Source organism: Oryx dammah, unplaced genomic scaffold (assembly GCF_014754425.2).
Source record: "Oryx dammah isolate SB20612 unplaced genomic scaffold, SCBI_Odam_1.1 HiC_scaffold_19, whole genome shotgun sequence".
NCBI classification, from domain to species: Eukaryota; Metazoa; Chordata; class Mammalia; order Artiodactyla; family Bovidae; genus Oryx; species Oryx dammah.
Window position 1 is genome coordinate 12,640,719 of NW_024070203.1, and position 144,179 is coordinate 12,784,897.

At 38.6% G+C, this 144,179-nt stretch overlaps 1 protein-coding gene across 5 annotated transcripts; it reads right to left on the reverse strand.

Moving 5' to 3' along the window:
• Window positions 1–6,611: 6,611 nt before the first annotated feature.
• PHF3 (PHD finger protein 3) lies at window positions 6,612–96,865 on the reverse strand. Of its 5 annotated transcripts, none has more exons than XM_040261418.1 (16): window positions 96,553–96,865; window positions 83,202–83,470; window positions 39,290–39,451; window positions 33,846–35,598; window positions 27,590–27,899; window positions 25,287–25,470; window positions 22,208–22,355; window positions 21,969–22,125; window positions 20,665–20,781; window positions 18,637–18,768; window positions 17,921–18,056; window positions 15,347–15,542; window positions 14,085–14,232; window positions 11,878–11,967; window positions 9,676–9,871; window positions 6,612–9,463 (listed from the first exon to the last, which is right to left on the reverse strand). In XM_040261418.1, the coding sequence occupies exons 2-16, from the start codon at window positions 83,443–83,445 to the stop codon at window positions 7,350–7,352; spliced, it is 6,087 nt and encodes a 2,028-aa protein (XP_040117352.1). In that variant the 5' UTR covers window positions 83,446–83,470; window positions 96,553–96,865; the 3' UTR covers window positions 6,612–7,349. The 5 variants fall into 5 exon arrangements, with proteins under 5 accessions (XP_040117352.1, XP_040117355.1, XP_040117356.1 ...); XM_040261421.1 differs by lacking the exon at window positions 96,553–96,865 and adding an exon at window positions 40,335–40,524 and having other exon boundaries at window positions 83,202–83,217; XM_040261422.1 differs by lacking the exon at window positions 33,846–35,598.
• Between the last annotated feature and the right edge of the window lie 47,314 nt (window positions 96,866–144,179).

Here is a 144,179-nt window from a genome sequence, read left to right on the forward strand (position 1 = left end):
GATGAGAATAAATTAGTGATACAAAGAAAAATAAGAAAAAGGTAAAAGGTATTAACCAAAAGAAAAATTTAAATTATTAAGAAAAGAAATATCATAGTCTATTACACGGTTCAGCTATGAATAGTTACAATTGAAGTAATGTGAAATTCGAATATGGACCTAAGTAAGCCAAAAACCACTGAGTGACTGTGGGGAGGTGGAAAACAGGGGAAAGGAGAGTTGGCTGGTAAAGGTTAAATCCTTGTCTTCCACAGCAAGTTATCAAAAGATATTCGTTTAAGTTAAAAAAAAAAGCATATACATGTCACTCACAAATATAAAGGCAAATATCCTAAGAAAAGTCTAACAGATTTGAAAGCAGTTACTTCTGGAGAGCAGTGCTAACACTGTTGGGTTTTGTTTATAAACCTTGTAGAATTTCTTGACATTTTAAGCCATGTACTTATATAACTGTTGAAATTTTTAAGTTAAACATTTACATTTAACTATTCAATTCTACAGGTCTCCAAATTGACCTTAAAACAGGTTCTGACTAATGTTATTGAAAATTTTTGTCCTGATATCTGTACCTTTAAAAGCATAACTGAGGAAGTCCATTTTGCCCAAACATCTGTTACTAACATAATTGTGAACAACATTTGCACCCCCCCTCCACTCAGACCGGGAGGTAGTTATCATTGCTGTTGTTACTTAACATTTTCAGTTTGGGATTTACGACAATTTTGCCACTGAAAAAACCACCTGACAACACATGACTGACAGAAAGTACTAACAGGTAGAACAGGACAGTAAGGAGGAAAAAAATCTTAGTAATAAGGAGCATGTGTAAAGTTGAAAAGAAAAACTCTGTGATTATTAAATGGAGAAAAGATTTTACACACATAAGATTGATGCACATTTAACTTCCGAGTGCTATTAAAAAGCAAAACCTGCCTGTTCAGATTCCAGTCTATACAAAGAAGCTAGGTGAACAGTTTATCACTGCAGAATCTGAGTTTTTTTTTTTTTTTTTTTTACTTACTTTTGCCCCTGTACTGCAATCAGAAAGCTAGTTTAGAAAAGCTCCAGAACCAAAGTTAAGAACTTTCGTGTCATTTGATGAGATACGAATGCCCCCATACATACTATTACCATCAACATTCGACAGTGTGTGAGCAAAATATAATGTAAGGCAAAACTGCAGAATTTCTATGCATTGATTCAAAGGTTTTGTAACAGAAATCACACAACTCCAACATATGCTGAAAAACTGCCATAAATTTGCTTTAGTCCATACCATTTAACTTTGGAATTATTGAGATCACAAATGCTCTAAATAAATTCTTTTTGATAGCTGACTTTTAAAGGTACATATTTTATGCATAAAGGCAAGAAAGTTGTTCTAGGAAGGTTATGAAGGCTTCGCCTAAACCACACACCCTTCACATTGGGTTTTTCTTTAAAGAGTCACTTCCCAAAGTATAGCTGAAGGACCCCTGAGGACCCCTAGATATTTTCAGGGGATCCACAAAGAGTGATTCCTTTCTCAACAAAAATTAGTGGGAAGTCAAATTTCCTCCATCATATTTCGAACAAAATGACACTCCTACTAAACATTAAATGCAGAAGAGTCCAGCCGTCATCAGATACTAGAGATGTACAAATATGAAAACCACCTCTCTGTTAACTAAATTGACTTAGCTTGGAAGTTATTTTATATAAAATGTTATAAACACAGAATGAGATTACTGTCAAACAAGTATTTATTTTTACAATTAGGGCACTCAAAGCTGGTTGTCTGGGACAACCCAGAGGGATGGGATGGGATGGGGAGGGATGGGAGAGGGGGGTTCAGGATGGGGGACACCTGTACACCTGTGGCTGATTCATGTCAATGTATGGCAAAAGTCACCACAACATTGTAAAGTGATTAGCCTCCAATTAAGATTAATTTAAAAAATAAAAAAGTGCTCATAACAAAATTTTGATTTCTAATATGCTAAGTATAGACAATTTATAAAAAAAAAAAAAAAGCTCTTTAGAGGTTTCAGTAATTCAGTAAAGGGGTCTTGAAACTAGTTATCTTTGAGAACTGCTGCTTCAAAGCTGCTTCTCACAGCTGGCATCTTACATTCAGATGCCTTCTACACCTCACTGCAAGCACTGAATAGGGTACTACTCACCACTGAATTCCAAGAACTGAGCAAATGCCTGAAGAATAGGCACAAGTAAGACTGAAAATTGCAACCTAGAGTCTGTAGGTAAAATTCATGTCAAAATGGTTAATATTTTTTCATCTTAAAATCCAAAATTTCCTGTGGTAAATTATCAACATTATTTGTCTTTGCTATCCTAAAGTGATGACGGTGTTGAGGATGATTTCCTGTGTGACATGCTTTTCCAGCACAAAATAAAAATAATAAAAACCTTTCAGGTAATTTTACTACAAATTGCATGATGCTTCTGTAACAAAAGTGTTGAATATAAACATGAGAACATTTTTAAAAGTAAGCTGAAACACCTTGGCCAAGAAATTGCACTTCTATTTACATAATTTTTGTGTCTCAACTCACACATTCACGTACCCTCTTGCTCTACACATTATTGAAATTCTTTATGAGACAAATCAAAACATCAGGGTGTTTGGCACCTTCATAATAGCAGTAACCAATTTTACTCATGATTTGCTTTGGGAAACAAACTACTTGTTAACTGGTGAAGTTACATATAGCTGTTTCCAGTATTTTTAACAGTGGCTGGGCATAAATCAAGTTCTGTGCATTCTAGCACCTTGCTGATGAAGAACCAGGTCTTATTAAAGCAAACAGTTCAATGTATGAACACATCAGTTGCATTATATCCATCTCCTCAGATCCCTTGAAAACTTTAGGTCAGGTTGCCACTTACTAATGACCACAAAGGGCAATAAACAATCAACCCTTGACTTTTATGTTACCACACATACAAAAACATGTTAATATTCAAGAAGCTTGTCACTCCATTTTCTTCTGTTTGTATTTTTCCTTAATTTTTAAGCATTTACATGGCGTTAGATGTTTTATTCAAAAGCAGAGACATTACTTTCCCAACAAAGGTCCATCTAGTCGAGGCTATGGTTTTTCCAGTAGTCATGTATGGATGTGAGTGTTGGACTGTGAAGAAAGCTGAGCGCCAAAGAACTGATGCTTTTGAACAGCGGTGTTGGAGAAGACTCTTGAGAGTCCCTTGGACTGCAAGGAGATCCAACCAGTCCATTCCAAAGGAGATCAGTCCTGGGTGTTCTTTGGAAGGAATGATGCTAAAGCTGAAACTCCAGTATTTTGGCCACCTCATGCGAAGAGTTGACTCATTGGAAAAGAGGGATTGGGGGGAAGGAGGAAAAGAGGACGACAGAGGATGATATGGCTGGTAGGCAACACCGACTCAATGGACGTGAGTGTGAGTGAACTCCAGGAGTTGGTGATGGACAGGGAGGCCTGGCATGCTGCGATTCATGGGGTCGCAAAGAGTCGGACACAACTGAGCGACTGAACTGAGATGTCTCGTTCACTACAATTTAAGCAAATAAATAATGTAAATAATGGCCCTCAAAGTTGTAAATCTCCATCCCTGGAACGTGTAAATATGCTAGGTTACATAGGGAAAAGAGAATTAAGGTCACAGATGGAATTCAAGTTGCCAATCAGTGGATCATAAAGTAGGATTGTCCTGGACTATCTGTATACACCCACTGTGCTCACAAGGGTCATTAAAAGTGGAACAGGAAATAAGGGTCAGACATGGCAAAGAGTAAAACTCATGTCGCTGACTTGGAAGATGGAGAGAGGTGCCATGTGGCAAAGCAGGCAGGTGGCCTCCAGAAGATGGAAAACGAAAGGAAATGAGTTACTTTCAAAGCCTCCAGATAAGGAATGCACCCTCTAACACCAGAGATACCCATCAGACTTTACTTAGAAGTGTAAGATAAATCTGTGTGATTTCAAGCCACTAAGCTTGTAATAATTTGTCACAGCAGTAAAAGGAAACTAATAAAAGAGGACAGGCAAATGAGGGTTTGAAATGAATACAAACTTTGCACATCTGTACAGAACCCACAGACTTTTGGCCATGTCTTCTTGCTCACTCTGAGGCATGGATGGTCCACAGGTAGACGAGACAGCAGGAAAAAGGGCTGTGAAAGGCAAGTGCATTCATGAGGCTTCTGTCCCTCTTCCATTCTCCAGCCTCAGAGCACAACCACACCACTGGACTTCAGAAAAAAAGTAGAACTGAGCTAGGATTCCAGTTCTGACAACATCAATATAACCTCGGGGCAGTACCAGTTTCTGAGTACCAGTTTCCTCCGCTCTAAGGTAAGTCTTCACCTGGCAGGCTGGCCAAGGTTCACATAAAGCACTCAGCATGAGGTCTGACCCAGAGGGTACATGGAGGCTTTCTTATGAACACAAGGATTACAAGGAGTGGACGTGGTAAACACTGAGACATCCTGGTACATTTTACTTAACAAGTGTTTAAACTATCATAAGATTGTTCTAAATTTTTTAAAGCATCAAACTTTTTAAAGAGCAAGCTCTTCTTAAAACAGGAGAAAGAGAGAGATGACTTTCACTAGTTTGTGCAAGGAGGTTGGTAGGTGAGACAAAGCATGAGAATGGCTTTGGAGCTACTGCTCCTCACTGAAAACTTTTCTCATTTTCCCTTTCTTTTCTCACAAAACCCTCAAAATACTCAATATACCCATACTTCCTCTCCACAGTAGTCAGTCCCTGGGGTTAAGAGACCTGGTTCCAGCACTCAGTAGCCCTGCAATTCCAGAGGATGGTCATTACTAACAAAGAGCTATATGGAATCTACCATGATTCTACTAGACATGAACAAAGAATTGTACATTTCCCAGCTATATGTATAAAAACTATTTGCTAAGAGTAATCAAAACCTGACTTAAAGGCTTTCCTCAGTTGGTTAACCCATTCTTCTTTACTTGTATTTTGCAGAAGAAACCTATTGTCTGATCAGTTGGATCAGTGAAAGCACATTTACTGAGATACAAATAGTTGATTTTCCACACCTGCGGATTTTCATCTTTTTTTTTTTTTTTTGATTTTCATCTTTGAATTCAACATTAGAAGGGGGGGGGGGGATGCCAGAAAATTCCAAAAACTAAAACCTGAGTTTACTGTACACTGGAAACTATTTACATACCATTTGCCTCATATTTACAACTATTTACACAGTATTTACATTGTATTAGACTTACAAAATTGTAAGTAATCTAGATAGACATGATTTGAAGTATATAAGTACATAGGTTATATGCAAATTTATGTCCTTTTATATAAGGGACTTGAGCATCCATGGATTTTGGTATCGGTGGGGGGCGGGGGGTGGTCCAGGAACCAGTTCCCCACTGATTACCAAGGGATAATTATATGTGAAATAAAAAACCTAAGGTTTCTTTGGTTCAGGGGCTTTTTTTTTTTTTTTGGTAAAACCTTAGTAACAATTCCTTCATAATGATGCAAAAGCTGACTGACCTTAGTTTTTTAATCTGCACTAATTTGTTTTCTAACAAGCTAGTTTCCAAAAGAAAACGTGCAAATTTAAAAAAAAAAAAAACACTTTTATTTAAATACAAATCTTGTTGTTTCAGAACCTGTGCTGCATGCTTTGATTAGCCCCTCAGTTGTGTCCGACTCTTTGCGACCCCATGGACTGTAGCCCGCCAGGCTCCTCGGTCCATGGGGATTCTCCAAGCAAAAACACTGGAGTGGGTTGCCATATCCTTCCCCAGGGGATCTTCCCGACCCAGGGAATGAACCCAGGTCTCCTGCACTGCAGGCGGATTCTTTACCATCTGAGTCACCAGGGAAGCCTGTTTCAGACTCCACGTGATGACAAATTTCAGAGGATAAGGATGACAAAAAAAAAAAAAAAAGGGATTTCAAGTTGCTGCAAATTAGACAAAATGATTTGGTTTTGAATTTCCACTCATTTTCTCTCCAGTTAAAAACAGCAAGGCTGATTCAGTTTCAAAACCCATTATCTGTGAACTTTTTAGGAAAACAAACTTATCTTCCTAATTTTGTGAAGTCGTGTGTATTTTTCTTCACTAATACAGGTAAATAAAAATACTGGCTTTTCTTTCTCTCCTTTTGGTCTCAAGGATTAGCATCATTTGGTAGCTACTACTTTAAATTAAAGCAATCAATATAGTATTATGCAATTTAGGGCGGAAATAAATTTAGGTTTGGATTAACAATAGCCTACCTGTGCTTTCAAGGAAAAAGGGCATCCAACATTATAATTATTTACTCCCCACACAAACTAGGGCTAATTACACATTTTACAAAGAGATTCACATGTTTCTCTTAAATAAAAGTTCTATGGTCTTACAATGATTAGTCAGTGTATCAAATTTTGATGGTGTACCAGTTTTCACAGTAGCTCTAAATTCTAGTCTCATCAGAACTACATGATTTATCTCAACAGCCTATAATCTAAGATAAATCATTTTTCCCCTCATCTTACTCCACCTATATGCTCTTGGTTGAGTAAGAGAAAAACAATGTCTAAGGGCATTTAAAGCCTCAAAGAAGAAACTCTTACTACTGAATTTCAAATCACAACACAAAATAGGTGAGAAATTCTTTTATCATATTTAGAATCAAAATATCCCTTAAAATATTTACATTTTACAGTAAAAAGGATAGCAAAACACAAGATCATGTACAAGCTTAAGTATTCAAGTTTCTGAAAAGCCAAAAAGAAAAGGGAAATAATGGACTACCACAAAGCTGTAGCACAATAATAAACGCCTTCAATGAGTGCAGATTAAAAGCAACACATGTACTCCTTGGGCTTCTGATTCTTGGTCAAAAACTGCCAAATGAAATGATTAATATAATCTGATTACGAAGTTGCTTGGCTTTTTGTTGCTCCTCTAGAGTTTCTTTAAAAACAGTGCAATTTAAAACAAAGTTACAGAGTACACATTACTCTCAAATTAGTCATTATAGAAAGGACATTCACTAGAGGTGGTAAATATATTCCACAGTTAACCATATTTACCAATTAAGGAATAAAACTAAAATTTCTAAGCCTTTATTGCATATTAATAAAACAAATCTTTGAATATACAGCGATGTAAATTTTTAAAAATATTAAATTCCTGTAACTAGGGCTGTTGGTATGAAAAAGGGATGATGAGCACTGGCACAGAGCACTCTGTACCAACACACACAATTTATTCTTCTGCAAACCACCAATATTAAAAATTCAAAAGATGGCACAATCCTAGCAGGCAGTCATGAAGTTTCAAAGACACGACATCAAACAGTTATTAAATGCACCCCTGCAGCCGCCCGCCGGCTTTACCTCTTGCTCTTAGCTCTCTCAGCGTGGTCCCTGTCTTTGTGGTACCTGTCTCTGTCCTTTTCTCCCTCTCTATGCTTACTCTTCTCCCGCTCCTTGTCCTTCTCCTGGTCCTCGCCCTTCGGCTTGTCGGGCTTCCTGTCTGCACTCCTGCTCTCCCTGCTCGCCCTGCCGTCCACCCCACGCTCCCCATGAGGCAGCCGCGCCCGCTCTTTATCCTTATGCGCCTCGTCCCTGCCCTTCCTGTCTCTGTCCTTGTCCTGGGCTCTGTCTCTGCGCCTGTGCCTTTCGGGTTCCTGCTCCCACTCCTTCTCATGGCGCTCTCTTCTCAGGTGGTGTGAGTCACTGTAAAACCTCTGACGATCCCCCTTACCCCTGTTAAATGGTCTGTCCAGTTGCTGCTGGTCTTGCCTACCCCAAGGGTCACTATGGCGCCGTTCCGGCCTCCGAATGTCTTTAACTTGGTAAAAATTCTGTGGGCCCAAATACCTTGACGCTTGTGAGAGGGGACCCATCATACGCTGCGGCTGGCCGGTCAGATGGACAACAGGTGGCCAGGGAACCAAGGGATTTGGGGCAAAGCCGAAGCCTGGAGGGGGAAGTAATGGAGGTGGCAAATGTGGAGGAAATCCAAACATGCTTTGTGGGGGGAAATTCGGAGGTCCTGGAAATGGAAACCCAGGTGGGCAAGACTTGAGATGCTGAAGGCTGGGCTGCTGCGGTCTTATGGGTGAAAAGTTTGCACTTGTTCTGGGGCTGGTGCTTCTGGAAGTGAAACTGATGCTTTTAGAAGGAAATTCGGATTGGCATGTATTTCCAACCTCAAAATGAGATGCTGTTGCTGCTGATCCTCTTCGAAATGGGTGCACAGTTTCAATATTTTGCATTAAAATCTCCTGTAACGGTTTTGCTTGTTCGACTTGAGAAGACTGTATGTTTTCTACTGATGGTGAGTCTTGTACAGCCCCTGAATCGTCACTCTGCTGAACACAGGGGCTTTTCTCTACAGAAGGCATCTTCTCCTCCACGCTGCTCTGCTCAGTTAAGTGCGATGGGCCAGGCAGCGGCGGCTTCTCTCCCTGACGGCAGCCTTCTCCTTCTCTGTTTTCAGGAGCAGTCACCTGCTGACTTCTTCCAGCTGCTTGCCGAGGATCCCTTTTCAGGTTGATAAACTGTGGGGCCCTTGTCGTGTTAGTAACAGCATTTTCACTGCAACTCACGTTACCATCTACGTTTCCTCTTCCTACGTTAGATCTACAGGGAGGACTAGTATTTGAAGTCCTGTTATCTTGCAAATTATTCTCTTGATCTTGCAGCAGCTGTTTTAACACTCTCTCTTTACTCTCCACAGTGTCCTCTTGTTTTGACTGAATTGATAAATTTGTTAGGAATGCTTCTGTAGAAACATCTGGTGGTTTACCTCTGAGACTAAGACCTGTCAAAGGCCCAGCAGAAACTGAAGAGACCCCCAGTGCAGACGTCTCTTCTCCTCCTACTGCATTATCTGTCAATTCTGAAGGGTTATCTCCTTTAACTTTCACTTCCTTGGCTTCACCACCAGTTGCTTCTCCTGTATCTATTGTCCCTGCTTTTGGATTAGCTTGCTCATTTATAAATGGAATTTCTTTAAGAGTGTTTTGTTCTGTCCCTAACTGAGCTTGTTCGTATGTTTGACCAGTGGTGCCCAAAAGGCTCTGAAGGATATCATCCACAGGAAGAGGTTTATTTGCCAATTCCAGAGTAGAAGGTTGATTTTCCCAGCCAATCAAGACCCCAGGAAGGAATCTTAAAGGTTTTGGTGGTTCCTGTTTGGTGACTTCCAATAAAGGTTCAATGACTGTTGGAAGGTCTTCCTGAAGAGTTTGCTGAGGCTTATTTCTCTGTTTGTGCAATACGGTTGTAAAAGAATTAAAAAAGTCACTTTCTTCCTCTGCTGCCCCCTCTGTGGACACTTCTGTCTTACTTTTCTTGTCAGGTGGTACTGTCACCGGTGCGCTGTCAGATGTCTCAGCTGTGCGCCCAGCACCAGCACCAGCACTAGCACTGTGCTGCCGCTTCAGCCTCTGACGAATAATCAAGCCCAGCAACAGATTAGGTCTATGCAATTCAAGGCCTGTACAGAATCAAAAACATCAATCAAGAGTCATTCTCAATCATTACAATAAAGAGTAAAATTCTGCTTACTACAGTCTCCTAAACAGGTGTCTGTTCCTGTATGGGCAGATCCTGAGGGCCAAGTCCCAGGAAGGAAAGCAGGCTCAGCTTTCCCACTCGGGCCCTCTCACCCCATTTCATTCATATTCTACTAATTAAACAGATACCTACCAGGTCCATCAAAGGGCACGAGAGGGTGTGGGATTTTATCCATGGCGCCCAGAGGGATGAGGTACATGTCTTTGACCTGCTTCATGTTGTTAGCGGCCACTCCATAGCGCTTCCTGCTACTGAAGTATGCAAACAGCAAAGTATAAGAAATTTGATCTTCTTCAGTCACAGGTGTGAAGCGAACCACACAAATTTCCTATTCAAGAAAATAACAAATAATAAAAATAATAACCTAAACAATAGCTTGGTTTTAATACCATTCTCAATTATAATAATCTATTGCATTTTCTGACATTTACCAAGTAATAACATGGCTTACCAACTTAAATGCAGATATGAATACTATAAGGAAACAACTTTTAAGAAAAGATCTTTGCTGATCCAAAGGTGGATCTGTTTTATCTGAAAGTGTTTCACAGAAACTCAGTCCTAAAGTAATTAATTTGTTCAAGGTGACACACTTATCAGTGGCAAAGATATTTAAAGCCACATGTCTTGATATCTATACTATGTCCTATTTCCAATGTTATAACTTCTACAGAGGGCTGTCTATATTCTCAGCACACTGGAAATTAATAGCAGCCACCACCAGTACCCCACTATGTACAAACACAGAGAAATGCACAAGTCCACTGATATTCCAACTTAGAGGAACTGAATCTAGGAATAAAGGGGGCTGAGTGAAATGACCTCAAATACACACAGGCCATAAATTTTATAAAATCATTTGGCTTACTCAGAAACTTATTTGCTTGACTCTGAGTTCTTGGCTTTGTTTCAGATTTAAAAAATAAAAAAATAGTCCCAATTTGGTATTAATTTGGTAGAATGAAAAACAGATGTTTTTTCATGAAAGTATACAATCAAAAAGTGGAGAGTCAGGTCAACCACAAAGCCTAAACTGATGCAAGACTGCAGGAGGAGAGCAAGTGAGCTGGACTAAGGCTCCAACTCTTAGATCTGTCACCTCAAATGCCCTTATCTGGAGGCAACAACTGCGACAGTGTCTTGGTCAGTTCTAGATGGAGGCACACTATGCCGTATTTGCGATAATAAAGGGGCAGATGAAGAGCAATTCCCCAAATCTCCGAGAGTAACACTTCCCAACACTTTCCTGACTTTTACTATCATAAGAAAGTGAAAGCCAATAAATAAAACTTTTCTTATAGTGCTTCAAAGTTTTCTCGTACTCTAACACTGTATCAGTTTAAATTCTACAATCTATATTGGAAAAAAAATTATTTTCAGCTGAAGAGCATCCATTTTGAATTATTACTAACCTTACTAAAGACTTCTGATCATAAGAGAAAAAAATTAATGTTCATTTATTCAAGATTTATTTTTTGAATGTCTGTAACATGCTGAGTATTAACATCCTTGGAGATAAAAATGATTTCTTCTAATGATTAAATATTCCTGTGTAGCAGTGTTCTATGAGTTAAAGAAATGATAGAAGATATAGAGAGAAAAGAAAAAGAGAAATATTGCTGTAAAGGTTATTAACTATATCCCAATATCTATCCTCCTCATTTCCTACTAGAGAGCCCTCTTAACCTTCGGTTGGGCACATGGCCAGCCAACAGAGATCACACTTCCCAGCCTCCTAATAGCGTATAAGCTCTTGCCAATGGCAGTTAGAGGAAGTGAAAAGAAAACTGCACATTCCAGGTCTTGCTTTTAAAACAACTCAACAGCCATTCTTCTTTTTTACCCCACTTGGAGCTGATAAATCAGCTTTGACTTTGCTTGATTGCTAAGGGCCACAGTCTTAAAAACAATAAGACAGAAGAGCCCAATCCATGAATGATCTAACAACTGAAAGACTCTGAATTATGGACCTACCTAACATAACAAGAAAAGTTTACTTTTTGAGCCACTGTATTTTAGGATCTCTGTCCCAACAGCTTAGCCTGTGCCCCAACCAAAACAAATGTCTATAATCAAAGCAAGGCAACATTCCAGAATGAATCTCAATACTTATTCTAAAGCATTCCTTTCAAAACAATGATAGAAATCACTCAGACAGCATACCAAAAAGTGGGAAAAGAAAAAAAAAATTACAGGAATAATGGGGTTTGAGCCTTAGCCAATGGCATATTATGTCAATATAGGTCCTCCCTAGGGGACCTTGCATAAGAAATCTCAGTGGTTTACTTTTCAAATATTCTCACATATTGGTAGAGAGAAAAAAGTTCTCCTCACCTTGGTTCCTGAGGCTTTAATTTTTTCCACATAATCCCAAACTGTCTGAGGTGATATCCTACCACCTACTTGAATACTATCTGGTAGGTCCTGTGGTAAGAAATGAAGGTGATCAACATATATAGTTTATCTTCATTATAATATCTATACTTCATACAAATTTAACTCTAAGACTAATTTGAAAAAGTGATTTAAAAAAAGATTATAAAATACATCAATGAATATAAGAAAATATAGGGAGGGGTGACTAAGGTGGATGCTCAAACACAATTAAGAAAGAATCTCAGGTCAAGAAAAAGCAGCAGCACCAGCATCCCATAGTGACAACCCAGGAAGACTACAGCAGACTTCAGAATATTAGGGGGCACTGTTTTCCCCATCCTTTTTTTTTTTTGGTGATAGTGAACTGGAGTATGCCTTAATCACTAACAGCTGGATTTCAGAAGTTATCAAGTTTAACTATACAGTATACTTTTGCACAGAAGAAAATAATATTGTAATAACGCAAGGTTCATTTCTTTTTTAAAGGCCAAATCTTTCTGAGAAAAGATGACTATACATAAAATCAATTATGAGGGGTATAGTTAAGAATATTTGAAACTTTAATGAGTATATTTGGTTTTTGATGAAGACAGAAAAATCATAATCAATATTATTTCAATTAAATTTAAATAATTAATTGCTTTAAATAGATTATTTGGAATTTTAGTCCAAATCAAACTAGAAATAAGTAGGAAGCAGAGGTGGAGTTCTGAAAAACAACCACATATAAACTGGCTCAGAAAAAAGAATAATAGCTTTGTTTAAAATCAAAAGGTTTCCATAGTTTAGGACTTAATTATTCATTTAAAAGAAGTGTTATTTTCACTGTAGACTGACCTAGAAATTTAGAAGACTAATTATGCTATAAGAAAAGCATAATGGGTCTATTGAATTTTTTTCTTATAAAATCAATGTGTCTAAAATATTACTTCCCAAGCAAACTATATGCAAAAGTAATAACTAAGTTGTTTATTAATCAAAAACACAACTAGACAAATAAGCTGATAGATTAGATAAGCAATATTACACTGACTTAAATTAATTTCATTCTAATACAAAGAAGAGTTTATCTTAGTCTTAAAAGAAAACAGGCATATGTAAGATTTATGTCTTATAAAATACTGAAAACTTTGCCTTTATGGTCAGCAGACTGAGAATGGATAGAAAATTTAACATTAAATAGCATAATAGCAAAACGTAATCTCAACAAAAATATAGTACACATATACTGATTTATTTTCTTTTGCATAAACACAGAAAAGTACAAACTATTCAAAAGAATTTTTAAAAGTCGTACTTTCTCATTTATCATATTACTGATATAATACTGTATATACTATAGTACTACAGCTGCTTATTTCCCACAAATGCTGCTTACTAGTCCTTTCCTATTGTCTCAGGTATAAAATCAACCAAGGGCACCACTGCAGCAACCATGGTCACTGACCTCAGGACTGTCAACTAGCTGGAAAGATTCAACTAGGCAGCTGACCCTTGAACAACACGAGGATTAAGGGTGCCCATCCTCTGTGCAGTAGATAATCTCAGTGTAACACATAGTCGGCCCTCTGTATTCACAGTTCCACACCTGAGGATTCAACCAACTGAAGGTCATGTGGTACTATGGTATTCACTATTGAAAAAATTCATGTATAAGTAGACCCAAGTAGTCCAAACTCATGTTACTCAAGGCTCAACTGTGGTCTTTACCTCATTCACAGAAATGGGCAGGTAAGAACCATAGTCGTGAAGTTGTGGGAATATAAGCAATAGGGGAATCAGAAGACTTGTTAACAATGAAAAGTCTTCCCAAGAGACTAGCACTGGAGGCCATAAACATGTTAATCTTTCATGTAAGTCTGTATTTCAAGAAAAACTTAGATATCCATGCAAAATATCCATTAATTTTTAATTGATATAGTGAAAGAGTACAATTGATATTGGAAAGAGTACAAGACGTGGATTTAAAACTTTCGAAGAATAATTTTCTATAGTTCTGAAACTCCATTTGTGAACTTATAATTACATTAATTCAATGTTTAAGACTGTCAATAAATACTTTTACCATGAATGAAAATAAATATTTTTATGCTGTTTCCTTGCCCTTTGCCTTCAGAAACATATATGTCAACCCAGTCATAGAAGAGCAGAAAAGTTTACAGTACCTCTGTCAAGTATTCAGGGGAACCAGATACTGGGTAGGCTTTGGTAACAAATTTTGCTACAGACGGCATGTTGATAAAACCTTTCCAGATGAAGTTCAATCGAGCTAGGAAGGTACACTCAACTTCGACAGTTCCAGGCATCTCTGGACTAAAAAAAAATGACATTAAGAAATTTTCAGCCTAAAGATCTGCTCATGGTAAATGTATATTCTACTTGCTCATCAATTATTTCTATTTTAGCATGTCAAGAAGGCCAAAGCAGGACTTCTCTGGTGGTCCAGTGGTTGGGAATCCATCTGGCAATGCAGGAGACACACGTTTGATCCCTGGTCTGGGAAAATGCCACATGCCACAGAGCAACTAAGACTGTGCACCACAAATACTAAGCCAGCACTCTACAATTACTGAAGCCTGCATGCCTAGAGCCCATGCTCCCCAACAAAGAGAAGCTCCCACAATGAGAAGCCCATGCATCGCAACTAGAAAAGGCCTACATGCAGCAACAAAGACTAAGCAGAGCCAAAAGTAAATAAATGAACCAAAAGGCCGAAGTACGTAAAGCTATGATTAAAGAGTTTATATTTTCACTTCATAAAACATACTCATATTAACATAGTCATGTTTTACATTATTTTCTTCTAGACTGGCTTAGATGGACTAATAGGGTCCAGAGAAATGCAAGCAATTTTTCTTTAATTCTTGCCTCTTAGGAAAGACTTATTTCTTAGATTTATTTCTTGCCTCTTAGGACTAATATAATGAAAGAGAGCTTTAAAGTCAAGTCTGCTGCTGCTGCTAAGTCGCATCAATTGTGTCCAACTCTGTGCGACCCCAGAGACGGCAGCCCATCAGGCTCCCCCGTCCCTGGGATTCTCCAGGCAAGAACACTGGAGTGGGTTGCCATTTCCTTCTCCAATGCATGAAAGTGAAAAGTGAAAGTGAAGTCGCTCAGTCACGTCCGACTCTTAGCGACCCCATGGACTGTAGCTTACCAGGCACCTCCGTCCATGGGATTCTCCAGGCAAGAGTACTAGAGTGGGGTGCCATTGCCTTCTCTGAAAGTCAAGTCTGCACATACTCAATTCTAACTTTTAGAGTCTTTAAAAATCTCAATTAGTTGAAAATAAAGGAAAGTACAGTTACCATCTCAAAAGAAAGGTTCCTTTCTTAAGAAACATGTCACTTTTCTGTTTCTAAAGACTTCCAAGTACAATCTAGCAAAGAGGTATAAAGATTAGAATTTATAACTGAGGGAAAATTACCGTGGAGCAGGAGAGAATGTTGACTTTGGAGATTCTTGTTTCTCCTCTTCAAAGAATTCAGAGGCCAAAATATTTGAGGTTGAAGACAAAGCATCTGCTATACTTTCTGCTTCATTGTCTGAATGTTTACGAGACACGCCAACAACAACTTTCACTTTTTTTGGAGAAAGATCATCTACAGGTGGTGCCATTCTACCTAAAGCCAGGAAACACCAAAATAGACCACTTTTGTAAACCGAAATTTCTGTAACTTTATCCATTTTCACTTCTAGAGTTATTCACTTTCCCTGACTGCACTGCTGCATACCTGGGGTAGTTTTTAATTATCAACATTTCTCACAATGATTTATGGAACACACCTCTCTTACTGATGTGGAAAAAGAGAACTTTAAACAACTCAGACAAGCTTTTGAGAAGGAAACATTATAACCATACCCTAAAACAGGTAGTCTGATCCCCTAGCAAACATTTTTCAAACTGAACTACACCAAATTCCAACAGTCTTGAGAGGTAATGTGAAGACCAAGTAAAACAAATCTGTATACTACATCGTATTACATACAACAGCAATTCATGACATATGCATACTGCAAAGTGACTTAGTTATTTACTAAGAATGAAAAACACTAGTAAAGTTTAGAAAATGACACTAGTTTTACCTATAGAACCACAAGAAAAAATCATTCCACCTTTCTAAAAGTAGGTCATGTCTAGTAGTGTTTAACATATGTATTGTGGGCTACCATTAAATCTGAGCTATTACAATATTAAATAATACATTAATTATAAATGTTACAATGTTAATCATTAAAATTAATAGAAATTAATAGATTCAAAGTAATAGAAAAATTACTAAGATTTTTCTCAAACAAAACAAACTAATGAGTATACTAAAAATACTATGACACTATAAGATAGCTTTCTTCAGGGATAACAATATCTAAAAGCACCCTGTCTTTAAGTCTTTACCATTATATACATTGTAAAAATATGAACACACCATTCTGAGAAAACATGTTATTTCTATTATCAGAAAGTTACCAAATGTATAATACATTTCAGTCAGTCTCTAATACAGTGATGGAGGATAGCATACTGATTAACCTGAAGAATCTTTCATCTTACTGAACAAAGTATATTCAGTATTCCTTTAGCATACCACAGTAAAAAAATTAAAACTGAGAGCAACAACTCTAGAGTTAATTTTTAAAACTCTTAATCCTCCATCTCTCCCAATAAACTGAATATAAACTTTCTCAACACATTCCATTTTCTTTTCTTCATATCCCCATTTCTTACGCCCTAAATCCAGTCAGTCTCCAACAGTCTATCAGTATTACCTGAATATCTCAAAGCTTACTCACCTCCACCTCCAATGCTTCCACTTTAAATAAAACCATTTCATCTCCGTCTTGCACCAGTGCATAAAGGTCTACCACTTAGGTTCCTTCACCATAATCTCTACTCAAAGTCAAAGAAATCTTCAAAATTCCAATCTGATCATGTCATTCCCCTGCTAAACACCCTTCAATCACTATCCACTGCTCCTAGATAAAAGACTGAAATCTTTAATATGGCCTACCAAAGTAGGTTTTCATTGTAATTTGTAAACTATATTTTATATCATGATCCGTAACTCACATACATACACACTCCATATGCCCCTGTGTGTTTGTGATGTAATACATATGTATGCATGTGTGGAGTTTTTTGTAATATGGCAAATAGATGGGGAACAATGGAAACAGTGACAGACTTTATTTTCTTGGGCTCCAAAATCAATGCAGATGGTGACTACAGCCATGAAATTAAGACGCTTGCTCCCTGGAAGATAAACCATGACAAACCAACACAGCATATTAAAAAGCAGAGGCATAACTTTGCCAGCAAAGGTCTATATAGTCAAAGCTACAGTTTTTTTCAGTAGTCCTGTATGGATGTGAGAGTTGGACCATAAAGGCCAAGAGCCAAAGAATTGATGCTTCTGAACTGTGGTGTTGGAGAAGATTCTTGAGAGTCCCTTGGACTGCAAGGAGATCCAACCAGTCTATCCTAAAGGAGGTCAGTCCTGAATATTCACTGGAAGGACTGATGCTGAAGCTGAAACTCCAATAATTTGGCCACCTGATGCAAAGAGCTAACTCATTGGAAGACCCTGATTCTGGGAAAGATTGAAAGCAGGAGGAGGAGGAGACGACAGAAGATGAGACGGTTTGATGGCATCACCGACTCAATGGACATGAGTTTGAGCAAGCTCTGGGAGATGGTGAAGGACAGGGAAGCCTGGCAGGCTGCAGTTCATGGGGTGGCAGAAAGTCAGACACAACTGAGCGACTGACATAGTCTCTCAAAATTGCCCTTATCTTTATCAGTGCAATTCACTGCGATGTTTCCCATTTTCTGTTTTTGTTTGTTCTGAAATGCTAGTCACTACTCACTAAACTAGTTTCACTACTACCCTTTAAGTCATAGACTGACTCACATCAACACTGGGGAAACAAAAACCAACTTAAATCACAAGTGTCCACATTTCAAAATGAAAGCAACATTTTACGAAGAAATAATTCCAATTACCTATGCAAATTTTGCAGTTAAGATCAAAAAGATGCTGTCTGTGTTGACTAGTGGTATCTTTAGACATCGAGTCAACCTCTCCTTTTTGTTTTTCAGATCCTTCTGTCTTCTCCATTGACTTATTAGCTGTAGGTTCCTAACAAAAGTGAAAGTAAAAATTAGGTTAACAGAAAATAGTTGGCCTCAGTTATTTATGAACTTGTATTTCAAACTGCTATTTTTTCCCCAAAATGAAACTGTCCCATTCATATGTTGTTTCTATTTCTTTAAAAAATAAGTGCTAGATGTTAATTATGACATAAAATGGAATAAAAACTCAAACATTCCTATTCTGCAAGGCCTCAGATAAGATTTCATATTATTACCTCACTGATATTTGAAAATAAGAAAAGTCAGACCAGATCTCAAAGTACAGTCTGCCCGGGAAGCACCTACAGAGTTTAAGGCCTACTAAGAAAATTTCTAAGTCATAAAGACCCTAGGAATCTACATTATCAAGTGTTTAACTGTCTGTGTCTGTGATGCAGGTGGTCTGTACGCTTCATAGAGAGAAACAATACTTTAAACACTCTCAAAAAACCACCAAACTACTCTAATAAACACACAGCTTAAAAATTTATTTTTTTCTGCTTTAAGAATATTAGGCAAATAAACCCTTTCTGAATCCTCATGTTTTGGGCACTATAAAACATGCTACTTTTATCATCATCGTTTACCTGAATCTCCATGGCTGCCTCCTGTTCTTTCATTGGAGCGTCACTCTCAATTTCTATCTCACCTTTATGTGTTATTTTTGTGATAGGTCGTCTTTCCACTTCTCTCTGCTCTTTCTCAATCATCTCTATGGTCTAACAGGAAATATTTTAAAGAAATACTTTACAATTAAAATCATAGATGATTTTTAACCTTTAGTTTGTCTGTCAAAAAACAAATATATACTGAGTACTTGCAAATGTCAGAGACTGTTTTAAGTGCTAGGGTTTTAAGAATGAGACCTCATATCTCAGCCCAGAAAGGTTTCAATGGGGTGTGTGTGTGGGGGGTGTGTGTCTGTATGTCTGTGTGTGTGTGTCTGTGTGTCTGTCCGTGTGTGTCAGTCGCTCAGTCATGTCTGACTCTTGCAACCCCATGGACTGTAGCCCAGGCAAGAGTACTGGAGAGGGTTGCCATTTCCTTCTCCAAGTCAATGTATAGTAACTGGAGGAAACTGAAGTGCAACGTTATTTGCAAAGTGATGAAACATAATATTTACATTTAAAACCTGCTTTCTGATCTACTATTTTAGCAGCTGCCAAAGAGAAATAAATGAGAACAAGTTCCTCTTAGGTTCTTAACCTGATGTTCTAACACTCCCCAGAACAGTAATTTACTCAAATAACAAAAACAGGGAGTCCTCCATCAGTGGTCTATTGACGGAACATACTTGGTTACAGTGAATAAGCTCAGCAATAAAACATAATAAAAAAGTAAGCACAGAAAGAACTAGTAAAAGGAAGTTGACAGCAGAAAGATAGGTCCAGTCACTTGTCTTGCCATTGTTAAGTGCAAATTTTCCTTCAAAGAAAGAAGTCTCCAATGCAGATGATACTTGTAGGCATAGATTCAAAGCAGAAGCAAGGCATGTGCGTATTTGGGATTCAGAGGGAAAAAAGGAAATGGTGATACTATTTGCAAAATAAGAGAAATTACACAGAGTGAAAGTGAAGAAATATATAAATGATGTGAGTGAATGCAATCTATCAAATTAAGGCCTCTTGCACTTCGAACCAGATTTGATAGAAAATCAATTTAGAGGCTTAAGATCAAGTATATCATGGACAATTAATATGAACTATAAGGAATCAGTATTTTCTAGAATAAAGGGCTATTACTCTAAGTTTATTGTAATAAAAAACATGGGATAATGTGGCTATCTTGCTGACACAGTAACTCAAAGATACATATTCACCTCACCTTCAAAGGTATATCACGTTCACAAACCCCAACTGAAAACTCTTGGCATGGTGACTTTCAGGATTTTTCAGTTACAAAATGCAATACAGTGTACATACTATATATGTTATATAATACACTAGTTAGGTCTGGAACATCGCCATTTAACAAGAAGTATTTCTGTGACTATGAACTTTCATACATGACACTTCAGGATCACATTTTATCAATAAATTTGTAACAGGGGAAAAAGAAGCCCTTATTTTTCAAAGCATTTGGTATTTGAAACTGAATTTATGGGGTTATAAACATAAACTTTTTCATTCTGACTTAATTTGGCTCCACAAATTACCAAAATTCATAATCTTCAAAGTGTGTTTCTGAAATGTGAAAATGTGAGTGAGAATAGATTCACCAATTTTTCCATCCTTCTGATTTACAAAATATAAGGTTATGTAAGCTGATAACTGGAGAAAATGAGGAAAAAGCAGAACAGAAAAGAAAAAAGAGAAAATTTAAGAACAGGCTAACGGAGGATGCGGAGAAGGCAATGGCACCCCACTCCAGTACTCTTGCCTGGAGAATCCCATGGATGGAGGAGCCTGGTGGGCTGCAGTCTCTGGGGTCGCACAGAGTCAGACACGACTGAGCAACTTAGCAGCAGCAATGGAGGATAAGTAATGAGAAGTACAGAACAAAAGGTCCGTAACTGTGTACTCTGAGTTTAATTTCCTCTGTGTATATATCTTTTCTCTGTGGCTAAAAAATGTACGTTTTAATATAGACAAATACGTATTCATAGATAATCTTACATGTCTGTTTTCTCTTCGTCTCCAAGCAGCTAACTCTTTAGAAGCAAGCTCTTCTGGACTCATTCTTATAAGGTGATCAGGGGTTACTTCTCCTTTCAGCACTTTTTTAAATAATATCTGGAGGTATTTAAAAATGGGAAGGAGAGAAAAACATTTTTAAAACAAGGAGAAGCTGCTGTATAGAAACATAATAAAGATGCAATTTTGAAATCTGATTTATGAATGTTTAATGATTCACACATCACCTACTGCAAAGAGAATAAATGACAGCCTTGTGTTCTAGAAACATCAAATAAGGCAGCAAAATAAACATTTTGTATAAAAATCAACACATAATGGAGAAGCATGTATGGTGGTGAAGTTATTACAACACCTATCCAAAATTGTATTAAGTCTTACCAGGGACACACACTATCACAACAGCCAACCCATGACTATATGAAAGCTACTGCCTAAAGGAACTTTACAGAACACAGTCTTTCATATTCTTAAAACTTCACATCTTTAAATCCTAACAGGCTTGGAGGAACTCCCAAGCAAAGAACCAATTGAAAGAAAAAAATCTAAAGGAAATAAATATTTACATGAAGAAAAGTTTTCAGATTATATAATTCAATAAGTATCTGATCCCCTGGACCATGACAGCAGAATTTACATGAAGATTTTTCTTAAGTAGTAGTTAGAAGACTTCAAGAAAATATCTCGTATCACACTTACAGCCAGTATCATTACACAAACTGTTGCACTCATGTGAAAACCTTGTAAAACTTAAGCAAATATTTAAGGAGTTTGAATCTACACCCACAGCCTCTAAGTCTCAAATAAAAAACCCTAGGAAAAGATCAGGTACTCAATTAAAGTTTACTCCATTGCTAAAAGATTTTTTTAATTAAAGTCATTTTTAATAATAATAATTTAAAAGCTATCTTTTTATCAAATTTAAATCAGAAAGTATTAATTATAGAGCTATAAAATCTGCCTTAACAGATTTTTGAAGATTACATAGGAATGAATTTTTTGATGAACTGGATTAAACAAAGGACATAAAGGAAAGAATTCACATAAATCAGGTTAAGATATATTTAGTATTTTATATTTTAAAAGACACTGTATAACATTAGTCACCACTGTGCAGAATTTGTAACTCAATTCAATAGCAGAAGACTTTATTAAAATTACTGGTCTCACTTCAAGAAATAAATTATAGATCTATTGTGTTAAATTATTAACCCCTACGTATTGTGTATGTGCTCAGTAGGAAAGCTGGGAACATAAATGTCCAGACATGAACAAAATATACTTACGTTGTTTTTAGGATCTTTCAAATTGAACATCAAACTTCTATATTTGTTCTTATATTTAGCATCTGTGTCCCGAAAAAAAGAGAAAAGCTCTTTTTCAATTTTTGTGGCAACTTTTGCTGCCTTTTCCTCTGGTACCTTCAAATTTGAGTCTGTAAGTCTTAAAATTAGAATAACTCAATTATTTTTCAAATACATGAAGCGTACATTATTCAATCTTTTATAGTATCAATGTGTGTTACCTTTTCATAAGAATGTCTTTTAGAGAATGCCGGACACTCTGTCGGATCTGGTCTGTAGAAGGCTTGGAAGCAGGAACAGCTGGAGGGTGCACACCAGGCAGTCCCTTTTCAGTTTTCTTCTTCTTTATCTCCTGCTTCTCATGAGCACCTAATTTAAATAAATATCAAAACTCACTAAGCTGCTTTTAAAAAAATATTTTCCTTTTTAATGCACAATATAAGTTTATAACAGAGCTGACTGATTAAATATCACTACTTTTAGGGACTTCCCTGGTGGTCCAGGGGTTAAGACTATGCTTCCACTGCAGGGGGTGCAGGTTTGATCCCTGGTTGGCAAACTAAGATCCCATGTGCCACGAGAAAAAAAAAAAAATCACTTTTTTAAAATCATTAGATCAGAATCCATATCCCACACTGAAATATTCTTGACAAAGAAATTCTAACCTATGTATGATGACAGATGTTAACTAAACTTATCGCAGTGGACCATTTTGCAATATATACATATATCAATACATTATATGGTACAACTGAAACTGTTATACGGCAATTATACCTAAAAAAAAAAAGTTCTAAATGAATTTTACTTAGAAACTAAGTTCTCCTGAAGAAGGGAATATATATGTTGTTGTTTAGTCATTCAGTCATGTCCAACTTTTCTGTGACCCGATGGACTGCAGCCCACCAGGTTCCTCTGTCCATGGGATTTTCCAGGCAAGAATACTGGAGTGGGTTGCCGTTTCCTTCTCCAGGGGATCTTCCTGACACGGGGATCAAACCCACGTCTCTTGCAGTGGCAAACAGATTTGCTACAAGTGAGTCACCAGGGAAGTTCATTTTATTTTTATATATATCCACACAATGTGATCAGATAGCCCAAAATGTACCTTTCCCCTGTAGCCTTAGCATCTTTATTCTCTCTCCTTTAAACATCTACATTGACAAAAACGATAACCCGGTGAAAGCTAACTTTTATCCTTCACCCAAATAGCCTACAAACAGCTAAAGATAACTGGAGAAAGCAAGAACTGGTACTAACAGATCTCACTTTAAATTTATAACCAAAAATCTCAAGTGGATAGCTCAATGTACTACCCTAATCCTATTAAAAGGTCCTAGAATTTAAATTTGCTCTCCCACTTTCCAAAACATATATTTTAGGCTTTTTCTTCTTTGTTCTCAAACCAACAATACCTGCCTCTCCAACTTCAACCTCGTCTGACTTTCTCACTTCGTATTTCACTAAGGAAATAAAAATGCCACCTATTTTCCCATCACCAAACCTACTAACTTCACTCACACGTCCCTGCTCCTTCTGCATGCAGCCTTCCTACCACTACAGGGCATCAGCTGTCCCTTCCGGTGACCAATCCCTCCGGGGGAATCCCATGCCCTCTGATCTCTTCAAGGACTTTGAACCTCAACCATCATCTCTCTCCTACCTCATCAAATTCTCTCCCTACTGGATCATTCCCAATAACCTTACAAATATGTTATCTCCTTAAAGAGAAATCCTGACCTCATATCCACTTCAAGTCACTCAGGTCATTACACCATTTCTATTTCCTTTAACAGCAAAATTCCTAGGAAGAGTTATGCACCATCACCATCTCCACTTCCTCACCCTCCATTCCTCCATCCACCACTACAACTGGCTTTTGTCCCCACTGGTTGGTTGGATGGTTTAGTTGCTAAGTCATGTATGACTCCTGAGACCCCATGAACTGCCAGGCTCCTCTGCCCATGGGATTCTCCAGGCAAGAATACTGGAGTGGGTTGCCATTTCCTTCTACAGGGGATCTTCCCAACCCAGGAATCAAACCCAGGTCTCCTGCACAGCAGGCAGACTCTTTACCGACTGAGGCATGAGGGAAGCCCAAACAGCTATCCAGACTGCATCTGACAGTTGATCATTGCCTTCTCAGAACTTAACCTGGCCTCCAGGTCGCCATGGTCTCTCAGTTCTCTTACATCAAAGGCCATCTCTTGATCTCCTCTGCTGGAGCCTCTCTCCCGCCCAAGTGCTAAATGCTGACATGTCCCGAGGCCTCTGCTTCTATTCCTTCATCCTCAAACTCGCTATGTAGCTCTTCACATTTAAGTGCACGCTTTAAAGTAACGACTACACACCACTAAATCCCAAATTTATACTCCACGGCCTGAAGTCCAGACTCATCAGCCAAAGATTTACTCTAAGTATCTCCTTGTGGATCTCTTAGTAAGCATCTCAAAATTCCCAAAACATAATTTTTCAATTTTTTCTCCCCAAATCTCTCTCATCTCCACAAAGAACACCAACACTGATCTAATCATCTGCTAAGACTTTTTTTTTTCACCTACCTACATCTAACCTGTCAGCAAGTTCTACCAAGTCTACTATAAAACGTATCTGAACCTGACCACCTTCACCACCCTTTCTTCTAGATCCTGGTAGACTCCTAACCAGTCTACTCTCCTTCTCTCCTATTCCCTGACAGTCCAGTCTCCACAAAAAAAAAGGGAGCCAGCATTCCCTCATGTAAATTCCTCTAAAGGTTCCCCACTCTATTCAGAATAAACAATAAACTCCTGTCATGGCCTCAGTTTCTACATAATTTTCTCTCAACTCACCTTCTGCCACCATTCTATCCCTCATGTATCTGTAACATTCTAACCATTCCACAGGGACCTTCTTGCTCCTCAAATGCAGACTGCTTCCACTTCAAAGCCTTCAGCCCGGCTGTGCCCTCTGTGGATTCCTGCCTCCAAAACAATTCTGCATTCCTTCAGATCCCACCGCCTCCATTTTCTTTGACACAAATTCCTCCCATTCTCCTTGACCTTGACTCTCTATTCCATTATTCAAGTTTTTCTTCAGTGCCAAATTCTCTAATTTTTTTGTCTCCCTATTATCTGTCATTTCCCATTATTATTTAAATGCCATGAGGGCAGGGGTCTTATCTTACTGAGGTTGTTAGTACTTCCCAAGAATTCCAAACAATAATGTCTTATTTCAAGTAAAGTCAATCACCTAAACTATTTTTCTTGCCATTAAAATATAAAAACATTAGTATACAATAATTTCTGCTGTTCTTACTACCTGGTTTTGAAGCTTTTTCTCCTGTGCAAATAACAGTTGTAGACTCTTTTGTCATTTTTTCACTTTTTTCTTCTGAGGATCTCCGAGGTAACACTGGTTGTCCCATCTTTCGAAAAGGTGCTAGCTGCCATTTTTTAATTTCACTATCCCTACAGTCTGATGAGTTTTTGCCTTCACCAGATTCCTAGGAAAAATAGTATTTAATTCATTAGAATGAAAACTACTAAACTATCTTTAAAATACAATGCAACCTTCATGAGTATGTAGATGAAACAAATTAAACCTACTTAGTGTGACAACTTTTTAAGATCATACCCCATTCTTTGGCCCAGTAACTGTTCTGTGAAGATATACATAACTCTTAACAGCAAAAAGGACCTTCATCCTTTCATCCAAAACCCACCTGTTAAGCACCTATTTTCTGCAGAACACACAGTCATCTATAAAGGGAACTAAAAAACACTGAGATTATATTCCCAATAATTGTACTAGAAAGAAAATTAAATATAAGATTTCCCTTCGTCAGCTGTGGATATGAAAAAAAGAAGGGCAGGGAAAAATTGTAAAGATATCAATTATCTGTATTTTTCTTTACTACTATCTAGAACAAAGTCATATTTACCTATGAAAGTATCAAATGTTCAGTGTAGCTATAATTATAACCCACAAAGAACTACAAATGAAACCAGAATTTGGAGACCCCTGGAAACAAGTAATATCATTTAATAAGAACATTATGTATAGAAATAAAATCATAGTTTTTAGGAAGACAGTATATACCAAAAAAAAAAAAAAAATGATTTTCTCTGGACTGGGAATCCTCTTTTTTATTTACTTGTGTTTATTTTCTACCTCTCCAACTAGAGTTGAGAGCAGGAACATATTTCAATCAGTGATACATACTCAAATCTGATATCATACTTGGTACACAATAGGAACCCAATAAATGGTTCAACAGAAAATCATAAGAAGTGATCTTTAAAAAGCATATTCCATAAACTAAATTCAGAGTAGTTCAAAGAAGATTTAACAATTCAACATGAAAAAGAAAAGGAAGCAGTAATCACTTCATTCATGTATTTATTTATGAAATCAGACTAACCTCAGTTCCTTACCTGGTAAGACTAGCTAGAGGGTTTCTTAAAACACTCAGTGTTAATGCTTTATAATGTTTTTTTAGACAAGATGGAGGTTTACTATGACAAAACAATAAGCTATATTTCTGAGTGGCCAAGAAATTGTACCCAAGAAATGATGATTAAACGTTAAAAGAACCTTTCCAAGACTTGCTATAAACTGTCTGCAACGGCACTCTCAGTTCTATATTATCGATTACTTTGGTGCTAATCAAATCAACAGAAAAATAGTAAATATTAGGAGGACATAATCTAATTCTCAGAAAGTCTTGGCAGACAGAAAATGTTGGATGCCACAAGGATTTGGCAAACTGGAATTTAATCCAGATTTGTCACATAAGGAATGTCTGGAAGAACTGCATTTGTAAATAAAAGAGAAAGTTTTAGAGAAAACATGCTTATGTTCCTCAATCTGAATGGTCAGACTAAAAAATTTCCAAGGCTCCTTCCAACTCTATAACTTGTGTTCACTGTATCTTGGAATTATTATATTTGACCATCCATATATGTTTGTTACCAGTGTTTCCTCCCTAGAGCTACCTACAAGAATAACCAATGATTTAAAAAATCATAGTATAAAAAAGGTAGACAATGAAAATAAAAATTAATTAGATAAAAGACTGTGACCTTTATACACTTCTCCTGTAACTGATTAAGTATCTTAAAATTTCTATTTAGAAAATACAGTAGTTGAAAATGAAAGATGAGGGGAAACTAACTTTTTAAGACACCACATTATAAGGGAGGAATTATGAAGTAAGGCTTCCAAGCAAATACTGGGAACAAAAATCAAAAGAATTAAAATTATATTTCCTTACAGAGAGAACATTCACAGATATTTATGGACTGAAAAGCTTTTTAGAAAAACTTCTCAGTAAGCACAATTTCTATCTCGCCCCACAAGATCACATACACATTCTACCACTGAAAATCCAAATACCAAACTAGAGACCTGACATAGCACAAAGACTTAAGGAATAAGTCTGCATATTTCAAAGACGTCACTAACTGGTTTCACCAAAACTAACAAAACATTTTAAGTAAACCTTCATTTCTGTAGAAAAATAAATGTGAAAATGTACACTACAGTGAAATCTAAAAGATTTCAAATTCTCAGTCAGTCCATACAAGTTCTTAAATAAAAAGAATGCATAATGAGCAGCTCACCCGTTTTAAAATTTTGACCTTGTGCTTCACTGGATCATCTACATACTTGGTTTTATCATTTGCTGTAGTGTGCTTTGGTAACCCAAGCTTTTCATGTTCCATTGCTTTATCTTCACTATGGATTTCAGCTTTAGCCTGGTTTCCCAAAATATCTGGATCGGCTATTTCAGTCTTTTTATCTTCTTCAGCACAACATTTTACACACACATATTCTTTGTCTTCCTCTCCCATTTGCTGTGCTTGAGAAAGACTTAACCCAACACAATCACCATGAAACCAGTCATCACATCTCCCACAGCCAACCATAAACCTGGAAAGAAAAAAGAACACTCTGATTTGATACATTTTCTAAAAAACCAACGCCAAATGAGCCTAAACTGAATTTTCTGTATTGTGGTATTGTGCATGTTTTCTATCCTTACACATTCTATCAGTTCAACATTGTCAAAGTTTTCCAAGCAAAGAATATTGTATGAAAATGAAACTTTTTAAAGAAGTCAGTATTTCCCCTCTAATATAAGTGAGAAAATACTGGGGGCGGGGGGTTCGTGGAGCACATAAAGATAAAAACAAAGAGCAACTGGTCTGTCTGCATACTGTATGGAATAATTAACATACAGAATAAGGGTATTTCTCCACTGAGAAGGGTGATAAGCTTTGACATTCAACCTATCCAAGTTACATTTACCACAAAGACCTGAATTTATACATAAAACTGGAGTCAGTTACCCAACTAATTTAAGTGACAAAAAGAAAAACCAGATGCAACAAAAATGCAACTCAAAAACTAATTTAATTAAGCCTCACTGACTTCCTTATTAACCACCTTAACTATGTAACTATTCTTAGAGCTCAAAATATCCTGGTTCATCACGTCAAACTGATTTAGCTTAAGAATTTTTTACATACTTTTGAGTGTGAGCTTACTACTTGACCTTGTACCTCAGATAATAAACCTGTTTTCCCAAATAATGACCAATAGTGTATCAACATGAAGATATTACTATTCAGGCTGAGTTTTAATTTCCAAACAATCTCCTTACATTTCCCCTCTACTGTATTTTATCTAACAAATTATTTCATTAGCCAATTAAAGTCTAAGGGCATATTTACCACTCTAAAAAGTTTGCTTTTTTAACTTAGAATATCTGGAATTACTTTAGAATAAAATAGCAAAACAGATGCATAAACAGCAATTTGAGGGTAAAATTATCTTTTTCACATACTTTTCAACCCACTGTTAAGAAAATGACAAAAGCTCACTTAATTATGTTTAACATTTTCTTTTTTTCTTCTTCAGGTTAGTAATTCATGGTATATCTGAAAGATTTAGGAGAATTTAAATATGTTCTTTAATGATCTAAAAACTTTGTGCTGATTTTGATAATAGTGCCACCACCAACAATGACAAAACTTTTTTTCTGTACTTAACCATAGAAGAGGTTATATTAGATCAAATGCCTATTTACAAAAGCCCTACAAACATATAATTACAGACATTTGGAACACAGTAGACTTGCACATTAAACCATAATCTACAAGTAAAAACTGAAATGGTAAAATAAAGCAGCTGGTGGCAACAGACACCAATGTAAAACTCCTTTTAAAAACCTATTGTCCAGTAAGATGCTAAAGGTAATATACTGGGTGATATAGCTGACTCTCTCTAAATATAATCAGAGGTCCTATTTTAATACAGAGACTATAAAATTCAGAGCACTGAGTTTCAAACCTCGCAGGGTATCTTGAAATCAAGTCCCTGACTGCAGACCACTCCACTCTTCCGTCTCGTGTGCCCTTGTCTATATTGTGGACTTTGTTTTTTCATGTCTGTAATTCACCATTCTTGAAGTGGTGATATTTATGCTAGTTTTTCAGGGTTAAGTCACCATTTCTTCCATGGTTCATTAAAAAAAAAAAATTTCATTGAAAAAAAAACAAATTAAAAAACTCATGCCTTAAGTAAAAATACCGAATATTTTGGATTCATAGCCCTAGAGAAAACTTTCTAACAATGCGGTATTTGTCTGCAAGATAGAAACGGTTTCTAGGTGTGAAAAGATTTTAGATAGGTCTATTGCATGTTTCACTTCCCTGGTGGCTCAGATGGTAAAGCATCTGTCTACAAAGCGGGAAACCTGGGTTCGATCCCTGGGTCGGGAAGATACTCTGGAGAAGGAAACGGCAATCCACTCCAGTACTATTGCCTGGAAAATCCCATGGACAGAGGAGTGTGGTAGGCTACAGTCCATGGGGTCGCAAACAATCGGACATGACTGAGCGACTTCACTCACTATTGCTTGTTTCAATGACACAGATCATATAGCCAACAGAAAAATACAAAGCTTAAAAAATAGAAAAGTTCTTCTATTTCAGACTCCAAAGTTGTAAGAACTCCCATTTCTTGAAAATAACTATCTAGGTTGATTCTTTTGAAATACTGAAAGAAAGCTAATGTGTTCCCCATCACAGCTATATTAACAATTTCTTCAAAGCAAGCCTGGAATAGTTTCAACTATGACCATGGCTATGCTTTTGTCCCAAACCCAAACCTAACTAACAAACTATAAAGCACATATTAGGAAATTTCAAATCTTTATTTGACCAGGGAACAGTCACTTTATGATGTAGAATGTATTCACTATATCACCATACCCCAAGTTTATTCTGGAAATATCTCCTCGAACTTGAGAAGCTATGAAAAACAAATCTCAAAACTATAGTGCCAACCACAGATGTAATCTTAATGATTTATATTTTAAGTAATAAATACACTTAAATATAATTCTGAAAAACCAAAAAATTACACTGATGAGTATTATTACCATGTCCTAGGGGAATATGTAATTGACTTGAAAATGAAACTGGAGAATTTCAAAAGAGGAAATAATTAGCAGTATTACAAACTTTATTAACCACACATGTATTTTTAAATGGCTTTTCAAAAAAGAGAAGATACATTGTCTTCCCTTTTCATGATATTCCTCATGGCTTACAAATGGGAGTATGGATCAAATAGCGAACATACTCTCCTACTTTCTGCTCTGTCCTTGAAATTCTCATCACCAACAGGCTAAACCACTCAAAGAAAAGAATCACCAAAAACAATTAACGTGTGAAGTTTAGCTCTGAATTAATTGGACCAAGTCAGCATGAAATCAGTTAAATGGAAAACTTTAGAAATATCTGTTGTGTTCTACTACTGTTATATGTTCATATACAAAATTTTAAATCCTACTATAATTTAACCAATTTAAAATGTAATCCTAGTTCTAATCTTTTTGGCACAAATTAAAACATATTCTTAGAAAATTTCCATGTTTCTTCAGAGCAAACCACAAAGGCAACGTTGAGAATTCCTGTTCTTAAAAAGTCACAAACTCACTAACAACAGAGATATTTTAAGATGAGCCATCAAGTTCTAAGTATAAAAGTAACTGAGACTGTATTACTGTGAATGTACATGTACTCACTTTTCCCTAGGATAAAATGATTTCCACATAAACACTAAATCATTATTGTTGTCACTAACAATCTAATCTGCAGAGAAAAATATTTATCTATCAAACTTGTAAATTCCTGAGAAAAACCAGAATCACTAAGAGAAAATTTCCTTTTAAGAAAAAGGTTTCTTGCTTAAAGCTATGACTCAATTATGCAAAGTAGACTTGTTTCTAAATTTCATCCAATGAACTAATCTTTTAAAACTGGACAAGAAAGTGTAATACAAACTGAAGATGCAAATGTCACCTGGAGAGGGAGGGAATACTAGAAACTACAACATAGGTTATTATGAAAAGACCAGGATTTCTTCCTTCCAAAATGCCAACTAGTTTATGTTTAAAAAGAAGTTCAAACGTAACTTTTTAAAAAAGGATTAAATAGTCTGGTTTTTACAATAATGAATATGCCTTAGCTGTAAGGAGAATCCAGAAAATAAATGGAAGCCGAAACAGGATGAAGCGTAAACCATAAGGCAGTCGATGTCTACTGCCTTTAGGACATGTACAAAAGTTTCTTAAGGTCAAATATTATATTTGGCCACACCATGAACAAATCTGTATTTAAAAATACAATTTCCAAATGGAAGCATAAACATGAAGCTAACCTCAGTTGCATTATATATAAAATGCTGAAGTAATAACGTAACCTTTATAGGAATAAATATGTCACAAGTGCTAAAAAAAAAAAAAAAAAAGAAAAAAAGTCACATTAACAAATAGTTTTCACTGAATGTAGCTAGTGCATGAGATCAAAGAAATGGATGAAAATTATTTCCACATATGTCCTTCCTAATAAATTCATATACTTATACGTGGATTAAACTAGGAAAATTACATGCTGCATGGCGGTTGCATTTTTTTGAGTAACCTCAGTGTATACAAGCAGAAAGCATCAAAGAAGTAGTGAAGGCTAATTAACATGTAAAGAAAAAAAACAATCAATAACTTAAGCTTCTTTATTCACATAATTGAAGTAATAAGAAATGTTGCTTCCAAAATTGATTTTCCAATATTATAATATTCACTTCAATTACATAGGGTAAACTCAAAATCCCTACACATCTAATATTAGAATATTAGGTCATTTTCCAGATGGAGGCAAAGAAACTCTAGGTTTTACAGGGTAGATCCAAAAGGCAGCTTTAGGTAAAAGAACAATGGGACTTAACACTAAATCTTCATTTTAGGAAAATAACTGATGTTGGTGAAGTGACAGTCTTCATTTAAAAGCCTGAGCAAACTCCTGAGGCCATCATAACAGAAGTTATCTCAAAAAAGGTACCTTATACCATGGCTTACGACTCTAGGCCAAAGTTTCATTTCAGAAACTTATTCACTTTAAGGCTTCTATCTGATTACTCTGACAACATGTCAGTGTGATCATTTTTAGAAGATGCTTGCAAAGAAACAAGGTCTTCTAAAAGACACAAGGACCATCCAGCCCTTAATTCTCTTAAGCCCACTTTAGAATATTTTAATAAGGTATTTTAAACAAGCAAACAAAAAAACATAAAGAGCACAAAAGTGAGGGCAAATGTAGCACTATATTCAAATAAGTCAGTTTTAAAAACTGGGAATATGCTGTTATAAAGTAACTACTGACACTAAAAACAGGCTACAGGCTGAATCACAAATGAAGGAACTTGACATAAAAGTTATTTTTTACAGAACAGCCCCAGCAACTCCCAATTACCATCTTCCACACCAAATAATGTATTACAGCACACTGCACTAAACTGTCCCTCCCTAAAGAGTTTCATTTTCATACTAACATTCACTTTCATGAGTAAAGATATTACAATGTGCAAGTTACAATGTTCTTTTATTATATCAATGTTGATAGAAGTTCCAACAGCAATCTCAACACTTGAACAGGATAATCTTGTAGCTGAAAATTCCACTTCATCTCTTGTTCTCATTTTCTGAAAAAGCTAGCAAATAAAAAACACAGGGGGGCAGAGGGGAAGCAGAGGATGGCAGTGTCATAAAACTAAGGATAACACTGAGTCCTGTGGAAAGAATGTCAAGGGCAGTGCTATAAAATCACCTCCTAAAGAGGAGAATTCACAGGAAATCCAAATCACTAAAATAGCAAAAAACAAAATATAGGTTTCACTCCATCCCATGTTACATACAAAATTCCCCTGGGTAATTTAATAGTTGTTTTAGCTATAAAATTTCATTCTAAAGTCAAGTTTGATAGTTATAAAGTAGCTATTAAGTAGTTATTAAGTCAGAGGAACTGCTTCATTAAAAATAAACAAACGAAAGTGTATGTGTGTGTGTATATATATGTATGTGTGTGTATATATATATATATATATATGTATATATATATAAAATTTCCATTACGCCCTTCACATTTTATTACTAGTTCTTCTCAAGCCAAACAAAATAACATATAACTTACAGGCCCAAAGCCCTATAAAAATTTTCTCATTTTTTTTTTTTTCTTAAGATGCAATGACTAAGTTACAGTCTCTAACTGATTACAATGACAAAACAATTCCATATATATCAGTTTTTGGTCAGACTATGTATTTTAAAGTGTTCTAGAATACTGATGTACTCAGTGGCTCCATCTTTCTATCATCCAGGACTGAGGAGGGGTTTTTGTTTTTGCAAAAGTCTTTGCATATAAATAATCTTTCTACAAAAAGTTCTCACACTAATCTCACTCTAAAAAACAGCAATTCTCTTTAATGTACGTATCACATACACACACACACACACACACACACACACACACACACCTGTTGCCATGTGGTTTTTTGCAAAACCCACACTGCTTGCTGGGAGTCCAGATATATTTGCATTCGAATGAAGAGCTATGATCTAAGCCTTCCCTTTTTACAGTAGCTATGTTGTCTGGAATGAACAACGGTGGCTCATCCAAAGAAAAACTTTTGCTGCTTCTTCTTTGGCGGGGTTGTAGGTTCTTCTCAGGTTTTTTTAATTTCAATTTTTCCTCTTCCTTTAAATGTTCTCCACCACCTGCATGCTCCAGCTCTTCCTTTGCATGACTATTGGTTCTCGCGGCTAGAGTCAGCTGCTGGGGCTTATGGCACTGTTTCTGACTGGCCTGCAATGAGTGTCCAGTTTGTACAGGATGGTGAGGTTCTTTAGAGCAACTAGGGTGACCATGAGGTTTATCACTCATAGAATGAGTTAAGGGTTTGGAAATCTGTACTAAATTTTGATCCTGTGATGTTTTTTTGAATATAGAATGAGCTTGATTTTTCACAGATTTAACCCCAGAAATGCAACTCTGAATCTTCAAATCCTTATCAACTTGTTTTTTTCTCACTTTGACTGGCCTTTGAAAATTCTGCTTAGATTCTGATTCATCAGCATTCCGCTTCACACTTTTGACATTAGCTTTAGTTTTGTTATGCATTAATTCATGCTTTACTGTAGCAACTTTTTTCTGAATGTCTGTTGTCAAGGTTTGCTTAGGATGAATTACAGGTTTTTTATGTTTAGATTTTATGTTTTTTGATTCTAAGGAAGAAACACTACTTGACTGGCTATCTCTATCATCCTGAAGGGTTGCTGTTTCATGAAACTCCATTTTAATATCTTCAACAATATTCAACTGTTCTGAATTTTGGTCAGGTGCATCACAAATAGCATTTTCTAAAGTATTCCTTTCTGGTTCAAAAGCACCGGTACTAACCACCTCCAAGTTTGATTTATTAAATCTGGTGCCCTCCAATTGCTTATCATTAGACTCTGTCCCTTTACAATAAGCCATTTCTATTTCATTTCTTTGAAATAGAGGGGAGTTCTTAGCTTTATCAGCAACTTCCATGCTATCTTGCAATTCCAAACTACATTCATTTACTTTATCCACAGAACCAGACAAACTGACAAAATTCTTTTCTGTCTTGTTTGGGTTTGTACAAGCAGCACTGCCAGAGAAAGCATCAGAAGATGCAGGTTCCTTAATGACATTGTCATCTTTGTGGGGTAATTTAACTGTCTCCTTTGATTCTTGTTCAACTTCTCCTGCCTTCATTTCTTCAACAATAGTCTCATCCATTTTACCTGAAATGGAATCGTTCCGTTCATTTTCTTCTTTATCTGAAAACTTAAATAATGGGCTAACAGACTTGGTTTTACATTCCAGAGTTTCACTTTTCTTTTCTTCAATATTAATACAAGTCTCTGAAAGGAGTGGACAATTTAACTCATGAGATGGCACATTTGCTTCTCCCTGATTATTACACTTCTGCTCAGAATCTAATCCAGCTTCATCCTTCATTTCAAGACAAGATGAAACTGCCGCTTCAACCTGTCCACTGTGTCGGTTGCTCCTTCTGCTCTCTTTCTGGTGTTCCGATTTCGGTGATGTACCAGCTGCTTCTTTAATCTGACACCTTTCTGGTTGTTTCACGCCTACTTTAGGGGCAGACACAGTCTTCCCAGGTGCCTTTTTTGTGCTATTTAAAGGTGCTGCATTTGAACGCTTGGCAATAGTGCTTTGTCGCAAATTTCTTACTTGTTCTATCACAAGGGAAAAAAATAAATAAAAATAACTTAGTTATGTTGCCATGTATTTTTATTTCAGTGCAATTTATTCTGAGCTATAAAATTTATTTTCCCATTTCAATGAAAATGTACTAAATATCTACTCGTGATGGACCATATTTTAGATATGTTAAATTTTATACTTATCAAAGTTCTATCAATCTGAGGCAGGAAAAAAACCTCTATAAAATTCAGACTGATATTATACTTTACAATAAGACAAATATTTTTATCAAGTTTCCTTTTTATAAAAATAAGCTGAGACTAAAAATTAATTAAGATCCTTTATATTACTACCCATCTCAAACAAGATTATCATACAGTTTTAAATATTAAATACCTTTAAATATATAAAAGGAAACAAATTCAAGTGCCAATGAAATCTGAACCAAACCATCTATCACAATAGGATCTGTGTGAGTTTCACCACAGCCTCAAAGGAATTCTAATGCCCTTATAAATGTACTTCCATTGTATCTCCATTTTTAGCAATCTATTCCTTGACTAGTTTAAATATACCAAGAAGTCAAATATACACTGAAGTACTCGACACAGATCAACCAAAAAAGAAATTATATTTTAAAAGATTGAAACCATGAAAATGTTTCAGAAGAGAAAATGAGTAAAGTATGAAAATAATACTGGATACATCCTCCAAGGAAAACAGAAACACAAAGTGAAAAGAATTGGAAAGAAAGCTAAATAATTCACTAAGAAAAAAATATAACAATTCACTAAGCGGAAAAACAACCCACAAACTGAAATACAAAATAAGGAGCTATATATCCAAGCCTACGCACATCAATACCTCTGCATCAACTCTGCATGAAAACTAAGTCACCAATTTAAAAAAGCCTCTTTCCTTTTTAACACAAAACCCTACAATGCACTGATATTTAGAACATTCTCCTAATGTGTCACGTATCACTGACCCTGAGCTGTGACTGTCTTACAGAAGGCGCTACACGTCTTCCTCCGTCTCTAACTTCCCTAGGAATCGCCTGCAGTCACGACACTCAAGTGTCCCCGTTTGGATTATAAATTATATGGTCATCCTAACCTTAGAAACCCTTCCTAATCACCCCAAGACTTGGTGCAATATCTAGTCTTCAGGTAGGTACCCCACAACTTTAAAAAATTACTTACTGGATTATGAACCACTCAAACTCAGATACATGAACAATTTTAAATAACTAAAATTTTTATGGTTATCAATATTTTGATAATTTTTAAAGTTTTGAAGGCAGTTTGTAATAATTTATAACTCTACTATATTTATCTGCCCTGAAATAAATGAAAAACTTTTAAAACCCATTATCTAAGTGGTTGATAAATGAATAGCACATTCAACTGTGAAGGTATTTAAACAAAAAGCTATTTTCCAACAGTAACTGATTAATTAGCAAAGGATAATTTAACTATCTCCTCTAACTATAAACTGCCTTAGTTTGAAGCTGGACTACATAGGCCAAACATTTATTGTTATTTGTCTGAAATGTTCATTCTTTCATTTCTCAAAGTCACAAATATCCACCAAATAACCAATTAAAAAAAATTGAGGAAAAGATAAGTAAATATATATATCTCAGTTAATTTACTTCTTAAACTCCACATCAAAACTACCCAAAAGCTACAAATCTAAAAGGAAAGGAAGAATAAGAGAAAACAGGGACAATTTAGGAGGCCAAACAACAGATGATCAAACTCTGATGCAGAGAATCCGCCAAGGTGAACACTAACTGGCAGTGCTGGCCAAACCAGTACCACTGTCATCTCCAAAGGCCTAGAAACTGGTGACCCCGGATGCTCCTAAAGCAGGGAGGAAGGCAGGCAGTTCACACGAGGAGTTGAAAGCCAAGTTATTTAAGAAGCAGTTGGACCCCAAGGTCCCTCTCCTCTGTTCCATCTATTGGGCAACTGCTCTTCCCAGTTTCTTATCCAAGAGCGGAGGCTTACTCTTTAAGGAGTATAAAAACAGTTTTAAGACTAAGGAACATTAAGCACAAATAAGAGTGGCAGTAAAGTACACTGAAATTTTTAAGATTATGTGACTCTCTATGTGCTGAAAGCTGAGATGCCCCCATCAGCTTCCCTAAAGAGTTTCCATGTATGCTAGTAATCTAATAATCTAACAATCTAAATTCTAATATCAGGGATTCCTCCAAAACGTTACACAGCCAGATTACCATAGAGAATGCTCACAGTCAACAAAACATTAAACACTGAGCAAACTACCAATGATCAGACATTTTAGGAAAGTCTCTTAACATGAAAGACAGAAGCAAAAAAAAAAGAAAAAGGAAAAGAAATTTTTAAAAGTTTAAAACACTGTTAAGTATCTTATGAAAGACAACATAAGATACCACATGCGTGAAACAAGGTCAAAATGCTACAAAAAGCATTATTCCAAAAACAAAAAAGAACACTCAGAATCTGATGAAAAAGTTGATGGATGAACACGAGAAAAACTCAGTAAAAAGAGGAAGAAGATAGAGGTGGATAAGTGAAGAAAATAGAAGAGCCAGTCCCTACTATCTAATACTTGAATGATAGGAGTTCCAGGAAACAAGAGCTAAGAAAATAAAAGGGGAAATAATCAGTGAAATAATTCAAAAGATTTTCCCAGACTGAAAATAGAGTATCACTTTCAAGTTTCTGAGGAAAAACAATCAGCAACCTTGAGTGAGAACAGATTATAAATACATTTGCAAACATACAAGGTTTAAAAATATATATATATATACACATACTCCTTTTCCTCACAAAACTACTAGAAGAGGTGTGTCACCACAACGAAGGAACTAAACCAAAGAAAAGTAAATAGGAACTGCAGTACGGAACAGAATCCTCAGAAGATTAGTAAAGGGAGCTCTGTGGACAACAGCCACGCCTCTAGCTTACATAGGGCTAACATAGCACTGCACATAGCAGCAGATCAGAAGGTCCCCAAAGACACTTTCCTCGGCAAGATGAAAATGAACAGAATGCCTGATATGCACAAATATATTCAGAAAAGATTCAGACCACTGGCAGAGTAGTTAGGGTGTAATTACTGATTAAAAGCTGTGTGTGCAAACGTGTAAACTAATAAGCAAATGATCAATTATTAAATCAGAAAGACAAAGTTGTATAGAACAGTTTATTAGAAGGATCATCACTAACAGCACACTGACTCATAATAACGTAAGTAATTCCTACTGATCTTGTGAAATTATCTATTAGAAAAACGAGAAAATATACTTTTGTTTCATGGGGGAACAAGAGGAGAAAAGAGTGCTAAGTTCACCATCCAGAATGGGAAATCAATAAATACAATCATCAGAATAGTCAAGAAGTAGAAATATACATGTGTTACTTAAGAGACATGGAATACCAAAAAAGTAACAATAATTAATAAAACCAAAGTTTCCTCTGAGAAAAGGGAAAAAAGTAGTAGGATGGCAAGTACTGGAAACTCATAGGACTAGTCAACTCTCTGAATCATGTGTAATTTCAACAAAAATTTTTAAAAAAATCATACCAACAGATTGATACAATCTCAAAACTGATGATCAAAATGCCTCAGGTTAGCAAACACCAAGAAAATACTATCACTGCTCAGCAAGTTTACACTCTATCACATCTGTCCCTACGTTTGACTTTCTAGCTAGTTCTCTTCGGTAGTTACCTTGTGCCATTAAACGAGGTGATTTTCTTGGTGATCTCACTGCATTTTCTTCTACTTTGTCCCTCAAATTCCTGTTAGGTAAAATCAGTTCTTCGTCATCAATGGTATCATTGCCACTCTCTTTAACAACTCCTTCATCCATAATATCGTCAAGACCAACAACTAGGGAAAAAAAAAAAAAATTTTTTTTTTTTAAATATTGGTGATGTTAAGTGTTTAAAGGCAGTACAGAAAACACTGAGACAGTTTCCTAAAATGGGATAATGCCACTAACAAGCTCCCAATTCAGTTTACAAACTTCTACCGCATGAGGCAACTGGTCAAAGAGAAGACTGGCTGTGATTCTTCTTGGTTGGCCCTCCATTGTCACACACTCTCACTTATCACTCACTGTACCTCTGTGAACATCGTAAGCAGCTACACCTGGAATACTTAATTAATCCCAATTTTGGTTAAAGAAATACAAAAAAGAGTAAATACCCTGAAAAGCTTGCAATTCTAGGATCATGCTAGAACCAAAAGATTCAAGTTCTAGCTGTACTCTATTCCTTGAAGACTTTCATGCTACATGTGTGAGACTAAGTAATGGAGATATACTTTTGAGTTACATCAAGTGCATGCGCACGCAAACACACACACACACACAGAATGAAAAACACAATGTAACTTTCCCCTCCCCCCACAAGTTGGGGAAAACAGTAGATGTTTAATATAACTATATAATTAAGTTACCTTCCCCTAATCAAAAGAGAGTCATTCGTTTAATGGCAGGGGAGGAGCCATGGAAAAGGAATGCAAGACACTGTATTTATATTATCAACAGGTTTATTTCTGTACCGAACAAATGTCATTTTACTAGCTGACATATCACAATTCTAAATGTGCAGTTGTATAAAATCTTGTGAAAGGAACGTGATTATTGCAGTCATATGACCTGGATTCAAGTCCCTGCTAAAACACTTAAATAAAACCTGACCAAATCCTTAACCTCTCTACCAGTTTCTTTTATCTCTAAAACGAGAACAACAATACCTGTCCTACCTACCTCACAGGGCTGTTGTGAGGATCAAGTGAGATGATGTATGAGAACTCACTTTGTAACTTTAGAGCACTACACAAATGTTAGTTATTATCTTCATCCTAGGGGTTAGAAGGAACCTCAAGAAGTTATCTAGTCCTCATCTTTGTATCCAAGTAGAACTTCATTTAAGAGTTCAACAAGAAAGTGGTCTATCCTAAAAATTTAAAGAGAACAAAATTCTTTATAAATATACTTTCAAATGGTACAATCCTTTTGAAGAGCAATTTGACAACAAACAGAATTATGAAACTCCTTATATACTTTGACCAAAGTATTATATACGTATAGAAGAGAGAATAAGTTATGAAAAAAATGCTGGCTGGAAAACATAGTGTGATCCTTGTTAGTAACAGACAAACAAAATGTTGTGCATGCACATTTAGACAAACAAAAAAAAAAGATCAGCAAGAAATGGATGAAAATTATAACAACAATTATTCTATAAAATAATACACTTTTTCGCTGTTTTCCACATTTCCTGCTATATGCATGGATTACTCTCAAAAACAGAGTCCATGTTTTTTATCACTATGCTATATGTACTAAAGGCTTAGAGAAGAATTTATCTTAGGAAAATTCATCAGGACTCATTTAAGATATAAACTGAGGGAAACACAGGGAGTTCCGTTAGGTTACTCCACCATGATGGATGCTGCCACACATTCATACACACTCTCAGAGAATCTCTAACATTAGATAATTAGTTCTACCATGTTTACTTTAAAAAGCAAAAGTGAAGCATTATATGCATACATGTATGAAGAGATAGAAATGGATGGGGGAAGGAAGGTTATCTGTGGCTATCTGGTGGTAAGGTGGGGTAAGGAACTGGGGAAGTGGGGTATATTTTCTATAATAAACATGCATTTTGTATTGTAATCAGGAGAGAAAGTAATAATTCAAAAAACAGTCCAGGAGAAAAGTGATTAAAACCTGATTAACAGTGTTCATTGGCAGGATTATAAAAGGGCAGTCTGAATTTTAGGGTTATACTGCACAGCAGGATTAACAGGATTTAGCAAAGACAAATCTGGAGGTTACTAGGTTTTACCTTATTCCCCTTCCTGGCAGCTACAGCTGACCCCTCTCCCCATCCTGAACCCTGTTTCTCACTTGATTTCTGAACATCACACACTCCTCCCTCACTGGCTACTTCTCAACAGCCTTTATAGATCTCTTCTTGCAGGTATCACACACCAAAGGACTTAAAAGGTTCAGTCTTCTCATCTCCCCTTTATGTGCACTCACTTCTCCCCAAACGACTTTATCCAGTCCATATATACTCGCTTGACTCCCAAAGTTATCTTCCCCAGCTCCAAACTCACATATGACCTCCTAAGAGTATGATCTGACATGTCCACTAGGTTGTCAAACAGGTATCTCAAGATCAATATAGAAAAGAAACACCAATTCTACCCATTTCCCCTCCCCTCAGTAAAACTGCCCTCCTAAGACAGTCCTGGTAATGGAACCCAGCTGCTCAATGCTAAAGCTCTAGAACTATCCCCAGTGCCTCTCTCCTCATATCCTACATTCAAGGGTCAGTTCAACCTGCTGGCTTTATCTACAAAACACATCACCTGTCTGATCACCACTGACCACTCCCACAGTTCACCTTCTCCCCACACCACCACCATCTCCCATCAAGCCCCCTGGTGTCCCAGGATCCTCCACGGCCACCCGCCACAGACACACACTCATACTCACAGCTTGTTTTCCAGACAACATAACTGTATCTTAGATTCTTCCAAACTAGAAAGTTATATCATGTTACCATTCTTCTATCCCCCAAACCTTACCAATACAGATGTATGTTCACACACTTCAGATACATTTTCAAAATCCCAGCCAGGGCCTCCGAGATCCAGAGAAGAGCAGCCCCAACCCACTTTCCTGACTTCTCGACCACTGACTCACAGTGCTCCAGTCACACTGGTCTCTCCATAACACAGGGAAGCAAAAAAAAAAAAAAAAAATCAAGCTCTAGGTTGTTTCCAACATTTCCAGGGCTCTCAAGCAGTACAGTACGCCCCCCAAAACCAACGCATCTGCTTAACCTTGCTGTGCCTCAAGCTGCTCTATCTATGAAGCAGAGATCATGCTAGTAGTCAGCGGCACACTGTAATGATTACATCAGAGTGAGTGCAGGGCTTAGAACAGAATCTGGCACCTAGAAACTGTGGGCTTTGGTTCACAGTCTCCCCTATCATGGACCCCACCATCACAATTTATGTATTCTTTTTCCCCTCAATTCCTCAGAGAACAAATCTTCCATTAAAAATGTACCTGAAATTTCCTTCTTCTAATCCATTAGTCTGATTAAAGTAAATCAGAGTACAGAATGAACAATCTCTTGTAAAACCCATCCAATTAGATACTTAAGTTTTAGAAAGTTCAGTCCAACAACTTCCACTAAGAAAATGAATAGAAAGCAGTGACGTAGAATCTGTGCTCTTTTCAAATTTCTGTTTATTCTCAGTTCAGTTCAGTCGCTCAGTCATGTCCGACTCTTTGAGACCCCATGAATCGCAGCACGCCAGGCCTCCCTGTCCATCACCAACTCCCAGAGTTCACTCACACTCATGTCCATCAAGTCAGTGATGCCATCCAGCCATCTCCTCCTCTGATGCCCTCTTCTCCTTCAGCCCTCAATCTTTCCCAGCATCAGAGACTTTTCCAATGAATCGGCTCTTCACATTGGGTAGCCAAAATACTGGAGCTTCAGGCTTCAGTGGCAGTCCTTCCAAGCAGTATTCAGAGTTCATCTCCCTTAATACTGACTGGTTTGGTCTCCTTGCGGTATAAGGGACATCCAGGAGTCTTCTGCAGCACCACAGCTGGAAGCCATCTAGTCTTCTGGCCCTCTGCCTCCTTTACAGTCCAGCTCTCACAGCCGTAAGTGATCACTGGGGAAACCACAGTGACAGTACAGACCTTGGTCGGCAGTCACGTCTCAGCTTCTCAGCACACTCTGTAGGCTTGTTATAGCTTTCCTGCCAAGAGGCAATAATCTTCTGATTTCATGGTTACAGTCACCATTTGCAGTGATATTAGAACCCAAGAAGAGGAAATCTGTCACTACTTCCACCTTTTCCCCTTCTATTTGCCATGAAGTAATGGGACTGGATGCCATGATCTTCGTTTTCTTAATATTTAGTTTTAAGCTGAAGCTTTCACTCTCCTCCTTCACCCTTATCAAGAGGCTCTTTAGTTCCTCTTCGCTTTCTGCCATTAGAGTGGTATCATTCACATATCTGAGGTTGCTGATGTTTCTCCCGCCTACCTTGATTCCAGCTTGTAACTCATCCAGCCCAGCATTTCTCATGATGTGCTCAGCATATAGGTTAAATAAACAGAGTGACAGCAGACAGTTCTGTCATACTCCTTTCTGAATCCTGAACCAACCTGTTGCTCCATACATGGTTCTGTTTCTTGACCCAAATACAGGTTTCTCAGGAGACAAGTAAGATGGTCTGGTATTCCCATCTCTTTAAGAGCTTTCCACAATTTCTATGATCCACACAGTCAAAGGCTTTAACGTGGTCTATGAAACAGAAGTAGATGTTTTTCTGGAATTCCTTTGCTTTCTCTATGATCCAGGGAATGTTGGCAACTTGTCTCTGGATCCTCTAACTTTTCTAAACCCAGCTTGGACGTCTGGAACTTCTTGATTCAGGTAATGCTGAAGCCTAGCATGCAAGATTTTAAGCATGACCTTACTAGCACAGGTGATGAGTGCAACTGTCTGATGGTCTGAACATTTTTTACCACTCTTCTTGGGAACTGGGATGAGGCCTGACTTTTTCCAGTCCTGTAGCCACTGCTGGGTCTTCCAAATTTGCTGACATGTTGAGTGCAACAATTTGACAGAATCATTCTTCAGGGTTTTGAATAGCTCTACTGGAAATCCTACTACTGGAAAAGTTCAGTTTTAATTCCAATCCCAAAGAAAGGCAATGCCAAAGAATGCTCAAACTACCGCACAACTGCACTCATCTTACACGCTAGCAAAGTAATGCTCAAAAATCTCCAAGCCAGGCTTCAGCAATACGTGAACCGTGAACTTCCAGATGTTCAAGCTGGTTTTAGAAAAGGCAAAGGAACCAGAAATCTAATTGCCAACATCTTCTGGATCATCTAAAAAGCAAGAGAGTTCCAGAAAAACATCTACTTCTCCTTTATTAACTATCCCAAAGCCTTTGACTGTGTGGATCACAACAAACTGTGGAAAATTCTTGAAGAGACGGGAATACCAGACCGCTTTACCTGCCTCCTGAGAAATCTGTATGGAGGTCAAGAAGCAACAGTTAATACTGGATGGAACAACAGAGTGGTTCCAAATCAGGAAAGGAGTATGTCAAGGCTGTATACTGTCACCCTGCCTATTTAACTTATATGCAGAGTGTATCATGCAAATACTGGGCTGGATAAAGCATAAGCTGGAATCAAGATTGCCGGGAGAAATATCAATAACCTCAGATATGCAGATGACACCACCCTTATGGCAGAAAGCAAAGAACTAGAGAGCCTCTTGATGAAAGTGAAAGAGGAGGGTGAAAAAGTTGGCTTAAAACTCAATATTCAGAAAACTAAGATTATGGCATCTGGTCCCATCACTTCATGGCAAACAGATGGGGAAAAAATTGAAACAGTGACAGACTTTATTTTGGGGGGCTCCAAAATCACTGCAGATGGTGATCGCAGCCATGAAATTAAAAGACACTTACTCCTTGGAAGGAAAGTTATGACCAACCTAGACAGCATATTAAAAAGCAGAGACATTACTTTGCCAATAAAGGTCCATCTAGTCAAAGCTGTAGTTTTTCCAGTAGTCATGTATGGATATGAGAGTTGGGCTATAAAGAAAGCTGAGCACCAAAGAATTGATGCTTTTGAATTGTGGTATTGGAGAAGACTCTTGAGAGTCCCTTGGACTGCAAGGAGATCCAACCAGTCCATCCTAAAGGAAATTGGTCCTGAATATTCATTGGAAGGAGTGATGCTGAAGCTGAAACTCCAATACTTTGGCGAGCTGATGCGAAGAACTGACTCACTGGAAAAGACCCTGATGTTGGGAAAGCTTGGGGGCAGAAGAAGGGGACGAGAGAGGATGAGATGGTTGGATGGCATCACTGACTCAATGGACGTGAGTCTGAGTAAGCTCCAGGAGTTGGTGATGGAGAGGGAGGCCTGGCATGCTGCAGTCCACAGGGTCACAAAGAGTTGGACACGACTAAGCGACTGAGCTGAACTACAATTCCACTGCATCCACTAGCTTCACAGCACTGATCCCTGAGGTTCACTTGACGTCACACTCCAGAATCTCACCACCATAGTTAGCCGGTTCATTCTTTTTTTGTACAGTTCTTCTGTGTATTCCTTCCATCTCTTATTGATCTTCAGCATCTACTAGGTCTCTACTGTTTCTGTCCCTTATTGTGCCCTTTTTTAGGTGAAATGTTCCCTTGTTAAGGTAAAATTTATTAAATTTCTCACAACTGGCATAAGTTTAAGTCACTTTACACCATACAGAAGGGAGAACCACAGTACTGCAGGAACTTCACATCTGACAAGCCTTAATTCAACTCACGCTGGCAGTACAAAGGCCAAACTCCATTGCTTCTAGGAACTTATCTCCTCTATTATGAAACTTGGCCCTAATTATCAGACTTGAGAAAATCCTAAAGAGCATGGTCTCTTTGCAAAGTCACAACAATAAAGGTTACGTATCTATTTCAGAGTTTGTGATCCGAAGTAAAATAAAAACTTCCACAGATATATCCTCTTAACAGCGCCCCCTCAGGTTTCTCCTCTAACACAGCAGCAGACCACCACTCAGCCTCTAAGGGCCTCCCTTCAGAAAGTGTTTCCTTTATGGATGATTCACACGCTCCTTCCAAAAAGAGTCCACGTTATGACACACATCATCAATTTGTGTGCTATATATACAATGAGTCATTTGGGGGTGAATTTATCATTTTAAATATTGGCATATTTCGAATTTAAAAAATACAAATAATGCTACTACCCTTTTTCCCTCTTAAACTTCTTTACAATAAATTTAAAAACACAAACTTACTGAGTCAAAGAAGGCAAATTTATATATTCTATTTTTCAATCTCATCACGACTTCTGATAAAGAGTATAAATAATTTACAGTGCAAAAAGTTTCATTTTAAGTCTCAATTAAGAACTTACTAGCACTGAGTTGCAGATTTTTAAAAGAAACACTGTTACTATAAGCCTGACATACATACTGCTTTTCTGCATTTTTTTTAGCTCGGCCTTCTCTTCTAGGCTTGTCTTAATGCATTTTTCTCTCAATAATTTATATGAACTCTTTGTGTAATATCTGCGTTACCTATTTAATGCAAGTATTTTCCCTCGTTTATCTTTATTTTAGTATTATCTCATGCTGCTGCTGCTGCTAAGTTGCTTCAGTCATGTCCAACTCTGTGCGGCCCCACAGATGGCAGCCCACCAGGCTACCCTGTCCCTGGGATTCTCCAGGCAAGAGTACTGGAGTGGGGTGCCATTGCCTTCTCCGATTATCTCAGTCTAATTTTTCTTCAGAATACTGTCTTCAGTTACTCCAACAGGATTAAATTATCCATCCTTTCTGCTGAAATTTAACACATTTCTAAAGTCTTATATTTAAACATATATTTCGACTTTTGTCAAATATTTAAATATTTAAACAAATATTTCGACTTTTGTCAAACAATTCATACTTTGGGGAAAAACTGATTAATACTTCCAGAAAGAGAGTTTCTATCGAACAAATCTAAAAGACACTAGGCTAAATGAAGTTGAAACCGTTTTTTCACTGCAAATCTTTAGAGCCTTCAGTATGTTAAAGGCACATACTATGAGGGAAAGAAGTGCACATGGTAAAACTGCTTCCCAAACTTTATGTTCTCACACACACACCAATAAAACAGACACCAAAATGCAACGAGAGTTATTTCAGAAAGCAGCTTTCTCCTCATTCATACTTTCTAATCCATATATTAAAAACACTTTGTCAAAAAGAATTTCCCCCAAAATACACACTCACTGGTGCCACTTTTTAAATCTTTTCTTTTTAAAGTTATATATGTACCTGATTTTAAAGAATTGTGCCTAATTCTATAAAATTTATGAAGAAAAACACTAATGCTCAGCACCCACTCACTTTCCTTCTGCTTCTCCCACTGAACATCAGTTCACTGGGAAAATATAGGTAGTATCTCCCTCCACTGAAAGGCTACTGTAAAAACTATCCTAACAAGTGCCTGATTGCATGCTTGACTGAAAACATAAGAGAGCAGCCATTATAATATCTTAGCAGATACTGTAATTATTTTTCAAACCATTTTCTGTAGCCCTAAGTACCCTTCACTATGACCCCTCCCCAACTGTCAAAATAATTTCTTATTGCCAAAATGATTCTATCACATTATTAATAAAAGTGAGATGATAATCATTCCCTAACTTTTGAGCATTTTAATTCCATCCTAAAATACCATAAATTACCTACCTTTATAGTAATTCATTCAAAAATACTGAGCACCTACTATGTGTCACATGCTGGTGTAGATTATTCCAGATACCAATGACACAGAATTCTCAAGACAAACAACCTGGTTTCTTCGCTAAGTGTGAAGAAGTAAGGGGTTAGAAATAGAAACGTGTGTGCATGCTCAGTCACTCAGTTGTGTCTGACTCATTAAGACCCTATGGGCGACAGCCCTCCAGGCTCCTCTGTCCATAGGATTTTCCAGGCAAGAACACGGGAGTGGGCTGCATTTCCTTCTCCAGGGGAACACCCTGACCCAGGGACTGGACCCATTTCCCCTGCACCTCCTGCACCGGCAGGAGGCTTCAGCTGGGAGATCATTTAGTAACAGTAAGGGGCGGGCAAGTGTTTACCCAGACTGATACACGCTAAAGTCACACAGCAGCCAAGTGAACACGTGAACATACTGACCTATCTCAATTCTAATTCAAACTGTAAAAAGAAAAATGTGTGGGAACTGGGTAAATAAATGAACATTGACTGCATTCTTGGAAACATTAAAAAGTATCTTTATTTTAGACCGGATAATATTTATGCTATTTTTTAAAAATAAAGAATTCTTTTATTTTAGAGATACATACTGAAATATTTACAGACGAAATTATATGATTTCTGAGCTCTTCTTCAAAATAATCTTGGTTGAGGGGAGGTAAGGAGGACTGAAGCTTGGCATGCTGAGGTCCATGGGGTCGAAAAGAGTTGGACACGACTAAGTGACTGAACTGCAGTGAAGGAGAAGTGAGTGGGGTTTAAATGAAAAAAGAAGAACTATTAATATTAACTGTGTAAGTAACACGGAGATGAGGCTTCACTTATCATACTAGTCTCACTGCTTTGATGGAGAAGGAAACAGCAACCCTCTCCAGTATTCTTGCCTGGAAAATCCCATACGGCTCCTCAGTCCATGGGGTTGCAAAGAGTCGGACACGACTGAGCGACTTCACTTCACTTCACTGCTTTGATGTTTTCCATAAAACAGAAAAAATTTTAAATACTGTTGCCATGAAGTTTCCTTTTAACTAGGATGAGACAAATAAAAAAGATATACAGTGTATAAACAAAAGGGAAGAATAATAGAGAGTACAAAGAAGGGAACAAACAGTAGTCTATAATTTTAAACTGAGAGGCCACGGAGAGCCAGGGATACTGGTACCAGTTGTCTCCTGCGCAAGAGCTTCCAGGGCAGGAGAAAGCTTACTGCTCAGGCCAGAAAGAGCTTGGGGATGGCAATGCCGAGGTGAATTTTCAGCAAAAGCAGGACAAGTTGAGGGAATAGCTTTCTAGTAAGAAGGCACATCAAGTACCTAGACTCTGAGGCAGGAGCATGCCCAGGATAGTGGAAGAACAGAAGAATGGGGGCAAGTCTACATGGCCTGATTAGCAAAAAGAGGGAGAAGAGCAGGTAAAAATAGAAAGGTACAGGGGGCAAGCTAGGCTCAGTCTCGTAGGCCAGGAGAACTTTAGTTTTCTCCTTTGTGTGAAATGGAAAGTGACCAGAGTACTGTGAATAAAAGTGTGATAGGATCTAACTCTCCAAGATTACTCTAGATGCTGTTCTGAGAACATATGGGACAGAAACCCCAGAGGCAGAAGCAGGGAAACCACTTCCAGGCTAATGCAATAATCCAGATGAGAAATGGTAGTGACTAAAACCACAGTGGCAGTGAACAAAGTGAGACTGTATGAGATACCAAAGTCTGGATATATTCTGAAAACACTGTCAACAGGATCTGCTGATCAAGTGAATACAGAACATGAAAGAAATAAAAATGACTTCAATGTTTTTTGTTAAGCAACTCAAAAGAAGTTAACATTTCTAGAAATGAGGGAGACTGTAGGCATAAAGTGGTACAAGCAGAACTGGGAGTTGGAGAAGCAGGTACCAAGAGTTCAGTGTTAGACATTTAGCTTAAAACGCCCAAGAGACGGCCAAAGAAGTAAATACAGGAGTCTGGAGTGTACATATTTAAGAGCTGAATTATAAAGCATGTTTTAAGTCATAAAATTAGGGCTTCCCCAGTGACTCAGAGGGTGAAGAATCCACCTGCAATGCGGGAAACCTGGGTTCAATCCCTGGGTTGGGAAGATCCCCTGGAGAAGGGAATGGCTACCCACTCCAGTACTCTGGCCTGGAGAATTCCACGGACAGAGGAGCCTGGCAGGGTCTATGGGGTCGCAAACAGTTGGACACGACTGAGCGACCTTCACTCACTTTCACTTTTCAATTCATAAAATTATACAACATCACCATAAAAGTGAGTAGAAATAGAGAAGATGCTTAAAACCTGAACCCTGAAATACTCCCGTGCCTAGAGGTCAAGAAGATGAAGAGGAGAATCAGAAGAAACTGAGAGGAAGACAGGAAGGTGAGAGAATACCCAGGAATGGTGACCCAAAAACCGCATCTGGCAGAATGACACTGCTTGCAACCCAAGCAGCTGATGAGAGTGAAATCAGAATGTGGAGGGGAGATACTGGGGATGAGAGCATTAACATTCTTTCCAGGAGTTTGTTGCAAACAGACAAAAAGAACAGGGCAAGACTATACTGATGAATAAATATAAAAGATGATATGTGGCTAATACTGAAATTCAACTGTAAGCACCTCGACAGAGACTCTTTCAGACTGCTACCAAGTACAGAGAAAAAGAGATATTCCATTATGTTAATTACATATCATATCCATGAAATACAGAAAATAGAAACCTAATCAGAGGGGACTTTCCTCCTGGTCCAGTGGCTAAACCTCATGCTCCCAATGTAGGGGGCCAGGATTGTTTCCTGGTGAAGGAAATAAGATTCCATGTGCCACAACTAAGACCCAGCACAGTCAAATTAATTAAGTTTTTTAAAAAGGAAACCTAATCAGAAAACACAGAAACCTAATATCATAAATACCTAAGTATCTGATTTCATGAATATCTAAATATGTACCTAAGTATAGGATATAAGGGCAAAAAAAATGTACCAAAGGTTTTTCTTTAACTACCAGGCAACATTATGAAATTAAGGAAAATATCAAAATGTACATAACAATTTTTCAGTTGAATTAGCTCCACTCCATAATTCTAAGAAGCACAGAGAAGAGGCACTTGGCCACCAACACAGCCAACTCCAGAAAACTTAAGAGTAGCCAGGTAAGCCTCATTAATACAAATTGGAGTGTTAAGTGGGTACTGGGGAGTATTGAGTTGCTCCAGAATCTGCTCCTTGGTTGTTTGGAAATCACTGTCTTACAGTTGATTTACATAATCCACTAATTACAGACGCAACTTGGCCGAAAAACTAAATATTAAGGTATTTCTATAAGCACAACCCAAGGAGATACTATAGTTGACCCTTGAATAACATAGGTTTGAACTGTAGGAGTCCACTTATTCAGAACTTTTTTTTCAACTGTAAATACTCGGTATCACATAACCCATGGTTGGCTGAATCTCTGAACTTGAAACCACAGATACGGAGGAACTGTGGACAGCAAGGAACCTCTGATATGGAAGGCAGACTGTACATTATACTCAAGATTTTTGACTGTGCTGAAGGCTGACATCCCTAAATCACACTGTTCAAGGGTCAACTGTAAAACTACTTATTAACATTGGATTACTTTAATATGAGAAAAGGATTAACTAACAACCAGTTAGGAAAAGGAGTACGTCAAGGCTGTCTATTGTCACCCTGCTTATTTAACTTCTATGCAGAGTACATCATGAGAAACGCTGGGCTGGAAGAAACACAAGCTGGAATCAAGATTGCCGGGAGAAATATCAATAACCTCAGATATGCAGATGACACCACCCTTATGGCAGAAAGTGAAGAGGAACTAAAAAGCCTCTTGATGAAAGTGAAAGTGGAGAGTGAAAACGTTGGCTTAAAGCTCAACATTCAGAAAACGAAGATGATGGCATCTGGTCCCATCACTTCATGGGAAATAGATGGGGAAACAGCAGAAACTGTGTCAGACTTCGTTTTTTTTTGGCTCCAAAATCACTGCAGATGGTGACTGCAGCCATGAAATTAAAACACACTTACTCCTTGGAAGAAAAGTTATGACCAACCTAGACAGTATATTCAAAAGCAGAGACATTACTTTGCAGACTAAGGTCTGTCTAGTCAAGGCTATGGTTTTTCCTGTGGTCATGTATGGATGTGAGAGTTGGTGTGTGAAGAAGGCTGAGCACCGAAGAATTGATGCTTTTGAACTGTGGCGTTGGAGAAGACTCTTGAGACTCCCTTGGACTGCAAGGAGATCAACCCTGGGATTTCTTTGGAAGGAATGATGCTAAAGCTGAAGCTTGAGTACTTTGGCCACCTCATGCGAAGAGTTGACTCATTGGAAAAGACTCTGACGCTGGGAGGGATTGGGGGCAGGAGGAGAAGGGGACGACCGAGGATGAGATGGCTGGATGGCATCACGGACTCGATGGACGTGGGTCTGAGTGAACTCCGGGAGACAGTGATGGACAGGGAGGCCTGGCGTGCTGTGATTCATGGGGTCGCAAAGAGTCGGACACGACTGAGCAACTGAACTGAACTGAACTGAACAACCAGTTAAATTAAGTATACTTTTCATTTGCTATTTCTCTACTAAGAATGTTCTTCCCTTACCCAGGAACCCACGATCTTCAAAAGGTTGGCCACTACATGTGTCCAACCAAGCACACTGCTTCTCTTGGGTCACCTCTACCCACAGACCTGCCCTGACCTGCCCAACTCTCTGAGATGGCACTGGCCACCAAACAACCAACCAGACAGTCTCTATCACCTTACATTCTACTTGGAAGCTCCAGGACAGGGATTTTGTCTCAAACACAATTGTATCCTCCAGCACATGATGGGCACTCAACAACTGTTTCTTAAATGAACAAAGAGCACCAACCACTTTTTGCCAAATCATTACACCTTACAACTGTGGAATCACATGCTGCTGGTGCTTGGAATAAATTTTAATGAGAATGTTACCATAAAGCAGGAACTGGGTGAAAAGAAGGTGACTAAGTCTCCTATCATATGGATCTTACCTTTATTTTCACACTGCAATGAACCAGATCCCAACAAGGCACTTTGTTCTATAATATTTTGTTTGCTTTTATTCAAACATAAAAGAAAACCAGAGGCAAATGAGGCTAAGCAAAAAGTTCTTAGAGGATTACATATTTTTCAGTATGTAAGACTGATTTAATATCCTTAATCCATAGCACCCCATGACAAGACTCTACTGATATTTTACACAAAACTAAATAGAATATAAACTCCATGAGAGCAGGAATCTGACACTGTTTTCTGATATGTCTGTAATTCCTGTAACAACCAATGTAATTCCTATTAACATCAGCAGATTGAAAACATAACCTAACTGCACCAAAACTCAAATATAATTCCTGGGTATTTTATTCTCTTTGGTGCAATTAAGATTGTTCTCAATCTCTATTTAATGTCAAAGTTTCTTTTACACAGTAACACTGACCTCTTGTAATGCAGCTTTAGCTCTGGTGTATTACTAATTCTATCTTTCTGAGCAGGTAGCTTTTCTGTTGTCTGGCTGTTTCATGTTGGGATCCTTCCTTCTACTCTCTGGTGTTTAAAACCTATAAGCATTCTTACTCTGAGTTCTGGAAGGAGTTAGCCAATGCTACTGTGATACGGAGTTCCATTCAGTTCAGTTGCTCAGTCGTGTCCAATTCAATGAGATGCCATGGACTGCAGGATGCCAGGCCTCCCTGTCCATCACCAACTCCCGGAGTTTACTCATATCCATGACCATTGAGTCGGTGATACCATCCAAACATCTCATTCTCTGTCGTCCCCTTCTCCTCCTGCCTTCAATCTTTCCCAGCATCAGGGTCTTTTCAAACGATTCAGTTTTTCCATCAAGTGGCCAAAGTACTGGAATTTCAGCTTCAGTATCCATCTTTCTAATGAATATTCAGGACTGATTTCCTTTAGGATGGACTGGTTGGCTCTCCTTGCAGTCCAAAGGACTCTCAAACAGTCTTCTCCAACACCAAAGTTCAAAAGCATCAATTCTTCGGCGCTCAGCTTTCTTGACAGTCCAGCTTTCACATCCATACATGACTACTAGAAAAACCATAGCCTTGACTAGACCGACCTTTGTTGGGAAAGTAATATCTCTGCTTTCTAACATGCTATCTAGGTTGGTCATAACTTTCCTTCCAAGGACTAAGTGTCTTTTAATTTCATGGCTGCAATCATCATCTGCAGTGATTTTGGGGCCCCCAAAAAATAAAGTCTGACACTGTTTACATTGTTTCCCCATCTATTTTCCATGAAGTGATGGGACCAGATGCCATGATCTTAGTTTTCTGAATGTTGAGCTTTAAGCCAACTTTTTCGCTCTCCTCTTTCACTTTCATCAAGAGGCTTTTTAGTTCCTCTTCACTTTCTGCCTTAAGGATGGTGTCATGTGCATATCTGAGGTTATTGATATTTCTCCCAGCAATCTTATTTCCAGCTTCTGCTTCCTCCAGCCCAGCGTTTCTCATGATGTACTCTGCATGTAAGTTAAATAAGCAGGGTGACAATACACAGCCTTGATGTACTCCTTTTCCTATTTGGAACCAGTCTGTTGTTCCATGTCCAGTTCTAACTGTTGCTTCCTGATGTGCATACAGATTTCTCAAGAGGCAGGTCAGGTTTTCTAGGATTCCCAACTCTTCAAGAATTTCCCACCGTTTATTATGATCCACCCAGTCAAAGGCTTTGGCATAGTCAATAAAGCAGAAACAGATGTTTTTCTGGAACTCTCTTGCTTTTTTGATGATCCAGCAGATGTTGGCAATTTGATCTCTGGCTCCTCTGCCTTTTCTAAATCCAGCTTGAACATCTGGAAGTTCACAGTTCATGTACTGTTGAAGCCTGGCCTGGAGAATTTTGAGCATTACTTTGCTAGTGTGTGTGATGAGGGCAATTATGTCGTAGTTTGAACATTTCTTTGGCATTGCCTTTCTTAGGGATTGGAATGAAAACTGACCTTTTCCAGTCCTGTGGCCACTGCTCAGTTTTCCAAATTTGCTGGCATATTGAGTGCAGCACTTTCAAGCATCATCATTTAGGATTTGAAACATCTCAACGGGAATTCCATCACCTCCACTAGCTTTGTTCATAGTGATGCTTCCTAAGGCCCCCTTGACTTCACATTCCAGGATGTCTGGCTCTAGGTGAGTGTGAATGATCACATCATTGTGATTATCTGTGTCATGAAGATCTTTTCTGTACAGTTCTTCTGTGAATTCTTGCCACCTCTTCTTAATATCTTCTGCTTCTGTTAGGTCCATACCATTTCTGTCCTTTATTGTGCCCATCTCTGTTCCCTTGGTACTTCTAATTTTCTTGAAGAGATCTCTAGTCTTTCCCATTCTGTTATTTTCCTCTATTTCTTTGCACTGATCACTGAGGAAGGGTTTCTTGTCTCTCCTTGCTATTCTTTGGAACACTGCTTTCAAATGGGTATATCTTTCTTTTTCTCCTTTGCTTTTCGCTTTTCTTTTTTTCACAGCTATTTGTAAGGCCTCCTCAGACAGCCATTTTGCTTTTTTGCATTTCTTTTTCTCAGGGATGGTCTTAATCGCTGTCTCCTGTACAATGCCACAAACCTCCATCCATAGTTCATCAGGCACTCTATCTAAATCTATTTCTCATTTCCATTGTATAATCAAAGGACTTGATTTAAGTCATACCTGAATGGTGATATGGAGTAGAGGTTTGTTATTTTGTTTCTTTTGTTACTCATGGTAACTTCCTGATTGGAGTCAAATTTACAAGGTAGTTCTAATCTCTTGAGATAAAAATTTGGAATCCTTGAATTTTTGTATATATTCATGCATCTGTTTATCAAAGCTGTGCTTAGGACTGAACATTCACTGTATGTTTTGGCTGCTATTACAGGAATTACAGATATATCAGAAAACAGTGACAAATTCCTGCCATCATGGAGTTTATATTCTACTTAATATTGTGTATAATATCAGTAAAAGTCATCTCCTGGGCTGCTATGGACTGCAGCTGACATACATTTCTGCTCAACATCCGTTAATTCACTTGTAAGCAAATAATTTGAGCCTGAAATCAAATATAAAATGGGCAGAGAAGAATCTTCATAGCCTCACTAGCAAGGCTCTTGGCAAAGATAATCTGGATGCTAAAATTTCTAGCTTGAACAGTGAAGTTCTGATACTTGATGAACAAATTATTCACATAAAGACAAAATTTTGCCTGCTATAGTAAAAAAAAAAAAATTGTCCAGTTATTGAATATGCCAGTTGGAAAGGGAGATTTGATCTGCAGAGTAAACAAGATTATTACACAGCCAGACAAAAGTTATTTTTAAATCAGCTGATAAAATAAAAGGCATCATTTGAACATGTACAATTATCACATGAAACTGAATTGAGAAAGCATTAGGACATGAATTGTCTGCTTGAACTTGGTTCAAGTACTTAGTCAAAGTAATTTGATGCCCCAGCAGCGACTGAAAATGCTAACACACCCATCAGTATCTCAGCAGATAAATCCTAGGAATATCTTTGATACCAAGGATTATTCTACTCACAGGCTTTATCGACTTTTAGAAGGAGAAAATAGGAAAAAGAATTATTACCCATGTAAATCTGGAGAAGTGGCCGAGAAACTAAAACAGGATGTTTCTTTGGTACAACAACAGTTGGCAGAATCTCCTCAGGAATATTGTTTCTTTCTGTCCAAACTAAATAATGATGTAGACATGCTCTGTGATGCTTTGTATCAAGGAGGAAATCAGCCTTTGCTTAGTGATCAGACACTTGAGTTATTTACAACTTTTGGCTGTTAGGCACAATACTGCTGTCAACATTGTTGTACAAGTATTCAAGCCCCTGTTTTCATTCCTTTTGCATATATACCTGTAAGCGGATGCTGGAACAGAGTTAATAGAGCAGTTTCACTAGGTTGAATTTAACTAAATAACCTAATTCATCTTCTTATTGATATTCTTGCTGATGTGAAGACTAAAAGAAAAATTTGGGTATCTAGTAAACTGCATCAAGTGGAAAGATAATTATATGTATATTTTTTAAAAGATGAAAATTAAATCTTCATCAAGAATTTAGAAAACCAAAGATTAAAGCTATTGGTTTTGAAGACTGAAATTTGCCAAAAATGAAATCTTCACTGCCTGTGCTACATTTTAATGTTTTAAATATTTGGAGAAGAACATAGCTAATAATGGAAAAGAAAATGGCAACCTACTCCAGTATTTTTGCCTGGGAAATTACATGGAAAGAGGAGGCTGGTGGGCTACAATCCATGGGGGTCACAAAGAGTCAGACACGACTGAGCAATTGAACAACAAAATATCTATTAATAACATGCCCCAAACAATCTACAGATTCAATGCAGTCCCTAACAAAATTCCAATGGCTCTTTCACAGAAATAGAATAGGCAATCCTTAATTTGTATGGAACTACAAAAGACCTTGAAAAGCCAAAGCAATCTTAAGAAAGAAGAACAAAGCTGGAGACATCATACTTCCTGTTTTCAAGCTATACCATTTTCAAAATATATCATATATACCATATAATCATACCATAAAACAATCAAAACAAGCACACTGATCAACAGAACAGAACTGAGAACCCAGAAAAAAATTCACACATACACTGTCATTAATTTATGACAACAGAGCCAAGAATACACAAAGTAGTAATCTCTTCAATAAATAGTGTTGGGAAAACTGAATAGCTCATGTAAAGGATGAAACTAGACCACCATCTTATACCACACACAAAAATCACCACAAAATGAGTTAAAGACATGAACATAAGACATGAAACCATACAACCTCCTGGAAGAAAACATAAGAGAAAAAGCTCCCTGACACTGGTCTTGGAACTAACCAAGACCAATTTTGGATTTAACATCAAAAGCAAAAGCAACAAAAGCAAAAATAAACAAGCGTGACTACATCAAACTAAAAAGCTTCTGCACAACAAAGGAAACCATCAATAAAATGAAAAGGCAACCTATAGAACTGGAGCAAATACTTGCATATCCTACAGCTGATAAGAGGTTAATATCAAAAATATATGAAGAATTCATTCAACTCAACAGCAATAAAATAATCCAATTAAAAAATGAATGAAGTACTAAATAGATATTTCACCAAAGGAGACATACAAATAAATGGCCAATAAATACATGAAAAGGTGCCAACAATCCCTATTCATCTGCTGCTACTGCTAAGTCGCTTCAGTCATGTCCGACTCTGTGCGACCCCATAGATGGCAGCCCACCAGGCTCCCCCGTTCCTGGGGTTCTCCAGGCAAGAGTACTGGAGTGGGGTGTCTGAGAAATGCAAATAAAAACCACAATGAAATATCACCTCATATGTCAGAAAGGTTATTTTCAAAAAAAACAAGAGAAATGTAAGTGTTGTCAAGGATGTGGAGAAAAACTATATTTGTACTGTTGGCAGAAATGTAAACTGTTACAATCACTATGGAAGTTACCCAAAATACTAAAAATAGAAATACCATGTTGTTATTTTAGTCACTAAGGCCTGCCTGACTCTTTGGCAACCCCATGGACTCTCGGCTTGCCAGGCTCCTTTGTCCGTGGGATTTTCCAGGCAAGAATATTGAAGTGGGTTGCATTTCCTTCTCCAGAGAATCTTCCCAAGTTAGGGATAGAATCCACGGCTTCTGCCACAACTCCTGCATTGCAGGCAGATTCTTTACCGCTGAGCCAGTAAAGAATCCACCTGACAATGCAGGAGACATGGGTTCTATCCCTGGGTTGGGAAGATATCCTAGAGGAGGAAATGACAACCCACTCCAGTATACTTGCCGGGATAATCCCATGAACAGAGGAGCCTGGCAAGCTAGAGTCCTTGGGGTCGCAAAGAGTAGGACGTGACTGAACATGCATTTAGAACCACCATATGATGAAGCAATTCACTCCTGGGTAAATATCCAAAGGGGATGAAAACAGGATATTGGAGAGATATCTGCACTCCCACATCCACTGCAGCATTAGTTACAACAGCTAAATTACAGAAACAACCTCATCTAACAAAGGCTGACTAGATAAAGATGTGGAATATATACTCTGCAGAATATTATTCAGTCATGAGAAAGAAGAAATCCTGCCATTAGGGATGACACGAATGGACCCTGAAGGCATTGCGCTAAGTGAAATAAGCCAGCAAAGAAAACACAAATACTACACAGCTATCACTTACATGTGGAATCTAAAAAAAGGTCAAACAGACAAAAAGAGTAAAAAGGTAGTTTCCCAGGGGAAATAATGAGACTAAGGTTGGTAAAAGGGTACAAATTTTCAGCTGTAAAATGATTAAGGCCTAAGGAGCTTAAAAAATGAATTAATATTTTACATATTTAGCCTCAAGCAACTATATAGCATAAAACATCTCATTCCATTCTACAATATAGGTTTGAGTCAGTAAATACTTTGTTATCTTCAATGGCCCCTCTGGGCTCCTGTGAGCAGTAATGGACTGAGAGATCCTTTACCAAGTTCATTTTAGTTAAAATTCTAATTCTAGAACCCTTTCTAAGGAAAATCAAGTAAATAGAAGTCCTTAGAGAAAAGCTACTAAAGTTTATTTCTGCCACATGTTACAACATTTATAAGACAACTTTATCCATAAGCATGTACAATCTTACATTTATTTCACACATTTCTAGTAATCTGTTTCCTGGACTCTCAAATTAACTGGACAGAATACACCACACGTCTGAGAAAGATATACCATGAGGTCCAAAGACATCATATAAAAAAAAAGAAGTAAACCATTAAAAAAAATTTTCCAGGTGTACTTGTCTCAGATTCAATTACTGTAGGAACCAAAAGTCCCACCTACTAACACAATGCCTCAGGATGACACTAATAACGAGTGATGGTGTGCTCAGCCACTAAGCTGTGTCTGACTCTTTTGTGACCCAATGAACTGCAGCCCACCAGGCTCCTCTGTCCATGGGATTTCACAGGCAAGAATACTGGTGTGGGTTTCCATTTCTTTCTCCAGAGGATCTTCCCAAGCCGGGGATCAAACTGCAGCTCCTGCATGGCAGGTGGATTCTTTACCACTTGAGCCACCTGGGAAGCCCTCAATAATGAATTATATAATAATTTATTTCCTAGGATAATGCAATCAATAATTAAATTATGCTCATTATATTGTCTTTTAAAAAGGAAGAGCTATCTAATTATTTTAGAAAATGACCCATCCAAAGTAGTTAAAATAAAAAATGGCTTTAAAACTATCTGCTCCTTTGGAAAATTTTTACATGCAATAACTATTTTCCTAAAATATCATATGAATATTTCCATATTAAAGACAACATTCCTTGCCCATTAGTCAGTCATTTGTTTAACAATTTTCCTGTGACTTGTTTGTATCAAACTTGATTATCATTTGCTATAACTAATTCCACCAAATACCATCAACAGATGCACAAAACCATAAAGGCTATTTGAGGAACTAAATATTTCCATACTGCAAAGTTATACCCCTACAAATTACTTGCTAATAACTCAAATATTTAGGACGGAGAGCTTTGGCTGCCACCACCTTAACCCAGCAACAAAACTTAACATCAAAACTAAACAGTGTAAAACTTCTATTGTGATGTAATATTAACTACCTAGTTTCATCCATGAGTCTTGCCAAATTACATTTAACCTGAATCTCATCAAGTTTATTTAAAACCTAACTTACAATTTACAGGAAATTGAAGAAATAGAGGAACAAGCCAACTGACATTACACACACACACACAATCCAAAACTTGGCATAATCCTTATAGACATTTTCGGTCTTATCTCTTCAAAGTCAGTATCCCTGGAAAAGTGTGTGGGAGGCCTCAGATATGAAACTAAAGACTAGGACCTTGACTGCAAATCAAGTGAAAATGGTATTTAGGGGACAAATGGCAAATTTGAATATGGATACGTATGAGATTTTTGGAAACTATTTTTTCAGTGTAGACACTGCTATGCAGAAATCCTTTTTCTGGAAATACATGGTGAAGTCAAACTAACTGGGCAGAAGAACTGGATAAATAAGTAAACTGATAAATGGATGCAGAAAATACAGCAAAACATTAAGAGGTGAATCTTGGTGATGGGTAAATGTGTATATATTCTACTATTCTTTGCTTCAGTATGTCTTTAGTTTTCAAACTACAAAGTTTCAGGACAAAAAAAGGCCAAGATGAAAGTATGTCCTTAATTAGATATCTAAACAGCATATAAGTGATTTATAGTCCATCTTTTTTCAAAACAGATTTAAAGTGGCTTTTAAAAAGATATACAATATAAGGTAATATCTTTAAGAAAAAAAGGTATGAAAAATTAAGCAAAATACATGTAAGACACCAAGGTGAGGTTAAGGATTATATTAATAAACTGAATGCGCTACAAATATTGACATTTTACTAGGAGTTCCTCGATTCTTAATGAAGTTTAAAGTTTGTCAGGCAAACAAAACACTTAACAAAACATTTGGTAAAACACTTCGGGGGGAAAGGTATGAAGAAATAGTCATTATATATTCAAACAGTACTGCCTCTAAATAAAATGCTTTACCATTTCTTTCAACAGACACCTGTATAACAGCTTTCATTAGACTTAAGTATACATTTGCCAGTAGTGTCCTAAGAAGACCTAAAGGGGTACATACAAAATCAATCTGTGTCCAAAGAGAAAATATCACTATGTATATTGTGAGCTAAAAACTAAAAAGAAATTAAACTTTACCAAAATTAAATCAAACTGACATGATACCTTGCTAGCTTCATGAGAGAAAAGAATTTCATAAAATGAAAAAAGTTGACACCTTTAATCTCATTTGTTTGCCTTTAGCATTCTGCAGTACTTAAGGATGTTATCAATGTAGCTCTTTTTACATATATTTTTAAAAACTTTTAAACAGACTGCTTGCAGTAATTTTAATAAAATGGGAAATGACTATTAAAATTTTTGCAGTGTCCGACTCTTCACAAACCCATGGCCTGTAGCCCACCAGGCTCCTCTATCTATGGAATCCTCTAGGCAAAATACTGCAGTGGGTTGCTATTCCCTTCTCCAGGGGATCTTCCTAACCCAGCGACCAAACCCAGGTCTCCTGCATTGCAGGTGGATTCTTTAGCAGCTGAGCCACCAAGAGACCCATATGGAAATACTAAAGAACCCAAATAGCAAAAATAATCTTGAGAAAGAAAAATGGAGCTGTAGGAATCAACTTTCCTGACTTTATACTATATGATAAAGCTACAGTCATCAAGACAGTATGGTACTGGCACAAAAACAGAAATACAGAAGAATGGAACAAGACAGAAAGCCCAGAGATAAACCCACACACCTATGTGCACCTTATCTTTGAAAAAGGAGGCAAGAATATACAATGAAGAAAAGAAAACCTCTTCAATAAAAACTGCGGGAAAACTAGACAGCTACATGTAAAAAAATGAAGAGAACACTTCCTAACACTATAAACGAAAATAAACTCAAAATAGATTAAAGAATTAAACATAAGACCACAAACTATACAGCTCTTAGAGGAAATCATAGGCAGTACACTCTTTGACATCAACCACAGCAAGACCCTCTGTGACCCACTTCCTAGAGAAATGGAGAAAAAAAAAATCAACATAACCTAATAAACATAGACATTTTTCACAGCAAAGGAAACAATACACAAGACAACACTCAGAATGGGAGAAAATAATTGCAAAGGAAGCAACTGACAAAGGATTACTCTCTGAAATATATAAGCAGCTCATACAGCTTAGTATCAGTAAAACAAACAGCCCAATCAAAAAATGGGCAGAAGACTTAAACAGACATTTCTCCAAAGACATACAGATGGCCAATAAACACATGAAAAGATGCTCAATATCACTACTAGAGAAATGCAAATCAACATCAGTCAGAATGGCAATCGTCAAAAAATCTACAAACAATAAATGCTATAGAGGATAAGGAGAAAAGGGAAGCTTCTTGCACTGTGGGTGTGAACATAAATTGATACAGCCATTACAGAAAACAGTATAGAAATTTCTTAAAAAACTAGAACTTAATCTACCATATGACCCAGAAATCCCAATACTGGGCATATACCCTAAGAAAACCACAAATCTAAAAGACACGTGTACCCCCAAATTCACTGCGGCCCTATTTACAATAGCCAGGACATGGAAGCAACCTAGGTATCCACTGATAGATTGAGTCGGTGGTAGTGAGATGAATGAAACAGACAGAGCCTGTTATACACAGTGAATAAATCAGAAAGAGGAAAATAAATATCATATATTAACACATACACATGGAATCTAGAAAAATGGTACTGATGAACTTATGCGTGCATGGAAAGAATGGAAATACAGATGTGAAGTCTGGATATGTGGGGACAGCAGAGGAAGGGGAGAGTGAACTGAAAGGAGAAAGTAGCACTGACATTGTACACTATCATGTGTAAAATAGACAGCTGGTGGGAAGCTGTTATACAACATGAGGAGTCCAGCCTGATGCTGTGATGACCTAGAGGGTTAGGATGAGGGGAGAGGAGGCTCAAGGCAAAAGGGATGTATATACAATTAAGGCTGATTAGTGCTGCTATATGTCAGAAACCAATACAGCATTGTAAAGCAACTTTCCGCATTTAAAAAATAAATTTAAAATAAATAAAACTGTGCTCATTTCCATGCTCAAAATCCTTCAAGCTAGGTTTCAGCAGTATGTGAGCCGAGAAACTCCAGACATACAAGCTGGGTTTCCAAGAGGCAAAGGACCCAGAGATCAAATTGCCAACATCCGTTGGATCATGGAGAAATCAAAGAAATTCCAGAAAAAAACATCTACTTCTGCTCCACTGACTACACTAAAGCCTTTGACTGTGTGGATCACAACAAACAGTGGAAAATTCTTAAAAGAGATGGGAGTACCAGACCATCTGACCTGAGAAATGTGTATGCAAGTCAAGAAACAACAGTTAGAACTGGACATGGAACAACAGACCAGTTCACAACTGAGTAAGGAGTATGACAAGGTTCCTGCTTATTTAATTTATATGCAGAGTACATCACGTGAAATGCCAGGCTGGATGAATCACAAGTTGGAACCAAGATTGCCAGAAGAAATATCAACAACCTCAGATATACAGATGACACCACTCTAATGGCAGAAAGTGAAGAGGAACTAAAGAGCTTCTTGATGAGGGTGAAAAGAAAAGAGTGAAAAGGCGGGCTTAAAATTCAACATTCAAAAAACGAAGATCATGGCATCTGGTCCCATCACTTTGGCAAACAGATGGGGAGAAGGCAGAAGCAATGACAGATTTTATCTTCTTGGGCTCCAAAATCACTCTAGGTAGTAAATACAGGAATGAAATAAAAGATGCTTGCTCCTTAGAAGGAAAGCTATGACAAACCTAAATACCATATTAAAAAGTAGAGACATACTCTGCCAATAAAAGTCTGTATAATCAAAGCTATGGTTTCTCCAGTAGTCATATATGGATGTGAGTGTTCGTCCATAAAGACTGAGTGCTGAAGAACTGATGCTTTCAAATTGTGATGCCGGACAAGAGTCTTGAGAGTCCCCTGGAAGGCAAAGAGATCAAACCAGTCAGTCCTAAAGAAAATCAACCCTGAATATTCATTGGAAGGACAGCTGCTGAAGCTGAAGCTCCAATACTTGGCCACTTGATGAGAAGAGCTGGCTGACTCACTGGAAAAGATCCTGATGCCAAGAAAGACTGAAGGCAGAAGGAGAAGGCGGGGGCAGAGGATTCGATGGCTGGATGGCATCACTGGCTCAATGGACATGAATCTGATCAAACTCTGGGAGACAGTGGAGGACAGAGGAGTCTGGCATGCTGCAGTTCATGGGGTCGCAAGAGTCTGACACAACTGAGTGACTGAACAACAAAGTAGGACAAGTATATAAACACACATATAAGGATGAATGAGCACTTTAAAATGTTTTACTGATAAACATTTACAGTCAGAAGGTCTGGATATCATCCCTTAATGAAATGAAGCTTCCGGTACAGAAGCAACAATTCTGACACCCACCCCCTCTTCAGGGTGCAACAATACAAGAATCACTCAGGCTAAAACTTTTTATATGAGCAGGTGGTGATGATCTATGAACAAAGACCTAAACTTCACGAACTAAGTGTGTTAGTCACTCAGTTGTGTCTGACTCCTTGCAACCCCATGGACTGTAGCCCACCAGGCTCCTCTGTCCATGGGATTCTCCAGGCAAGAACACTGGAGTGGTCTGCCATGTCCTTCCCCAGGGGATCTTCCTGACCCAAGGAGTCTCCACATTGCAGGCAAATTCTAAACCATTTGAGCTACCTGGAAATTCGTTTTACAAACTAAGAAAAATCCATGTCCTATTAGTTAGGAGTGAAAAACATACACTCACCCTAGAAAAATCTTTGAAGAGTAGAGCAGGTTCAGTTCTGAAAACAGGTCAAGTATTTAAACCCAGGTAGATCTGTGAGCTGGCACAGACCTATCATGAAAAACAGGTCCTGATCTCAGCACCTGAACAGAGTGAACTAAAGATACTGTGCCTGAGCCCGCTGGCTAGCAGCTGGTCAAAGTCCATTCAGCCTTCCTTCCTCATTCATGAATTCCTGTTATTTCACACGGTCATCCAAATTAAGACTACACTTTTCAATCTACCCTACTATCAGATCTGGCCACTGTCCAAGCAACCACCACCAGAATGAAAGGACAAATGGTACATGCAATTCTCAGGATGTGATCGTAAAGGAAGGGGGCATGCCCTTACCTTCCCTTTTACTGGCCAGGCACCAACCTGACAGCTGAAGAGCCATCACAAACTATGAAGTGACTCTAGAGCCAAGGATCACACCTGATAGTGCAAGGAAGAGGGAACGGAAGTCCCTGACACTGTGGAGTCCCATCAGCTCTAGGCTACTTTTTCTTCTGAGCTATTTCATGAAAACATAAATTATTTTTTTTCAAGATGCACTTATCTAACACAGGTGGTGATGGTGTTTAACTCTATGCCAGTAAGCCAGACAGAGGGAGGATCAGCATGCCATGCGAAAGATTTACTGGGGAGTGCTCTTGAGACAGATGTCTGCAGAAGGGAAGGGAGGAAGCAGGGATGGAGCAAAGGAAAAGCTGGGATGTGGTATAGCAGGAACAAAGGCCTCGGCCAGCCTTGCGGGGAGCTCAGAAGCTGAGGGGATCTTCCTGAGTTCAGTCATCACTTCCTGAGGTGAGTCATCAGGAGTTGCGATGATGGCACCAGCTTCTGTACCCCATAGCACCCAGTCACTGGATGCAGACTGCCCTGGGAACAGTGGGTGACTCGGGGTGAAGCAACTCCATCACAAAGGCAATACTGAAGTGGGTTCTCTGCTGGCAGCATTCCTTTATTACCACTGTTACTTAGAAGTTTCCTGTCACTCCCAGCTGAACCTAAACCAAGGCCAAAAGGCCAAAACTTTTTCATCAAGATGACCCAGTGAGTTACAATCCATGAGAATCAAATCTATGACAGCAACAGACCAGGAAAAGAACAGAAATCCTTGAACAGATAAAGCACTTCTAGGGTCAGCCAGGAGACCGAGGATGCCTAGATCTATGATATGGAAAAATCCAGGTAACCAGATTTTCCTAATTTTTTAATAGCCACTTTCACTTTTCACTTTCATGCATTGGAGAAGGAAATGGCAACCCACTCCAGTATTCTTGCCTGGAGAATCTCAGGGACAGGGAAGCCTGGTGGGCTGCTGTCTATGGGGTCACGCAGAGTCGGACACGACTGAAGCAATGTAGCAGCAGCAGCAGCCACTGCCACAGAATTACGAAATTCAACTCCTCTGGCTGGCAGGTACACTCATCTCCAGGACAAGGAGAGCAGGCCAGGGGTAGGGCCCTAAAACATGCTAATCTCTCTCTTTGACCAATAAAAGTCAGTCAAACAGTCCCGTCAAGATCTCATTAAGAAGAACTGCAGGTGCAGCTCTTTTATCAGAATTCCTTTTTCACTATCAAAAGATAGCAAAGTAAAGAGTTTAGAGATTTCACAATTCAATTTTCTCCGTGATGGGAAAAAAATTGGAATAAAAGTATCAGAGTAATTAGATAAAGGAACAGAAAATCAAAATCAAGATGAAGAAAGCAAGGATCTTTAGGTTTCTTTATACCCAAATTATTTTCAAACTACAAAGCAGAATAATTCACCACTTTAAAGATTAACAAGCTGTTTATAAGCCATTCATGTTGATTAATAAGTAAGCTAAGTACCAACTTTCACTCATCTAGCATGGAACAATATTCAATAATTACAAGTACATTCTATCTTTTGGTACCACATTAAACAATTATCAAGTTAAGAACCCTAGTCTATCAAACTGCAAAATCATAGACTACTAGCCTTTCTGCTCAAAGAATACTACCCATTACCCACACACAGTGCCAGAAAACTTTTTTATTCCACTATGTTAATATGTACCAACATAATTACTTGCAAAATCACCTACAAAAGAAAAAATTTAATAATGCAAATAATTGTGGAACTGTTAAGGAGTTAATGATCTTGTTTAAATTAGCTACATACTTATGGCAACTCGAAGCATGGTACTGACAAATCTGTAAACAGAGCAGCAATTGAGATACAGACATAGAGGACAGACTTACGGACAACGGTGGGGAACAACAGGGAGAGAGTGAGATGAATGGAGAGCAGCATGGACGCATATACACTAACATATGTACACAGACAGCCAATGGGAGTTTGCTGTAGGATTCAGGGAGCTCACACTGGGGCCCTGTAACAACCTAGAGAGGTGGGAACAGGTAGGAGGTGGGAGGGAGATTTAAGAGGGAGGGGACATATGTGCAGTTACGGTTAATTCATGTTGATGTATGACAGAAATCAAAACAACACTGTAAACCAATAATCAATCAATTAAAAATAACTATTGAAAAAAGGGAAAAAATAGCTATATACAAATGTGATATGCTTACATGCTTTAATTCTGAGCTATGATCCATATAAGGTATAAAAACTAATTTTCATTATAGATAGAATAAGCAACTAATTCTGGAGGGAAAAGAAAACATTCTGCAAATAATGAGACTGAAAGGAATTCAGCTGAGAAGAAAGGAAGAGGTAGAAAGGTAAGAGAATTCAGAAAATAAAAGATGGTCAACAAGAAGCATAACACATTATTTTCAAAATACTGTAGGATAAAGGATTTAAAAACACCTCTCTTTCATACCTCTGCACAAAACTAGGACTCACAGGTCAGGCTCACTGCATTAGCACTCCAAAACAACAGAGTTATGGACTTAAAAAACTTATGAAAAGCCAATCTGAAAATATGACCATTCTAAACCTTGTTAAAGAGAAACTTCAAATTTATATATCTTCAAAACTGACTCATGTCTGTTATGTTCTTCTTGTATTTTAAATACAATTTAAGATATCTTTAAAATCTGACAAGTATTCTCTTCAAAATATTGTACCCACCGTATTTTATAAATTCTACATCTTTAAATAACAACAAAAAATTTCCAGACTGTGACAAAAGTGATAAAATTATTAAACTATTTTTGCTCTGGCAAGAGAAAAAAATACCTTGCCTTTCTGACTTAAAATACAAGTGATAGTTTTCTCTTTTTGTACACCACCACCAGGAGGTAGTAGTTCAATAATCACAAACTGAAATCATATTTTAGACTACATTTCCAAACCAGTGGTCTTACAATGAGATTTCTCAGCTGTACCTTTTCTCCTGTTAAAGAAAGCATAAAACTATTTAAATTACCACACTGCAATCAAATAATTATCAGACATCATTTTAAGTTAAAATATCTAAATAGAAATTAATGTTCACTCCCTTTAACTACCCCAGGCTGCTATCCACTCAAAGGGGCATCATTCACACTGTATTCTCTGACTGGTACTCACTGGAGTTGTACAAGCCAACCAGTAAATTGCTCTCATCCTAATCTTGAACTCTAGTTACAGGAAAACAGCTTTACCACGCAAAAGGAGTAAAATTGTGTTTAGAATAATGTAATCATTTTAGATTCCTTGATTTCAGTAAACTTCTAAATAATCATACCCTGACAATTTACCTCTTTGCTATGTAAATATAAACTGAGTAATCAATTATAATTCAAGATGACCTAGAGACATAGACAAAAGTTTATGATAAAAGATTCAAAATTAAGGAAAAACAGTATTTTAGGGAAGAAAAGATCATAAAGGACAGTACCAACGACAGTAGCTCCAGTCCAGAATTTCTTTTCAGAACATTCTCAACTAAGGCAAACAGAATAAGTATGAAAAAGTACAAGTAGCAGAAGTACAAAGTACAAGGCTAAAGCAATTCCAACAGAATCCAGGCAATGCTCATGGTGACAATGGCCACAAAGGATTCTGTAATCCTGCCTGACTGGAAGAAAACTCCAAGAATAATATACTGGAACTAAAGGGTTTAGAAGACTATGAATTTTACTCAACAAGCTGCCAGTTTAACCATGGGCTATAAAATGATCTTCACTTAGGTCTGAAATTAGGCTTCTCCTATTTACGTGTTAGAGAATCCAAAATCACTTTCTGAGAAAAATCTTGACTCTGTCCTCCTCTCCACAGGAGGGCAGAGCAGCCTCCTACTATTCTCAAAGATGTCACTGCCAGCGCCTTTAAAATTTCATATCCCATCACAGCCCAGTTTATTTATAAACAAAGCTTCTCTATGCACTTAGCTGGCAAAAAAGAAGGGGAAAGGTGAGAGATAATTGCATTGCCAACAGTTCTCAGACAGAAATGAGTTATCAATATACTCAGAAATCTGATGTTGAAAATGATATCCAAGATGAGTTGTCTGAAAAATAACCTAATATTGAACCTAGGACTAGGTCAGACCATTCCATTAGTCCCTGTAATTCTACCGGGATACACATTGAGGGATACCACAAGAAAAGGTCCTATGTTCATTGAAAAGATGTTAAGGATTTTCCTTTATTGCATCACATCACCATCGAACTGTGAATGAAATATCTAATTTTAATATCAGAAATAGCTTCCCTTTCCCTGGGCACTGGATTTGTTTCTACCTACACTGTTCTCCTCTTCAACAACTTTGAAAAATCTGAGAGCCAAAGCAGTGCCCCACCTGCAGACAGTACTTTATTTCCTACTTTAATCTCTGGTCCCACGACGGAGCTCTACTTCTCTCCCTTCTTTGTACTTTTTTTTTTTTCCCAGTTAAAAAATGTACTTAATATCTACTACCACCTCCTTTGATCTTTTAACAGAACCTTAAAAAACAAAAAAGAAAACATCTTCTAATTTTTCTAGTCTTAATCTTAAGAGCACTCATGTACTTGAAGGCAGGAAGAAAATCTATTCCAGTTCAAGTAATATGACTTATTATAAAATTTTGGAAATTACTTAACTACCTCAAAATCTCAGTTTATTCAGCTATAAAATGGGATTAATTCTACTTATCTATAGCAAAGAGATAATACTGGCAAAGTACTTCTATACAGTACCTGGCATATTAACATCCACATGGTATTAACTATTATATCAACTTCCTTTATATCTAATCCCTGAGAGAAAAGACCTGGGGACCATATAAGCTGACTCTGCCTGGAAACTGCCTATGAAATGACATTCCCAAAAATCTTGAGATTAAAACTAGCTTCAGGACAATACATATAAACTAATTATAAAAGTTCAAAGAATATCATGTTCTGAATTAACTTTATTATGCCACAGTACTCAGATATTTAGTGAAGTGCCAGCCTAAATGTGACTGTGAAGGTATTTTCACATGAGATTTAAACCAACAGAGTTTGAGTGAAGCAGATTACTGTACATAATGTGGGTTCAGTTCAGTTGCTCAGTCGTGTCCGACTCTTTCCGACCCCATGAACCACAGCACGTCATGCCTCCCTGTCCATCACCAATAGCCAGTTTACTCAAATCCATATATACAGAGTCAGTGATGCCATCCAACCATCTCATTCTCTGTCGTCTCCTTCTCCACCTGCCCTCAATCTTTCCCAGCAGCAGGGTCTTTTCAAATGAATCAGTTCTTTGCATCAGGTGACCAAAGTATTGGGAGTTTCAGCTTCAGCATCAGCCCTTCCAATGAATATTCAGGACTCATTTCCTTTAGGATGCACTAGATGGATCTCCTCGCTGTCCAAGGGACTCTCAAGAGTCTTCTCCAACACCACAGTTCAAAAGTATCAATTCTTCGGCGCTCAGCTTTCTTCACAGTCCAACACTCATATTCATACATGACCACTGGAAAAACCATAGCTTTGACTACACAGACCTTTGATGGCAAAGTAATGTCTCTGCTTTTTAATATGCTGTCTAGGTTGGTCATAGCTTTTCTTCCAAGCAAGTGTCCTTTAATTTCATGTCTGCAGTCACCATCTGCAGTGATTTTGGAGCTTAAAAATATAAAATCTCTCACCATTTCCACATCTATTTGCCATGAAGTGATGGGACCAGATGCCATGATCTTACTTTTCTGAATGCTGAGCTTTAAGCCAACTTTTTCACTTGCCTCTTTCACTTTCATCAAGATGCTCTTTAGTTCTTCTTTGCTTTCTGACATAAGTGTAGTGTCATCTGCACATATGAAATTATTGATATTTCTCTTGGCAATCTTGATTCCAGCTTGTGCTTCATCTAGCCTGGCATTTCTCATGATGTACTCTGCATGTAAGTTAAATAAGCAGGGTGACAATATATAGCCTTGATGTATTCCTTTCCTGATTTGGAACCAGTCTGTTGTTCCATGTCCAGTTCTAATTATTGCTTCTTGACCTGAATACAGATTTCTCAGGAGGCAGGTCAGGTGGTCTGGTATTCCCATCTCTTTTAAGCATTTTCCACAGTTGATTGTGATCCACACAGTCAAAGGCTTTGTCAGTCAATAAACAGAAAGTAGAAGTTTTTCTGGAACTCTCTTGCTTTTTCGACGATCCAATGGCTGTTGGCAATTTGATCACTGGTTCCTCTGCCTTTTCTAAATCTAGGTTGAACATCTGGAAGTGCACAGTTCAGACACTTGTTGAAGCCTGGCTTGGAGAATTTTGCTAGTGTGTGAAATGAGTACAATTGTGCAGTAGTTTTGAGCATTCCTTGGCATTGCCCTTCTTTGGGACTGGAATGAAAACAGACCTTTTCCAGTCCTGTGGCCACTGCTGAGTTCTCCAAATGTGCTGGCATATTGACTGCAGCACTTTCACAGCATCATCATTTAGGATTTGAAATAGCACAACTGGAATTCCATCACCTCTACTAGCTTTGTAGCGATGCTTCCTAAGGCCCACTTGACTTTGCATTTCAGGATGCCTGGCTCTAGCTGAGTGATCACACCATCATGATTATGTGGGTCTTGAAGATCTTTTATGTACAGTTCTTTTGCGTATTCTTGCCACGTCTTCTTAAAAGCTTCTGCTTCTGTTATGTCCATACCATTTCTATTGTTTATTGTGCCCATCTTTGCATGAAAACTTCCCTTGGTATCTCTAGTTTTCTTGAAGAGATCTCTAGTTTTTCCCATTCTATTGTTTTCTGCTATTTCTTTGCAGTGATCACTGAGGAAGGCTTTCTTATCTCCTCTTGCTATTCTTTGAAACTCTGAATTCAAATGGGTATATCTTTCCTTTTCTCCTTTGCCTTTTGCTTCTCTTCTTTTCATAGGTGTTTTTAAGGCCTCCTCAGCCATTTTGCCTTTTTGCATTTCTTTTTCTTGGGGATGGTCTTGATCCCTGTCTCCTGTACAGTATCACAAAGCTCATTCCATAGTTCATCAAGCACTCTGTCTACCAGATCTAATCCCTTGAATCTAACTTCCACTGTATAGTCATAAGTGATTTGATTTAGATCATAACTGAATGGTCTAGTGGACTTCCCTACTTTCTTCAATTTAAGTCTGAATTTGGCAATAAGGAGTTCATGATCTGAGCCACAGTCTGTACCAGCTTTAGGACGTTCTTATCTTTTGGTGTTTAGTCTTTGATTTATTTTTGCCGGCACTGGGTGGGCCTTTTCATTTGAAGAGTGATCCCTTTAGTTCTGGGAAGTTTTCTCGTGTTTTCTTCTGCAAACTCTAGTAGCTGGTGGCCCTTTTGGATTAATTGCCCATTTTTCTTATCTCTTTCTTGCATCTTTTCCGTCGTTTTGCTTTGTGTCTTTTTAGAGATTCACTGACATATTTTACATCTCTTTAAATATTTAATTTTGACAGTTACTGTTTCTGAGAACTGTTCTCTTTATCTGTAACATTTTTTAAAAGTGCTCTGTTGTCATAGGAGTATACTGCGTGTGTCTGTGATTAGTCACCTCAGTCGTGTCTGACTCTTTGCGACCCTATGGACCGTACGCTCCTCTGTCCATGGGATTCTCCAAGTGAGAATACTGGAGTGGATTGCCCTTTCCTTCTCCAGGGATCAGTTCAGTTCAGTTGCTCAGTCATGTCCGACTCTGTGTGACCCCATCTGTGTGAATCGCAGCACGCTAGGCCTCCCTGTCCATCACCAACTCCCGGAGTTCACTCAAACTCATGTCCATCGAGTCAGTGATGACATCCAGCCATCTCATCCTCCGTCATCCCCTTCTCCTTCTGCCCCCAATCCCTCCCAGCATCAGAGTCTTTTCCAACGAGTCAACTCTTTGCATGAGGTGGCCAAAGTACTGAAGTTTCAGCTTAAGCATCATTCCTTCCAAAGAAATCCCAGGGCTGATCTCCTTCAGAATGGACTGGTTGGATCTCCTTGCAGTCCAAAGGACTCTCAAGAATCTTCTCCAACACCACAGTTCAAAAGCATCAATTCTTCGGCACTCACCTTTCTAAACAGTCCAACTCTCACATCCATACATGACCACAGGAAAAACCATAGCCTTGACTAGATGGACCTTTGTTGGCAAAGTAATGTCTCTACTTTTGAATATGCTATCTAGGTTGGTCATAACTTTTCTTCCAAGGAGTAAGCGTCTTTTAGTTTCATGGCTGCAATCACCATCTGCAGTGATTTTGGAGCCCCCAAAAATAAAGTCTGACACTGTTTCCCCATCTATTTCCCATGAAGTGATAGGACCAGATGCCATGATCTTCGTTTTCTGAATGTTGAGCTTTAAGCCAACTTTTTCACTCTCCACTTTCACTTTCATCAAGAGGAATAGGTATACAGTAAGAGTTTCTTTATAGTGTGAATTTGTTTTTTCTATTTGTTTATTTTGATGTTTCCCATAATGTTGCAGACTTCCCCTAAGTGATTATTTTTGGTTGCTTGCTGTTTAAAATGGGAGGAAATAGAAAATTAATGTTAAATTTTGCTGTGGGATAAGTGGGCTTTAACTGGATAATCCTATGGTTATTTTAAGAATTTCTGAATGCCAGGGAGAGAAGCTCCTTATTATTAGGAGGTTGTGGTCTTGTTTCCTGCAGCTTGTTCATTCACTTTCAGTTTAGGGTTAAGAAGATATTTCCTTGATTGGAGTTCAGTGCTTGGCTATCGGCTTTACTGGGTGCTGAAGTCAGGGAAGGCGTGAAGTTGACTTCTCAGTATTTAGTCCTTAAGTTAATTCCTTATTTCTGGCCTAACTCACTGTCAGTACCCTCTATCATTCCATAATGGATATAAAACTTCTGATACCCAGTAATTCTTACTTAATGGATTTTGGAATCCTGTATATTGTTCTCTAGCTTTTGTCAGTGTTGAATTTTACCTTATTGTTTCTTCTGTGGTCAGTTGGCATTTGTTCCCTTCTGTTCAAAATTTCTTAACCTATAAGTTATATTGCTAGTTTTGTTAGTAATAAACTTATTAACAGACTTCTCAGAGTTTGCAAATCTCTCCTACCTCTTATCAGATTTTACAGAGAAAATGGAATGTGTGTGTATGGAGAGCACATGAGATTGCTTGCTTGACTGACTGAGACTTTTTATCTTAAGAAAAGTTTTATATAATTGGAGAGGCTAGTGACGGAGAAGGCAATGGCACCCCCACTCCAGTACTCTTGCCTGGAAAATCTCATGGATGGAGGAGCCCAGTGGGCTGCAGTCCATGAGGTCGCGAAGAGTCGGACACGACTGAGCGACTTCACTTTCACTTTTCACTTTCACGCATTGGAGAAGGAAATGGAAACCCACTCTAGTGTTCTTGCCTAGAGAATCCCAGGGATGGGAGAGCCTGGTGGGCTGCCATCTATGGGGTCACACAGAGTCGGACACGACTGAAACGACTTAGCAGCAGCAGCAGAGGCTAGTGAACCCACACCTTCAAGGTAGATTGGAAACCCAGGGAAGAACTGATGTTGCAGCTTGAGTCTGAAGGCAGTTTGGAGACAAAATTCCCTCCTGCTTGGGGAACCTCTACTTTTTTTTCTCTTTAGGCCTTCAACTGATTTGATGAGGCCCACCCACTTCTAGAACTAACACCCAAAAAAGTCCTTTTCATTATATGGGACTGGAATGCAGAAGTAGGAAGTCAAGAGATACCTGGAGTAACAGGCAAATCTGGCCTTGTAGTACAGAATGAAGCATGGCAAAGTCTAACAGAGTTTTGCCAAGAGAACACACTGGTCATAGCAAACACCTTCTTCCAACAACACAAGAGAAGACTCTACACATGGACATCACCAGATGGTCAACACTGAAATCAGATTGATTATATTCTTTGCAGCCAAAGATGGAGAAGCTCTATACAGTCAGCAAAACCAAGACCGGGAGCTGGTCCCATCACTTCATGGCAAATAGATGGGGAAAACAATGGAAACAGTGACAGACTTTATTTTTTTAGGTTCCAAAATCACTGCAGATGGTGACTGCAGCCATGAAATTAAAAGACGCTTGCTTCTTGGAAGAAAAGCTACAACCAACCTAGAGAGCATATTAAAAAGCAGAGACATTACTTTGCCAACAAAGGTCCATCTAGTCAAATCTATGGTTTTCCCAGTAGCCATGTTTGGATGTCAGAGTTGGACTTAAAAAGAGTTGAGCACTTTTGACTGTGGTACTGGAGAAACTGCACTCAATATGCCAGCAAATTTGGAAAACTCAGCAGTGGCCACAGGACTAGAAAAGGTCAGTTTTCATTCCAATCCGAAAGAAAGGCAATGCCAAACAATGCTAAAACTACCGTACGATTGCACTCATCTCACACACTAGCAAAGGAATGATTTGCTAGTAATGTGGTACTGGGGTCCCTTGGACTGCAAGGAGATCCAACCAGTCAAGGAAATCAGTCCTGAATAATCATTGGAAGGACTGATGCTGAAGCTGAAACTCCAATACTTTGGCCACTTGATGCTAGAACTGACTAATTGGAAAAGACCCTAATGCTGGGAAAGACTGAAGATGGGAGGAGAAGGGGACGACAGAGGATAAGATGGTTGGATGGCATCACCAACTCAATGGACATGAGTTTGAATAAACTCCGGGAGTTGGTGATGGACAGGGAAGCTTGACATGCTGCAGTCTATGGGGTCATAAAAAGTCATACACAACTGAGCAACTAAACTGAAAGCAAGGTAGGGTACAGAAAAGGCCACCTAACAAAGCAACAAACCTCATACAAACCCAAGCAGCCAACCCATCATGAATACCAGTTACAAAATTTTAAGGAAAATTAAGGAAAATGATATTCAATTTTGTTTCTATAAAGGCAAATTATTAGTCAAGTGTAATACTATTAGAAATATACTAAGGATGTCATTAAGTAAAGAGGGCATAGCTAAAGAAACTGACATCCAGGAAAACAACAGCTTCACTCAAGGAGAGCAGAGATACTCAGGGATGACAGGTATACAAGCCTGGAGCACGGCAAACACAGACAGAACAGGACAGTGACAGAGGGCCCTGGGAGCAGGTAGTTTCAGTAAACTCAGAAGTATGCCCAGGACCGTGGGTAAAGAAGTCTGTTCTATAACAGTTCAGAAATGCAAGCTAAAAAATAACACTGGAACATCCCTGGTGGTCCAGTGTTAAAGAATTCGCCTGCCAATCCCTGGTCTTGAAAGATTCCACATGCCTCAGGGCAACTAAGCCAGCGCACCCCAACTGCTAAGCCCCCATCCTAGATTCTGCAAGCTGCAACTACCGAGCCTGAGAGCCCTGACTGAAGTCCCCACCCAGGAGCCCACGCTCCACACCAGAGAAGCCACGGCAAAGGGCAGCCTGCGCACGGCTGTGGCTCCCGCTCACCGCAACCAGAGAAAGCCTGTGTGCAGCACTGAAGACCCAGGACAGCCAGAAACTAAAAATAATAACACAGAGCAAATTTCAAGTAACAGGGGAAAGGAAGAAACTGAAAGTTATTAGGAATATAGTGACGAACACATGATTAATTTTATTCCACATTTTAAACTTAAAAGAAAATTAAATGCTCAGTCAATGTAAAGTAAAAATATGTTCTGCTTCATACTACATCAAACTAAGAAAAGCCAAAGTCAACTGAATCAAATAGAGGTAATACAGAAAGGCCACAAAATATACCAACTAAAACCATAAACTGGAAAACTCTGGTTGGGCCAAAAATTTCCTCTCTTCATTTTCTGAATTTAGAAACTGGCATTTTAATGTTTGTGCTAAAGGGCTAATTTGTTTTATCTCTGAGTTCAATTCTGTTGTTTTGGTCGTTAAGGATGACTTGTGGCAATGATTAATGAAAAATACATGTGTGTGAAGAATTGACTATTTAAAATGTCTAAATTGAATACAGTGAGGGAATAAGAAATAAGATGGAAAGAAACTGAATTAAGAGCAATGAAAGTTGCTTACATAAAAGTAGTTATCACTATGCTTTTCAAGTTGTATTTCAAATAATTTAAAGAAGCAATGAAATACATTAAGTCTACAAACAAGATTTATATTAAAGTAAACATATTTTAATTTTTAATAAGAAATAACAGGCACTTTATGTTGGGACAATGACAGAGGACTCTGGGAGGACACTGGCCATGTAAGGTCACCTGACAGAAACTCTATGGGACAAAATTCCCCAATGAAAGACCTGGGCCAAGAGGGTCACACCCAGCAAAGGCATAAATCCCATAACCCCATGGAACCTATCATTCTATCTTGAGGGAATCCCAAGTTCTCCCTTTCAGCCAATCAAATTCTGCCCCCTCTCTTTCCTATTATTCATAAAAGAGTCAAATCTCTTGTCCAAGTGACAAACTTTCAAAAATCTATGACTGCTGTTTTGTCCTCTGTTTCTACTTTCCAGTATTTTCTCTTCTCCACTGATTGTACAAAGTGTTTGCCTCTCTTTTGTTTGTTCTCCCAATAGCGTTAGTGGTAAAGAACCACCCCCTGTCAATGCAGGTAGATACAGAGAGACATGCGTTCAATCCCTGAGTTGGGAAGATCCCCTGGAGGAGGGCACGGGCAGCCCACTCCAGTATCCTTGCCTGGAGAATCCCATGGACAGAGGATCCTGGCGGGCTACAGCCCATGGGGTCCAAAGAGTCAGGCATGACTCAACATACATACACACCCGAATTTCACTGAAACCCCTCTAACTCAAAACATATATTAATCATCAATCTCAACAGAAAAAAAATCTCTATTTTTAAAAGCCATGAATGTTCTTACAAGGTTGATCAGTTACTCTTTACTAACATTCAACTAAAGGGTATACATTTTGTCTTAACCAATATACTGTCATTTCATTTGCATAGCTACTTTACATGTACTAAATTTGTATTTTATTATTCAAGTGTAACTCAAAAAAAGATCAATGGCAAAGAGATGTTCACTAAAGCACAGAAGTTTAAAAAAAAAATCAGTGAACACTACTATTCAGAAAAATAATATTAGTGGAAAAAAGACCCCAGTACAAATATGTAATGAATGCATATGTGAAGTTGGATCTACAAATGTAATAAATCGGCACCGTCTGCTACCAATACAACATACAAATAAGGAAAACAAAAACTACTATCTGCCAACTGAATCTTATTGAACCAGGGGTCCATTGTGTTTAGTTCAATGTACTGACTGGAAACGTTATCATAAAAAGCTGTAAATACCTTTTAAACAAATCTCAGTAATGCAAAAAGAACAATCATCTTTTCAGAACAAGTACCATAATTTTTTTAATATTACACAGATGAATTTTGCCTTTAATGATGAAGGAGCCCCAAACTACAGAACTATGTTTAAAAGTTAAAAATCTGTGTGCTAAAAAAAAAAAGGCCCAAATCACACTACTGCTGAGAAGCTTGTAAAACTAGTCTTAACATGTATTAACAATACTTTGCTCAGAAGAAAAGCAGCACAAGCTAAAATTCTTATTAAACAACTCTACTTGATGTCATAAATTACCAGTGGCATTCTTGATAGGAAACAACTATCACATATATATGGTAGCAGAAATTTACAACTGAAAAAACTATACAATATGAACTTCTTTACAACTGAAAAAACACCTAACCACACGATATGAATCAACTCTTGGCAAATATGTAAGCTACTGAATTCAATGACTGATGCTTTTAATCTCCAAAACCATGCTAAATTAGGGACTTTTTTAATTCAGTCAATGATGGTTTTTTAAGCAATGATATAGCCTGGAAAGGACACCCTGGTTTCACTCGAGGATGCAGTAGCTACAGGCACTACCTAAATGAAAGGCTCCTCTGCATATCCATATTATCTACAGCGCATCCCTCCTCCTGGTCTCAAGGAAATAAATCAAATTACAGCCACTGAACATTTCTCTTCTACCACATAAAGAAACGGTTTCATAAATACAAGATTTGTTTCACACTTGTGAATCATGATTGTTAAGTAAATTAACATTTCTTTATTACACTGACAATGTCAGTTTTTCAAACAGCACTTCAATGATTTTTAATACATTCCTAATGTAGTATATTTAACCAATATAGTCAATATCCTGAACCTATTACTTGGGAAAATATTATTTTTATTTTAAAGATAACAGGAATTTTTAAGAATACAAATAATTGGTTTCATCATCAAGATCAAACACTTTCCAAATTTAAAGGGTTTCCTCAATTATTAGAATATTTTTTACATTTATTACCAGGCAAATCTATAAACCATACACAAACACTACATTTACATAAATACTTTTAGAGTCAAAAGCATCCAAAAGAGGATCAGAAATCTACTGGTTATCTCTCAAGATTAAACAGTGAGCACCCTAACTCTGGGCATCCGACAGCACCAAAGGTGATCCTCCACCTGTCTTTCCTATTTTTATAACTGTTAAAGCTTCTCTAGGATTTCTGGAGACGATGAAATATAATGAAAAATTTATATAAGAAATATAATGGAAGCCATTCAACAATAGCTCTTTAACAACCACAGCAACCAACCTATGTCAGCATAGGAGAACAAAACAGCAGTTATTGTTTGTTATCTTTTGCACTGTTAAAACCAAAGATACAAAATAACCATAATCTATAACCTTCCATGGCCTGAGAAATACTAAAGAGCCATTATCCTGCAAAGCTTTAGTCAAGACAATCAGTAAAAACCTAGAGAGTCCACTTCTCACATGAGGTGGCCAAAGTACTGGAGTTTCAGCTTTAGCATCATTCCTTCCAAAGAAATCCCAGGGCTGATCTCCTTCAGAATGGACTGGTTGGATCTCCTTGCAGTCCAAGGGACTCTCAAGAGTCTTCTCCAACATCACAGTTCAAAACCATCAATTCTTCGGCGCTCAGCTTTCTTCACAGTCCAACTCTCACATCCATACATGACCACTGGAAAAACCATAGCCTTGACTAGACTCATTGGAAAAGACTCTGATGCTGGGAGGGATTGGGGGCGGGAGGAGAAGGGGACGACAGAGGATGAGATGGCTGGATGGCATCAAAGACTCAGTGGACTGAGTCTGAGTGAACTCCGGGAGTTGGTGATGGACAGGGAGGCCTGGCGTGCTGTGATTCATGGTGGCGCAAAGAGTCGGACTCGACTGAGTGACTGAACTGAACTGAGAGAGCCAAGTACAAACATCTGGGCAAGAAGTTTATCCTTTTTAGTTTATATCAAAAAGCTGAAGCAGTCTGTGAACAGCTTAAAGTTACAATAGGCTTTCACTAGTTTACAAAAAAAAATTTTTTAATGTTTCCACTTTGCTATCATTAGAAAATATGCTGGCCTTTTACTGAACCAAATATCCCAAAGGACCAAAGAAACTTTGAAATAATCCAAGATAAATCCACTTCTTTATGGCACAATGAAATCTAAGCAATCCTACAAGGAGCTTTATAATCTTAAAATTTCCCACACATATTTCCTTATATATCTTCAAAGTGTATGGATGCATACCATTAACACAGTTTTGCTTTAAAACCAAGATAAATAATTGTAGCAAACAAAACAGAAAAATTTAGAAAATATTTCTATTTGTAGATTCTTAATTAAAAAGTTAAAAGTTTACAATGAAATTGTAAACAAGTATTAACGAGAACTCAAAAAAATTTAAGTACTTCAATGTAGAGTTCTAAGTCTTCTATTAGCAAAAGAAATATTCAACCAAAGAGACTTTTCATATGAAAAAAAAAAAACTTTTCACATCAATAGAAATTTTAAAAAATGATTGTAAGTAAGAACACCAGTATTACTCAGGGACTAAAAGATAAATTTGCCAGTTCCAGGCCTAACAGAACATCCTTAAGGGTAACTATACTTCTAGTAATAAGCATATAAGTATTCAATAATCATTCTTCCTGAAATCAGACTAAGCTGTAAAACTTTGTGCATATAACCAAACAGTGTCAAAAGTGCTTGACAATAATTAAATATACTGTACTGACACAGGAACAATGCATACATAAAACAAAATTTTAAAAGCTTAAAACATTTAAGAATACAATGACAACAAAAAACAATGTAAACCTATGCAATAACACAATACAATGTATATAATTCAGAGATACACCATTATTAGCAAGCAATTAAAAAGACTTCAGTATTAAAGAGTTGTTAAAATGAAAGATCCTTAGAAACAAAAGTGTTGAGTCAGAGTAATCTGAAAAATTTACAAATGAATAGCAGGCCACCTAATCCAAACTTTAAGTATTTATATCAAAACATTAGGTAGGAAATTTTTTAAAGGTAATGAAAATTACTGAAAAACTATAGTGCATAAGTCTTGAGTCATTGAAAAACAGAACACTACCACATAAACCTGAACTAAAAGCCTAACTTCTCCATGTGAAGCTGCTTTTCCTTTGTCTAATTTTAGTTTACAGAATAGCTAACTGCTCCAAAGTTTGTTGCAATATTTTCTCTGCTTTATTAAAAAAAAAAACCTACATATTTTCCCACATATTAATATGATCTCTGAAGTAATCTCTTATTAAGAATTTGACTAGCAGTACAGAAAGTTATCCTCTGAAAGTTACTTTCAGTTACTTCAACTATAGATCCAAAAGAAGTGTCATCTGTCCAGTGGAAATATAATGCAAGCCACATAAGTAATTTTAAATTTTCAAGGAACCACTTAAAAAAAAACACTAAAAACAGGTGAAATTAATTTTAATATTTTATTTAACCAAAAATACCCAAAATATCACCTCAATATGTAATCTACATTTTTAAAACTTAATGAAACATTTTACAATCTTTTTATTCACAATGAGTGTTTAAAATAAAATGTGCAATTTTACAGCACATCTCAACTAAGACAGACTCATTTCAGGTGGTTAACAGTTAAGTGGATAGTGGTTGCTATGCTGGACAGCACAGGCCTAGGGCTCTTTCTCTGGTTTTTGAGCTATTACACAAGTACAAAATACTAAAAGACTTGAAATGAGAACACACAATAAGAGCTAGGATGGACACTGGGAAAGGTCAATTCAGCCATTTCCCTTGATTCCAACAGATGTAGGATGACATCACATCGCAATTGATGAGGCAATCACTATCTGCTAGGAGTCTCAATTTATACCTGTTGTCATGATGTAATTATTAACAGCACCCCCTGTGATTCTTAAAAAAGGCATCCCATCCTGGATGATAAATTACACAGTTACCCTATCTATATCCACAACATCCTCAAAGATAACTCCACATTCTTTGGAAGAAAATTTAAATTCCAATTCTGATGACTAGAAAAGGAGCTCTAAATCCAAAGGAAAGAATCCTAATTGTACTACCCTCATCAAAAAAAAAAAAAAAAAAAAAACTGCTGAAAATTCCTTTTATTTTAAATTGCAGACTAAAAAAAAAAAAAGTAAGAATTACCTGTTGAACAAGGCATCTGGAAATTGGGATCATTGCTATCCAAAACAGGCAAACAGAACTGGTTACTTGCAGATCCTAGCATAGGATCCTTATCGCTGAGCATGTTCTTCAGCGAGTCCTCTAAGACATTTTGACTTGTACTAAAATCCTCACAGACTTCATTCTCCAGGTTGGATCCTAGAAATAGGGCATCATCTAAGTGTTCAGTAGGAATTAAATGATTAAATGTATCAACTATATCCATGAAGACTTCTGTGTGTCTTTCAGCCCTATAGAAAGACAAAAAAAATACCATAAGAAATAAAGCTATCAACTGATAATCACCTAAAACCAAATTATTTTAATAGTTTTGAGTCTATGAACACACTTAGGTTATTTCTAAATTGTTTTTTAAAAATCCTCACTGCTTTTAGAATATACATTTGGACATGTAGAACGAATCTTTGGTAAACAATGTTTCTCCATCATGCATGTAGAATTTCATTTTAACAGAGACCCTATTAAAGGTTCACTTAATTAATTTTAGAGAAAAAAACTATGTATATATAGTCCATTAACTTGACACATTTGAAAGAATTACATGGTTTAAATCATAAAAACCATATGTTTTTAACCACACTCTCTTCATAAATTTAAGACTCAGACACTGCATATTAGTAAAGGTCATATAAAAGAACTAAAATCAAATCATTTAAAGTACTGTCCCATATTTATTAAAACTGTAAACACCCTTGCTTTATTTACAACGCATTTAAATTATGTAAAGAAACAAAAATTTTTTTGTGGGACAACAAGAAAAAAATGGAAAGAAACTATTAATTAAACCCAACAAATCAAAACTCAAAAAAACTACAGACACGCAGGCACAGATGTGCACACACACACACACACACACACACTTAGAGGGAGCATCTCTTTTAAGATAAAATAAATGTCAAGAAAAGAATGTATCAGAGATTTATATTTGTCTTAGTGAGCTATGTGGGGTTTATACAGATATCAAGCTAATCCCCTACCCAAACTGTACCTAGGCATTGCTCAACAAAGGTCATTTCAAGCTCTAGAGGAGCGTTAATTATCAAAAGCTGAATTATTACTGGTTTCAGAGAATAATGAACTAATAATGTATTTTGGGTGACAGGCAAGAGTCAACTAAATAAGATCTAGTAATATTTAATTAGCTAGAAAATTCCACTAATTAACCTACAACATCTTGGATTTCAAAATTCCAAACATTAGCTCCAATTCTACCAAACTTTCCTCAAACTGTCGTTGAATTCTTTATCCTATAAAAATGAGAAGAGGAAGTTCAAAAACACTCTACAAACTTACTGGGTGTATATTATATGCTGCTAAACATTTTACCTACATTTTTAATTCACTTATTCCCAGTGATAATAACAGACTCTATTAATATCCTAGTTTTGTCAACAAAAGGCATTTAAACATGTTCCCTGAAGGCAGAGCTAAACATCCAAACCTAAGTTTTAAGGCTATATGGCCCACTGCTGTAACTCTAACCCTTTCATACTGGTAGAAAGGCAGCCTTTTACAAAGGTAGAAACTAACTAGATTTGACTCCTTAAAGGTTCTTCTTTTAAAAACATTTTCCAACAAATCAGTAGTTGCCTGGGGCCTTGGATAAGAGAGGGAATGACTGCAAATAACAGGAATGTATTCTGAAGGATGATGAAAATGTCCTGAAATTTGACTGAGTACATATACCCACGAAAGTTCACCAATCTGTTCATTTTAAATGGATGCAGTTTCACTGCAACTCAATTTAAAATTTAAAAAAGGAAAAAAATGGCCTCTTACAAAAGTTGATCCTCTTCTAAATGTAAGATTTTGGTATCTATTCTCAAATTTTGCAAATTATTTACACTGAAATATTAACAAAGCACCAAAATAAAATATTAACTATTTTACTGATTATCTTACATGCATTCTCTAATTACAACATTTAGAGAAAACTGAGCTACAGTAGTGATGAAAAGTCAGGAAAAGTTTTAATTTCTTGAAGCTATCTGATCTTAGTACCTAAGAAAGGTTCAATTATCATAGATCCTCAATACTTCCACTAATATATTTTTAGATTCCAAAGAAATTTTAGTATAATAAATTTCTGATAATTAAAAATAATTTACAAAAATGTTACTAAATGTTTACAAATTAGCTAGAACTACCAACAAATTTGTTTATCTGAATATGCTAGAATCCAAAGTTAATCACAAGCCAAAACAAACTCCTCTTCAGAGTTGCATTCCAGGTGAAAAAAAGAAAAAAAGGCAATTCCAATTCAAGAAACAAACAGTTATCTTTCTTCATAAATTTATATGTTGAATCTACTAACTATGCACTCATTCCCACAGCAACACAAGTTTGGGAAATTCTACAAATTTCACCCAAGGTCAGTCTTTGTTGCACCAACTTCTGATCATGCGCATTTTGGGGACATTCACGACATTCAGAAGGTAAAGTATTATACAGCCTGAAATCACCGAGCTACACCGAAGACCAGCCCATTCTAAACAAGCAATATTTTTTTCAGTGATACTACTACTGAACCATCCCAAACTCTTTAACTAAAAAGTCCCTTCAGAACCTCTGGCATAGCCGCTTTTTTTTTTTTTAATTGAGACATGGTTGTCTTACAATGTTGTATTAGCTTCTGTTGTACAACGAAGCAAATCAGCCATATATACATATATATCCCCTCCCTCCTGGACCCGGATCCCAGCCCCCATCCCATCCCTCTAGGTCACCGCAGAGCACAGTGCTGAGCTCCCGGCACTACAGAGCAGGTTCCCACTAGCTATCTATTGTATACATGGTAGTTTCAACAGTAGACAATATTCAGTCTTTAAAGATCAATTTTTTTAAAAAAGTAAAGCACACTGTATATAAGATGGGTGAACCTAATTCTCCAAATTTTTTTTTTTTTTGGACAAAACTAGTATGACTTATAAAGTATGTTGCCCTGGATTAAATAAGCAGATTAGGAAAACAGTGTAAAAAGTCAAGAAAGACCAGTATAGCAAAGTTACATTTCTTTAATATCTTGAATTTATTCAGCAAGTGATCACTAAGCAGTTACCAAGACACACAGAATGTGCCAAGGCAACTGGGGATCCTACAAGACAAAATATGGTATAAAGCACCCCAAACTTATGGGTCCAAACAAGACAATTTCAACAGAAGTGTTTTGTACAATTGTTATAAACTGATAAGACTGAATTTTCATAAGTTGTTCCAACAGGCTTTGGAGCCAATTCCAAACAATGCCAAAAAATCACAGTATACAGCCATATGGCAAGATTGTCTTGAAAGTAACACTGATTGGAAGTATAAATCTTTTTAATCAGTTTTATGTATCAAGTACTCAGTATCAAAAATAAAAACTCTCCATACTAAATTGTAAAACAAATGTTAGCCAACTATAGAAATATTAACTTATTTAACACAAATACCCTAATCTACTAAATGCAATGTGGTATCCTGATCTGGATCATGGAACAGGAAAAAGAGAGTAGTGGAAAAACTGGTGAAATCAGAATAAAATCTGGAGTTCAGGTAATAGTAATGTTAATCTCTAGTTCTGATTTTTTAAAAAATTAGCATTAGGACTTCCCGAGTGGTCCAACGGTTAAGAATCCACCTTTCAATGCAGGGGACAGGGTTTGATCTCTGCTCAGGGAACTCAGATGTCACAGGCCTCAGGACAACAAAGCTCCAGGCTGCAACTACTGAGCTGAAGAGCCACAGGAAAACTGGAGCACTGCAACTAAGACCCAACTCAGTCAAACAAACACTAAAGGGAAAAAAATAAAGACACTAGCATTATGTCGGGTGTAACAATCAAGAAAACTCGATTCTACACCATGTTTGCAACTTTTCTATAAATCTAAAACAACTTCAAAATAAGATTAAAAAAAAAAAAAAAGAAAAGAACACTAACCTAAAATACAATGTCCTGAAATACCTAGCCATGCAGATAGACAAAGATAACTGATCCAATAAAGGAGAAATTTAAGAAATGATTCGGTGTCCCTTTTATTATAATTAAACAAATTGCCTGATTTAAACAAATTTCTGGGAATTCCTTTTTTTCCCAGAGGCTCAGTGGTAAAGACTCCACCTGTAATGCAGGAGACTTAAGTGCAATTCCTGGGTGTGGAAGATCCCCTGGAGAAGGAATTGGCAACCCACTCCATTATTTCACCAGGAAAATCCCATGAACAGAGAAGCCTGCGAGGCTACAGTCTGTGGGGTCGCAAAGAGTCAGACACAACTGAGCACATACACACAGTTTTTAGACTCTGAAGGTTCACTGCTGAAGGCCTGGGGTTTGATCCCTGGTAGAGGAACTAAGATCCCACAAGCCACGCAGTGCAGCCAAAAAAATAAATAAATAGACAAATTCCTGTTTCTTACACTGAAATTGTACTTAAATGCATCTTTATATTTGGCATCATAAAGTTAATAATTAAAACATAACAAACCTATCCAGGATGTATTTTAAGATGCTAATGAAATGTATTTATGCAATTAAATTGATAATATTAACTAGGGAATACATATATATTAAAATCAGAAACTATTTCTGAGGGTTCACAGTCACACCTCAACATGACAATAAGATGCGTAAGTCAGAGAATTGAATAATTTCTTAATTCAAAATTATTCCTCTATGCATGTATTTATCAAGCATCTACTATAAAGCACTATCGTAAGTATACCAGTGAAACAAACCCTATTATCAAATTCAAGGAACTTATGATGCAAAACAAAGTACAGACATACAAACAAATTTGAAAACACGCAAACATCACAACAAAATATGAAAGGGTCACACTCAAGGGCTCAGATGGCCCCGCAGAGCAAGGCAGAATCCATGGGGCCAAGCAAGGCTAAGTAGGCGACATGAGCTGGGCCCTAACGGTCCAGGGACTACTTCAAACAGATGAACAGCAGGTGCTGACTATGAAAGGTAGAGTTTGGTCCTAATGGAAGATTTAGAAAGACTCAGAATACAACCAAAAATAAGTATTAGTACTAACATGCTGAATCTGAGTCCAAAGATATTTCCCACTTGTTTCATCTGTAACAGAGAATTACAGTGCAGCCAAATTTTGTTTACACAGATAAAACCAATATATATTGTTTTCTAAGTGTTTCCTGCACGCACAAAATGCAAAAAGATTTAAAAAGCATCAATGGAAAAAAATTACACTTCTACCAAAATCCCCTTTAAATTAAGAGTGAATTAAAACTACCCCAAACTCTCAGAAATATCCTCAAAATAAAATTATGTATTTTATCACATTTTCTTTAAAAAAAAAATCACACACACACACATAGTAAGCTTAACAATAAATCACTAAAGCTATTAAAGTCGTGTGTGTGCGTGTGCACGTAAGAATGTAGAGGAGGGGACAAACATATATCAAGACATTATAAAATCTATGAAGAATAATTAAACACTGTAATAGTGGTGAGAAGAGAAAGGCCTTCCATGTATGACAGTAAATGAAGGCCTTGTTAACAAGGGCAACATGTGAGCCAAAACCTGAAATGAGGCAGTGATCCACACATAAATGGGGAACAACAATTCAAGTAAAGACCTAAATGCAAAGGCCCTGGGTTCCTTCCAACCACTACACCACAGTTTAAATTAAGCTGTCAATTCACCAAGCATGCTCACTATTAGCAAATTTCTAACAGGCGGTAGCAGTAGCAGTAAAAAGAAAAAATAAAAGTACCACTACTAAAACAATGATGAAATGTAAAAATGTGCTCTGGTCGACAGTGCTCCACATCAGCAGTTCTCCAGCGGAGGAAATTACGCCTCTCCAGAGGGCATTTGGCCATGTATGGAGACATTTTTGGTCAACAAAACTGGAGGGCACGCATGATACTGGCAGCTAGTAAACATACTACACCGCATTTAGGAAAGCCCCTTTATAAAGAACTAGCCAGCCAAAAAACAGTGCTGAGGTAAGAAATCCTGCTCTACACTTATTAATTTAATCCTCTCGACAATGCTATAATCCTGATTATACAGAAATAAATAAAATTGGGATCAGAGAGATTAAATTACTTGCTGTAGTCAGTGGTGGAGTTGAAATTTGAATCCCAAATGTTTCATTCAAGAGTCAATACACTTAACCACTACCTAGTATTATCTCTTTACAGTTAAATTCATTGACTATTATGTGCCAGGCAACAAGCTAACTTAAATATATAATGTCTTTAAACTTCACAGCCACACAATTTGGTGAGCTAAAGCTGAGCCAAGTTACACCCAATATTACAGAATAAGTAAGTAACAGGACTCAAAACCACCTCTGACACACAGGTCAGTTCTTCACCACCATTAATACAACAAAGTTAAAGAAGAATAAATTATCCTTTCGGGACAGAGTCAAGAAAAATCACTAAATGGTTAATACGTGTGGTATGACATAATTCTAAAAAGCACATTTCTACAAAGCAATGCAACCTCATCACCTGCTCTACAAGCCCATTTCAAATTCAGGTCCAGTTTCTTTAGTTAGAATCTATGCGCAAGACTACCTAACAGAAAAAAGAAGGATCATAACTTTGCTACTGAATTTATCAGGTAAAAAGAATATTTAAGAATCCAAGATGACTGCCATACTAAGATCACAGAAGACCTAACAACCTAGAAAAAGAACCCTCAAGCTGAAACTGGCAAAAGCAGAATTAATTAGCCCTCAGTGAAAAAGTTACCTTTAAAATTTACAACTATGATGCCCTATTGTCATTATCGGAAGCATCAGTACTTTGGATTAACCACAGAAATAGTACAAGCAGCTCATCATCAAAACTATGGCAGTCCAAGTTAATACATACTTCACGTGTACTATGTGTGAGGCCCTATGCTAACTTTACTGAGTGCGTATCTCACTAGTCTCTCACAACTCTAAGAAACAGAGTAGATGCGATTACTCTATTTTGCTAATGAGCAAACTGAGGCCCAGAGCATTATGTAGGTCAAGTAAGCTGTCAATTCACCAAGCATGCTCACTATTAGCAAATTTCTAACAGGTGGTTAATAGTAGCAGTAAGAAAAAATAAAAGTACCACTACTAAAACAATGATAAAATATAAAAACTGTCCTGGTCACATACCCAGGACAGGTGTTCCTCAAAGATACTGCAGTGTAATTCCCAAACCACCACAATAAAGTGAGTATTGTACACAATGAAGTAAGTCACACCAATTTTTTGGTTTCTCAATGCATATAAAAATTATGTTTATAGTCTAGTCTACTAAGTATACAATAGCATGATGTCTAAATATACAAGATACAAACCTTAATTAAAAATAATGTATTGCTAAGAAATACATCATCTGAAACTTCAGCAAGCTGTAATCTTTTTGCAAATGGAGGGTCCTTCCTCGATTGGTAGTGGCTGCTGAAGATTGGGGTGGCTGCAGCAATTTCTTACAAGACAACAATGAAGTCTGATACACCGATTGGCTCTTCCTCCCACAATTTCTCTGTAACATGACACGCTTATTGAATGCACGTTACACACCATAGAACTTCTTCCAAATTTGGAGTCAGTTTTCTCAAACCCTGCAGCTGCTTTATCAATTAAGTTAATGTAATACCTAAATCCTGTATTGTCATTTCAATCTATATAGCATCTCCACCAGGAGTAGATTTCTTCTCAAGAATCCACTGACTTTGCTCATTCATAAGGAACAATGCATGAAGCAACACCTCCTCCATTTAAATTTTATTACAGGGTTGCAGCAATTCAGTCACATTTTCAGGCTCCACTTCTAATTTTAGTTCTCTTGCTATTGCCACCACATCTGCAGTTACTGCCTCCACTGAAATTCTGAAACCCTCCAAGCCATCCATGAGGACTGGAATCAACTTCTTCCAAACTCCTCTGAATGTTGATCTGACTTTGCCCAGATCCCTTAGAGGAATCAGTATCTATGGTAGCTATAGCCTTACAAAAGGTATTTCTTAAAAATAAGACCTGAAAGTCGAAGTGACTCCATGATCCATGGGCTGCAGAACGGACGTTGTTGTGAGCAGGCATTACATGGTGCACTGATCAGGTCGATGAGCAGTGACACTTGGAAACCTTTTTCTAAGCAACAGAATAACAGTGGGCTTAAAATACTCAGTAAACCATCCTGTAAACAGATGTGCTATCATCCAGGCTTTGTTGTTCCATTTACAGAGCACAGGCAGAATAGATTTAACGTAATTTTTAAGGACCCTAGGACTTTTAGAATGAGCACTGGCTTCAACTTGAAGTCACCAGCTGCATTAGTCTCTAACTGGAGAACCAGCCTGTCCTTTAAAACCAGGCACTGATGTCTCCTCTCCAGCTATGAACATCCAGGACGGCATCTTCTTCCAACAGAGGGCTATTCTGACTAGACTGAAAATCTGTTGTTCAGGGTAGCCACCTTCATGAATTATCTTAGCTAGATCCTTTGGATAACTTGCTGCAGCTTTCACATCAGCATGCACTACTTCACACATTTGTACTTTAATGTTATGGAGACAGTTTCTCTCCTCAAACCTCATGAACCAACCTCTCCTAGCTCCAAGTTTTCTTCTGTGTTTCCCCACATCTCTCAGCCTTCAAAGAATAGAAGAGAGTTAAGGCAATGGCACCCCACTCCAGTACTCTTGCCTGGAAAATCCTATGGACGGAGGAGCCTGGTAGGCTGCAGTCCATGGGGTCGCAAAGAGTCGGACACAACTGAGCGACTTCACTTTGACTTTTCACTTTCATGCATTGGAGAAGGAAATGGCAACCCACTCCAGTGTTCTTGCCTAGAGAAACCCAGGGATGGGGGAGCCTGGTGGGCTGCTGTCTATGGGGTTGCACAGAGTCAGACACGACTGAAACGACTTAGCAGCAGCAAGGCCTTGCTCTAGATTAGACTTTGGCTTAAGAGGATGTTGTGTTTGGTTTGATTATCCACACCACTAAAACCTTCTCTGTATCAGCAATAAGGTCGTTTCACTTTCTTCATTCATATGTTCACTGGGGCTGCACGTTTAACTTTCTTCAAGAACTTTTTCTTTGCATCCACAACTCAACTAACCGTTTGGCACAAGAGGCCTACTTTAGGAGATATCTTGGCTTTCAACATGCCTTCCTCATTAACCTCAGTCATTTCTAACTTTCGATTTCAAGTGAGAGACATGGACTCTTTACTCAGAAAGTTAAGAGGTCATGGCAGAGTTATTAATTGGCCTACTTTTAATATTATAGCATCTCAATGACTAGGGAGGCCCAAGGAGAGGGAGAAAGATAGGGAACAGACAGTCGGTGGAGGCGTTAGAACACACACAACATTTACAATTAACTTCACCATCTTATTAGGGTTGTGGTTTGAGGTAACCCAAAATGACAACATTAACATCAACACCAATCACAAAGCAATAACACAATAATGACAAAAAGTTTAAAATATTGTGAGAATTAACAAAACGTGATACAGAAGACTCAAAGTGAGCAAATGCTGTTTAAAAAAAACTGGCGGCAAGACTCGCCCCATACATGATTGCCACAACCTTCAATTTGTTTAAAAAAAAAAACCTGCAGTATCTGCAAAGCACAATAAAAGAGGTATGTCTCTATACCCAAACTGGAATCCAGGAAGCAAGATTCCCAAGCCTCCACTTTTAACCTACTATACTTTATGAAGTCTACATACATAACACATATCAATCTTTATATCATTAATGAAATCATTAAAATATTGAAAACAAAGTGACATGCCCACTTCCAAAATAAAATGGGAAATATGCACTTAGCCACTCCCTACATATAAAAAATAAAATAGATATCTTTAGTATGTACATCATCATTGTGGAAGTGATGAACCACAAACTTCACAATTTATTTTCAAAGTCTACAATTTTAGAATGTTTTCATGTGACCATCTCACAAAAATTATGAGTGAATTAAAACTTAAGCCTTTGTGTACAATCCACTATGCCATTTAAAATTCTAATAAAGTTAGACTGCGACAAAAGATAAAATGTCAGGATACTATTTAAGTTTTTGCTTAACTGTTTCTCTTCACCTTCACTCCATTATACAAATAATCCTAAATATTTAAATCTTGATCATTAAAAATGATCTAGATTAAATACATAATCCATGGCAATAACTGCTCAGTCTATACATTTGACAATTTCTCATACAATGTGTTTTGTAACTCTTGAAATATCTTCCTCTTTTAACTCTAATTCAATGATTTAATAGCACCCATCTGAATCTGGTTTCTCAACCTAGAATACATTCCATGAGAATACAAATAGTACCTGAGTCTCAAATATTTTTTATCAAATCAATACTGTCAATATTATTCTCTATGTAATTAAAGGGAAACATTAAAGGAGAATTTTTTTTTTACTATTCTTAAAAATGCAAGGGCTACAAATATGTAAAAATTTGCCAAGTTATTTTTGTAGTTAAAAAATAAGATATCTACACTTCTGAAAAGATATTACAGGATTCTCACAGGGTGCTCTAAAAAATGAAAGAAGCAGAGCCTAAGATGTATTGTTCCAAGAGGGAAATCCAGCAACCACAAGTCCAAAAGAATTGATGAAATGTAGATGAATAAAAACATTTAGAAGTCAGCACTTCAAGAACCTTGCACTCCCTGACACTTTGGTGGTGATCCACAAACCTGAGAGGCTAATCAATAACTATATTTCCTCATTAAAAAATAATAAAGATCTTACCTCCAAATTATTATCCTTAAAAATTATTAACTAAAAAAGATTTCATGAGATATCTGTGTAAAGATAAAAAAAAAAACCTTTAAGAAACCAAAACATATCAAAAAGGTAAAAAGTTACCATGTCAAGAAAGATAACCATTATTTATATTTTAGTACCCAAAACTAACTTTCATCAAAAATAATTTTTTTAACTACCTCCAACAGGAGCTCTGTATCAACCTATAGGAGTGGGATGGTGAGGGAGATGGGAGGGAGTTTCAAAAAGGATGGGATATATGTATATCTATGGCTGATTCATGTTGAGGTTTGACAGAAAACAGCAAAATTCTGTAAAGCAATTATCCTTCAGTGAAAAATTAATTTTAAAACGTTTTATTAACTGCTATTATAAAGTCAAAAATTATCAACCCTTCCCAATTCTAGTACTCAAAATAATTATGATTTTAACATTACGGTTTTAAATAAAGACAACTTCCTTTCCATATGTCCATCCTGAACGTTGCTTTGAACCAATGTGATTTTTCACCTACATTTACACAGACCACTTCTCATAGACTTGATTTATCTGAGTATGCAACAGATGAATATGTCACAGATCAGCTAGACACTTATCTGACGTCTATCCCAAGAGCACTGAAAACGTAACTAATTCAGTGTGATCGTTAAGGAAGTTCACTATCCTCCCAATGGATGCAAAAGCAGTATTATTTACATTTCCATGTTCTTCAACAAATGGACCTACAAAGCGTGCATGAAACGGGGAAACTTGTGCCATCACTGCTCCTGCTGCTGCTGCTAAGTCGCTTCAGTCGTGTCCGACTCTGTGCGACCCCATAGACGGCAGCCCACCAGCCTCCACCGTCCCTGGGATTCTCCAGGCAAGAACACTGGAGTGGGTTGCCATTTCCTTATCCAACGCATCAAAGTGAAAAGTGAAAGTGAAGTCGCTTAGTCGTGTCCGACTCTTCACGACCCCATGGACTGCAACCTACCAGGCTCCTCCGTCCATCACTAACTCTTCACAAATCTCCGGTACAGCTACCAAATAAAGCTTACACTCTAAGGTTGTAGTTCTGCATACTTAACAAGAGGCTCACCTCGGTTGAGTGGATGTCTTTCTGCTGCTAAGGAACTGACTGAACTGTTACTGGTTTCATCAGCTCAGTAAGAACTGTTAAAAGTACCTCCTTCAATTCTGTTACTATCATGGGGAAATGGAGCATATATTTTAAAACAGTGATGACGACGATGCTGATGGAGGGAAAATTCATTATATACGTCCAGTAAACAGAACTGGATAGAAATAATAAAGGAAAGGTCTAAGTGGTAATCATGATAAAGAAATCAACAATTTCTTTATTTCAAACAATAATATTCACAACACACCATGTGTGCTCTGGAATGAAGATACAAGTTCAATAACGTAAGAATGCTGCAAAAACTTCCTGGTTCTTTGACTCCTCTCTCGCCTACCAGAAAAACACATCTAACATTTTCTCAATCCCAAACACTTCATTCAAGAGTCAAAAAATGGTAGCTAATGAATGGAAACACAGTTTTGGAAGATCTCAACCAGCTTAGAAGAGGGAAGACAAGTTCAAACCCAAAACAGTAACTAAATAGAAACAATGTAGTATTTAAGTACCTCCCCCCCCACCGCAACCAACTTAAAATAACTTGGTAAAGATAGCATTTGCGAAGGCTCAATTACCTCCGTTTCATTTTAAATTAAGTGTCAATAAACGCAATGAAAATTAGGACTGGGAAGATATTAAAGCGTTCTTGCCGCCTACAGTAATCACTATTCATAATCATGCAAATAATTCCTGAACAGCACCAATAATCACACACTCTTCGTAGAATCAGAGTCTTGAAAAACAGCATTTAAAACCTCCAAGATGGGAACGAACCCTCGGACCCCGCGATACACGGCTGGGGAGAAGCAGGGGCGCTGTGCAGCACCAGCATTCTCCCTCTTTCTCCGCCCTCCCCGCCCCCGGTCAGGTGACCAACTATTTAGCACCATTAACACCCACGGGTCGACAAGTGGTTCATTAAATTACACGTATTGTGGAAGGCCAGGTTCCGGGCTCCTCACTTCAAACTATGCAAAAGGAGGAGACAGTTTGGGGCCCGACCACAAAAGCGTGCGGCCGCGGGAGGGAGGATGGAGCGCCGGCCCCGCGTTCCGGCGGCGGGGACCCAGCTCGGCTCCGCGGCCGGACCCGGGCCCCAGGCTCGACGCTGCAGTGCCGGGGCGAGGCCTGCGGGCTGGGCCTCCGGGCCGCGCCGCCGCGCCTCCCCGCCCCAGCGCCTGCGCGGCGGCGGGACTCACCCGAGGCAGGGGCGCGGAGCCGGCGGGGAGGCCGCGGCCCGACCCTAGCCGGGCCGCCCCGCCACCGCGGCCCAAACGGTCCCGGGCGGCCGAGGCGGCGCGGGCAGGCCAAGGCGTTGCGCAAGAGGCCGGGGGGCGCCCCGGTCTGCGCGGAAGGGAGGCGCGGAGCCCGGCCGGCGGAGGGCGGGAGGCCGCGGGGTGCGGGGCAGAGGGGGAGGGCCGCGCGTCGCCGGCCGCCGCCGCGCCGCCACTCACCAGCTCCGCCGACAAGCGCTACCTCAGGCAGCGAGGGAAGATGGTGGCCGCGCCGCGCGGAGGAGGGGGCCGGCGCGCCGAGAGGGGGTACGCGCGGGACGCAGGCGTCGCTGCCGAGGCCTCTTCCTCCTCACGGCCGGCTGGCCGCCGCGGACCCCGGCGCCCCGGCTTCCGCGCCGCCCTCCTCAGCCTTCGTGCAGCCGCCGCCGCTCAGCGTCCCAGCAGAGCGCGCCTCGTGGGACCGTGCAGCGGTGCGAGACCCCGAGGCCATCTGCGTGCGGCGGCGGCCCGGCGGCTGGAGCGCGGCCGCGTCACGTGACCGCACTGTTTACCGTTCCGGGGCAGCGCCGCGCCTGCGCGCTGCGGGCCTCGGGCCTCCGAGGGCGCGGCCCGCCCGCGGGCCCGCCAGAGCTGCGCGCGCTCTCTCCTCTGCGGCTCGGTGACCGCCCGCTCAGTGTGATACTGACAGGCACGTCTCTCCCCCTCCGCTGCTCTTTATGAACGGGGCATGGGTCCCAGAATGGCGGGCGAGGGCGGAACCGACCGACCCCGAGCCGGGGGATCCCTGCTGGCCCTGCACCACAGTCCGTTCGTGAACCGCCTCGCCCTCTGCTTGCGTATGTTAGCTATCCTCTCTGCTTTCAGGACTCGAGAGGCCTCCTTCTCCTCCAAGTGCCCCTGATCTAACTCAGCAGCTTTCAACGGTGGCCATAGGTTTCCTGCAGGGCCCCAAGACGTTTCAGAGGGTCTCCAGTTGTTGCAACTGTCAAAGACTAAATTTTCTTCGTCTCCTTCAACCGAAGCAGCGTGTAGCAGTTTAATGCAGAAGCAGATATGAGAATTCAGCCATTCTCTACTAAGGCAGACATTGCGGATATTTGCAAAAATTTAAAATAATGCCACTCTTTCATTATGTTTTGTTGGAGAATGTATTTTTCATAATAAATATTTATGTTAACAATGTATTTCGTTATTTTTTAAATGTTCTTTATTGTCCTTTGGTTTAATTTCTAAGACAGTAAATATCAATACATGTAACTAACCCACATAAACAAAAAGTCTACGAACTCCCTCAGTAATTTTTAAGAGCATGTAGGGGTGGGTTCTGAGACCAAAAAGTCTGAAAAATGCTGGTTTAATTTACGTGCTTCCACAGCAGGTTAGACTAACCCCTATCTCAACCCTACCAGGAATGTCTCTTAACTGGAGGAACCATTGCAATTACCCACTAAAAAATGATAGCTTTTAAAATCTTTACTTGTTTAGTTAAGCCTCAAGGCAACAGCAGGATGGCCACATTGGAGGATGTAGTGTGAAGCATTAATAGAGCAATAGTTCATAGACAGGTGGTGAAGATCTCTGCTCTATTCTATCAGTTGTTTAACGGTATTTTGAGCGCTCCCCGAACCAAATGCTCCTCCAGAATGGAAGTTTAGATGGTTCTAATTCTGGAATCCTAGAGTTCAAGCCCTGTCTTGATTCATCAGTTCCTCAGAACTTTGTTTTATAATCTCTCTTTTTTAAAGGGTTTTTTTTTTCCCCTTTGAGAAAGGTAAATAGAAATGAATAGTCAAGTTTTTTGTTGGTTTTTTTTGTTTGTTTCACTTCCAGTATCTGGAATCAACTGCAAAAATAAATCTAACTTTACTCTTCTGGACCTCAATGTGAAATTTGAAAAAGGCCTTAGAAGATTATTGTCATAGGACTTCTCTGGTAGTCCAGTGATGGGTTCCATCCCTGGTCGGGGAAGATTCCACATGTTGGGGGCAATTAAGCCTGTGTGCCACAACTATTCAGCCTACAAGCGCCTGGCCACAACAAGAGAAGCCACTACAATGAGAAGTGCACACACAAGTAAGGAATAGCCCTTCAGTAGAAATGAAGATTCAACGCAGTCATTAATTAAGTTTTTAAAAAAGATTATTTTCATAAACAAAATTCCACCATAGTGGTGGTTAAAGTCACTCAGTCATGGCTGACTCTTTGCAACACCATGGACTATACAGTCCATGGAATTCTCCAGGCCAGAATACTGGAGTGGGTAGCCTCTCCCTTCTCCAGGGGATCTTCCCAGTCCAGGGATTGAACCCATGTTTCCCACATTGCAGGCGGATTCTTTACCAGCTGAGCCACAAGGGAAACCCAAGAATACAGGAGTGGGTAGCATATCCCTTCTCCAGGGGATCTTCCTGGCCCAGGGTCTCCTACATTGCAGGCGGATTCTTTACCAATTGAGCTATGAGAAAAGCCCAAATTCCACCATAAAGAAATTCATACAGGAGATCTTGAATAGAAGAGCATTAGATAGAAAATCCCCTTAGAAGAACTGGGGGAAATTTTACCTTGTTAGAGAAATTTTCATATATTTATGAAAAAATAAAATGGAATAACAAGAAAGTATAGAAACCATAAGTCTTTCACATTTATTGGGCTGATGAAAATGTTCATTCGGTTTTTTCCATAAGATGACTTTTTTCTAAGACGTGTCTGACTCTACAACTCCATGAACTGAAGCGTGCCAGGCTTCCCTGTCCTTCACTATCTCCAGAGTTTGTTGAAACATATCCATTGAGTCAGTGATGCCATCCAACCATCTCATCCTCTGTTGTCCCCTTCTCGTCTTGCCCTCAATCTTTCCCAGCATCAGATCTTTTCCAAGGAATCAGTTCTTCCTATCAGGTGGCCAAAGTATTGGAGCTTCAGCTTCAACACCAGTCATTCCAATGAATATTCATGGTTGATTTCCTTTAGGGTTGACTGGTTTGATCTCCTTACAGTCCAAGGAACTCTCAAGAGTCTTCTCTAACACCACAGTTCGAAAGCATTCATTCTTGAGTGCTCAGCCTTCCCTATGGTCCAACTCTCATATCCATACATGACTACTGGAAAAACCATAGCTTTGATTATATGGATCTTTGTTGGCAAAGTGACATCTCTGCTTTCTAATACAATGTCTAGGTTTGTCATAGCTTTTTCCCCAAGAAGCAAGCATCTTTTAATTTTGTGGCTACAGCCACAGTCCAAGAAAAACAAGTCTGACACTGTTCCCACTTTTTCCCCATCTATTTGCCATAAGGTGATGGGACCAGATGCCATAATCTTCCAGTTTTTTGAATGTTGACTTTTAATCCACTCTCCTCTTTCACCTTCATCAAGACACTCGTTAGTTCCTCTTCACTTTATGCCTTTATCATCTACATATTTGAGGTTGTTGATATTTCTCCCAGCAATCTTGATTCTAGCTTTTGAGTCATCCAGCCTAGCATTTCACTTGATGTACTCTGCATATAAGTTAAATAAGCAGAGTGACAATATATTCTTGTGACCCATGGACTGTAAGTAGCCTGCCAAGCTCCTCTGTCCACGGGATTCTCCAGGCAAGAATAGTGGACTGGGTTTCCATTTCCTTTTCCAGGGGATCTTCCCAACATAGGGATCGAACCTGGGTCTCCTGCATTGCAGACAGAGTTTTTACCAACAGAGCTACAAGGGAAGCCTGACAATATACAGCCTTTCCTTACTCCTTTCCCAATTTTGAACCAGTCCATTGTTCCATCTTCAGTTCTAACTGTTGCTTCTTGACCTGCATACAGGTTTCTCAGGAAGCATGAAAGATGGTCTGGTATTCCCATCTCTTCAAGAATATTGCACAGTTTGTTGTGATCCACACAGTCAAAGTCTTTAGCATAGGCAATGAAGCAGAAGTAGATGTTTCCTGGAATTCCCTTGCTTTCCCTGTGATCCAGCAGATGTTGGCAATTTGACTCTGGTTCCTCTGCCTTTTCTAAATCCAGCTTGTACATATGGAAGTTCTCTGTTCATGTACTGCTGACTTTTCCAAGTTTGCTGGCATATTGAGCCCAGCACTTTAACAGCATCATCTTTTAGGATTTCCATCACCTCCACTAGCTTTGTTCATAGCAATGCTTCCTAAGACCCACTTGACTTCACACTCCAGGATGTCTGACTAAGTGAGTGACCACACTATCGTGGTTATCTGGGTCATTAAGAGCTTTTTTATACATTTCTTCTGTGTAAGATGACTCTAGTAGCTCTTCTGTGTAAGATGGTTCTAGTAGCACTTCCTTGTCTTTAACTTTATTTGAAACAATTTTGCTACATTATATTGTGACACCTGTGCTGTCACATGCATTCTAAAAAATTATTAAAATTGGTGTAGCTATTTTAATATTGAAGGTGGAAGGGAAAAGCAACACTTTTGGCATATTATGCTTTATTGTTTCAAGAAAGGTAAATAAACAATTGAAATGTAAAAAAAACATTGTGTAGTGAATGGACAAGATGCCATGATTGAACATATCAAAAGTGGTTTGCAAAGTTTCATGCTGATAATCTCTTGCTGGACAATGCTCCACTATCTGGTAGAACAGTTGAAGTTGACAACAATAAAATCAAGACATTAATTGTGATCAAACAATGTTATACCATGAGGGAGATAGCTGGCATACTCAAAATATCCAAATAAAGCATTGAAAATCATTTGCACCAGCTTGGTTATGTTAATTACTTTAATGTTTGAGTTTCACATAAGTTAAATGAAAACAAAAAATTCTTGACCATATTTCCACATGCAATTCTCTACTTAGATATAAAAAGCATTTGTGTTCTTAAAACAAATTGTGACTGGCAATGCAAAGTGGATACTGTACAACAATGTGGAATGGAAGAGATCGTGGGGCAAGGGAAATGAACCACCAACAACCATACCAAAGGCCCATCTTCATCCAAAGAAGGTGATATTGTATATAGGGTAGGATTGGAAGGGAGTTCTCTATTATGAGCTCCTGCTGGAAAACCAAAAGATTAATTCCAACAAGTACTGCTACAAAAGAGACCAACTGAAGGCAGCAGTCGATGAATAGCATCCAAAATTAGTCAACAAAACAGGCATAATCTTTCATCAGGACAATGCAAGACCACATGTTTCTTTGATGACCAAGCAAAAGCTGTTACAGCTTGGGTGGAAAGTTCTGATTCATTCATTGTATTCACCAGACAGTGTACCTTTGGATGTCCATTTACTTCAGTCTTTACAAAATTCTCTTAATGGAAAAATTTTACACTTCCCTGGAAGACTGTAAAAGGCACCTGGAATAGTTCTTTGCTCAAGGAGACAAAAAGTCTGGGGAGGATGGAATTCCATCATTGTCTGAAAAAATGGCAGAAGGTAGTGAAACAAAATGGTTCTTGATGAAAATGACAAATGCATCTTTCATTTTAACTTAAAAACCAGAAGGAGATTTTTGGCCAACTCAATACTGGTGGGTCTTCCCAGGTTGCGTCAGTGGTGAAGAGCCCGCCTGCCAATGGAGGAGATGTAAGAGTTGCGGTTCAACCCCTGGGTTGGGAAGATCCCCTGGAGGAGGACAGAGCAACCCATTCCAGTATTCTTGCCTGGAGAATCCCATAGACAGAGGAACCTAGTGGGCTTATGGTCCATAGTGTCGCAAGGAGTCAGACAAGACTGAAACGACTTAGCACAATACAAAACAAAGATTTCTAACTTTAAAAAGCCAGCATATTTGTCACAAAGCATGTTCTTTGAACTTTATTATTTTGAACCATCCGAAAATCCAGATTCTCATTTGTCCTGCTTTTTGCTTCCAGATGTAAACACAAACTATGTGATTCTTATTCAGTTCACACATAATAATACAAGGAAAGCTCTAATTTCATGCATGACACTGTTTTAGTTAAACAATCTTTTGAAAACAATCAGATTGTACTGGTAACATTACAAACAGTTGGACACAACTGAGTGACAGAACAATTGGTAACATTGAAAACTCCCAATTAACTTAGGAAAATTAAATATGACAGAAAACAAGACAAGACAACTAAAAGTAGTGCAAATTGACAGTACATTTATTGTTTAATTGCTAGGTCGTGTTCAACTCTCTGTAATCCCATGGACTACAGCAAGCCAGGCTTCCCTGTCCTTCAGTGTCCTGCGTTTGCTTAAACTCATGTCCATTGACTCAATGATGCCATCCAACCATCTTATCCTCTGTCACTTCCTTCTCCTCCTGCCCTCAATCTCTTCCAGAATCAGGGTCTTTTTCAATGAGTCAACTCTTTGCATCAGGTGGCCAAAGTATTGGAGCTTCAGCTTTGTATCCTGTAAAATTGAGCCTGGCAGGAAAAGTGGTCATGAAAGACAGTTCATGATGCAGATAAAAAGATTGATTTTGGTATAAAAAATGCTTGTCATCATTAAAAAGTAAAAAGATTAAGAAGAGGTGCAAAAACACAGAAAAGCTATACAAAAAAGGTCTCAATGACCTGGATAACCACAATGGGGTGATCATTCACCTAGAGCCAGACAGCCTAGACTATGAAGTCAAGTGGGCCTCAGTAATCATTACAACGAACATAGCTAATGGAGGTGATGGAATTCCAGCTGAGCTATTTGAAATCCTAAAAGATGATGCTGTTAAAGTGCTGCATTCAATATGCCAGCAAATTTGGAAAACTCAGCAGTGTTTTCCAGGTCTGGAAAAGGTCATTTTCCATTTCAATTCCAAAGAAAGGCAATGCCAAAGAATGTTCAAACTACCATGCAAAATGTGCTCATTTCACATACTAGCAAGGTAATGTTCAAAATCCTTCAAGCTAGACTTCAACAGTACCTGAACTGAAAACTTCCAGATATACAAGCTGGATTTAGGAAAGGAAGAGGAACCATAAATCAAATTGCCGACATTCACTGGATCATAGAGAAAGCAAGGGGATTTCAGAAAAACTTCTGCTTCATTGCCTATGCTAAAGCCTTTGACTGTGTGGATCACAACAAACTGTAGAAAATTCTGGAAGAGATGGGAATACCAGACCACCTTACCTGTCTCCTGAGAATCCCATTTGCAGGTCAAGGAGCAACAGTTAGAACCAGACATGGAACAATGGACTGGTTCAAAATTGGGAAAGGAGTACATCAAGGTTGCATATTGTCACTCCACTTACTTAACTTACATGCACAGAACACCATGGGAAACACCAGAGTGGATGATTTACATGCTGAAATCAAGACTGCTGAGACTAATATCAAAAACCCCAAATATGCAGATGATACCACTCTAACGGCAGAAAGCAAAGATGAACTGAAGAGTCTCCTGATGAAGGTGAAGAGCAGAGTGAAAAAGCTGACTATAAACTCAACATTCAAAAAATGAAGATCATGGCATCCGGTTCCTTTACTTCATGGCAAATAGATGGGAGAATAGTGGGAAAGTGATAGATTTTATTTTCTTGGGCTTCAAAATCACTATGGACAGTGACTGCAGCCATGAAATTAAAAGACACTTGCTCCTTGGAAGGAAAGCTATGACAAACCTAGGCAGGGTGTTAAAAAGCAGAAACATCACCTTGCCAACAAAGGTCCATGTAGTCAAAGAGTTGGAGCATAAAGAAGACTGACTGCTGAAGAACGGATGCTTTCAAATTGTGGTGTTGGAGAAGACTCTTGAGAGTTCCTTGGTCTGTAAGGAGATCAAACCAGTCAACCCTAAAGGAAATCAACTCTGAATGGTCATTGGAATGACTGATGCTGAAGCTGAAACTCCAGTACTTTGACCATCTGACAGGAAGAGCTGACTCATTGGAAAAGACCCTGATTCTGGGAAAGATTGAGGGCAGGAGGAGAAGGAGGTGACAGAGGATGAGATGGTTGGGTGGCATCATTGGACATGAGTTTGGCAAGCTGTGAGAGATAATAAAGGACAGGGAAGCCTGGCACTCTGTAGTCCATGGGGTCACAAAGAGTTGGACATGACGTAATGACTGAATAACAGCAACAACACTGTATCAGAGTAAAGATGGACAATAATTGAAACAATTAACTATAAGGTGCAGAAAATTGATAAAATATTAAATTTATTTAATGAGGATTTCTCTGGAAAAAACTTTTTAGATACACTTTCAAGTTAGTTTCAGAGATGTAAATGTTTTTATTCCTAAACATGGGATCAAAACTGTGGGATTAAAATATCCTGAAGTCATTTTATTGAGCTCATCATGAAATTTAGAGGCTTTGTCCAGAACTCTGTGCACTTCATTACTCATAGGTTTGCTCCCTTTCCCGCCATAGTCTGACTATTTTATTCAGAGAGATGGCTCCCAACCACCCAGGCTTTCAGCAGCAAACAAGGGATAGAGAGGAACTGCATGCCCCATCCAATTTGCACAGCATAACAGAGTTCAGGGAGAGCTAGAGAGTGTGAGTCCAATAATGCCATAAAGCTTTTCCATGCACCAGGACTGCACAAGTTATAGAAGCACCTTTACCCACTTCAGCAACTTTAAGGTACAGGGAGGGAGCAAAGTGAGACCTGAGACACAGTCTTCTAACCAATTCTGTCCTTAATGATCTGTATGACGTTACCTCTCCAACTCCTCTATAATTCTCTCCCTGCCAACCCACAACTACATTTATTTGCTCCTTTATTAAATCTTCTCCATTATATACCCTCAATGGGTTTCAGAAATAAAAAGCATTCCTCCTGGCGTCAAGGAACTCAGAAGAGTAAGAAAGACGAGCTAGTGGACAATTACACTAACTTGTAATTGCTTGTACATTTACCAAGCAACTTGGTAAATGCACTCACAGCAGTTGGTACAGGGGACATGTAGTCATGCCTTACCTGACTTAGAGTGGACAGAAGGCCTTTCTAACTGAGGAGATGCTTTCAACGGTAAGAAAGTACCAGAGAATCTTGCTGTGTTTCTGGAATTCCTATTGATTCATTACCTAGTCAGACATACTGTAACCATGAAAATAATTAAACATCTTTTAACAAAGAAGGTATGATAAAGACCCTCAGAGACAGTGTCAACACCCTACTTGAAATCTTTCCATGGCTTTCCAAAGTAAAAAGAATAAAATTCAAATTTCTTAATATGGCCATTATCATCCTGTAGGATTGGTCCTTCCCTAGCTCCTCAGTCTCTTCTCTCCCTATTCTCTACTTTTAAAATTTATGGTACACAACATAAAATTTCTTGCTGTTTTTTACACATATCCTTACTGTCCCTCAACATGAAGTCTTTGTTCATGCTATTACCCCTGACAAGAATGTCCTCCTCTCCACTGATACAAACGCCCCCACAATTCCTTCCACTACTTTCTCTGGATTGCTCTTGCATCCTTTTTTTTTTTTTTTTACTTTATTTTACTTTACAGTACTGTATTGGTTTTGCCATACATTGACATGAATCCACCACAGGTGTACATGAGTTCCCAAACATGAATCCCCCTCCCACCTTCCACCCCACATCATTTCTCTGGATCACCCCTGTGCACCAGCCCCAAGCATCCTGTATCCTGCATCAAACATAGACTGGTGATTCATTTCTTACATGATAGTATACATGTTTCAATGCCATTCTCCCAAATCATCCCACCCTCTCCCTCTCCCTCAGAGTCCAAAAGTCTGCTCTATACATCTGTGTCTCTTTTGCTGTCTCGCATACAGGGTCATCACTACCATCTTTCTAAATTGCATATATATGTGTTAGTATACTGTATTGGTGTTTTTCTTTCTGGCTTGCTTCACTCTGTATAATAGGCTCCAGTTTCATCCATCTCATTAGAACTGATTCAAATGTATTCTTTTTAATGGCTGAGTAATACTCCATTGTGTATATGTACCTCCGCTTTCTTATCCATTCATCTGCTGATGGACATCTAGGTTGTTTCCATTTCCTGGCTATTATAAACAGTGCTGAGATGAACATTGGGGTACATGTGTCTCTTTCTATTCTGGTTTGCTCGGTGTGTATGCCCAGCAGTGGGATTGCTGGGTCATAAGGCAGTTCTATTTGCCATTTTTTAAGGAATCTCCACACTGTTCTCCATAGTGGCTGCACTAGTTTGCATTCCGACCAACAGTGCAAGAGGGTTCCCTTTTCTCCATACCCTCTCCAGCATTTATTGCTTGCAGACTTTTGGATCGCAGCCATTCTGACTGGTGTGAAGTGGCACCTCATTGTGGTCTTGATTTGCATTTCTCTAATAATGAGTGATGTTGAGCATCTTTTCATGTGTTTGTTAGCCATCCGTATGTCTTCTTTGGAGAAATGTCTATTTAGTTCTTTGTCCCATTTTTTGATTGGGTCATTTATTTTTCTGGAATTGAGCTGCATAAGTTGCTTGTATATTTTTGAGATTAGTTGTTTGTCAGTTGCTTCATTTGCTATTATTTTCTCCCATTCGGAAGGCTGTCTTTTCACCTTGCTTATATTTTCCTTTGTTGTGCAGAAGCTTTTAATTTTAATTAGATCCCATTTGTTTATTTTTGCTTTTATTTCCAGAATTCTGGGAGGTGGATCATAGAGGACCCTGCTGTGATTTATGTCGGAGAGTGTTTTGCCTATGTTCTCCTCTAGGAGTTTTATAGTTTCTGGTCTTACGTTTAGATCTTTAATCCATTTTGAGTTTATTTTTGTGTATGGTGTTAGAAAGTGATCTAGTTTCATTCTTTTACAAGTGGTTGACCAGTTTTCCCAGCACCACTTGTTAAAGAGATTGTCTTTACTCCATTGTATATTCTTGCCTCCTTTGTCAAAGATAAGGTATCCATAGGTGTGTGGATTTATCTCTGGGCTTTCTATTTTGTTCCATTGATCTATCTTTCTGTCTTTGTGCCAGTACCATACCGTCTTGATGACTGTGGCTTTGTAATAGAGCCTGAAGTCAGGCAAGTTGATTCCTCCAGTTCCATTCTTCTTTCTCAAGATTGCTATTCGAGGTTTTTTGTATTTCCATACAAATCTTGAAATTATTTGTCCTAGTTCTGTGAAAAATACCGCTGGTAACTTGATAGGGATTGCACTGAATCTGTAGATTGTTTTGGGTAGTATACTCATTTTCACTATATTGATTCTTCCGATCCATGAAAATGGTATATTTCTCCATCTATTAGTGTCCTCTTTGATTTCTTTCACCAATGTTTTATAGTTTTCTATATATAGGTCTTTAGTTTCTTTAGGTAGACATATTCCTAAGTATTTTATTCTTTTCGTTGCAATGGTGAATGGAATTGTTTCCTTAATTTCTTTTTCTACTTTCTCATTATTAGTGTATAGGAATGCAAGGGATTTCTGTCTGTTGATTTTATATCCTGCAACTTTACTATATTCATTGATTAGCTCTAGTAATTTTCTGGTGGAGTCTTTAGGGTTTTCTATGTAGAGGATCATGTCATCTGCAAACAGTGAGAGTTTTACTTCTTCTTTTCCAGTTTGGATTCCTTTTATTTCTTTTTCTGCTCTGATTGCTGTGGCCAAAACTTCCAGAACTATGTTGAATAGTAGTGGTGAAAGTGGGCACCCTTGCCTTGTTCCTGACTTTAGAGGAAATGCTTTCAATTTTTAACCATTGAGGATAATGTTTGCTGTGGGTTTGTCATATATAGCTTTTATTATGTTGATGTATGTTCCTTCTATTCCTGCTTTCTGGAGAGTTTTTATCATAAATGGATGTTGAATTTTGTCAAAGGCCTTCTCTGCATCTACTGAGATAATCATATGGCTTTTATTTTTCAATTTGTTAATGTGGTGAATTACATTGATTTATTTGCAGATATTGAAGAATCTTTGCATCCCTGGGATAAAGCCCACTTGATCATGGTGTATGATCTTTTTAATGTGTTATTGGATTCTGATTGCTAGAATTTTGTTGAGGATTTTTGCATCTATGTTCATCAGTGATATTGGCTTGTAGTTTTCCTTTTTTGTAGCATCTTTGTCAGGTTTTGGTATTAGGGTGATGGTGGCCTCATAAAATGAGTTTGGAAGTTTACCTTCCTTTGCAATTTTCTGTAAGAGTTTCAGTAGGATAGGTGTTAGCTCTTCTCAAAATTTTTGGTAGAATTCAGCTGTGAAGCCGTCGGGACCTGGGCTTTTGTTTGCTGGAAGATTTCTGATTACTGTTTCAATTTCTGTGCTTGTAATGGGTCTGTTAAGATTTTCTATTTCTCCCTGGTTCAGTTTTGGAAAGTTGTACTTTTCTAAGAATTTGTCCATTTCTTCCACGTTGTCCATTTTATTGGCATATAATTGCTGGTAGTAGTCTCTTATGATCCTTTGTATTTCTGTGTTGTCTGTTGTGATCTCTCCATTTTCATTTCTAATTTTATTGATTTGATTTTTCTCTCTTTGTTTCTTGATGAGTCTGGCTAATGGTTTGTCAATTTTATTTATCCTTTCAAAGAACCAGCTTTTGGCTTTGTTGATTTTTGCTATGGTCTCTTTTGTTTCTTTTGCATTTATTTCTGCCCTAATTTTTAAGATTTCTTTCCTTCTACTAGCTCTGGGGTTCTCCATTTCTTCCTTTTCTAGTTGCTTTAGGTGTAGAGTTAGGTTATTTATTTGGCTTTTTTCTTGTTTCTTGAGGTATGCCTCTATTGCTATGAACTTTCCTCTTAGCACTGCTTTTATAGTGTCCCACAGGTTTGGGGTTGTTGTGTTTTCATTTTCATTTGTTTCTCTGCATATTTTGATTTCTTTTTTGATTTCTTCTGTGATTTGTTGATTATTCTGCAGCGTGTTGTTCAGCCTCCATATGTTGCAATTTTTAATAGTTTTTCTCCTGTAATTGAGATCTAATCTTAATGCATTATGGTCAGAAAAGATGCTTGGAATGATTTCGATTTTTTTGAATTTATCAAGGTTAGATTTATGGCCCAGGATGTGATCTATCCTGGAGAAGGTTCTGTGAGCACTTGAGAAAAAGGTGAAATTCATTGTTTTGGGGTGAAATGTCCTATAGATATCAACTAGGTCTAACTGGTCTATTGTATCATTTAAAGTTTGCGTTTCTTTGTTAATTTTCTGTTTAGTTGATCTGTCCATAGGTGTGAGTGGGGTATTAAAGTCTCCCACTATTCTTGTGTTATTGTTAATTTCCCCTTTCATACTTGTTAACATTTGTCTTACATATTGCGGTGCTCCTATGTTGGGTGCATATATATTTATAATTGTTATAGCTTCTTCTTGGATTGATCCTTTGATCATTATGCAGTGGCCTTCTTTGTCTCTTTTCACAGGCTTTGTTTTAAAGTCTATTTTATCGGAGATGAGTATTGCTACTCCTGCTTTCTTTTGGTCTCTATTTGCGTGGAGTATCTTTTTCCAGCCCTTCACTTTCAGTCTGTATGTGTCCCTTGTTTTGAGGTGGGTCTCTTGTAGGCAGCATATATAGGGGTCTTGTTTTTGTATCCATTCAACCAGTCTTTGTCTTTTGGTTGGGGCATTCAACCCATTTACGTTTAAGGTAATTATTGATAAGTATGATCCCATTGCCATTTACTTTATTGTTTTGGGTTTGGGTTTATACACCCTTTTTGTGTTTCCTGTCTAGAGAAGATCCTTTAGCATTTGTTGGAGAGCTGGTTTGGTGGTGCTGAATTCTCTCAGCTTTTGCTTGTCTGTAAAGCTTTTGATTTCTCCTTCATATTTGAATGAGATCCTTGCTGGGTACAGTAATCTGGGCTGTAGGTTATTTTCTTTCATCACTTTAAGTATGTCTTGCCATTCCCTCCTGACCTGAAGAGTTTCTATTGAGAGATCAGCTGTTATCCTTATGGGAATCCCCTTGTGTGTTATTTGTTGTTTTTCCCTTGCTGCTTTTAATATTTGTTCTTTGTGTTTGATCTTTGTTAATTTGATTAATATGTGTCTTGGGGTGTTTCGCCTTGGGTTTATCCTATTTGGAACTCTCTGGGTTTCTTGGACTTGGGTGATTATTTCCTTCCCCATTTTAGGGAAGTTTTCAACTATTATCTCCTCAAGGATTTTCTCATGGTCTTTCTTTTTGTCTTCTTCTTCTGGGACTCCTATAATTCGAATGTTGGAGCATTTCATATTGTCCTGGAGGTCTCTGAGATTGTCCTCATTTCTTTTAATTCGTTTTTCTTTTTTCCTCTCTGATTCATTTATTTCTACCATTCTATCTTCTATTTCACTAATCCTATCTTCTGCCTCCATTATTCTACTATTTGTTGCCTCCCAAGTGTTTCTGATCTCATTTATTGCGTTATTCATTGTATATTGACTCTTTTTAATTTCTTCTAGGTCCTTGTTAAACCTTTCTTACATCTTCTCAATCCTTGTCTCTAGGCTATTTATCTGTGATTCCATTTTTATTTCAAGATTTTGGATCATTTTCACTATCAATATTCGGAATTCTTTCTCAGGTAGATTCCCTATCTCTTCCTCTTTTGTTTGGTTTGGTGGGCATTTCTCCTGTTCTTTTACCTGCTGAGTATTCCTCTGTCTCTTCATCTTGGTTATATTGCTGCGTTTGGGGTGGCCTTTGTATATTCTGGGAATTTGTGGAGTTCTCTTTATTATGGAGCTTCCTCACTGTGGGTGGGGTTGTATCAGTGGCTTGTCAAGGTTTCTTGATTAAGGAGGCTTGTGTTGGAGTTCTAGTGGGTGGAGCTGGACTTCTTCTGTCTGGAGTGCAATGGAGTGACCCATAATGGGTTATGAGACATCAATGGTTTGGAGTAACTTTGAGCTGCCTGTATATTGAAGCTCAGGGGTGTGTTCCTGTGTTGCTGGAGAATTTGCGTGGTATGTCTTGCTCTGGAACTTGTTGGCCCTTGGGTGGTGCTTGGTTTCAGTGTAGGTATGGAGGCATTTGATGAGCTCCTATTGATTAATGTTCTCTGGATTCAGGAGTTCTCTGATGTTCTCAGGATTTGGACTTAAGTCTCCTGCTTCTGGTTTTCAGTTTTATTTTTACAGTAGCTTCAAGACTTCTCCATCTATACAGCACTGATGATAAAACATCTAGGTTAAAGATGAAAAGTTTCTCCACATTGAGGGACACCCAGAGAGGTTCACTGAGTTACATGGAGAAGAGAAGAGGGAGTGGGTAGTTAGAGGTGACTGGAATGAGATGAGGTGGGATCAAAAGAGAAGAGAGCAAGCTAGCCAGTAATCACTTCCTTATGTGTGCTCCACAGTCTGGACCACTCAGAGGTATTCACGGAGTTATACAGGTAAGAGGAGAGGGAGGAAGTAGACAGAGGTGGCCAGGAGGATAAAAGAGGGAAATGAAAAGGAGACAGACAGATCCAGTCAGTAACCAGTTCCTTAGGTGTTCTCCACCGTCTGGAGCACACAGAGATTCCCAGAGTTGGGTAGAGAAGAGAAGGGAGAGGGAAGAGACAGAGGCCACCTGGTGGAGAAAAAGGAGAGTCCAAAGGAGGAGAGAGTGGCCAAGGTAGTAATCTCACTCTCAGGTAAAATTGGGTAGTGAAGTTTGAGTTTTTAAATGTACAAAATTGACAACAAAAACCAAAAAGCAAAGATTAAAAATTTAGAGTAGAGGTTGGATTTTCAAAACTACAATATTAAAGAAAAGAAGAAGAAAAAAGAAAAAAAAAAGCCACAAGAATTATTAAAAAACAACAACAACCACACATAGACTATATATGGCATTTGCTTTAAAAAATAGGGTCTTTTTTTTTTGAAAAGTAATAGTAGGTTATAGAAATAAAAATTAAAGGAGAAATAGAGGACTTAACAATTTTAAAAAGTTAGAAAAAAAAAAGAAGAAAAAACAACCACACAACAACAACAACAACAAAGGGAAAAAAAAAGAATGATCATAAAAACAGTAAAGATATATCTGGCCCTTTCTCTGGTGTTGTGGGCAGTGTGGTGTCACTTCCAAGGCGGTTCCCTCTGTTTAACTTCTTCTGTTTGCTGGTGTCTTCAGTGTCTGATTTCCATCCTGACACAGGGGGAGCAATGGTGGACACTTTTTTTTTTTTTTAGGCCCACTTGTTCAGTCGCGCTGTGGGGAGGGAGGGATGCTGCAAACAAATAACACTGTCGTGTGCAGTGTCTCAGCCCCGCTGGGCCTGCACCTGCTCGTGGCGCACAAACCGCTCAGGCTCTACATTGCTCCACAGGGAACCGTCTGAGGCCGGCCCTAGGCTGCATGCACCTCCCTGGTCTAAGCTGCTCAGGTTCAGCGCTCAGGTAGCCCTTAGAGGCACAGATTTGGTTGGGACTGCGTTTTGTGCCCTTCCCAGGTCCGAGTAGCTCAGGTGTTTTATGAGCGCGGTCGCTGTGACTTATCGCCTTTCCCGTCTCTGCTGCTCAGTTTTCTGGGTGTACCGCTGGCGCCCCTTGTGAGGCAGATGGTGACTGTCCAGAACCCCCAGAAGTCTTAGCAAAGAAGCCTGTTTGCAATTTGGCAGGTAAAGTCTCTCTGGGCCTGCAATTGCCCCCTTCCAGCCCTTATGGCTCTGGCTGCCTGTCCCCGGCGGGGGATGGTCTGCAGCCGGCTATTTCCCTTCTGTCCTTTGTTCTGTGCGCGGTCCTGGTGGTGTCTTATGCTTGAGCTTTTCGCGTGGTAGCTATCCCACAGTCTGGTTTGCTAGCCCAAGTTAATTCATTCTGGTTACGCGGGGCGTTCCTGCCCGATTCTTAAAAAGCACTGCAGCCCGCGCCTCCCGCGCCTCCCTGCCCTGCCCCCACTTGCTAGTGGAGGATGCAGGCATCCGCTGGGGGAGTTACTGTTGGGCTTGTAATCTGTTGGTTTTAATTATTTATTTATTTTTCCTTCCTGTTATGTTGCTCTCTGTGCTTCCAAGGCTCACCACAGACTCGGCAGGGAGAGTGTTTCCTGGTGTTTGGAAACCTCTCTTCTTAAGATTCCCTTTCCAGGACGGGATTCCCTTCCTGGGTCGGAGCTCCCTCCCCACCTCCTTTGTCTCTTTTTCATCTTTTATATTTTTTCCTACCTGTTTTTGAAGAAAATGATCTGCTTTTCTGGGTGCCTGATGTCCTCTGCCAGCATTCAGAAGTTGTTTTGTGGAGTTTGCTCAGTGTTGAAATGTTCTTTTGATGAATTTGTGAGGGAGAAAGTGGTCTCCCCGTCCTATTCCTCCACCATCTTAGGACCGCCTCTCTTGCATCCTTTTAAGATTTAGTTCAGTGATAATTGTCTGAATCCACAACACTTAATGATAAAGCATTAGAAACATCCTCACTCAGGCCAGGGAAGAGTAAGGCTCCTACTACAACCACCGTTATTCAATATTGCCCAATATAAAATGGGCAGAAAAGAAAGAATACAAAGATATGGGAAAAGACACGATAGTTATTTGCATATGAGAATAGTATGGAGGTTTCTTTAAAAACTAAAAATAGAGTTACCATATGATCCTACAATCCTACCCTGGGATTTCACTTTATCCAGAGAAAGTGAAAGTCACTCAGTTGTGTCTGACTCTTTGCAACCCCATGAACTATACAGTCCATGGAATTCTCCAGGCCAGAATACTGGAGTGGGTAGCCTTTCCTGCCTACAGGGGATCTTCCAAACCCAGGGATCGAACCCAGGTCTCCTGCATTGCCATTTCAGGAGGATCCTTTACCAGCTGAGCCACAAGGGAAGCCCATCCATCCAGAGAAAAACATGATCCAAAACAATATATATATTATATATATATATAATATATATACACACACACACCAGTGTTCATTGCAGCACTGTTTACAATAGCAAGACATGGAAGCAACTTAAACGTCCATCAACAGAGGAATGGATAAAGAAAATGTGGTGTATATATATATATATATATATACACAATGCAATATTACTCAGCCATTAAAAAGAGTGAAATAATGCCCTTTATAGTAACATGGTTGGACCTAGAGAGTGTCATACTGCTTGAAGTAAGTCAGACAGAGAAATATTGTATGACATCCCTTATATGTTGAGTCTAAAAAGAAATAAAACAAATGAAGTTACTTACAAAACTTGCAAAACAGAAACAGACTCATAGTCTTAGAGAAGGAGTTTATGGTTGCTAGGGGGAAAGGATAGGGGAAGGGATAGTTAGGGAGTTTGGGATGGACATACACACAGTTATATTTAAAATGGACAACCAACAAGACCTTTTATATAGCACATGGAACTCTGCTCAATGTTATGTGGCAGCCTGGATGGGAGAGGAGTTTGGGAGAGAATGAATAGATATATATGTATGGCTGAGTCCCTTCACTGTTTACCTGAAACTACCACAACATTGTTAATCAGCTATACCCCAAAACAAAATTAAAAGTTTTAAAAAATGGACTAAGTGAAGGGCAAAAATTATAAAACTCTTAGAAGAAATCATGAAGGTAAATCTTCATGATTTTGTATTTGGTGATAGTTTCCTAAGTATGACACCTAAGCATGAGCAACAACAGCAAGAAAAATAGGTAACTTAGATTTCATCAAAATTAAAAACTGTTGTGCTTCAAGAGACACTATCAAGAAAGTGAAAAGACCACTCATAATGGGAGAAAATATTTGCAAATCATATAACTGGTGATACCCTTGCATCCAAAATATACAAAGAACTTTTACAACTGAACAATAAAAGATGAATAACCCAATTCAAAGGGGGCAAAGGATCTATAAGTTCATTTCTCAAGGAAATATGCAAATAGCCAATAAATATACCAAAAGACGTTCAACATTAGTCTTTAGGGAAATGTAAATCAAAACCACACTGAAGATAGACCTAGAGAATATTATGCTTAGTGAAATAAATCAGTCAGAGAAAGACAAATACTGTATGATATCACCTATACATAGAATCTAAAAAATAATGCAAACAAATGTATACAAAACAGAAACAGACTTACAGACACAGAAAATAAACTAGTGGTAATCAAAATGGAGGAGGGATGGGGAGGGATAAATTAGAGGGAGAAGATTAAGAGATACTAACTACTATGCATAAAATAGACAAAAACCAGGATATTGTACATCACAGGAGAATAGAGCAATTATCTTGTAATAACTTCTAATGGAGTATAATCTGTAAAAATCTTGAGTCATTGCTGTTCACCTGAAACTAATATTATAATTTAAAAAAAAACCCACAGTGAGATACTACTTTACATACACTAGGATTTCTATAATAAAAAAAATAGATGATAACAATTATTGATGATGATGTGGAAAATCAGAATACTTGTGCACTGCTGATGGGACTGCAAAACGGCATAGCTGCTTTGGAACACAGTGTGCAGTTCTTAAACTGTTAAACACAGTGTTACCATATGACCCAGTAATTTCACTCCTAGGTATATAAACAAGAGATATGAAGAATATGTCCTTGCAAAGAGGTTATTGATACTTCTCCCAGCAATCTTGATTCCAGCTTGGGGTTCATCCAGCCCAGCATTTCTCATGATGTACTCTGCATATAAGTTAAATAAGCAGGGTGACAATACACAGCCTTGACGTACTCCTTTTCCTATTTGGAACCAGTCTGTTGTCTTATTAGTCTGCTGTCTTTCCCATTGAGAATTTGAGCTCTTAGGGGACTGGAGTGTCATTTCATTTCTACATCCCTAGTAGTAACCACATTGCCTGGCTTATTTAGTTAATTTTGTTCCATATACCACTAGTTTTTCCCAGGTTCTTTTTTTCCCTTTGTTGAGGTATAGTGAATGTACATTATCATGTAAGTTTCAGGCATACGAAATAGTGATCTACAGTTTACAAGGTTATATTCCATTTATAGTTATTACAAAAATTGACCATGTTACTTGTGTTGTACCATATATCCTTGTAGCTTATTTATTTTATACATAATATGTACCTTTTAATCCACTACCCCATTTGCCCTCCTTCCTTCCCTCAACACTAATTCTTTTTGTAACTGGAAAAATTTTATACCATTTATACAGTATTGAAACAACCAAAACATTCAAACACCCATAAAGTGCAAAATTCTAAGTAATACTAAATAATAATTGTTAATTCTTTAGTACTGCAGCATCTTGAAATACCTTCCGAATGACCAATAACAGATGAAATTTTGCTTGGTGTAACTTCATTTTTTTCTAAACAGAACTAAATATTTTTTTAAACTCATAATAATGTAAGATATACACAAAATTCTGAACTGCCTAGATTATTCAATGAATAATATTCCACATTGTTTTGTTGTTATAGACAAATGAGCTGATAACTCAGTGAAATCCATTTTAGAAGCTCGAGTCTATAAAATAACATATTCAAACTGTTTGGTCCTATTAGTTTTATTAACAAAAACATCCCATTCCTTAATAAAATATTTAATTCCACTGAATATAATCTTCAAAAGGTTTAACTTGATTGTTGTTAAAATAAACCACAGGTCAAGTGCAACGTCAGTCTTCCCTGTCCTTCACTATCTCTTGGAGTTTGCTCAAACTCATGTCCATTGAGTTGGTGATGCCATCCAATCATCTCATCCTCTGTCACTCCCTTCTCCTCCTGCCCTCAGTATCAGGGTCTTTTCCATTGAGTCAGCTCTTCACATCAGGTGGCCAAAGTACTGGAGCTTCACCTTGTCTTATTATGTCCACATAAAGAAGTGCTCATCCTCTAAGAATAATGCTAACACTTTGTCTTCCTTTCAGTCTGTTGGCCTAAAAAGAAAAATGTAAGAACCTCATAAGTCTAATGGCCTGCCTAGCCTTCACATCTGAGGGGTGTGAGGTCACCAGGATGATAAGAAATGGGTTTTAATGAGAGCAGTCTGAATACTCTCAAAGTGTGAAGCAGAAGTCTTATCTGTAAATGGGCTCATACTCATAGAAGTATGTCCAGTTCACCTCTTTTATCACATTGCAGTAGGGCACACTGAGGTACCACATCTGGGAAACTCAGGAGCGACGGCAGCAGGAGGCTCCATTTCAGAGATCCCAGTGACATCCTACACAAAACAGTGGTAAGGAACACTGAGGCCATTCACAGCAGCTCAGGAGCACGTGAGCCTTGGGTTTTTCTTGCCTTACTTCTTCTGAATGAAGACCTTAAGTTTCACCATCTTGGCATTCAGTAGCAGGTAGCAGTCCAAAATAATGCTTGCCATTTCTGCAATGGGGCAGTTGATCATCACTGAAGCCTGAGCCCCAGCTCAACCCCAGCAGCATTCCAGGAATGGGCAGGAGGAGTAGGCAGCACTGTCCTGCCCACCTCCCACCCCAGCCGCCCTGGCCTCGGTCAGCATTAATTTTCTATAATGGTACTTGGTTCTGATATATTTTAAGAGTGCTCTTGGGCTTAGAGTAAGGCACTGACAGTTAACCCTGGACAGACGAAACTGTAAGCCCTCAGTCAATGTGTTGCAGCACAAATCACACTGAACAGCCTCTGAGGTACTGTGGGTTCTGGTGCTCTTCTCATAATTATGCTCTGCAAAAGGTGTGGTTGACTTTGTTGGAATTTTCTTTCTGTAGTTTATTTTAGGGTTTTGAGAACAGTTTTTGATTCATAGTGTTTGACAAAAGATATGCAATTTGTGATAGTTTTGTCACATAAGAAACAGAGGAATAGCATCAAGCTTGATACTGAGAGACAAGATGACTTGCAGCTAAAGCTTCCTCTGTGGAAATAGAAGAAACCACAGTGGATATTGATAAGGAAAAAAAAAAAACAGGCAGCATGTATAGCAGCTGTTCTCAGAAGTTTTGTTAAAGGAGACATATAAATGGAGCAATGACAGGAGGAACAGAGACCTGCTCAAAGCGGAGTAGCATGTGTGCGAGGGTTCAGTTAGTCTGTTAGAGCGCTAACGATAAACCACTGTAGGTTGGCCTTACATAGATGTTAGGATACTCTCACCTTTCTATCAGAAGGGAAGAATGGCTAAAGCTGTCATTAAAGCTATTGATTTGCTGCTGTGAGATGATGGAAGCAGTTCTTTCCGAAAGACTGAGTGGAAACAGAGGTTGCATGTTGGCACATGGGAAAAAAAGGAGAAGCAGTGAAACTCGTGTCTAGGAATGGAAAGCAAACTTACCAAGGGAAATGCGGAAGACGTTCTGGGTAATGCTGGGCACCTGTTTAAGGTCTGTGTTGATACTGGGTGGGCCACCAAAGCTGTTCGGGTTTTTTCGAAAGATGTTATGGAAACACCCAAATGAATATTTTGGCCAACCCAATAAAACGAAGCATAGGCATAGGCACTGACGATGTGGGTAATTTGATTCAATTAGAGTTGATTTTGCCAGACAAGTGTAGTGGAAGAAGAGAAGAAATGAATCAAAGATACTTTTTAGGAAGTAATAACAATGCTCAAACTACCGCACAATTGCACTCATCTCACACGCTAGTAATGTAATGCTCAAAATTCTCCAAGCCAGGCTTCAGCAATACATGAACCGTGAACTTCCTGATGTTCAAGCTGGTTTTAGAAAAGGCAGAGGAACCAGAGATCAAATTGCCAACATCCACTGGATCATGGAAAAACCAAGAGAGTTCCAGAAAAACATCTATTTCTGCTTTATTGACTATGCCAAAGCCTTTGACTGTGTGGATCTCAATAAACTGTGGAAAATTCTGAAAGAGATGGGAATACCAGACCACCTAACCTGCCTCTTGAGAAATCTGTATGCAGGCCAGGAAGCAACAGTTAGACCTGGACATGGAACAACAGGCTGGTTCCAAATAGGAAAAGGAGTACGTCAAGGCTGTATATTGTCATCCTGCTTATTTAACTTCTATGCAGAGTACATCATGAGAAATGCTGGACTGGAAGAAACACAAGCTGGAATCAAGATTGCCAGGAGAAATATCAATAACCTCAGATATCCAGATGACCAACACCCTTAAGGCAGAAAGTGAAATGGAACTAAAAAGCCTCTTGATGAAAGTGAAAGAGGAGAGTGAAAAAGTTGGCTTAAAGCTCAACATTCAGAAAACGAAGATCATGGCATCTGGTCCCATCTATTTCCTACTTCATGAAAAAGTTGGCTTAAAGCTCAACATTCAGAAAACAAAGATCATGGCATCTGGTCCCATCTATTTCCTATTTCATGGGAAATCGATGGGGAAACAGTAGAAACAGTGTCTGACTTTATTTGGGGGGGCTCCAAAATCACTGCAGATGGTGATTGCAGCCATGAAATTAAAAGACGCTTACTCCTTGGAAGAAAAGTTATGACCAACCTAGATAGCATATTCAAAAGCAGAGACATTACTTTGCCAACTAAGATCCATCTAGTCAAGGCTATGGTTTTTCCTGTGGTCATGTATGGATGTGAGATTTGGACTGTGAAGAAGGCTGAGCGCTGAAGAATTGATGCTTTTGAACTGTGGTGTTGGAGAAGACTCTTGAGAGTCCCTTGGACTGCAAGGAGATCCAACCAGTCCATTCTAAAGGAGATCAACCCGGGGATTTCTTTGGAAGGAACGATGCTAAAGCTGAAACTCCAGTACTTTGGCCACCTCATGCGAAGAGTTGACTCATTGGAGAAGACTTTGATGCTGGGAGGGATTGGGGGCAGGAGGAGAAGGGGATGACCGAGGATGAGATGGCTGGATGGCATCACTGACTCGATGGACATGAGTCTGACTGATCTCTGGGAGTTGGTGATGGACAAGGAGGCCTGGCGTGTTATGATTCATGGAGTCACAAAGAGTGGGACACAACTGAGCGACTGAACTGAACTGAACGCAGAAAGTAAAGACAGGAAGGAGATGATGGAAACAGAGAACAGGGTGTGGTCCAATAGGTTGATATCTGAATGATAAAATTATAGGACTGTGGACAGTAAAGCAAGTGTGGTGAAGGCCTGGCTGGTGACTCAACCATAGGGTGTTTGAAATCAGGACAATTGGAGACTCTATAATCTCAGGTGATGTCAAGTTCTCACATATGATTTCAAGAATGTGTAGTTAAGGTAAAGTGGAGGTTAATGTCAAGGACCTGAGGTTCATCATATTAAATGAATCGTCCCTTGAGCATGATGATAGGAACAGAGTGCAGAAGGCTGAGCTAGAAGCTGTAGTCATCATGGAAGTGGGAGGACTAGGAAAATGCAGATGACTGTGACAAAGACATGGATACCTGTACACCTAAGGAGCATCAATGTCAAAGGAGCAGTTTTTAATTTTTTCCCCCAAAGGGAGAGAAAGAAATAGTGGAAAAGTAGCTTCCATAGGGAAATGTAAAGCCTAGCCCAATGTGAGAGAGGTGTGAAAAACATGTAGCTTCCACTTGAGAGGGTTAAAAAACAAAAAAGGTCCTCAGGGAGTAGTCAGAGGTCAGCGAAGTCAAGGAGATGAAGGGTACCTGCTGAAAGGCAGGTAAATAAACTTTCCACTGCTTCAAGACTGATCTTCCAGTTGTGAGAGCTGTTATTTGTACTTTGAGGACACAGAGATCCAGATTCACCAGATATATTAATAATTATAATAAAAGGAAGTCTTATGTGGGAAGGCAAAAGGCACCAAGAGGGTTGCAGCCCACTCTGACAGTACATGCTAGGCAGACTACAAAGTACACGCAGTTGTCACTCCTGCAGCTTGCAGTTTCCTGAGACACATTGAGTCTATGCCATCCAGTCCCAAGATGGAGAAGGAACACCATGAAGAAATTCAACAAGTTCGAGCAACAGCCAAAGGCTTGTCCATGGACAGGTCTGCTCCAGGATGGGGATAAGGGGCTTCTTTTCAGGGGACTTTTGTAGTCATGACTTTTCTCAAAGGTACAAGTCCTAGCATTCCTGGGCTAGGTTGCCCATTCATAACTCTCCCTAATTATATCACTAAAAGCTAAGAACTTGTTTATTATCTGAGTTTGAATTCAAACTATTGCTGAAGAAAAAGTTACAGAATCCTGTGTGCAAGTTAACATCTACAAAGAGGAAGCCTCAGGCAAATGCAGCACTTGCCAGAAGGACCCAGGCCCTACAATAAAAGCTCTCTCGGATGGTCTTAACAATAGGAATATATAGAAAGTGTTGCTAATCCCAAATTGGAAGTCACAGTACATATTGGAAGGGTAGGAAGGGAGGCCAGGGAAGAAGATTTCACTGGCCTAGAGCACCTGGGAAGTAAGGGGACAAGGCTGTCTGGTTATTCACTAGTAACCAAAGAGGTTGTGGAGGTGTGGAGTTCCAGGGAAGAAACACTAAATCCAAAACTCTATGGTGGTGACAAATCTGGGATGTACTAGAAACAGAAAAAATCTAGTGTGACTGGAGCATAAGGGTGCCAGACTGAAAGCTGAGAGATTGGCAAGAGCCTGGTAGGTTAAAGCAGGGTATTTGGAGTCTATTACAAGCACAATTGAAAGCATTGGAGGACTTTTAAAAATTAATTAATTAATTTTAATTGGAGGACAATTGCTTTATAATATTGTGATGGCTTTTGCCATACATCAACATGTATCAGCCACAGATACACAGTGTCACCCCATTCTGAACGCCTCTCACCTCCCTCCCCACCCCATCCCTCTAAGTTGTCCCAGAGATCAGCCTTGGGTGCCCTGCTTCATACATCAGACTTGAACTGGTCATCTATTTTACAGATGGTAATATACATGTTTCAGTGCTCTTCTGTTGAATCATCCCACCCTCACCCTCTCCCACAGAATCCGTAAGTCTGTTCTTTACACCTGTGTCTCTTTTGCTGCCCTGCATTTAGGATCATCGTTACCACCTTTCAAAATTCCATATATATGCGTTAATAGTATTTGTGTTTCTCTTTGTGACTTATTTCACTCTGTATAATAGGCTTCAGTTTTATCCACCTCATTAGAACTGACTCAAATGCATTCCATTTTATAGCTGAGTAGTATCCATCATGTATATGTACCCACAACTTCCTTATCCATTTGTCTGCTGATGAACATCTAGGTTGCATCCATATCCTGCTGCTGCTGCTGCTAAGTCGCTTCAGTCATGTCTGACTCTGAGCGACCCCATAGATGGCAGCCCATCAGGCTCCCCCATCCCTGGAACTCTCCAGGCAAGAACACTGGAGTGGGTTGCCATTTCCTTCTCCAATGCATGAAAGTGAAAAGTGAAAGTGAAGTTGCTCAGTCGTGTCTGACTCTTAGCGACCCCATGGACTACAGCCTACCAGGCTCCTCCGTCCATGGAATTTTCCAGGCAAGAGTACTGGAGAGGGGTGCCATTGCCTTCTCCGACATCCATGTCCTAGCTACTGTAAATATTGCTGCAATGTACACTGGGCTACATGTGTGTCTTTAGATTCTGGTTTCCTCAGGATGTGTGCCCAGCAGTGGGATTGCTGGGTCATGTGGCAGTGCTATTTCCAGTTTTTAAAGGAATCTCCACACTGTTCGGCTGTACAAGTTTGCATTCCCACCAACAGTATAAGAGGGTTCCCTTTTCTCCACAGCCTTTCCAGCATTATTGTTTGTAGACTTTTTGATGACAGCCATTCTGATTGGTGTGAGATGATACCTCATGTGGTTTTGATTTGCATTTCTCTAATAATGAGTGATGTTGAGCACTTTTCATGTGTTTGTTAGCCATCTGTATGTCTTCTTTAGTGAAATGTCTGTTTAGTTATTTTGCCCACTTTTTTGGAGGCTCTTTTTAAGCAAAATTTTTAGCAGAACTTTTTACAGCTTTGTTGAAACATAATTTATATATCATACAATTTGTCTATCTAAGCATACAATTGAATGATTTTTAGTACAATCACAGAGTTCACACCATCACCACAGTCAATTTTATAAATTTTAATCATTTAAGAAAGAAATCTCATATCTTTTAGTCATTACCAACCGCAGTCCCCCATCCACCATCCCTAAGCAACCAGTAGTCACTTTCACTAGTATACTATTGGTCTTTCTAGTTTCGCCCATGCTGGATCTTTCATATAAATGCACTCATAAAACTATCTATTTTTCTGGCTTCAACTCAAAAGTCACTTCTGATAGGGTATGGTCCCCAGTTCTCTACACCACAGGTCTCCCATTATATTCTCTGGGGCACCCCTCAGCTTTGTCGTAGCTCTGGAAGCATGTGTACATTCACTGGTTAATGTTCTTCCTCTGTCCCAGATTCCAGGCTTCAAAATAGCAGTAAGCATATGCTGCTCAAACCTTTATCTCTAGCACCGGCACAATATTTGGCTCATAGTGTTACTGTTCAGTCTCTTAGTCGTGTCCTGCTCTTTGGGACCTCCTAGACTGAAGCATGCCAGGCTTCTGCAATGAAGCAGAAGTAGATATTTTTCCAGAATTCCCTTCCTTTCTCTATGATCCAATAAATGTTGTCAATTTGATCCCTGGTTCCTCTGCCTTTTCTAAATCCAGCTTGTACATCTGGAAGTTCTTAGTTCACATACTGTCGAACCCTAGCTTGAAGGATTTTGAGCATGACCTTGTTAACATGTGAAATGAGTGCAATTGTGCAGTAGTTTGAACATTCTTTGGTGTTGCTCTTTTTTGGGAGTGTAATGAAACTGACCTTTTCCCGTCCTGTGGCCACTGCTGAGTTTTCCAAATTTGCTGACATATTGAGTGCAGCACTTTAACAACATCATCTTCAAGGATTTGAAGTAGGTCAGCTGCAATTCCATCATCTCCACTAGCTTTGTTTGTAGTGATGCTTCCTAAGGCCCACTTGACTTCACATTCCAGGATGTCTGACTATAGATGAGTGATCACATCATCATGGTTATCCAGGTCATTAAGATCTTTTTTCTATAGTTCTGTGTATTCTGCACACCTCTTCTTAATATCTTTTGCTTCTGTTAGATCAATACCGTGTCTGTCCTTTATTGTGCCCATCTTTGCATGAAATGTTCCCTTGGTATCTTTGACTTGCTTGAAAAGATCTCTAGTCTTTCCCATTCTATTGTTTTCCTCTATTTCTTTGCATTGTTCACTTAGAAAGGCTTTCTTATCTCTCCTTGCTATTCTTTGGAACTCTGCATTCAAATGGGTATATCTTTCCTTTTCTCCTTTGTTTTTTGCTTCTCTTCTTTTCTCAGCTATTTGTAAGGTCTCCTCCTCCTTTTGCCTTTTTGCATTTCCTTTTTTGGGGGATGATTTTGATCACTGCCTTGGGCTTCCCTTGTAGCTCACTCAGTTGGTAAAGAATTTGCCTGCAATGCAGGAGACCCCAGTTTGATTCCTGGGTTGGGAAGATCCCCTGGAAGAAGAATAGGCTACCCACTCCAATATTCTTGGGCTTCCCTTGTGGCTCAGATGGTAAAGAATTCACCCGCAATCTACGAGACCTGGGTTCGATCCCTGGGTTGGGAAGATCCCACGGAGAAGGGAAAGGCTGCCCATTCCAGTATTCTGGCCTGGAGAATTCCATGAACTGTATAGTCCATAGAGTCGCAAAGAGTCAGATATGACTGAGCAACTTTCACTTTCACTGTCTTTTCTGTATAATGTTATGAACTTCTGTCCATAGTTCTTCAGACACTCTATCAGATCTAATCCCTTGAATCTACTTGTCACTTCCACTATATAATTGTAAGGGATTTGATTTAGGTCATACCTGAATGGCCTAGTGGTTTTCCCTACTTTCTTCAGTTTAAGTCTAAATTTTGCAATAAGGGGTTCATGATTTGAGCCACAGTCAGCTCCTAGTCTTGTTTTTGCTGACTGTATAGAGCTTTTCCATCTTTGACTGCAAAGATACAATCAATCTGATTTCAGTATTAACCATCTGGTGATGTCCATGTGTAAAGTTGTCTCTTATATTGTTGAAAAAGGGGTTTTGCCGTGACCAGTGAGTTCTCTTGGCAAAACTCTGTTAGCCTTTTCTCTGCTTGATTTTGTACTCCAAGGCCAAACTTGCCTGTTACTCCAGATATCTCTCAGCTTTCTACTTTGCATTCCAGTTCCCTATGATGAAAAGGACATATTTTTTGATGGTAGTTCTAGAAAGTCTTATAGGTCTTCATAGAATCATTCAACTTCAGCTTTTTTGACATTAGTGGTTGGATCATAGACTCGGTTTACTGAGGTGGTGAATGGTTTGCCTTGGAAATGAACCAAGATCATTCTGTCATTTATGAAACTGCACTGAAGTACTTCATTTCAGACTCTTTTGTTGACTCTGAGGGCTGCTCCATTTCTTCTAAGGGATTTTGCCCACAGTAGTGGATATAATGGTATATCTGTGCATGTGATATATAACTGTTTAAATACATCAACCAATTCATACTGGGGCATTTTGTTTTTCATTACTACTGATCTATAGGAACTCTCTTCATATCCTGGACACCAATGTTCTATAAATTCTATGCTCTGTAAGAATCTTTTTCCAGTCTGTGACTGCTTTTATTAAAAAATAAATGTATTTATATGTTTGCTTGGCTGTGCTGTGTCTTTGTTGCTGTGTGGGCTTTCTCTAGTTGAGGAGATCAGGGTCCATTCTTTGTTGTGGTGCATGGGCTTCTCATTGCAATGGCTGCTCTTATTGTGGAGCATGGGCTCTAGAGCACAGATTGAATAGTTGCGGTATATAGACTTATTTGCTCCATGGCATGTAGGATCTTCCTGGACCAGGGATTGAACCCCCGCATTGGCAGGTGGATTCTTTCTCTCTCTCTCTTTCTTTTTTAAAATTTAGTTTTAATTGAAGAACAATTACAATATTGTGATGGTTTTTGCCATACATCAACTTGAATTGCCCACAGGTATACATGTGTCCCCCCCATCTTGAATCCCCCTCCCACTTCCCTCCCCCACCCTTTATGTATGGAGTTAGAAAGTGTTCTAATTTTATCTTTTTACATAGCTGTCCAGTTTTTTCTCAGCCCCACTTATTGAAGAGATTATCATTGCCATAGATGCATGGCTTTATCTCTGGTCTTTCTACCTTGTTCCATTGGTCTATATTTTTGTTTTTATGCCAGTACCATACTCTCTTGATGACTATAGCTTTGTAGTATAGTCTGAAGTCCAGAAGGTTGTTTCCTTCACCTCCATTCTTCTTTCTCAAGATTGTTTTGGCTATTTGGGGTCTTATGTGTTTCCATTTGAATAGTGAGGTTTTGTTTTGTTTTGTTTTTTTCCTTGTTCTGTGAGAAATGCCACTGGTTTTTTGATAAGGATCACATTGAATCTGGAGATTCCACTTGGCCGTATAGTCATTTTCATAATATTGATTCTTCCAAGCCAGGAACATGGAATATCTCTCTATCTCCTTATGTCATCTTTGATTTCTTTTATCAGGGTCTCCTGATTTTCTGTATACATGTCTTTTGTCTCCTTATCCAGGTTTATTCCTACATATTGTATTCTTTTTGTTGTAATGGTAAGTGGAGTTTATTCCTCAATTTCTCTTTCTTATTTTTCATTTCTAGTGTATAGGCATGCAAGTGATTTCTGTGTGTTGATTTTGTATAGCTCTAGTAATTTTCTGGTAGTATCTTTCGGGTTTTCTATGTATAGTACCATGTCATCTGCAAACAGTGAGTTTTACTTCTTCTACTCCAATCTGTATTCTTTTTATTTATTTTTTTTTTCTGTGATTGCCATAGCTAGGACTTCCAAAATTATGCTGAATAATAGTGGTGAGAGTGGGCACGCTTGTCTTGTTCCTGATTTTAGAGGAAACACTTTCCGTTTTTCACCATTGAGAATAATGTTTGCTGTGGGTTTATCAAATATGGCCCGTCGCATGTTGAGGTAGTTTCCTTCAATGCCTACTTTTTGAAGAGTTGTTTTTTTTTAATCATAAATGGGTGCTGAATTTTTTCAAAAGCTTTTCCCACATCTATTGAAATTATCATATGGTTTTTATCTTTCAGTGTGTTAATATGGTGCATATCACATGGATTGGTTTGCGTATATTGAGGAATTCTTACATCCCTGGGATAAACCCAACTTGATAATGCTGATCTTTTTAGTGTGTTGCTGAATTCTGTATGCTAGAATTTTTTGAGGATTTTCCATCTATGTTGATCATAGATATTGTTGTTGTTCAGTCACCAAGACATCTCTGACTCTTTGTGACCCCATGGCCTGCTGGATGCCAGACTTCCCTATCCTTCACCATCTCCTGGAGTTTTCCCAAATTCATGTCCATTGAATCGGTGAAGCCACCCAACTGTCTCAAACTCTGTCACTCTCTTCTCTTTCTGCCTTCAATCTCTCCCAACATCAGGGACTTTTCCAATGAGTCAGCTCTTCACATTAGGTGGCCAAAGTATTGGAGCTCCAGCTTCAGCATCAGTCTTTCCAGTGAGTATTCAAAGTTAATCTCCTTTAAGATTGACGGATTTGATCTCCTTGCTTTCCAAGGGACTCTCAAAAGTCTTCTCCAGCAACACAGTTTGAAAGCATCAATTCTTTGGTGCTCTGCCTTCTTTATTGCTCAGCTTTCACATAGATACATGACTGCTGGAAAGACCATAGCCTTGACGATACAGACCTTTGTGGCCAAAGTGATGTCTTTTCTTTTTAATACACTGTCTAGGTTTGTCATAGCTTTCCTGCCAAGAAGCAATTGTCTTCTAATTTCATGGCTGCAGTCACCATCAGCAATGAGTTTAGAGCCCATGAAGAGGAAATCTGTCACTGCTTCCACATTGGATGGTATGTGGTAGCATCCACATATCTGAGGTTATTGATGTTTCTCCCAGCAATCTTGATTTCAGTTTATAACTTATCCAACCTGGCATTTCACATAATGTACCTTGCATATAAGTTAAATAAACAAGGTGACAATAAACAGCTTTGTCATACTCCTTTCTTAATCATGAACCAGGCTGTTGTCACATACAGGATTCTAACGTGTTTGCTCCTTAACCCACATACAGGTTTCTCAGGAGACAGATAAGATGATCTGGTGTTCCCATCTAGGTGAGAGTTTTCTACAGTTTCTTATGATCCACACAGTAAAAGGCTTTAGCGTAGTCAATGAAACAGAGAGAGAGATTTTTCTGGAATTTCCTTGCTTTTTCTATGATCCACCAAATGTTGGCAATTTGATCTCCGGTTCCTCTGCCTTTTCTAAACCCAGCTTCACCATCTGGAAGTTCTCAGTTCACATAATGCTGAAGCCTAGTTTGACAAATTTTGAGCAAAATCTTACTAACATTGGAGATAAATGTAATTGTCCAGTGGTTTGAACGTGCTTTAGCACTGCCCTTCTTGGGAACTGGAATGAAGATTGATGCTTTCTAGTCCTGTGCCCGGAGAAGGCAATGGCGCCCCTCTCCAGTACTCTTGCCTGGAAAATCCCATGGACGGAGGAGCCTGGTAGGCTACAGTCCATGGGGTCGCTGAGTCAGACACAACTGAGCGACTTCACTTTCACTTTTCACTTTCATGCATTGGAGAAGGAAATGGCAACCCACTCCAATGTTCTTGCCTGGAGAATCCCAGGGACAGAGGAGCCTGGTGGGCTGCCGTCTATGGGGTCGCACAGAGTCAGACACGACTGACGCGACTTAGCAGCAGCAGCAGCAGCAGTCCTGTGACCACTGCTGGGTTTTCCAAATTTGCTGACATACTGAGTGCAGCACTTTAATAGCATCCTCATTTGGGATTTTAAATAGTTGTGCTGGAATTCCATCACCTCTACTAGCTTTATTGGCAACAGTACTTCCCTAGGCCTGCTTGACTTCACACTCCAGAATGTCTGGCTCTGAGTGAGAGACTACACCATCATGGTTATAAGAGTCATTAAAATTCTTTTTGCACAGTTGTTCTGTGTATCCTTTCCATCTCTTTTTGATCTTGTCTGCTTCTATTTGGTCTTTATTATTTCTGTCCTTTATTGTGCCCATCTATGAATGAAATATTCCTTCAATATTTACAATTTTCTTGAAGAAATCTCTAGTCTTATCCTTCCTTTTGTTTTCCTCTATTTCTTTGCATTATTCATTGAAAAGCATTGCTTGTCTCTCCTTGCTATTCTCTATAACTCTGCATTTAGTTGGGTGTACCTTTCCCTTTCTCCCTTGCTTTTTGCTTCCCTTATTTCCTCAGCTACTTATAAAGCCTCCCCAGACAACCACTTTGCCTTCTTGCATCTCTTTTTCTTTGTGATGGTCTTGTTCACTGCCTCATGTATGATATTATGGACCACTTTCCATAATTCTTCAGGCACTCTGTTTTGTTGTTGTTGTTGTTCATTCAAGCAATCGCACCTGACTCTTTATGACACCATGGACTGCAGCACGCCAGGCTTCCTGTTCCTCACCATCTCTAGGAGCTTGCTCAAGATCATGTCCATTCAGTCAGTGATATCCTCCAACCATCTGTCTTCTGTCATCCCCTACTCCACTTACCTTCCGTCTTTCCCAGCTACAAGGTGTTTTCCAATGAGTAGGCTCTTTGCATCAGGTGGCCAAAGTATTGGAGCTTCAGCTTCAGCATCAGTCCTTCCAATGAGTATTCAGGGTTAAATTCATTTAGGATTGACTGGTTTGATCTTCTTTCAGTCCAAGGGACTCTCAAGAGTCTTCTCCAACACCATAGTTTGAAAGCATCAATTCTTCGGTGCTCAGCTTTGTTTATGGTCCAACTCTCACATCCATACATGACTACTGGAAAAACCATAGCTCTGACTACACAGACCTTTGTTCTTTGTTGGCAAAGTGATGTCTTTGCTTTTTAATATGCTGTCTAGGTTGGTCATAGCTTGTCTTCCAAGGAGCTTTTAATTTTATTTTAATTTCATGGCTGCAGACACCATCTGCAGTGATTTTGGAGCCCAAGAAAATAAATTCCGTCACTGTTTCCATTGTTTCCCCATCTATTTGCCATGAAGTGCTGGGATCAGATGCCATAATCTTAGTGTTTTTGAATGTTGAGTTTTAAGTCGGCTTTTTCACTCTCCTCTTTCACCTTCATCAAGAGACTCTTTTCTTCCTCTCCACTTTCTGCTATAAGTATGGTGTCATCTGCATATCTGAAGTTATTTTTCCCCACAATCTTGATTGCAGCTTCTGCTTCGTCCAGCGCAGCATTTCACATGATGTGCTCTGCATAAAAGTTAAATAAGCAGGGTAACAGAGACAGCCTTGGTGTACTCCTTTTCCAATTTTTAACCAGTCCATTGTTCCATGTCCAGATCTAACAGTTGCTTTTTGACCTGCATACGGGTTCCTCAGGAGGCAAGTAAGGTGTCTGGTACTCCCATCTCTTCAGGAATTTTCCACAGTTTGTTGTGATCCACACTGTCAAAGACTTTAACATAGTCAATGAAGGAGAAGTAGATGGTATTCTGGAATTATCTTGCTTATATATGATCCAACAGATGTTGTCAATTTGATCTCTGGTTCCTCTGCCTTTTCTAAATCCAGCTTGAACATCTGGAAGTTCTCCCTTCAGGTACTGTTGAAGCCTACCTTGGAGAATTTTGAGTGTGACCTTGCTAGTATGTGAAATGAGTGCAATTGTGCAGTAGTTTGAACATTCTTTGGCATTGCTTCTTGGAATTGGAATGAAAACTGACCTTTTCCTGTCCTGTGACCACTGATGAGTTTTCCAAATTTGCTGACATATTGATTGCAGCACTTTAACAGGATCATCTTTTAGAATTTGAAATAGCTCAGCTGCAATTCCATCACCTCCACTAGTTTTGTTTATAGTGATATTTCCTATGGCCCACTTGACAACCAGGATGTCTGGCTCTAAGTGAGTGATTACACCATCATGTTTATTCAGGGGCATTAAGACCTTTTTTATACAGTTCTTCTGTACACATCTTCTTAATATCTTCTGCTTCTGTTAGACCCATACCATTCTGTCCTTTATTGTGCCCATCTTTGCATGAAATGTTCCCTTGGTATCTCTAATTTTCTTGAAGATATCTCTAGTCTTTCCCGTTCTATTGTTTCCCTCTATTTCTTTGCACTGTTTACTTAGGAAGGTTTTCTTATCTCTCCTTGTTATTCTTTGGCACTTTGCATTCACATGAGTATATCTTTCCTTTTCTCCTTTGTTTTTGCCTCTCTTCTTTTCTCAGCTATTTGTAAGGCCTCCTCCAACAACCAGTTGGCCTTTTTGCATTTCTTTTTTGGGGGGATGGTTTGATCACTGCCTCCTGTACAATGTTACAAACCGCAATCTTTAGTTCTTCAGTTAGTTCTTCTTTAGTTCTTCACTTTGTCTATCACATCTAATCTCTTGCATCTATTTGTCACTTCCTCTGAATACATAGGGTATTTGATTTAAGTCATACAGAACTGGTCTAGTGATTTTCCTCACTTCCTTTAATTTAAGCCAGAATTTTGCTGTGAGTAGGCGATGATCTGAGCCACAGGCAGCTCCATGTGTTGTTTTGGCTGACTGTATAGAGCTTCTCCTTCTATGGCTACAAGGAATGTAGCCAATCAGTTTCAGTATTGACCATTTATTAATGTCCGTGTGTAAAGTCATCTCTTGTGTTGTTGAAAGAGGATGTTTTCTATGACCACTGAGTTCTCTTGGCAGAGTGCTGTTAGCCTTTGCCCTGCTTCATTTTGTACTAAAAGGCCAAACTTGCCTGTTTCTCCAGGAATCTCTTGACTTCCTACTTTTTCATTCCAAACCTATATGATGTGTAGATTGTCTTGGTTAATTCTAGGAAGCCTTCTAGGTCTTCATAGAACTGATCAACTTCAGCTTCTTTGGCATTGGTATTTGGGGCATAGACTTGGATTACTGTGATGTTGAATGGTTTGCCTTGGAAACAAACCGAGATCATTCTATCATTTTTGAGATTGCACCCAAGTACCTCATTTCAGACTCTGTTGTTGATTATGAGGCCTACTCCATTTCTTCTATGGGATTCTTGCCTGTAGTAGGAGATATAATGGTCATCTGCATTAAATTCATCCATTCTTGTCCTATTTAGTTGTTGATTCCTATGATGTCAGTTTTTACTCTTGCCATCTCTTGCTTGAGCACATCCAATTTACCTTGATTCATGGGCCTAACATTCTAGGTTTCTATGCAATACTGATCTTTACAGCATTGGATTTTACTTTCATCACCAGACACATCCACAACTGAGCATCATTTCTGCTTTGACTCAGACAATTCATTCTTTCTGGAGTTATTAGTAACTGTCCTCCATTCTTCTCCAGTAGCATATTGAGCTCCTTCCACCCTGGAGGGCTCATCTTTTGGTTTCATGTATTTTTGCCTTTATATATAGTTCATGGGGTCCTCATGGCTAGTATACAGGAGTGGTTTGCCATTCTGTCCTCTGGAGGGTCATATTTTGTCAGAACTCTCTACTATGACCTATTCTTCTTGGTTGGCCCTCCCTAAATGGCATGGCTCATAGCTTCATTGGGTTAAACAATCCCCTTCACCAGGACAAGACAGTGATTCATGAGGGGGTGATCAGATATATTGGCCTGTAATTTTCTTTTCTGTGTGTGATATCTTTCTCTTGTTTTGGTATCAGAATGATGGTGGCCTTGTGAGTGAGCTTAGAAGTGTTCTTTATTCTGCAATTTTTTGAAAGAGTTTCAAGAAGGATAGGCATTAGCTTGTCTCTAAGTGTTTGATAGAATTCACCTGTGAAGCCATCTGGCCCTGGGCTTTCGGTTTTGGGGATTTTTTTTTTTACCATGGTTTTTATTTCAGTGCTTATAATTGGCTTATTCATAATTTCTGTTTCTTCCTTGGTTCAGTCTTGGAAGGTTGAACTTTTCTAAGAATCTGCACATTTCTTTAAGGTTTTTCATTTTATTGGCATGTAGTTGCTTTCTTATGATGTTTTGTATTTCTGCATTGTCTGTAACCTATCCTTTTTCATTTCTAATTTTGCTGATTGGATTCTTCTCCCTTTTTTCCTTGATAAGTCTGGCTAATGGTTTGTCAATTTTGTTTATCTTCTCAAAGAAATAGCTTTTAGTTTTATTAATCTTTACTATTATTTCTGTCATTTCTATTTTACTTATTTCTGCTCTGATCATTATGATTTCTTATTTCTACTAATTTACAGATTTTTTTTTGTTCTTCTTTTCCCAGTTGTTATAGTTTTAAAGTTATGGTGTCTATTTGATGTTTTTCTTGTTTCTTGAGGTAGAATTTTATTGCTAAAACTTCCCTGCTAGAACTGCTTTTGCTGCATCTCATAAGTTTTGGAACATTGTGCTTTTATTGTCATTTGTTTCTAAGATTTTTTAAATTTCCCTTTTCATTTCCTAAGTAGCTTGTTCTTTATTTAGAAATATATTGTTTAATCTCCATGTGTTTGTATTTTTTACATTTTTCCCCCCGTAATTGATATCTAGTCTCATAGAGTTGTGGTCAGAAAAGATGTTTGATATGATTTCAATTTTCTTAAATTTACTGAGGCTTGATTTGTGAGCCAAGATGTGGTCTATTCTGGAGAATGTTCCATGTGCACTTGAGAAGAAAGTGTATTCCCTTGCATTTGGGTGGAATGTCCTGAAGAGATCAATTAGGTTCATTGGTCTAATGTGTTTGTGTTTCCTTATTAATTTTCTGTTTTGATGATCTATTGGTGTAAGTGGGGGTGTTAATGTTCCCTACTATTATTGTATTACTATCACTTTCTCCTTTTATGTCTGTTAGTGTTTGCCTTATGTGTTGAGGTGCTCCTGTGTTGGGTGCCTAGATATTTATAATCATTATGTCTTCTTAGATTGACCCCTTGATCGTTATGTAGTGCCCTTTATCTCTTGTAATATCTTTAAGTTCTACTTTGTCTGATATGAGAAATGCTACTCTGACTTTCTTTTGATTTCCATTTGCGTGGAATATCTTCTTCCCTCCTCTCACTTTCAGTCTTTCTGTCTCTCTCTGGGCCTGAAGTGGTTCTCTTGTAGACAGCATATATATGGGTCTTGGTTTTCTTTCCATTCAGCCAGTCTGTGTATTTTGGTTGGAGCACTTAATCCATTGACATTTAAAGTAGATAGTGATATATATTATGTTCCTATTGGCATTTTCTTAATTATTTTGGGTTTGTTTTTGCAGGTCTCTTCCTTCTCTTGTGTTTCTTGCCTATAGAAGTCGCTTTAACATTTGTTGTATACCTGGTTTAGTGGTGCTAAATTTTCTTAACTTTTGCTCATTTGTAAAGCTTTTGATTTCTTTATCAATTTTGAATGTAATCCTTTCTGGGTTGATTAATCATGGTTGTAGTTTTTTTTTCCTTTCATTTCTTTAAATATAGCTTTCCAGGTGGTGCTGTAGTAAACAATCACCCGCCGATGCAGAAGACTCAAAAGACACAGGTTCATTCCCTTGGGTAAGAAAGATCCCCTGGAGTAGGAAATGTCAACCCACTCCAGTATTCTTGCCTGAAAAATTCCATGGACAGAGGAAACTTGTGGGCAATAGTCCATGGAATTGCAAAGAGTCAGGTACCACTGAGCAAGTGAGCTGACACTCACACACTTTAAATATAGCCTGCTATTCCCTTCTGATCTGCAGAGTTTCTAATGAAAGACCAGCTATTAATTGTATGGAGTTTCCCTGGTATGCTACTTGTTGCTTTTCCCTTGCTGCTTTTAATATTCTTTCCTTGTGTTTGATATTTTTTAGTTTGATTAGTATGTGTCTCAGCATCTCTGTCCTTGTGTTTATCCTCTATGGGACTCTCTGCACTTCTTGGACTTGATTGACTATTTCTTTTCTGATGTTGTGAACATTTTTTAATATAATCTCTCAAAAATTTTCTCAGACCCTTTTTCTCTCTTTCTTCTGGGATGCCTATAATTTGAATGTTGGTGCATTTAATATTACCCTAGAAGTCTCTGAGACTATGCTCAATGCTTTTCATTTGTTTTCTTTTATTCTGCTCTTCAGCAGTTATTTCTACCATGCTATCTTCCAACTCCCTTATCCACTCTTCTGCCTCAGTTTTCTTCTATTGATTCCTTCTAGAGTCTTTTTAATTTCATTAATTGTATTGTTTGTTTCTGTTTGTTTATTCTTTATTTCTTCTAATTCCTTTTTAGTGTGTTAATTGATTTTTACATTTTCTCCATTCTATTTTCAAATCATCTTTACTATCTTTACTCTGAATTCTTTTTTCAAGTAATTTGCCTATTTCTGCTTAATTTATTTGGTCTTATGAGTTTGGGACTGTGAAGAAAGCTGAGCACTGAAAAATTGATGCTTTTGAACTGTGGTGTTGGAGAAGACTCTTGAGAGTCCCTTGGACTGCAAGGAGTTCCAACCAGTCCATTCTAAAGGAGATCAACCCGGGGATTTCTTTGGAAGGAATGATGGTAAAGGTGAAACTCCAGTACATTGGCCACCTCATAAGAAGAGTTGACTCATTGGAAAAGACCCTAATGCTGGGAGGGATTGGGGGCAGGAGAAGGGGACAACAGAGGATGAGATGGCTGGATGGCATCACCGACTTGATGGACATGAGTTTGAGTGAACTCTGGGATTGGTGATGGACAGGGAGGTCTGGCGTGCTGCGATTCATGGGGTCTCAAAGAGTCAGACACGACTGAGAGACTGAACTGAACTGATGAGTTTATACCTTATTCCTTCATTTGCATAATATTTCTCTGTCTTTTCATTTTTTTCTAACTTATTGTGTTTGCTGCTGCTGCTAAGTCGTGTCAGTCATGTCCGACTCTGTGCAACCCCATAGACAGCAGCCCAACAGGCCCTTCTGTCCCTGGGATTCTCCAGGCGAGAATACTGGAGTGGGTTGCCATTTCCTTCTCCAATGCATGAAAGTGAAGTCGCTCAGTCGTGTCCGACTCTTAGTGACCCCATGGACTGTAGCCTACCAGGCTCCTTCATCCATGGGATTCTCCAGGCAAGAGTACTGGAGTGGGTTGCCATTGCCTTCTCCTACTGTGTTTGAGATCTCCTTTTTTCAGGCTTTAGGGTTGTATTCCTTTTTCCTTTTGGTTTCTGCCCTCAATGGGTAAGGTTGGTTCAGTGGTTTGTGTAGGCTTCATGTTGGTAGTGACTTGGGCCTGCATTCTGGTGGGAGTAAGTGAGTTTTTTTTCCCCTCTGTGGTGGACAGGGCTGTGTGAAGTGGTATGTTTTGGGGTGTTGGTGAGAATCCTGTCTGCTGATGATTGGGTTCATGTTTTTGTCTTGCTTGTTGTTTGGGTGAGACATCCTGCACTAGGTGCTGCCAGCAATTGGGTGATGCTGAGTCTTGTGTACAGGTGGAGGCTTTTGCAGGAGTTCTCACTAATTAATACTCCCTGAGGTTAGGAGTTTCTGGCGGTCTAAGGTCCTGGAATCAGTGCTCCCAATCCAAAAGCTCAGGCTTGATCTCTGGCTGGGGAATTGAGATTCCACATATCATTTGTTAGGCCATTAAAAGGAATTAAAACAAACACACAAAAACAAAAAACAGAACATAACAAGAAACAAAAGACAAACCCAGACCAATGGTATTTAAAAAAATCAGACTAATAATAACAAAAAGACTGGAACACACACACACACATACCCACACATACAAAACCAGAACATTTCAAAGAAAAGAAAGTAAAAGAGAGTGAGCCAGTGAGCAAAGGAAACCAAAAATATCAACCAATCAAAAACAAAACTAAAACACAAACTGGAAAACAAAACCAAAGCAGAATGCCAACTGGGGAATAAAGGAAAGAAAGCAAAACAAAGTAACAAACATGTTGGAAAAAAGAGAAGAAAGGAAGAAAAGTAGAAGGTAGAAGGAAAAATAGAAAAGCAATGTTAAATAGAAGTATATAAAAAAGATTTATATATATTAAATAATAACTATAGCAGGAAAAGAATAATAAGGAAAACAAGCAAGCAAGCAAAACAAAAAATCCCCACAGAACTGCAAGAGGCCACTGTAGTGGCAGAAGTATATAAAAGAAAAAAAAATGTGATTAAAAAATCTTCAAAAATGTAAATAGAATTAATAGTAATAATAAAATGAACAACCTCAGCAGCAGATGAAAAGGAGGAGAAAAATAATCCAGCATGAGCTACAGAACAAATCAAAATAAATGTTTTTGTTGGATCCCAGCTGTCAGTGTCCTTTCTCTTCTTGTGTGTCACAGTTCACCTCCACCTCCCTAGGAGGACCTCCAATACTCCAGGGATAAGCCTGGACCTGCTGTGGGGACAGCTCAGTGTCGAATCTGGCCTTACTCCTGTGTGTTCCTGCCTCCAGTGTCCACAGCTTCCAGAGCTAGTGCATTTTCTTTTGTAGGCGCTCTCATTGTCCCTTTTATAAATTCCACAGACACAGAGCCTGCCTAGTTGATGTTGTGGATTTAATCTTCAGCTTGTACAGCTGGTGGGAAGGTTTTGATCCTCTTCCTTAGCCACACTGTCTCTAGGTTCAGTTGTGGTTTTACCTCTATCTCTGCATGTGGGTTGTCTACAAAAGTTTGCTCCTGGGGCTGCCCTGGAGGACTTGGGTCTGCCCCAAAGAGGATCAGGGGTGGAGGTGGTACAGCTGCTTAGATCATGGGACCCTGGCGGCACCAAGTATTTAAGGATCCCAACTCTCTCAGCTGCAGGAGCTGTGGCGTCGTTAGAGTCTTTTTTCTGACCTCTGCCAGCTGGCGTTCAATGTGGCCTTTTTGGCTGGTCCTTCTCTGTCACCTGGTGTGTCAAGTAGTTAATGGTCCCCGCTTGGCTGGGGTGCTTTTCTTTTGCTCGGCACATCAGTTTTTCTCTGTTGGTCAACTGCTAGTGCTGGCATGTGAGGAGAGAGAAGCTATGGTGATGGCTCCACTCCCTGTGCCTGACTCAGCATTATCACCTTGCCTCCGTGTCTTCTCTGCTTTCCTCCAAAGGCATCTTCCACCACGGTCTCCTCCCTCATGTCCCTTGGGCCATCTCCTCATAGTCCACACCATACTTCGCCCTGGGATTTCTCTCAAACGCCAGTGTTCCAGCTCCTAGTCACCATGCATTTCAGGGGACTTGTGTCCCTGTCCAGTGTACATAGGTCTGTTGATTGTCTGTGTGCATTCAGATTATCACAGGTCAGCTGCGGCACTCTCCAACAGCCTCATAGACTTCTCCTCTGTCCCAAACAGTTGCCCCAGTGTGGGTATCTGACCCCTGCTTCAGTTCTCCCACCTCCCAGGTGCAGGTCCAGTCCTGCTAACTTTACCCTTTTTCTCCTCCTTCCTTTGTCCTACCAAGTTTTGTGTGGATCTATATATTCCTTTCCAGTGGTCATGGACTTCTGCTCATTCTTAGCTGGTGTCCTACGAGAACTTCTGTGTCTGAAAGTGTATTCCTGATGCATTTCTGTGGAGAGAGATGTACTCCACATCTACCTACTCCTCTGCCATCTTGTCTCCCTCTCATTGTGGTTTTAATTTGCATTTTCCTGATGACTAGTGATGTTGGGCATCTTTTCATGTGTCTGTTGGCCATCTGTATGCCTTCTTTGGAAAAATGTCTATTCAGATCACTGTCCATTTTTTAATCAGGTTGCTTGTTTTTTTGATGTTGAGTTTTTTTAATTTAAATTTATTTATTTTAATTGCAGGCTAATTACTTTACAATATTGTATTGGTTTTGCCATACATCAACATGAATCTGCCACAGGTGTACACGTGTTCCCCATCTTGAACCCCGCCTCCCCATACCATCCCTCTGGGTCATCCCAGTGCACCAGCCCCAAGCATCCTGTATCATGCATCGAACTTGGATTGGCGATTCATTTCACATATGATATTATACATGTTTCAAAGCCATTCTCCCAAATCATCCCACCCTCGCCCTCTCCCACAGAGTCCAGAAGACTGTTCTATACATCTGTTTCTCTTTTGCTGTCTCGCATACAGGGTTATCGTTACCATCTTTCTAAACTCCATATATATGCATTCAGTTCAGTTCAGTTCAGTCGCTCAGTCGTGTCTGACTCTTTGCGACCCCATGAATCGCAGCACGCCAGGCCTCCCTGTCCATCACCAACTCCCGGAGTTCACTCAGACTCACGTCCATCGAATCAGTGATGCCATCCAGCCATCTCATCCTCTGTTGTCCCCTTCTCCTCCTGCCCCCAATCCCTCCCAGCATCAGAGTCTTTTCCAATGAGTCAACCCTTTGCATGAGGTGGCCAATGTACTGGAGTTTCATCTTTAGCATCATTCCTTCCAAAGAATTCCCAGGGCTGATCTCCTTCAGAATGGACTGGTTGGATCTCCTTGCAGTCCAAGGGATTCTCAAGAGTCTTCTCCAACACCACAGTTAGTATACTGTATTGGTGTTTTTCTTTCTGGCTTACTTCACTCTGTATAATAGGCTCCAGTTTCATCCACCTCATTAGAACTGATTCAAATGTATTCTTTTTAATGGCTGAGTAATACTGTATTGTGTATATATACCAGAGCTTTCTTATCCATTCATCTGCTGATGGACATCTAGGTTGCTTCCATGTCCTGGCTATTATAAACAGTGCTGTGATGAACATTGGGGTACACGTGTCTCTTTCAATTCTGGTTTCCTCAGTGTGTATGCCCAGCAGTGGGATTGCTGGGTCATAAGGCAGTGCTATTTCCAGTTTTTTAAGGAATCTCCACACTGTTCTCCATAGTGGCTATACTAGTTTGCATTTCCACCAACAGTGTAAGAAGGTTCCCTTTTCTGCACACCCTCTCCAGCATTTATTGCTTGTAGACTTTTGGATAGCAGCCATTCTGACTGGCGTGAAATGGTACCTCATTGTGGTTTTGATCTGCATTTCTCTGATAATGAGTGATGTTGAGCATCTTTTCATGTGTTTGTTAGCCATCTGTATGTCTTCTTTGGAGAAATGTCTGTTTAGTTCTCTGGCCCATTTTTTGATTGGGTTGTTTATTTTTCTAGAATTGAGCATCAGGAGTTGCTCGTATATTTTTGAGATTAGTTGTTTGTCAGTTGCTTCATTTGCTATTATTTTCTCCCATTCTGAAGGCTGTCTTTTCACCTTGCTTATAGTTTCCTTTGTTTGATGTTGAGTTGTATGAGTTCTTTGTATATTTTGAATATATCATTTGTAAATGCATTCGCCCATTCAGTAGGTGGCCTTTTTGTTGACAGTTTCCTTCACTCTATAAAAACTTTTTAGTCTGATGTAGTCCCATTTATTTATTTTTTTAAAATTTCTTTTTAGTTTATTAATATGATGAGTTATATTGAATGTTAAACCAAATTTCCATTCATGGAACAGATCCCACTTGTTCATGGTATATTATTTTTTAAAAAATTAATTTATTTTAATTGAAGGATAATTGCTCCACAACACTGTGATGGCCTCTGCTGTACATCAACATGAATCAGCCATAGGCATACACGTATCCCCTCCCTCCTGAATCCCCTTCCCACACCCCTCCCCACCCCATCCTGAGCTTCAGGTTGCCACAAAGCACTGGTTTTCGGTTTCCTGTGTCACAAAACTCCCACTGGCTATTTACTTTACACATGGCAATGTATATGTTTCAATGCTATTCTCTCAAATCATCCCACCCTCTCCTTCTCCCACTGTGTTCAAAAGCCTATTCTTTACATCTGTGTCTCCTTTGCTGCCCTGCATGTAGGATCATCAGTACTATCATTCTAGATTCCATATATATGTCTTAATATACGATATTTGTCTTTCTCTTTCAGACTTAACTTCACTCTGTATAATAGGTTCTAGGTTCATCCATCTCATTAGAACTGACTCAAACGTGTTCCTTTTTATAGTTGAGTAACATTCGGACGTGACTGAGTGACTTCACTTTGACTTTTCACTTTCATGCATTGGAGAAGGAAATGGCAACCCACTCCAGTGTTCTTGCCTGGAGAATCCCAGGGACAGGGGAGCCTGGTGGGCTGCCGTCCATGGGGTCACACAGAGTCGGACACGACTGAAGGAACTTGGCAGCAGCAGCAGCAACATTCCATTGTGTATATGTACTATAACTTCCTTATCCATTAATCTGCTGATGAACATCTAGATTGCTTTCATGTCCTACATATTGTAAATAATGCTGCAAAGAACATTGAGATACATGTGTCTTTTTCAATTATGATTTCCTCAGGGTATATGCCACATAGTAGAATTACTGGGTCATATGGTAGCTTTTTTCCTAATTTTTAAAAAAGTAGTCTTCATACTGTTCTCCACAGTGGCTCTATCAGTTTACCCTCCCACCAACAGTATAAGAAGGTTTCTTTTTCTCCACCCTCTCTAGCATTTATTGTTTGTAGACTTTTTGATGATGACCATTCTGACTGATGTGAGATGAAACCTCATTGTAGTTTTAACTTGCATTTCTCTATAATGAGCAATGTTGAGCATCTTTCATATGTTTACTAGCCATTTGTATGTCTTCTTTGGAAAAGTGTCTGTTCAGATCTTTTACCCACTTTTTGATTGACTTGTTTGTTTTTCTGGTACTGAGATGCTTGTATATTTTGCAGATTAATTCTTGGTCAGTTTGTTTGTTTGCTGTTATTTCTTCCCATTCTGAGGGCTGTCTTTTCACCTTGCTTATATTTTCTTTCATTGTGCAAAAACCTTTAAGTTTAATTAGGTCCCATTTGTTTATTTTTGTTTTTATTTCCATTATTCCCAACCTAGATAGCATATTGAAAAGCAGAGACATTACTTTGCCGATTAAGGTCCGTCTAGTCAAGGATATGGTTTTTCCTGTGGTCAGGTATGGATGTGAGAGTTGGACTGTGAAGAAGGCTGAGCACCAAAGAATTGATGCTTTTGAACTGTGGTGTTGGAGAAGACTCTTGAGAGTCCCTTGGACTGCAAGGAGATCCAACCAGTCCATTTTAAAGGAGATCAACCCTGGGATTTCTTTGGAAGGAATGATGCTAAAGCTGAAACTCCAGTACTTTGGCCACCTCATGAGAAGAGTTGACTCATTGGAAAAGACTCTGATGCTGGGAGGGATTGGAGGCAGGAGGAGAAAGGGACGACTGAGGATGAGATGGCTGGATGGCATCACAGACTCGATGGACATGAGTCTGAGTGAACTCCAGGAGATGGTGATGAACAGGGAGGCCTGGCGTGCTGCGATTCATGGGGTCGCAAAGAGTCAGACACGACTGAGCGACTGAACTGAACTGAACTGAACTGAACTGAAGGAGGTGGGTCATAGAGGATCTTGCTTTGATTTATGTCAGAGAATGTTCTGCCTATGTTTTCCTCCAAGAGTTTTATAGTTTCTGGTCTTATGTTTAGGTCTTTAATCCATTTTGAGTTTATTTTTGTGCATGATGTTAAGAAGTATCTAATTTTATTCTTTTACACAAATCCTTTCACAATTTGTATGGAAACATAAAAGATTCCAAATAGCCAAAGCAATCTTGAAAAAGAAGAATGGAACTGGAGGAATCAAGCTCCTTGTCTTCAGACTATACCACAAAGTTACGGTCACCAAGTCAGTATGGTACTGTCACAAAAACAGAAGTATAGACCAGTGGAATAAGATAGAAAGCCCAGAGATAAATCTATGCACCTATGGACAACCTTATCTTTGTCAAGGCGGCAAAAATGTACAATGGAGAAAAGACAGTCTCTTCAACAACTGGTGCTAGGAAAACTGGTCAACCATTTGATTATTTTTGGTTTTGTCCCCTTCCCTGTGGAGACAGAGCCAAAAATTATTTCTAAAACCTATGTGAAAGAAAGTACCGCCTATGTTTTCTTCTAGAAGTTTTATGTTTTCTAGTATTATATTTAGGTCTTTAATATATTTTGAATTTATTTTTGTATATGATATGAGAAAATATTTTAATTTCATTCTTTTACATATGGCTGTCCAGTTTCCCCAGTACTACTTATTGAAGAGGCTGTCTCTTCCCCACTGAGTACTTTTGCCTCTTTTGTTGTAAGTTAATTGACTATATGTGTGTGTGTGTGTGTGTTTATGTCTGAGCTCTCTATTCAATGTTCCATTGACCCGTGTTTACAGTTTTTTACCAGAACCATAGTCTTTTAATTATTATAACTTTGTAGCATAGCTTTGTAGAAGTCAGGGAGCTTGATACCTCCAACTTTGTTTGTTTGTTTGTTTGTTTTTCCTCAAGATTGCTTTGGAAATTTGGGGTCTTGTTGTTCCATACAAATTTTAGAATTATTCATTATAGTTCTGCAAAGCATGTCATGGGTATTTTGACAGTGTTTGCATTAAATCTGTAGATTGTTTTTAGTGATATGGACATTTTAACAATATTAATTCTTTCAATCCCAAACATGGGATTCCATTTAAAGTATTGATGAAAGGATTTTTATTGTGTGTCACCATCATATTTTACTCTGTCCTTATCCACTGATGCCCCAGTCAATCCACTCCAGCACTCCTCATGCACCAGCTGTCAATGGGAGTAGACTGAATGATGTGGGTATTGATTCATGAGCTAGGTTCAGTGTAATTTTGTCCCAGTGTTTCTGTAGACAGAAGCCAAGGGAGTTGTTTTCAATGAAGTAATCTGAGAGATATACAGATATTACAAAGTTCAGCTCTATTGGTACCAGAAGACCAAGTGTAGTATAGAAGAGGAGTAATTTCCTCCATTTCTGGAGGAGAACTTACATGACTATGGCACCTACAAGAGTTGAAGAAATGTGTCGCTTTGTTGGGAACTTGAGTCCACAGTTTTGGTAGCTCCTAGAGACATGACCTTCAATTCAGCCATCATCACTGTTATGTTGCCCCTCTCCCAACCCCAGACACAACAGTAGTGACTTAGTACGTAATAAACATGGGGAAAGTTAATAGAAGACTGAGCTCATGTGCAGATTAAGCCAAATACATTTAAACCAAAAACCTTAACCATTGACCTTTGTCATGCCCTTGCAAGACTTTTGCTGCCCCACTATAAGTGGCAGGAGGTATGCTTGGTTCAAATATGTTATCACTGATTAAAGGATGAGATCAAATTCTGGTAGACTAAAGATGGGGTGGAGCATTCCAGCTTCAGCTCCTTGTGGAGGC

Bases quoted from the DNA above. Each gene is read 5' to 3' on its own strand.
- PHF3 (XM_040261418.1), bottom strand. From the start codon at position 83,445: ATGGATATAGTTGATACATTTAATCATTTAATTCCTACTGAACACTTA. The intron at 39,452-83,201 runs GTAATTCTTACT...TTTTTTCCCTAG, and splicing joins CCAGATGCCTTGTTCAACAG to TTGTTGGTCTTGACGATATT. The intron at 9,872-11,877 runs GTGAGGAGAACT...TTTCTTGAATAG, and splicing joins TTAAAGCCTCAGGAACCAAG to GAAATTTGTGTGGTTCGCTT.